This window comes from Eschscholzia californica, unplaced genomic scaffold (assembly GCF_041429995.1).
Source record: "Eschscholzia californica isolate CP2 unplaced genomic scaffold, dmEscCali1.0.p SCAF_3, whole genome shotgun sequence".
In the NCBI taxonomy this organism is placed as follows: Eukaryota; Viridiplantae; Streptophyta; class Magnoliopsida; order Ranunculales; family Papaveraceae; genus Eschscholzia; species Eschscholzia californica.
This window is the reverse complement of record NW_028238420.1, coordinates 931,857-1,063,016: the sequence shown is the minus strand read 5'-3', so window position 1 is coordinate 1,063,016 and position 131,160 is coordinate 931,857. Positions and strand designations below refer to the sequence as shown.

Genomic DNA, 131,160 nt, shown 5'->3' with positions numbered 1-131,160 from the left:
AACCTAAAGAGATGAAGTGTTAGCAACAAGAGAGAGAAACAAAGAGAGTTCTCTAATTTGAATCTTTATGTTCTTGTAGAGAAGAATTTTATTTATATTTTTTGTCTCTTTTTATATCTTTTTTTGTGAAATTCGTATATTATCACTTTCTCTATGAAGTAGGAACCAACTTATTAACAGATCTGATGAAATCATGAATAGACCTGTTTATATCATTGATAGATTTGTTTTTTATTTATGTATTTTTGTTTCTTTCTCTATCTTTTTTCTGTAAAATACATATATTATCACTTTCCCTATGAAGTAAGAGTTAACTTACTAATAGATCTGATGAAATCATGAATAGATATGTTTATACATAAATAGATTTGTTCATTTACATAGCAAATTTGTTCATCAATAAATTGATTCACTTCAAGAACTAGTATGAACTCAAGTTTTGGAAAGAAAACCCTAGAAATCTTTTCTTCAATAGGGAACCTGTTACCCGAGTGCCCCGCAACTCTAGAGGCCCACGACTTCTAGCGGGCTCGGTCTGGCTACGAGCACCCAATTCTTAAAAAGTGACCACCCGATAGGTCCGATAGATCCTGACGGTCAATGGGATGACTTGCGTGATCCGCCCGTCCGAAAAAAAAAACCTACGGACGCCCGACCTGTTCCCGTCCCTATCCCTACCTATTCGAAGTTTAAGAATAAGTAGAGGGTGTTGAGTCCCAGATGCCTCTAATCATTGGCTTTACCCGATAAAACTCACCCACGGGCACTAGCTAGCTTGAGAGAAACTTCGGACGAAACCAACTACTAGATGGTTCAATAGCCTTTCCCCTATCTAAGTGACCAGTCTAGGTTATTATCTTTATCAATTGGTTATAAAAGTTAAGTTGTCTTTTTTTTTTCTTTTTTTTTTGGAAATTGACTACGACAAACGATAGGCATTACATTTGACATTGATACATCAAATATGTGATAAACTCGATAACCGCCAATTCAAACTCTTACAAGACCGCGCCTATAGCCCAACTAAACTATGGCCTAAAGCCCAACTACATTATTTACACCCTAATAATCCCAATTCAAATAACCAAAGATTCCACCTTCTCTGGGATTCGAACTGTTGACAAGTTAAGTTGTCTTTGTTTTATTATGGTCAAGGTTTCAAGTCCCACTATCCTTTTTCTTTATCACGCAACTGTTAGTTCATCACCAAGTTTTGAGATTCCTCTGCCCCTTGATTCTTTCTTTTCATTACACCTATGTTTTTCTTTTTACCATGCCTCCCGATGTTGTTGTATCGTAAGTCTTGGCGACTCAATCTTGTCATTATTTTTCCCTTATTTTTGTGGTACTACTTCTTTATGTCTAAATGTTCTTGATTTTTTCTTGATGTTTTATGAAGCGAAGTCTAAATAATTTCTCATGTTGAAAAGTAAAAGTCCCAGGAACACAAAACTTTTTTGTTTGCATTTCTTATATATTATGTGTTTGAAGTTTTTGGATGGTTCCAAGAATGCAAGAAGTACCTGAAACAATTTAAAATTTTAGTTTTACCCCTGACCACAACCACCTGCATCTCTTTCTCTGAAGTCGTCAAATCCCAGGGTTTCACAACTAGAGAGACACAAAGATACAAAACATTAGAGAGAGATATGACAATAATGATGGTCGAAGGAGAGAGAGGAAAAAAAAAGATGGGAAAAAAAACTCTCATGAATATCAGCGGGAATATGGCATACAATGATTGATTTCAGACAATAAGAAAGAGATAAAAGATAAATACTTTCAAAAGAAATAGTAAGAGAACAAAGAAAACCTAACTATCAAAGGTGACCAACAAAAATATGATCTTAGGGGTCATGTTAGAATGTTGGCTAAACATAAGGTCAAATTCTTTTGTCTGTTTCAAATTGGGGGCTAATTTGAAATTAACCCATATTACCACGATTAAATAAATATAAGTGTGATGGACTGGAGGGTTTGGTGGTTAGGCTTTCCTAGAACCTCACCTTTTTCAAGATCCTCCTAATTCTGATAAAACGACCAGGAAATCTGCTATATTTGAAATATTAAAAATGTGACCTAATTTTAGATATAATTCTTTTTGCCATCTAGATGACAAATACATGTAACTCTCAAATTTTGGTTGGGTGCTGGCTGGTTGCTAAAGGCCTTATTCTTGTGTTATAAATGGGCGGCTCTATTAACGTGTGGGATATTTTTCAAAAATCTATAAGCAATTGATTTGCTTAAAACACCGGTTGATTTTTAATTGACCCTAATAAAACTAACAACATGCCACCTTGTGTCACAAAAGGCCCGAGTGTTTTTAACAACACCTAATTTGATTTTGATTGCTATTAGATTCGTCTCGAGTCTATATATTTTGATTGTTATATATCTTGTTCTCTGTGTACCAATTCAATGCAACCATTTCGAGTGAATAGACGGAGTTTTTTTTTTTTGCAAGTACACTGAGCTAGTAGAATAACTTGTTTTGACCTTGATTCCTAGTTGAATTATGTCGTTAATTTTTTATTTTTTGTTGAAAGAACCAATAGGTTAGTGATTGTACATTACAAGATTAGTGATGGTACGTTAAGAACCAATAGATCTAAGGCGTCTGCGATCGAGGTCGTCCCATCATTATAACTTAAAGTCATTGCATTTGCACCACATTCGACTGTCAATACCTCCATTCATTTTTTTTTTGATGAAATATATACCTCCATTCATTTGAAATCGTATTTTAGCAAGTTTTAGCTTTGAATTCAAAAACTTGAAAGAGAGGATAACAATTGTTCATATCTCCTGACTTTGACAAGTCAGAGAAATTTCAAATCAACTCTCATTTCAACAAAATCTTGGATGGTTGAATATTTAGGCATAACAAGTAAAAAAAATCATCTTCCAAATCATGATTGTCTATGCAATCAAATATGTTTTTTTTTTTGTTGAAACAATGCAATCAAATATGTTGTTACCACATGATTATACATGTTGGAATTTACTTGTACTAATAATATTAGTACAAATTGATAATCTTACCGTGGTCTCCATGATCAATTTCCAAATATAGAAATTTCCTACCTATCTTGTGTTTATATTATTTTACACTAAAAAGGTGATAGGTTGTTTGAAAATTAGAACGAAGATTCAACTGAAATCCTAGGTGGATGGTCGAGTTTTACCCTTATCTCTCTTGATTAGTGAACGGTTAGATTGCGTCTATGTTTCTCTCGGGATTAGTTAGCAGATGTTCGCACATCCACCTTAAATTTTTGTCTAATTTCAGATTAATTTTTCAGCCATCCTATCATTGTCGATATTCAATAGTCTCCAAAGCTTCTAGGTTTCTTTCTTGGGTTAGTCAATAGAGTCATCCGCTTGTCAGCGGCGGTAGTCCCATTAATGGCTACCGTCCGCCGGGATTTTATCGGTTTTAGTTCAAGTTTAGTGTTTTTTTCCTTTCCAATAAGAGTAGTTCTTTTCTATTGTTGAGATCTCATCGTTCTTCAATACTTTTCTCAATAGTATTTGAAGATGATGAAGATTAACAAGAAGATGAAATATCCAAACAAGAGTGATTTGTTGAAGAAATCACATGATATACTCTTCAATGATCTCAAGCATTTCAAATGTCAAGTCCTCCACAACATCAAATCTATGTGTATTCATGGTCCATGAAGTTATATTTTGAGAGAAATTGGAAAGCTATTAGAGAGGGGGAAAAGAATTCATGGATTTCTTGTTAGAATAGTTATATACCCCATGTTTATCTTGAAACTATACTTATAGTTGTCCAAAATCTTAATTTTCAATATGGTGCACATGAAGTGTTTGATAGAATGTATCAAAGAAATCATGCTCATTTTCAAAGATGGTTTTCTTTTGATGTTTGAAAACATGTTTGTGGGTTCCTTTATGGCAAAAGAGTTAATTCTCTTACTTGATTTGCTCATACTTCTTATATCAAAGACGAGAACTCTCAAATGTTTGTTCCTTTGGTAATCTACTTTTTCCTTAGTTTTTCATAAGATCATATGAAGAGGAGATAAGAGAACAAAAATAAAAAAGAATTGAAGTGGGAAGGTTCAAGAATGGTGATTACTAGTGGTTGAAAAAGGTTAAAATCATAAGATCAACGATTTGCATTCTATATGGAGAAATAATCATGTGTGAGAGCTATTAAAAGTAAGGAGTATATCTCCGCCCACAACCGGAAAATGGGTTATAATTGTCCGCTTTCTCTTTAAATAGAGAAAATACCTGGCAATGGCGCCAACTTTTCTTCACATGGTCTTCCAATGGAGAAAAGATAAACAACACCTGGTAATGGTACCAACTTTTCTTCAAATGGAGAAAAGAAAAACAACAACAAAGAACAACAACAAACAAAGAACAACAACAACAACGAACAACAACATAGCAACCTCACAATGATGTCTCCATATCAATACCAAGTCAACATTTACAAATTTTAGCAAACTCATGAATTTTTCACTAGCAAAAGTCATTCGTTTGAAGGGGAATGTTAGAATAGTTAGTCCCAAATTCTAAAATTAATAAAACTTCTCTCTTGTGTAACTCTTTATAAAGAACTTATGTAATAGCTAGGAAATCAATATAATCAATACAATTTCTCTTTTCTTACATTAGTTATTCAAATGCTAATTTTTTATAGTTATTTGTAACCGGCCTATGAAAATTTACTACACTTTACTTGATATACAATTGTCAACACTTGGTTGACCAAATAGTTGATAGTGTTACAAAAACTTCAAAACCCCAGAGGTCTCAGGTTTGATTATCAGAGGAGGTGAAATTCATAGTTATTGAATAAGGTATTAAATATATTGATGTCTTATAATGATTAACGTAGATCGTAGTCGATTTCTCAAAAAAGAAAAAGAAAAAGAAAATCAAGTATAGTTTGTTTGACGAGGTGCTTGTACAGACTTTGTATTTCATGAGGAGTGACGGTAAACGTTTATTGGAACTAAAAAAATATTCTAATGGGACTAGTAAAAAGAAGCAAAATTTGTATGGTGAATTAGAAAATGATTTCAAACTAAAGTTTCAGAGAAACAAACTGTAATGAAAACAACCTTGAATGCTCATAAATTAATCTTATAACTACTACATCACTATAAGTACAATTACTTAGTTTTTTTTTTTGTTTCATAGAGTACTACAATTACAAAAATGGAAGTCCATCATAACTAGAGATAATAAGGTACATAAAACTCAAATAGGGACAGCTTTAATTGACTAGTGACGTGATCGACTCCAACCCGTCGCGCTATTTTTCTTTATCTGGAGTGTGAACAATTAGAACGGACTACATGACCCTGATCAGTATGCCCCAATCTCTAACCCTTAAATGATGACAGCTTTATTTGCCCACTTCTGTATACTTTCTCTCTAGAGGAATGATGGAATTAGATGTAGTATTAAAGATAGAGGTGAAAATGTAAGATAACAAGGAACAACATAAGAAGCAAAGCATAAAGAAGAGCATGTACTAGTATAGATGCCAAACTAGTTTTCATGTTCATGAAACCGACAGGTCCATCTTTCCCTGGTAGTTGAAGTATTAACCCTGGTGATACAAATGCAAACAGAGCTGTTGCTACTATTGCTCCTGCCCAATCTCTCATTCTTCTTCTTCTCCTCTTATTTCTCCACCCTCTCTCACTCTCTATAGACTTTAATTGTTATGTACTTTGAGGACATGTCTCTCTCTCTATCTCTATCTCTCTCTCTCTCTCTCTCTCTCTCTCTCTCTCTATCTATCTCTGGGGTGTCACTCATGATTAAAGACCAAACACATAAAAATGGTAAGAATAATCAAATCATTAAATGTCCTTTAGATGCCCAAAGGATATGTTTTTTAGATAGAGAATCCTATAAAGTTAACCCCATTATCATTTTTACCCTTTTATTTTATTGTAGACTTCTTTGGGTTATGAATGGGATAAGAATGGTCATTCTATCCTAATTTATTGCCAAAGAAGACTGAATGGGTGTTTGGGAATCATATTCTTAGGAACCCCATTCCATTATCAGTCATCTACATACCATAGGTAGTTTTTTTTGTTGAACTAATACCATAGGTAGTTAGCTATCAATAAAAATGCCATCACTATTATAAATACTCCTCTTGAATTTGGATTAGACGGGCCAGTTGTCTTCTACCACCCTTGTTAAATTTGTGATCATCTAATTCAAAATCAATTTCCAATGAGAGAAGAGTACATAAACATTACATTCTGGACTCATCTTTTTCTCATGTAAGACTATTCTCACTCGCCCTTTCATGTGTGGTTTTATTTGAGGTTAACACATATTTCTTATTTCTTTTCAGGTGACGTGTAGCTTTGATACTATGTTAGGTTTGTGGTCATCTAACTCAAAATCAATTAGTAATAAGTGGAAAGACCTAAACGTTATATTTTTGGTTACTAGTTCATCATTTTTTCGTATAGGACATTCTCACAACCCTCACGCTAAAAACTAGCTCAAAGAATAAAGTTTTTTTAATACATTTATAAACCGACCGATACTCTCTTCCTTACCTGATCGTGAAATAATTCCAACAATCGTTTATTTCGCATACCTGACTCCAAAGTATATGCCCCTCTTCTAGAATTGAACTTGAAAGAGGGAAGTAACTATGAACGAGATTCTACTTGTTTCTCCTCACAATCAAACCAAAGACACTAATAACACTTGAATACGATTCAACTTGTTTTTATTTTGGTGTAGAACCTGAAAAACCCTAGTTAAACTGGAATATGATTATATCTGTTTGGGTGGTCTTGGCCTCTTGGGTCTAGCTCAAAAAGCTATCTCTTTAGTGGGTGATGCTTTTTCTAGAATAAGTTCCAAATGTCACTCTCCTTTCCGCTAAAAACACCACTAGTCCTCTACTAGTCTACTACCACTACCTTCTACACAAACTCTCCTTCAAAATTAAAAAAACAGAACTACTTTCCCCTGTTTTGAGACTCTGTTTGTGAAATTCTTATTCAATGGCGGATTGGGCGCCGGTACTGATAGGGGTTGTGTTATTTATACTACTGTCGCCGGGACTGTTGTTCCAGATACCTGGACACACTCGACACATGGAGTTTGGTGGATTCAAAACAAACGGGAAATCGATTTTCATTCACACAGTCATCTTCTTCGCTCTCTTCACCATCCTCACTTTAGCTCTTCATCTTCACATCTACGCCGGCTAACCCTAATGATGTAACCTTCCATTTTCCATATATGTATGCATTTGGGTTTCTGTTTTTTATTACATATTTGAGAGAAATCGATTTGTATGAGAAGAAAGAAAAGTTTGTTGTTTTTGTTCATCAGTTAATTTGTTAAACTTGTTTCTCTCTGTTAAATCAAAGAATGAAATATGCCCCCAATTCTACAAGGGCCTCGCTAAAGTGCTATTAGCGCCACCGTGCCCCTTCGAGATCGGTAAGGTAGAACAGATTTTGGCTCACAATATTGGTCGGTCTCCACCGATTTGAGTTCCAATAACTTCAAGAAAGTTTGGGGTTTAAATCTGTGGGGTTATTCAAAACCCCCTAGTTTGCAACCAAAATTAGGTTTAGTGGGGATCTTTCTTGGGGTTTAAATCTGTGGGGTTATTCAAAACCCCCTAGTTTGCAACCAAAATTAGGTTTAGTGGGGATGAAATTATAGGCGGATTCTTCTTAATGAAAATTTAGAGAAAACTTATGGACGAAATGAAAAAAAAAACAAGAGGTCAAATTTATAAAGAACCAACTTATCAATTTAGGTTTCGATTTAGTCTCCCTACGAAATTTGAAATCCTCGTTGTAAGAGGTGTTGTTCTTGTAGTTGTTATCTCTTTATCTTCTTCTTCCTTCACGCATACTCAAAGCACGCATATTCAAAGGAGAGAAAGAACATTAAAAGTAGTGTCTATAGGATTGAAATGATTTTGTCAATCAAAATTTAAGTTTATTATTTTTGAACGAAAACAATACTTCAATACAATTGAAGATCACAAAAAGAAAAAAAATGGTTGACAAAAGTAGTGTTGGTAGGGTTGGAATAATTTTATCAACAAAAATTAGTTCAAACACCACTGATTTTGTTACCGAAAAAATAATTTGATCCTATTGCAACACCAAAGTGGGAATACTTGTTTCGGGAGGGGGCATTTCTAGGGGTGTTCGTTGGTTCGGTATCCGGTATTTTGGTGTCATCCGTTACCAAACCACTCATGGTTTGGTTAGTGATTTTTCAAACCGTTACCAAACCGCTCGTGGTTTGGTTCGGTTACTAACCAAACCATCATAAGCGGTTTGGATACTACTAGATACCAAACCATCTATAAAAACAATTTGTTCTCCATGAAAATCGGTGAATCGAGTTACTTTCTGCATACATTGACGTATAAAATCAAGACAACGCTCTTAAAAAACCTGGAGAAACGATCAAACTAACATAATACGTCGAAAAACATTTGAAACATTAAAGACATGTGCAGCATCTACCGAAATATTTTATAGTAGCTAGTAACATTAGTATTAGTAACACATGAATTGTTTTAATCTAATCCTAGATAGTGACATTATATTGTAGTAGTATTGTTGTTTTGTATGTGTGGTAGTTATTCTTGCTTCTGGCAAGAACTTGATCAAAGGTGTGTATTTGTATGAAATTATAGAGATATGATAGATATATTTTAGGAAAAATTATGCAAATATATAATAAAATTACGTATAATAATTGAACTTGACTGGTTCGGTTTGGTTTTAATGGTTCCTAAAAATTACATCCACTTACCAAACCAAACCAGTTGGTTTTTGGAAATCTACAACCGTACCAAACCACTCGTTGTTTGGTTTGGTTTGAAAACCGACTGGACCGGTTTGGATTGGTTTGGTTTGATTGGTTCGGTCTATTTCTGCACACCCCTAGGCATTTCTTAAAACTAGGGGTGGGGCATTCATAAGTGGTAGGCGCTGATAACATTTTTTTTTGGAAATTGACTACGATGTACGATAGTCATTACAATGATGTTGATACATCAAAGATGTGATAAGCACAATATTGCCAAATTTGGCTCACAGAATTGGTCGGTCTCCACCGATTTGAGTTCCAGTAACTTGAAGAAAGTTTGGGGTTTAAATCTGTAAGGTTATTTTAAACTCCCGATTTTGCAACCAAATTAGGTATAGTCGGGATGAAATGTTAGGCAGATTCTTCGTAATGAAATATTAGAGAAAACTTATCAAGGAAAAAGAAAAACACAAGAGGTCAAATTGGCAAAGAACCAACTTATCAATTTAGGTTGTGATTTAGTCTGCCTACGAAATTTGAAATCTTTGTTGTAAGAGATGTTGTTCTTGTAGTTGTTATCTCTTTATCTTCTTCTTCCTTCACACATATTCATGGGAGAGAGAGAGAGAGAGCAATAAAAGTAGTGTCTATACGATTGAACTGATTTTGTCTTAAGTTTATTATTTGTGAAATAGAATAGTACTTCAATAAAATTAAAGATAACAAAAAAAAAATCTGTTGAGAAAAGTAGTGTCTGTAGGGTTTAACCGATTTTATGAACAAAAATTAGTTCAGACACCGTTGATTTTATTACGGAAACAACATTTTGATCCTATTTTCAACACCAAGAGTGGGGTTTAGGGAGGGCCGGAGGGGGCATTTTTTAGGCGTTTTCTTCAGACTAGGGGGTGGGGCGTTAATAGATGGGAGGCGCTGATAACACATTTCTAGGCTTTTTTAGAATGTCGATGGCCCATAGAGAAGTTGTATAGGAGCCTTCCATTTTTACTAATGGTGTCTATTGGCTTCCCCTCAATTTTCCCAAGAAAAATTGAGTGGTCATAGTTTTTGTAACCAATGCGACTCAAAGAGATTTTTTTATATGAGGAAAAAAAAAGATTTGTCAAATTGGTTTCATAATGACATTCGAATATATTTAGATTAACCTAATTTAAATTAGTTTCATATAAAAAGATTTTTTTATATGAATTCCTTAAACCCTAAAACAGTCAAATTGGCTTCATGTTTCACATTTTGTGAACAAGTTCAAATATTTTTAGATTAACCTAATTTAAATCAGTTAAACTTTAGGTTTAGTTTTTGACATTTTGAAAGATCATATTTCAGGTCTGAACGAAAAACTTAATGAACTCAAGAATGAAGTAATGGAGTCAAAAAACGGGTTGGAATTGAACAAGATTGCGTTCGAGAATGAGTTAAAGGATGTCATAAAGCGCGAAGTAAAAGAAATGCGACCTCTGGAAGAACAAGTTAAGGCGAGAACAAAAGAATGTGAAAATCTGAAGCTGAACAAATCGAACTTGGAAACTCAAAACTTTATGTTGGAGAAGATTTTGGTTAACTGCTTGAATGAACTAAAATCATTGAAAACCGATAAGAAGTCATTGATAGATGAAGTGAAAGCTAAGACAAATGAAGCTGACTGTTTCAGAGTTCAAAACTCAAACCTGCAACTTAAGAACACCAACTTGCGAGATCAAATTTCACGTTCGAATGAAGAAGTGAAAGAACTCAAGAATGAGTTAATGGAGTCTAAAAGCAGATCGATATCAGGCGAGATTGAGCTTCAGAAAGAGTTAAGGGATGCCATGAATGAAGCAATAGAAGAAATTCAATCTCTGAAAGAAGAAGTTAAAGCAAGAACAAATGAATGTGCAGATTTGAAGGATAAAAACTCTAAATTGGAACTTGAAAATACTTCATTGCAGAAGATTTCGCATGAACTCAAGGGTCAAATAAATTCATGATGGGTAAGCAAGAACAAGTCACTTAAAGATCAGGTGAAAGCTCAGACGGATGAGACTAAAAAGTCGAGAAATCAATACTTAGAGATGGAACTTATTAACACCAACTTGCAAGAACAGATTGAAGAACAAGAAGCAGAGTTAGAAAAAGCGAAAAGTACGATAAAAACATTGATTGGAGCAGTCAAACATAAAGAATAGTTCACAAGAGAAGACTAGGTAAAAGATGATAAAGATTACATGGTTTGACTTAACTGAAATTCGAATATAGTGAGGATGAAGCATCTTTTACTTGTATAGTTCACAGATTTTTCTAATAAAGCTCAGCTCAAATCTTTTCTCTTTTAGTCTCCAGATTGTCATATTTGGATAGTTTTCAGATTTTTCCTTGAGTTTGATCGTCATTGGAACGTATGGAAGTGCAATTGAAAAATTCAAAGGCGTCCCTGTCATTTCGTTTAGATGGTGCCATGGTTTTGTAGAACACATGGGGAGGCTGTAATTTTCAAATGACATATTCCAAAATGGTTGATATTCGTTACTCTACGTAAAATGATATTCTTTTGAATTTGGTTAACATAGGTTCAAAATTCTCAAAATGTAAAGTATAATGGAACAATTCAAGGGCTGAAATATATTTGGAATAGTGAGGGTGTCCGAGGACTGAGGACCCTTCAGAGTCAATGGCACTAACTGCGCAAGTATTGTGTCCAACTCCGTTGTCAAATTCTTTAGTTACGAGCAATCATCGATGTCAGAGTTCTCTTTCTTTGACTAGGAAACTCTTATGAGTAGTTTGGAATTCGTATTGTCAAAGGAGAATGAGGTTCTTCTGAGGGCAACCAAGGTTTCGGTTTAAAAACACGGTAGTCTAGCTATCTAGGTGACGAAGAGGATGAATGCATATTCTTTTCCTATTGACTGTTGTGTTTTAAACTACAGTATTTTGCTGAGTGCGTGATGATTACGATCTATACTACTACTTCAATAAATATCAATTATTCAATTTAGAAAAAAAAATAATGAAATACATTAGGTTCGCCTTGATCCATAACCAAGGAGCTCCTTAGGCGCCCATTCATGGCAAAACTAGAAGCTCCTTGCCTTGTCTCTCCTCTAACTTCTTAAACAATATAACATAATTGAGAAAGGTCACCTATGGACCAAAATGCATTTGATCCCAGTACATGTTTATAATACGACAAAAGGGTGAAGATAAATTGCCCTTGAAACCATGTTTTCTGTCTAAAAGGTCTAAAAAAATATTCAGGAAAGAAAGAATTAAGCTAAAGTTCAACAATTGTATACAATATTTTTCATGAAATCTTAGAGAACAATCGTATCATTGATCTATAGATTTAAGAGATAATACTTGCACGACAAATCGGGCAAGTCTGCTTTAAAAATTCAGACTTTAGCCATTCATTAATACACTCCACATGAAAAATGTGTTTGCACTTGGAAAGCATGCACAATTTCTTCTCCTTTTTCTCCTTACCATCATTATCACTCGTATTATCATCTGTACCTTCTTCACGTATATTTTCCAAACAAATAGGACAATCGATAGTTGTTAGTGCATCTATAGGGGGCGCTTGCCTCGGTTGATCAGATGTACTTCCTCTTGAACTCATTCCCCTATTATTACTGCAACTTTGATCAACGAAATAATCACTCGTTAGAATAATGATGAATTGTTGTTGTTCTTCTTGACCATTATGATTAGTTCTTGGAGTTGGTCGAGAACGTAGACTTGAAATCCAACCTTGTTCGATAAAGGATATACTATAACTTAATGGTGGGAGAGTGGAGTTTCTTTGTATGTTCCGAATATTTAGAATTTGAGTTGACCTTGTTCTTATATACCGTATAAAAATATAGAAACAACGACAAAAAACATAAAACACAAAAAGTAACATGAAAACAGAAGCTACTATTTCTATAGCCGAAATTGATTCAGAAGAAGAATGGAGATGATTAGTATCCGAAGGTAGTGGTGAAGAAACTGGATTTAGCATGATTGATCGCAACGACTAGTACACAAAGTCTTAATTCTTGAGTGACGATCAAGAAAGCAAAACTGATTACATGAACTAAAGAAACAATTTGGGAGTGGAAACACTATCTGTTTGCTGAATATTGTGTTAGGAATTTGAGAGGAGGTATACGGGATACCCATGTAGTTTATATATAGTAGTATTAGGTAGTATATCCTAAACTGACTAGGAAAGTACGAAGTGATGTTAATTCGCTCAGGGGCAGTTAGGAATTTTAGAGGAGGTATACCGTATACCCTTGCCAAATTTCACAAATTTCGGTGTTTAGTATTGGGACTTTTTTTTTTTTTTTTTAAGGCAACATAACATCTATTGATTATAATGAAGGTGAATTACATGAGAGCTATGCTGAGATAGAGTGCAGTTAGACATACAAGTAGAGATGCTCAGTCCAGTTCTCCTATTACTAATAGCAAGGTTGTTAGCCTTGCTATTAAGTTTTCTATTTACAAACAAAAAGGCAATAGAGACAAAAGAAGAGACTAGTTGCTTGATTTCCTTTAGGATGTGGATCGCGGTCCAGTGGACTGAGCTTTGTTTCCCATTCAAGAAGTTGTGGACATTGATTGAATCTCCTTCCAAGAGTAAGTTTTTAACACCATGATTCTTTGCCCACTTGATACCCTGGAGTGCAGCCTTTGCTTCTCCTTCATCTACTGTCCCGAAGGTAGTGGTGGTGGACTCACTCGCAATTTGCTTACCTGTGTAGTCATGCACAACAAAGGCAAGAGAGGAGAGGAGTGAATGTTGTACAAATGAAACATCATAATTAATTTTTAGTGATCCTTGGGGGGGGGGTGGGTTCCACTGATGAGGACTTATTGCGCAAGGTTGGTGGTAAGTTCTGAGGGAGAAGACTTGAGATTGAATAAAGCTCCTTGTGTTGGAAACAATAGAGGACAAATTTGGGGGCGTACTCCTAAAGAGAACATCACATCTGTGCTTCCAGATATGCCAAAGGCAAGTGGACAGGGTCTCCAAGATGCTTAGGGAGGTAGAGTGATCTGTGTCCTTGTCCAAATTGTGATAGTGTTCAATCCATTCCTTAAAGTTTGAAAATCTCAAATCACTATTGTAGTCTGCAGAGAAATTAGCAAGAAAATTTTTCACAATATTACAATTTTGGATGAAATGCATTGTTGTTTCCTCTTCATTACAGCATAATGGGCAGATGGGTGAAAAGTTGGCTAGGATTCTGCCTAAGTGTGCATTGAGTGGTAGAATACCATGAGCTAATTTCCAAAGGAAGATGAGGATACGTGGGTGGACTCTCAGCTTCCATAGTAGTTTCCAAAATTGCCTAGTAATAGTAGTTGATTGATCCATAGGACTTAACTCATGAATCAAATGTTTGTAATAGGAAGAGACTGTGAAGTTTCCTGACTGGGAGAGAGTCCACTTATGGCTGTCATTTGGTGAAGTTAAAGGGATGGCTTGTATCTTTTGTTGGATTTCAGTGGGGAAAAGGAGAGATAAAGCCTGCTGGTTCCAAGTATGAACAGAAGTGATAAGTTGTGAAACAAGAGTATAACCATGGGTGTTTGTGGGCCATCCTAGCTGTCGTATGCCAGGTATCCAGGAATGGGTCCAAATGTTTAGTATTGGGACTCGGTTAAATAGTACAGGGACATGGTCAAAATATCATATTCTTTTTTCTTTTTTCTATTTTAAGCCCTTTTACCAATTAGAAAATAGACATTGTTTTTAGAGAGCTAAATCAAATAAATTTTATTGGGATAAAAACTAAGATTAAAATAATACAAGTATCGATGTTTTCTCTTATTTTCATGTCTTTCATTAGATCCACATTTCCTCGTACAAAATCTTATTTTTAATCTATTCTACAAAACAAGCGTCGCCTATAAACACTACATTCCTATCTACGTTTAAGTTGTTCCCATCTCTTTCTTTACAATGTAACACATTTATTATTTAATTATATTAGTGAAAATTGTTGGTGAAGATTTTTTTCAAAGAGTAAATATTTCGGTCATCATAATTACTTTATTTTTTTGTCGCCAGAATTTCGGCCACTGTGGTCGAAATACTGAACATATTCGGGCATAGTGGTTGAAATATGCCCAAAATTTCGACCAATATTCATATTCTGATCAAAGTAGTTGAAATTTAGGGCATATTTCGATCATATTGGTCGAAATTTTGGGCATTTTTCAATTATTTTGTCCAAAATTTTTCTGTAAAATTTTATTGAGTTATTTTCCAAATAGCCCCCAACTTTGTGACCAGCTTCCTACCTAGCCCCCTACTTTATCAAAAGTACCCAAATGGCCCCCTTTTTGAGTTACCGTTATCTCCGTTAACTAATCATCACCTCTCTCTCCTCCATCTCATCACCTCTCTCTACCACCTCATCTTCTCGCCACCTCATCGTCTTCACCGGCGAAGGTCGCCGGCAGATCAATTTTCCGGTCGGCGACCTTCAAACCTAAAAAAAAAGTCTCATGTTTTCTCTCTCTTCTTCTTCGCCACCTCACCGGCGAAGGTCGCCGACCGACTAATTTTCCGGCCGACGACCTTCAAACCTAAAAAAAATCTCATGTTTTCTCTCTCTTATTCTTCCTCTCTCATGTTTTCTCTCTCTTCTCACTCTCTCTCTCTCTCTATCCACTTTGTCAATTGTCGGTCTTGGAAACTAGATCCAAAATAGAGCAGTCGAAACATGAAAGGTCAAAAGTCATATGATTGTTACCTCCTTCTCGTTGCACATTGGGATCTGAATCAAAACCAGTGGTGGACCCATAAAAATTTCTTTATAGGGGCACTTTTAGTTGTAATAAGAAGTTGTAAATCGTCCAAAAATCTCGATGTGACGTCTAAGGGAGTAACTTTTATTACATTCTAAGTCAACCCAACTACTATTGCTTATGATTTGTATTGATTGTAAACAATATAAATAAGTAGTCTTGTATGCATTCAAATTATTTAAAGAAATTAAGAAAAGAAAGAGGGCATACATATTCTAGAAAAATAGTCAAAATATAACACACACTCACACAAACACACACACGCATGTATAAGAAAAAGTAATAAAAAGAAGTTATAAGAATGATATGAGAAAAACTCTAACGATGTTAATTGGAGTCAACATTGAGTTTACAATGAAAAAAAGGCTAAAAGGTGAATTGATATGTAAATACGGGGTCAAAATGTAGAAATATAAGACTAAAAATATAGATAATTAAAAACTAGGGCTCATATGTGAATTTACCCATAGAAAAACTAAAGAGTTATTTCCTTTTTGGCCCCCTACTTTGTGACCAGCTTCTTTTTTGATCCCTTATTTTTTATATATTCAAATTTGACCCCTATTTTTAAGTAAATGTCATAACTGCCCTTCCTAATTTCAAAATAAATATTAAAAAAAAAGATATTTTCACCTCACCTTTTTCGTCTGGCGACCTTTGTCGGAGAAGAGTGAGGTGAGGTGGAAATATTTTATTTTTTTAATATTTTTATTTTGAAATTAGGAAGGATAGTTATGTCATTTACTTGAAAATAGGGGGTCAAATTTGAATTTATGAAAAATGAGGGTCAAGAAGGAAGTTGGTCACAAAGTATGGGGCCAAAAAGGAAATAACTCAAAACTAAAAGAAAAAGGGAAAGGACTCGAACTCGAGACATTCAAAGCGTCGAGTTCATACTATCACCATTACACCAGCTGTTCTTTCATGAAATAAGTTTGGTACTTTCATATTTTTATATAGTTTAATACTATTTCACATCTAATTCTGGACCCATGGGGGCTTGTGACCCCACAGGCCCCTACGTGGGTCCGCCCCTGATCATACCATAGGATAATTTTGAGAATTTTGGTCTTCAACATCTCCAGTGAATTCAATAAGAGGAATAGGTTTCAACCTTCAAAACTTGATCCAGAAGCATCCAAGCATCAATATAATACGATCCACTGACTGGATTAAGAACAGGACAATACAAATATTTGTTAGAGTTTGAAGCGGCGGAGCACGATAATCCGCTCGAATCGATAACCAATTCGCATAAACAAGCTCTACAAAAGTTACGACAAAAGCCATTAATGGAGGACTGAAATGCCATCCTTTAAAGAATGTTAAATGTTCGAAAAACAGTAACAATATTACAAGAATAAAACACACCTCAATAACTCGGTAGAATCGAGATTCAGTCCAAGAAGAACCACAAATTGAAAAGGAAGATGAAGAAGAAGAAGAAGGAGAAGATGAAATTCTACGATTTGCAATTCTAATTAGAGAGAGAAATCCATTTATAATCCAAGCTAAACAATTAGCAGCTTGTTGGAATTTGAGAAGACAAACAGAAGATAATTGACGAGCATTTCTAATTCTCTCTTTTCCTACTGTTCGATCATCTTTTTCTTCTTTGTCTTGAAATCCATTGGACTTCGGATCTCAACATTTGACCAATTAGGGTTTTCAGATTTCTTTGTAAATGATCCTTGATTTTTTTCTCTTTCTTTGTTCCACCATTCCTGAAACTCATAATTTTGTGCTCTTGACATTGAATCTAGTAACTTCTCTTTCTCTCTCTAGAATTCATCTTCCTTTTCTCTCTCTTAGTGAACCATATTTCCCAGACGGTCGGAGAAGGGTTCCCCCCTTCGCTGGCCAGTATAGAGAGAGTGAGAGTGAGAAGAGAGGGAAAGAGAGAGGAAGAAGAAGAAAGAGAACACAAGAGGAAGATAGGAAGAAGAAGAGAAAAAAAATTTAGGTTTGAAGGTCGTCGGCCGGGAAATTGGTCGGTTGGCGACCTTCGCCGGTGAAGACGATGAGGTGGCGAGAAGATAAGGTGGCAGAGAGAGGTGGTGAGATGGAGGAGAGAGAGGTGATGAGATGGAGGAGAGAAAGGTGATGACTAGTTAACGGAGTTATAACAGTAACTCAAAAAAGGGGTCATTTAGTATTTTTGATAAATTAGGGGGCTAGGTAGGAAGTTGGTCACAAAGTTGTGGGCTATTCAAGAAATAACCCAATTTTATTTCATCATTTGTTATGTGTTTTTAGATAACGAAAAAGATCTTGACTATTAAAATGGTCTATCTTTTTGTGATTAATTTTAATGGTGTTTATGGGTATCTGGAACTGCTAAGTTTTCCCTCGATTTCTCTAAGTTTCCCATTTGTTGAATCATAATAACCCACATTGTAGTTAGGTCCTATCTATGATTTTCAATCTTTCATATTATCTTTTCTTCAGTTTCTTGATGTTAAAGAATTTAAAGTTTATATCTTTACTCAAAGACTCAAATTTGCTATATTCATAGATAGTTAGATTTAAGTGATTCAGTAATTATGTTTGATATATTCATACCGAGTTAGATTTTTTTTTAATTCTGTAATTTGGGTATTTAGTACGTTGTGATTTCATTGTGGGTTCTTTACACCCTAACACTCAAATAGGGTTTAAGTTCATGCTTCAGATATACCTAATTACGATTAAGAATTCTGCAAACCCTAAAGAGTAAAATGGGATTTAAGTTCAAGTTCATATAAATCTCTTTTCGGGAATTGTTTAGATTAACATACTAGCATCAAGTTTTCTGCAGATTAAGCCATGATTTCACTTTTGTTATGTATCAGAAAATATTTGAGTTTGTATCTTTGATTCTGAATCACTTAAATTCATTTCACTCTTCTTGCAGATTTTTGAAAGGTTAAGGAAGATGGTAAAGAAAATGGGAACAAAGAGGAAGAAGAATGAAACCAAGAAAGATTTCAGGGATCCCCATGATAAGATTGATGAGTTGAACAAAAAGAACCAAATGATAAAACAAGAACACGAAGCGAAAATTTCATGATTTGAATCAGAATATACGGCAAAGCACAGTTACAGTACGAGAGGCTAGAATTGAAGCACTTTTTTGGGTTAGTTGTAGTATCGATTCAGTAAAAGAACTGGGAAACAAAATGGCAAAGCTCGATCATCTTCATGAAGAATTCAACAATTCCCTCAACAAAAAATTGGTGAACCCATTCTCATCCGAAACCCAGTTTATCTTGAGAGAGAAGGTAGATAAATTGCGACGGCTTTGGTCACGAGCCGCCCCTGAGAAGAGTTTGGTTGATATGAAGGAAGAAATAGAATCACTGAAAACCATGAATAACTCATTGAATGATCAGTTGAAAGTTAACAGATGAAGCTGAAAAGTTCAAGGATGAAAACTCAAAGCTGCAAGATACGTATTGGGTATTCATTCAGTAATCGGTTTTTGAGTGAGATACTAGACACTCAAAATAATATGATTGTTAATAAGAATCTCTTACATAGTAAAATCATCTTGTTATCGTTTGCTGCATAATACTTATAAGAAAAACCCCAAATTTAGGCCCAAATACGAAAAAACCCCACTCGGGAAAAATAATGCAAAAAAAAAAAACTCAATTTTTAAACTGTTGGCAACACTTTTGAAACTGTGACAACATATATAATTATGTTCTTAATTATGTGTGAACAAAAACAAATTTGTTTATACATATACAAAATTGTTGAGAACAAATACAAAATTGTTGAGAGCAAACTGTGTTTTGTTTAGAAATTTTCAAAAATGTTTTGTAATTTCAACTTTTTGGTTTTTTTTGCATTATTATTCCGGGTTGGGCTTCATTTGATATTTTGACCCGAATTTTGGGCCTTATAATTTTCCTCTCATTATTTTCTTTGTGGATTCTCCTTCATTAAATGAAAAAAAGGCCTTTCTAGCTTGGAAGGTTGTATGTAAAGAAACATCGTAGAAGGAAATAGGAAGTAAATAAGAACTGAAAAAGATGTGACTAAAGTTTGGTGGATTTCATTCAATCAATGTCCAATATGTGAGAATAGTCCCACGTGGGAGAATTGGTAACTAGCAACCAAGAATATAAAGTATAAGTCCTCTCCACTCATTGCCAATTAATTTTGAGTTGGATGGCCACAAACTTAACAGTTTGTTAAAGAGAGACAAAACTAAAGCGATATATATTATATATGCTATTGTGTAAAGGAAGAAAGATTGGGCAATTATTTTACATAAAGTATAATGCTTCCCCAATGTTCTTTTATTTGTGTGTAATACTTGCAACAAAATTTGCCTATAGGACTAGGCGACACTCACATTGTGAGTCTCTAATAACGTCTGATAAAGTACTCAGAACGTCAGACTTTTATTGTGTTTGAGCTTGGATTAACTATGGAAGACATTATAGGAGATTTGCCGTTATTTAAGCCTAAGTTCGCCTGTGGACCATGGTGCGGGTGCGATGAAACCCCAACGTCATTTTTTTTTTTTGATGAAGAGATATTATATTAATTAGAAATAAAAGTTCTATTACAATACATCTTACATAGAAAATAAGGAACATGTTTCCAAACCTTCGATCTGTTTTTCCTTCTAGCCCATTTCGCCACTGTGTCCGCTGCTTGATTGGATTTCCTGCTTATATATGAGAATTTCACTATTTCTAGTCTCGTTTTTATCTCTTTGATTTTCTTTATATGTTCTAGTGATTGCCATTGAATGTTGTTCTTTCCTTTCTGAAGGTAATTAATGATATTCAGGTTGTCACTTTCAATGATGATTCTTTTGTATTCTTGAGATTCTGCCCATTGTATTCCTTTGAGGATGGCGATAGCCTCACCCTCCTCTGCATTTCTACATCTAGTCGTGTAAGCTATTGTTTCCATTAGTTTAGATTCATGGTCGTGAATCATGATGCTGATCCCAGTGATATCCTGGATGTTAGTAAACGATGCATCAACATTGATTTTTTTGTAGGAAATTTCAGGCGGGGTCCATTTTTCCTGAGTTGATTTGGATTTTGTTTCTTTCGTTGTGTTGATTTGTGGGAACGCCCTGATCATGGATAACATCGTGTCGATTTTAGTAATTTCATACTGAAAGCAGTGGTCACATCTAAATTTCCAAATGTTCCACATTATGGTAGCATAATGGATGTTGTCAGTCGTGTATTGATTCTGATCCTCCTTCTCCCATGAGAATATCCAATCCCGCGTAGATGAGATGTTTTCCGAAATGATATTATAATAAAACCATATATTTTTAGCAATGGGGCAGTGCAAGATAGCATGTTCTATCGATTCTATTTCATTGCAATTCGGGCAGATTTCGTTGTTATCAATGTATTTTCCGATCCTAACCCTGACCGGGAGAGCCTGGGTGCATATTTTCCAAAGGAACAGGTTGACCCTGGGAACTACCGAGAGTGACCAGAGAAAATTCCAATTGGGAGACTGGGGTAGGGGGGAATTTCTACTTAGATTCAAGTGATGGTACATCGATTTCACACTAAATTTTCCTGATTTGGTAAGGATCCATTTCCTTTGATCCTCACTGTTAGTATCTATGGGGATAGCTAAGATTAGATTTTTTGTATCATTATCGAACTCATTGGTAAGAATGTGTTCGTTCCAGTTTCCATTGTGAATAAGTTGAGAGACTTTTTGAAGGTTTGAGTTCTGGTTGTGAGGGAGCGCTGGGAGCGTTGGAATCCAATTATCTGTCCAAATATTTATACTGTTACCGTTATGTACTTCCCATATCATGTGGTCCTCTATAATCTTGAGCTGTTTAGTAATATTTTTCCAAATCCAAGAATGGTGGGGTTTAGCCGGTCCTGGGTTATCAGTCTTCATGAAATACTTGGATTTCAAGAATTTAACCCAGATCGCTTCTGGTTCCGATTTGATTCTCCATGCTAATTTACTTAACATGGCTTGGTTATCCAGCTCCGGGGAGTGAATACCCAAGCCACCCATATTTTTAGGGAGACATATCGCTGCCCAAGATTTAGTACATATGCTTTTAGACTTACCCCACCAGAACGACTTCTGCAAAGTCGTAATGCGCTTGCATATGCCCTTTGGAAGGGCAAAGCATTGCATTTGGTATCGGGGTACGGCCGCTGCTATAGTCGAGATGACTATAGATCGGCCCGCTTGAGAAAGGAAACTGTTATTCCAATTCTCTAATTTCGCTTTCATTTTCTGCAGGATGTCATTGAAAATGTGTTGTTTCTTAGCTCCTATGAAAAGTTGGGTACCTAGATATTTTTCCGACGTCGAAGCGTATTTCACTTTTAGTGTTCTCATTATCATCCGCTTAAATTTAGGGTGCGAGTTTTTAGAGTAGAAGTTATTCGATTTTGCATAGTTAATCATTTGGCCCGAAGCTTTACAGAAGTCATTAAGGATATTCTTGAGGGTGTGGATATTGTCTAAGGAGTTGCGACCGAAAATGATGCAATCGTCTGCAAAAAGCAGATGAGATATGGAGAGATTATGGTTTTTCGTGGGAAAACCTATGAATTTATTACTATCTTGTTCTTCTTTGAGGAGACGGCTAAGCCCTTCCATCGCAATAGTGAACAGGAATGGGGAGAGGGGATCTCCTTGTCTAACTCCTCGAGTTGGGTGAAAGACAGGGCCCGGACGACCATTGATTAGTACCGCCATTGAGGAGGTTGTGATGCATTGGGTGATCATCTTAATCCAATGGTCAGAGTATCCCAATTTTGTCAAGATGTCCGAGATGTAACTCCATTCTATTCTGTCAAATGCTTTGGACATGTCTAGTTTTAGGCCGAAGAATCCGGTTGCTCCTTTCAAGGTTTTGAGGGAGTGGATAATTTCCTGTCCTATGATAATATTATCAGAGATTTGTCGACCTGGGACGTACGAAAGGCACGTGTAATTGCTTACCTGTACTTTATTATCCGTTCACTACCCTCGTCGTCTTCCAAGTAGAGAATGAACAAGTTAAAAAGGAGTTGGATTCCAAGGCACCGCCCACCCCCCCACCACCCCTCGAATCTCTCTCTCTCTCTCTCTCTCTCTCTCTCTCTCTCTATAACCTTTCGTTTTTGGTTTAGGGTTTATCTTCTCTGGTTCAGTAGTAGCTACTAGGTAGGGCAAGAAGAAGAAATGGCTGATTGGGGACCAGTGGTGATAGCAGTGGTTCTATTCGTACTTTTAACGCCGGGACTATTGTTTCAGCTACCTGGTAGAAACAGAGTTGTTGAGTTTGGAAACATGCAAACAAGTGGTGTCTCCATTATTGTTCATACAATCATCTATTTTGGTCTCATCACCATCTTCCTCATCGCCATCGGTGTTCACATCTCCTCTGGATAAATTCCTCTCTCTCTCTCTAGATCTATTTACTGTGTTTGGTGTTATATCTTCTGTATTGATGATGTAAGCAGGTAAACTATGGATGTGTTTATTTCCACTTACAATATCTTCTTTAAACAGTTGATTTATCTTAATCTTTGTTAGGGTTTATGATGATATCTGTGATTGGTGTAATGGGTTTTCATTTTATTCTCATATCAAGTTGTTTTTCATAATCAATTTCAGTCATGTTTCAAACTTCATTTCTAGGGTTTTCAATTTGAAAGGCATAAAATTTAAGATGAAGTTTACCAGATGTATTAGGTAGTTGAATGTAATGAATTACTTTGAATAGAAGAATCAAGTAGACAAATTAAAGGAAGGGCACCCAAAAAAAAAAAAGATAAAACAGAGATATCAAATATTCACATCTCTCCCTCTCCAGCATATAGAGGTTACCTCTCCAACAAATAGCTTACACAAGCAGACTTACTTCAGACCTAGAAATCAAAATTGACCGAAAAGAGTGAGTTGATCCCAAAGTAGGGATTGTTCATTTGAAAATAGGTCTGGAGTAGATTTTGACTTGTAGTCTCTTCTAAAATAACTTGATTAGGGAGGTCTTTTCTTCGTTCTTCAGGTTGAACAGCTATTCACAAACTATTCGTCTATATTCAGAATCCTCTTTGCCTTGTTCTTCATCTAAGCTTCACATATATTTTGTTGCTGCAACAAAAAAAACCTAATTAGCTAGATGATTAAATCTCTAATACTAGTAAATTAGAAAAACAATAACGGAATAAATCAACAATCACAACTGAACACAAGAGATTAGGTAGATCCAATAACAAATCTATTCCACAATTACTCGATGGGCTTACTATGTGCAATAAAAAGGTTAACACGGTGATTTTACTATGTGCATAAATCAAGGTTACAACAGTTTGTCAACACGATAGTTTTACAATGTGCATATGACAAAGTTAACAGAGATTTAACAAGAGTTTCAAAATAGATTGACCACTCTAGTACTTCATATACCTCCACGATATCAAAACCGAAAAACAGAATGACGTGAATAAGCTACCAGAATAACTTGAATGAGCTAGGAGAATCCCTCTATGAGACTCATATTCTAGACACTTTTCTATATAAACTACAAGTTATATAGGATTTTAAAGCTCAATACACAAAATCCAATTATGAAGTTCATACAGGATTGAGTCAGTCCAATAAATCAGTTGCTTGAGACAAAAATCTAAATCTAAAGTTTGATCTAATACAGAACTGTGAAACAATATCAAGTTGAAGAAGAATTGAGTCAAGTTGAGGAAAAAAAATTTGATCCACTTAGTTTTAGCTTAAGATTTATATTTTTAATCATGGTTGCCGACAATTTGGGAGAAATCTTTCTAAGTCATGAAGCAGACAATGACAATCAAAAAATATTAAACAAAACTGTAAGAGAACAAGAAAATAAGGCAAAACTTTAAGCAGACTCTTAGGCATAAATCTTATGTGCCTTGGCGCTATTTTGCTTCTGATGATTCTGATCCACTGAATTCCGAATCATGACAAGCCACATATGAATTATGTTCAGAATCTGTCTAGTTTTTCTTGTTCCTCATTCAATATATAATTGGATAGATCTAACTATTTTCAATCAAATTCAAGAACAAATCATGAGAAGAGAAGAGGGACTTAAATAAGAATCCATTCAATTGATGAACAAAGTTCTAAATTACACTAATATCAAACTTATCCAATCAAGATCCAAAATTTCATAACATAATTAATCAAACCACCAAGCAAACAAAAAAAAACTAAAATGGAATTACAGGGAAAACCCCAAAGATTGAATAACGAAAACCCTCACCAGCAATTTCTTTCCGGGAAGGTGGTGGTGGTGGTGGTGGTGATGGTGGTGGAGCAACCACCAAACAAAGAATCGCCCTTCCTAAACCAGATAGATTTGAAACAATTCCAGCCAAATATAAAACCATAACTAATCCAACAACCCAAGGCATCAATATAAAACCAATAAGAAAAGTCACAGATCCACATAACATCAAAGCCAATGAAATCCCAAGAAGCAAAGAAGCAAATCCTGCCGGTGAAACTTGACCCACGGTTGTTGATGGTGGTGATATTCGCCGGGACGATGAAACAGATGAACCCATACCCATACCCGAAGAAGAAGAAGAAACTGTAAGAGGAAGATGAGGTGATTTCATAATACCCATAACTAAAGAACAGAGTTCATTGAAAACCCTAGAATATTGATCTTGTCCTCTCATCATCTTTAACTGAATAATTAACAATCTAGAAGAAAACCCAGAACCAAAATCAACGAAATTGAATTGGGTAAGGTTAATAAAGGCGTAATAAGATGTATAATCTCTGAAATCGAGGAGAATGGATAAACTCAAAGAGTCAGATAGATATGATTGAAAGAGAGAGAAAGAGAAAGAGAAAAGCTTCTTTCTTCTTCTTCTTCTTCTGTGGTAATTAACTGGAAGAGAGAGAAGAAAGAGAGAGAGAGAGATATAGAGAGAGAAAAAGTGGGGTTTGTTTCTATTTTCGATCTCTCTCTGTTCGAGTCTCTCTGTTTTTTTTTTCCTTTTTTGATTTTCGATTGGGAAAAGAAGAAGATAATGATGAAAGAGAAAGTACTTGTGTGCAATAATAACAAACGTAAACGTAAAAGGATAAACTAAAACCAATTCGGACTAACAAATTCCCGATTGTCACCCGAACAATTTCATCAAACGGTTTACAGTCACTTATTCGGTTCATTATGTTCATCCTTGGCCGTCGATTCTGACCGACTAAGCTGACAAGATAAAAGTCAGCTTCTTTATTCAGGAATTTTGAATAGAGAAATTTGAATCAAACGGTTCAGAATGATTAATCTAGTGGATAATGTATTTTCCTATTTTTTTTGACCATTTATTTGAGAGTTACGTGGCATTTTCCCCTGGTTTTATAGATTGATCGGGGTCCGCAGATCAAGAATGAGATTAGGTTATATTTTGACAGACAGGCAGGGGAAGAGTTCGTGTATTTGAAGTTAATCAGACATAAAAAAACAGACATCTATGAGTTACATGCGTGCAATCATGAACTCAATTATTTGCCCCAAGCAAATCACCATATCCCAAATCAGAATGGCTTTCTTAGACAAGAGATTTTTTTTCTTTGGGACTTCTAAACAATGAGAGATGAAGGAGAGCCGAAAGGTTAATATAGGGTTGAAGGTGGTGGTGGACCTGGTGGTGGTGGTGCCGTGGTGGTAGGAGGAGGAGAGGAAGAAGAAAAAACAGATGTGAGAGAGAAGAGATAAATGGTGGTGGTGGTGGTGGTAGGAGATGAGAAATACGAAGAAATTTTGTTAATTCGAAAATTTTGACAAAGCCCACAATTTTTTAATAAAATTTTGTGTTCGTGAAAATTTTCTTACTTTCTAAGACTCCACTTATTACTTTCAATTTTGATACTAAAGTAAAAAAAACTAACCACCTGAATGGGTTCACTAATTACTGGGTTTGAACACATACCTTTAACATCTGACCATTTTGATACTCAAGTCCAAAAATTTGTCAACAGTTGGTAGTCCAAGTGGTTCCAAGGTGTTGACATAAACTCCAGAAATCCCTGGAGGTCTCAGGTTCGAATCCCAGAGAAGGTGGAATCTTTGGTTATTTGATTTGGGAATATTAGGGTGTAAATAATGTAGTTGGGCTTTAGGCCATTGTCATGTTGGGCTATAGGCCCGGTTCTTGTTTCAGTTTGAGTGGGCAGTTATTGAGCGTATCACATCTTTGATGTATCAATGCCAAATGTAACGACATACGTAGATCGTAGTCGACTTCCAAAAAAAAAAAAAAAACAAAGACGAAATTTTATTTCTCAGCTCCAGAGATCTACCTAAAACAGTTTCACACACCAATACCCTCTCCACATTTTTCCAAGCAATGTAGGACCATCACGAATTATTTATTTACATTTGTCTATATCTCAGTCAAACATAAAAATAATATCTAATCTAATTAATCACTAAATAGAGTCTAAAACACTGTTATGATGAAAAATAAATAAACATTCTGAAAATGAAACGGTTCAATCCAAGAGTAGAGTTAGATTCCAAAATGTAGCAATCGGTAAAAAGGAAAAATAAACACGATCTTCACCTAATATAAATTTTACATTTACTTTCTTCTTGTTGCACTAATGGCACTTCATGGGTCCATATGATAAAATTCAACATTGCTTCATTCGACATGATTTCACGTTTGCAAATTAGAAGGTCAAGCATATATATTATATTGTACAACTATTGTAAAAAGCAAAGCATTTTTATTTTATTTTTTTTTGTTGAAACAAAGCATTTTTATTTGAATGCCATTTGTAAATAGTCTATTCATACTTTTGATTTAGATCTTGATTTATAGTTTAAAAAACATCAAGAAGGAAATTATAATTATCCATACAAATAAAATATTGAAGAAATTGACAAAAAAGATAACTTAAACCTTATTATAAATGGAAAAGAATAGGTCCATATAAGTGGGTGAAGTGTATATTAGTTGTGATCCAAAGAATAATCAAATAATGCCGGGGAACCTTTAAATGGCCGAGAAGAGAAGTAGTGAGATTAAAGCTATGTCAAACTAAGAAGATAAGGACGTGAGTGAAACATCAGATCCACATCATTGAATTCAATTAAAAATTTCCCAAGTTGTTGGATGGATGTCACTCAATCATACAAGTATTGTTTGTCTGGCCGGGCCGGCTGGGAGAAAATGAGTTGGGGGCGGGAATTCGTGTCGAGCCAACGACCAGCCTATCCAAGTTCAAATAGTTCCGGGCGTGACAGTCGGAAACAACATTTAGCTTAGCTTAACCCGACGATATTATCTTTCCTATCAGCACGGGTAGCATAGTTCTAGAGACGGCACCTCTCGGCCGCACCCCTTAGATGCTCCGGAAAAGACTAAAGGATTTTTGTTACGGCCTAAACCGTAGCAAATGATCAAAGAACCTCAACAAATGAGCTTTAACTATGACAAGTAGCCTATAACCAATTGTGTTGTCGCAAGTGACTTTAGACACAAAATTTCGACTACGAGGTAGTTCTTCAATGAAAAATAAACTCTTTGAGTATCGCTCCGCTCGCAGCAAAAGGATATATATTCATAATACTGTACTATATCCATTTCATTAAATATGTCAAAATAACTATACGGAAATGCTACTGTGACATAGAGGGAGACGGGAGAGAGAAAGAGAGTTTCAGATTTGGAGGTTTGGGTTTTTTTTTTTTTTAATCATGGGCGTTCAAATCGAAGGCCAGATTTTGGTCAAAATTTTCAAACCGCCACGTCATAGAGGGTGACTGGACTGGGCATCCTCAAGTCACCCTCTATGTCACAGTGGCATTTCCGATAATTATATTACATGTGTAACTTCGTCGGTTGCAACTTCATTCGTTAAAAAAGTTTATTGAGTTATGAAATTAGTGAAGACACGCATGGGAGCCCTAGTTTTTAGGAGGTCCAAACCAGCTCACAAAATTGGCGTTCAATTGGAGGGGAAAAAATAAAGTTTTTTCACATTTTATGATGTAACAAAAAAAAAATATTTGAGAAATGGGGTTGGGGGATCAGAACGCGGGCCTGAGAGGACAACTAACAAGCATTAAATCGTTGTGCTACAACTTCGTTGATGTTCAAACTGGACCTGCTCTAATACGTACTTATTAGTTACCACTAGCACATTGGCCCCCTTCTAAACTTGGGGGCCAAAGCGACCGAAGCTTTGAAGACACTTACGAAGCAGGGTAAGTGGTCCATAGTTAAATGATCGTCTAGTAGTGTTTATTGTAAAAGAAGATTTTATTGATATTGACAACAAGTCGATCATGCGAACATTTCAAAAGATGAATTCTTGTAGAGGTCAATTTCATTTGTAATCTTTGATGTACTAATATAATTTATGAATACAAGTATTTTGTAACTTTTATAATTAAAAGAAAAATTGGGTACGTATATAATTTTGCACCCCTGAATCGAAATCCTGGAACCGTTCGTGCTCTCCAATATAAGCTAGTGTACTTTGTAACCGGGACAACAATACCTCTCCAAAGTAGTCTAGTGTACATTATAGATTTATATCAACTGATATTGATATCATAAGCATAGAATAATCATAAAACGAACATAAAAATTGTCCTGAAGGTCATCATAAAGAATCTTAGACAAGTTTTACAGAATCCATGCGACAGACTACGCTACACTTCATTCTTTTTGTTTGAAGTACTCTGCACTTCATTTAGCACCTACAACTAATTTGAAATACTTTTTGAAGTAAATTGTGTATTTAAAGATTCGAACTCACGATCTTTAGGTACTCTAAAGGATATACACAACTAACTTTCACTACATGTATATGTGAAAATTGAACGAATACTTAATCAATAGACATTTCTCACCGCGGACCTTGCACAACATTCAATATTTTCTTATCCAAATAATCTATATGTAAATGTTTAAATGATTTCCTAGACAATAAAAAATAGGCCAGCGCTTTGGGGAAAGTAAAATAGTTTCCGGGGTGTGAAGACTTGATAAAAAATTGATCAATTTTGTTTGACAATTTTATTTAGGGGGAAAGCAAAATAGCTTCTCCACCTCAGCTCTCTCTCTCTCCACCTCATCTTCTCTCTCCCCACCACTCTCTCTTCTCCGACAAGGTCGCCGGCCGGAAAATTTTCCGGCCGGCGACCATTAAAAAAAAAAATCACTCTCTCTCCCTCCTCTCTCTCTCTAAAAAACTTTTTTTTTTGCTTCTTCTCTCTCTCTCTAGAATTGTTCTAGAGAGAGAGAGAGAGACAGATCTGTTGAAGGTCCGTTCGGGACCTTTTTAATGGTCGCCGGCCGGAAAATTTTCCGGCCGGCGACCTTGTCGGAGAAGAGAGATGTAGCACCCAGACCATCAAGTCGAAGAATCGGACGAGTTAGAGCGTCGAGCGGATTTGGTGGTTTCTTTGGGGTTTGGTATTGAATACTTATTTTAGTTGATGTGTGCAGCTCATCGGATATTTCTCGAAAAAAAATTATGAATTTTGACTGGTCACACGAAAAGTTCGGACATAGTTTGGACTATTTCATATTCGACATATTTCTTTGTTATCGTATCAAGAGGGACCATATAATTTTTTCATGGTTACTTGTGGAATGAAAAAGAAAAGAAGAAAGGTTAAATTGTGGGTCAAATGGTAATTAATAGAGGTTGATTTAGTTGGGTATAAATATAGAGGGACTGGTTTGTTAGGTGTATGCAAATAAAGGATCTAAAAACAATTAATTTTATGGCCACTTTAATGAATAACATGTGGCAGCCACTTAATTTCAAGTGGAAATTCAACCCACCAGGGCCGTGTGGTGGGGGGTGCCGGCACGGCGCCCGCACTGGGCCCCCCACCACCAAGGGGCCCAATTGCTAAAAAAGTTCAAGTCAAACTCGGATATTATGTGTAAAGACAGCCCTATAAACATATAAAGTATCCTAGCTCAGGTGGTGAGCTCTGTTTGTTATGACCCGAGGGACGCAGGTTCGAGTCTCACGCCCAGCATGTGTTTTTTTTCATTCTTTTTGTGATTTTTTCTTAACTATTATATTATCTCATGTGATTTTAAGCTATAGAAATCTTAAATTTTGTATAAAATTCCAACATTAGGTAAATATATATATATATATATATATATATATATATATATATATATATATATATATATTACGGTCCAACATTTTATGAAAATTTAGAATTTCATTATATTAAATGTAGCTATAAGTTTAATTTAAGATAGAATAAAAAATATTTCCCGTTCGCAAATATTTTATAAAAATGATATCAAAAGATAGTTTTCATCTATCTACTGGTAGATTATCTTGCATTTTGTTCGATCTTTGCTTGTACGTTTTTGTTGTTCGAAAGCCTATAATCAAATTTCGTACGGAGCCCCGAAATTCTCAGGCACGGCCCTGCAACTCACTTTCTCCAATTCGACCAGCAGCACCAATAGGAAATGGAAGGGCGCCTATAGTCGTAGTCAATAGCATGCATGTCAGTGGCTTCTTTGGTGTACACGTTAGCCTAACCAATTGCCACCATATATATATAAGGGTTACTTCCTTTAGAACTCATTTCAATAGAGAGGGTCAGAAGAAGTGGTTTTATTTGGGTGATTGATAACTGAGATGAGAGAATATTTGGTGTTTTAATGGTCGGATTGTTTTTGTCGATTCCTTCGCTTCTGGTTATCGAAATTCAACGAAACTTGTTCCAGGTAACTCTAATCGACTTATTCTACATATTTATCCGTTCAGAATTTTCAATTTCGTCCGTATTTGATGGTTTTATGATTATTATTTCGATAACTGTATAGTTGGGTCTAATATCTCTTGGGTTCGTAATTTAGATCTATTTGGGATAGTTATAGTTATATTTCTTCGAATGATTTATGTTCAGGATCGTGTTTAGGATATTGTGGACTATTTTGGGCTGTCCATATATAGACGGGTTGCTGCCGAATTATTTTATTGCTCGAATTTCATATTTGGAATAGTTTTGGAAATGAGTTGGAATAGAGATGGTTACCCGACCTTTGTCATATTTCACATAAATGGATAGGTTGAGTTATGGATTCGTGACATTGGGTTCATTTTATGATTTGATAGTTCAAGATGTTGGAATTTTTTCAAAAATTTATAGATGGAGAGAGTATTGGCGGGAAGTGGCCATTTAAATGAAAGGAAGAATCTTTCATGCACTGGACGTGAACAATATAGGATTGAATGGGTGTACCCATTTAATTTGAAATGTGATGAGGCATCTCCCATGTGAAGGGATATACCCCATCCATTCTTTTTTTTTTTTGTTAAGAGATACCCCATCCATTCTTCAACAAAAAAAAAAAATACCCCATCCATTGGCAATTTGGCATCACTTAAATACTTATAAATAAGTTGCCAATCTATCCATCCTCATCCAACGAAATTTCTCTCTCCCTCTCTCTCTTGCTCTCATTTTCAAAGTCATACCAACAGACAAAGTGTTCTTGAAATTTCTATCAAGTTTTGGTGAATTTTGTGTCGCATTCTTTTTCGGCATTATCAGTTTATTAATACAGAGTGTTCTTGGTCTTGGTCAAAGCGTACATACTTTGAATCAAGCAGTTGTTGAAGGGCTTCATCGTATCCTGAAGGCATAATTCCTGACCCGTTGTGTACTCGTGGTTTCATACCAGAAGGGGGCGAATTACTGTCTAAAAGAATCGATTTATCGAGCTTTGAAGTCTAGTGATCAACATTATTTTATTCATCGATTTTCTTCGACCTTCCATTTCAACTTAAACGCTAATTTTTCCAACAATTTTTAGACAGTAATTCTGTAGTTGAAATGGAAGTTATTTCAGTAACATCTCTCCATATGATCAGGCGAACGGAGTGAGAAAAATAAGTGGAACACCTGTAAGTATTTCTGTTAAATTTGATGCATGATTTTATGTGATAAAATGAAGTAGATTTGATATCTTTTATTAATCATGTTATGTTAATATTTGTTCGTGAGAATTGTTTGGTTTTGAAATCCAAGTGGTTACCCACTTGAAGAGGTATTTACGAGCCTTGAAAAAAAAAAAAGTGATTTTAGTCACATTGTTCTTTGTGTTGGATGGAAGTGCACTTGATCCATCTACGAGAGAGTGAAATATGATTTTTTAGTATACGAGGTACATCTCATGTGTGAGTTATATTTGCTCAATTTCGGAAGACAAAAGTATTTTACTTCATGTTATGAGTACATCATTTTGTTATCTTTGAACATGTGAAACCTTCTAATTGAGATTTTAGAAGACGATATGCGTTTGAGAAATTCATGTTTACGGAATAATGAACATTATTTTGTAGCATAAGATATTTAACAAGTGGTTAATAATGCTCGTCAAACTATGATTCATTTTCGTGGAAGATATAATGGTACATTCTAACTTTGAGTGTTTGACATGACGAAAAAGTTAATGGTGATCATAGAATTAAAACTCTAAGAAATGAATAGTCATATTCTTGAATGAAAAATATAGAGGAAATTGTATCGAGTAAGGATACAATTATAGTTCATTTTGAACTATTTATTTTTCAAGTAACATGATATATTTTTTTAAGGTTAAAAGAATATCCAATTGTCTTAAGAGTATACAATTACACCGGTTAGTGGATTCATTTTGGGGTCCGTACATAAATCCTCATGTTGTGAGATGTTGTTGTCTTGGGAATCCAAGAAACAAGTCGTGATATAATTTCACTAAATTGACTTATTTCATTTCTCTAGTCATGTGCACTAGAAAGAAGCTCAGTGATAAGTTATTTTGAGTAAGCTACATGAGACAAATAGTAGACGGTTGAGAAACTATTGCTCATAAAATGTTTTGGCCAAAAATGGTGCCGTCAATTGTTGTTCATGTAAAGTTATGGTTGACTGTATTAAGTCAATTTTGTATCTAGAGAAATATTTTCTAATGTTGTTGTCATCTAGACAAATATTCTCTAATGTTTTCGGAGTTATCTAGAGAACTTATCTCTAAAGAAAAAGAAATGGGCTAAGGTCTGTGAATGAAGGTTGATCGCCTTTAACGGGAACCCAACTTATGTCTTGAAATAGATAGACAAAGTTCAACGGGTACTAACAAGTTAAAGCTTTCGCGATTATGGAATACTAGCGTTTTATATTCTCCCATTTCTAAGCTAGTATTGGTTTTTTCTGCAAGACAAAGGATGAATGAAAATTCTTAATAAGTCCTCCAACATTTTTTAAGTGGTGCCTCGCGGAAACACCCTATGTGGACTTACCTAAGTGAGTGTGGAAATCAGGCCGTTTCCTAAGAAAATAAGACCGTTTTCTAAAGAAGACTCATGAAAGGGATATTGCACATGGCCATTAACGTGCGGAGTATGAACACTCTGTCCTCCGAAACGAGTATGTGCGATGACTCCGGTTTTATCATTTAAGGATTCTTGGTTCAAGATACGTTCACCATAGCATTCTGATGAAGCTTTGAGTTGTTTGCACTAAGTGAAGGTTCAAATCCATAAGATACCTATCATTTATGTACAAGTTTCTACGATAATGCCAAAATCGTCTTTTATTCCAAAATTATTTGTTTTGTTTTATTTTGTATTTTATGTTTTGTTTTCGTTGAGTATAACTTTCAAATTTTTCGAAAATGGTGGGGGAATGTTGGAATTTTTTCAAAAATTTATAGATGGAGAGAGTATTGGCGGGAAGTGGCCATTTAAATGAAAGGAAGAATCTTTCATGCACTGGACGTGAACAATATAGGATTGAATGGGTGTACCCATTTAATTTGAAATGTGATGAGGCATCTCCCATGTGAAGGGATATACCCCATCCATTCTTCAACAGAAAAAAAAATACCCCATCCATTGGCAATTTGGCATCACTTAAATACTTATAAATAAGTTGCCAATCTATCCATCCTCATCCAACGAAATTTCTCTCTCCCTCTCTCTCTTGCTCTCATTTTCAAAGTCATACCAACAGACAAAGTGTTCTTGAAATTTCTATCAAGTTTTGGTGAATTTTGTGTCGCATTCTTTTTCGGCATTATCAGTTTATTAATACAGAGTGTTCTTGGTCTTGGTCAAAGCGTACATACTTTGAATCAAGCAGTTGTTGAAGGGCTTCATCGTATCCTGAAGGCATAATTCCTGACCCGTTGCGTACTCGTGGTTTCATACCAGAAGGGGGCGAATTACTGTCTAAAAGAATCGATTTATCGAGCTTTGAAGTCTAGTGATCAACATTATTTTATTCATCGATTTTCTTCGACCTTCCATTTCAACTTAAACGCTAATTTTTCCAACACAAGATTCATGGTATTTGGTGTGTTATATAATTTGTCAGCTTATGAAGACTCGAAAATGTAAAATAGAGTTTGTGGGAAGTTGGTTGGTTTATATTCATTTCAGTTATTTGATGAGACGTCTCAGTGAATTGTATAGTGCCAATAGGACATTCCTAGTATAGTTTCATTCATTTTATGCATTCTTGCTCTGCAAGAGGACTCTTGACAGTTATGTAACTGTCAAATGACTGTTTTGCCCTTTCATATTTCAGTAGGACTAATGAACTGCAATAGGGAACTCGAAGAGAGGTGAAGGGTAGCCAGGAGCACCATTGGAGGCGCAAGAAGAGGTAGGATCCTATGAATCTTACTTGGAGCACGGGTATTCCCCGTTTCACCATTATATATATAGTCATTTTTCTTCTTTTTTTATAGTTCTCTAGTTCAATTTATGATATGATATGGTATGATATGAATGTAGTGGTGTGCTATATGTTATGGATGTTTCTCTTTTCAAAACAAATTGGTTTTTTCTGAAAAATAATCACATAGAGGCGGGATCGCTTGATCTGTGTGATCGTTTTGTGTGAATTGTAAACACGTGGTGGCGGAATCGCTTGAGCTGCGTGTATAACATGGAGGCGGAATCGCTTGATCTGTGTTACGTGTATTGATTGTTTGACGTCGGGCATTGGTTGGTCCCCTTGTTTATATTTCTGTTATGGATTAGCCATGAATTCATGTTAAGGGTTACACTCGGTGCGTGTGACCAGCCGTTTGGTAACGACCATTCTTGTTTACCCGGAATGGGGTCCGAGAGAGATTGGGAGTTGGGGTATTCCGACCCTTGGAGTGATTAGGGGACTGACCAGTGCCATGTTTGTTTATTTATTCTGCTAAGCCACTGGTAAGTGTGGTTTGAATTCTGTAATGTCTTGTGTTTGATACGTACAATGTTTCACCGAACCGAAAGAGGGTGTTTACCCAAGTTTTCTTAAAAGAAAATACTTAATCCCTGAAAGTGAAAAACTTGTAAAAGCTTGGCTTTAAACAGGGTTTACCCTACCTTGAGACACAAGAACGCTCTTCTCCTTCGGTTGATGGGACTTGTTAGGAGGGCTCTGTTCTTGTAGCTTTGGGAGCTTATCAGATCATTTAATATTATTATAGGTTCATGTATATGTTTGGGTATTCTTCGAATGGTCAATGAGTTACCTTGCGAGGAAGCGTCAGATCTGGCCGGAGATAGGACGCGCCTCAAGACGAGATAATTGTATCGCCGTGGGTATATGGCTCTACTAAGCGACGATACTCTTATAGTCGTCTGGGTAAGTCATGACATATTCTAAGCGTATCATTGTTTGGGTGGGATTTACTATTCGATGCGTATTGAGATCACAAGCCAGCCCGATGGGCGATGATGACGAAGGGAGAGTTACGGAAGCTCTTACCGGGGTATTACGTGGATCCATGTGTACACTGCAGTAGTCAAACGTTCGATAAGGCGCCGCCTGCCTACGCACTAACAAAGCCCTACCGGTTCTTCCTAGCCGAATAGTAGGTGACCCCGACTGAGGGCGTATTCAGTCGTGATCTTGGTAAGCTAGAAGAATTATCTTGCTATATTGTTTTGCTTCGTGTGCATATTGATATCTCTGTATATATATCTGTATATATGTAACACTTATAACTATTAATATATATTAAAATGTTGATGTGTGTGGTGCGGGTAGGATGTCTAGGTATCCTACTGAGCTGACCTTCGGGTTATCTCATTCCTATTTGTTGTTGTTCAGTTGCAGGTATTGGTGACCCGGAGTGACATAGTTTACTTCGACGGCTCACATTATGTAAGATTATAACTTCTATTGTATTTTCAACATAATCACAACGTTAATATTATATATGTATCATCTAGAATAGTTAGGATCGTTCTTTCAGTCGTTTGCGATTGTACACATGTAAATAGTATGCACATTATCACTTTCTATTTGATGCTATTGATATTTAGAAGTTTGTGAGATATGTATGATGAATGTTTGACAGGTTTTTCAGGTTTGATATGTTCAATTTATAGAGGAGACTCTGTCCTAATTCAGTCTCTTCTGTGAACTTTTTATAAACATGAATTCAAGTTGTTTTTTTCTCTTTATGAAAACTATTTTGGGTTACATATTTTCCGAGCATATTTTCAAAAGGTTTAAACTATATTTGATTTTCCGCTGTGTTTGTTCTTGATTTGTAACCCGTGATGAGAGTTTTGGCTTGGGTTTATATTTGAAACTGGTTTTAGTGAGTCTGAGACCGAGTTTCTTTTATAAACTGCATGGCAAACCGTGATTCGGAACACGGGGCGTCACAAGAGAGAAGTGAGGTGGAGAGAGAGTGAGGTGAGGTGGAGTGTTTTTTTTTTTTCCCTTAAAATTTATTTCCCCGGAAATTTTCTAAAATTCTACATATTCCCTTTAAAATTTCACACTCCGGAAACTATTTAGCTTTCCCCAAAGCGCTGACCTAAAAAATATTAGAATAAATTTTTCTGATGTTGTATAATTTAAAGTCAATAAAAACATGACTTTGAAAATATTCCAAAAAGATACTAAAAGAGAAGGAATGGGGCTTGGTTATGATCAAATTATGACATTTTTTTTTTGTTGAGAGATCAAATTATGACATTTGATCTAATGAAACTTTATTTCCATTAAAAGCAAATACTAAGCCCATGGAGATTTGACACGTTAGTCCACTTATCATCTAAATTCCAGCCTGACTGGGTCCCACTATTTAATTTTAAGTTTCTCCTTCACACAACATGTGGGCCCAAGTTTGGTTTTTCACTTCATATCAACACTCCTGTAATCCGACCATAATTTAGGGATAACCACAATTATGGCCATGATTTTTGTACTAGGTGATGATAATTCCTTCCAATTCTTAATTTACCTTTTTGACTTATATCTCATTCTTCCTTTGTGCTAAATTGCTATTCTCTTCTTTGAGATATAGAGTGGTCCTAGGACGGTTATAAATTAAGGTGAGGGTTACTACTGTGACAATAGTCCCACATGGGAGAATGGGTAACTAGCAATCAAAAATATAAGGTATAGGTCTTCTCCACTCATTGCCAATTGATTTTGATTTGGATGACTACAAACTTAACATTGTAACAGAGTTAGGCCCACACGTGATAGGCTTAAAAGTTACACGTGCTCCACGTCACCCGTAAAGAAAAAAACACACGTGTTAAGCTCAAAGAACCCCACACGTGAAGGGGTTAGAGAGTATTTTTTTTTTTTTGATATATTGTGATGAATGATTCGATTCCCAACCCACCCGATAACCATTCTCCCCGTCGGGGGTAGTGTCCATGGTGGGATTTGGTCAATTTTTTTTTGAATTTATCCAATCAAAACCCGCCTGTCGAGTCTACTGGTCTTTGATATTAACTATCTGGAACGTTGCATACAGAACAAAAATACCCATAGGGTCTCAAGATAAGTTATTTTTTTATGCAAAAAAGATCAATTTTTTTTGCCGAACCCTTTTTGATATTGAAGATGTCGATGGGTTATTTGCTAATTATGACAATGGTAATTGTTAAAGCCAAATTAAGTCCTGATTTAGTAATACATGGCCTATATATTAGGCATGGTTGTAGTGTCAACCTGTCAACATCTGAGTAGCTGATGAGGAATTATCTTCTTTTCATCCACTAACTGTTTGACAAAATGCTCAACCATGGGTTATAGGTATTTTGGGTTAAACACCCCAATCACCACTCTTTTGTCAAATACAACTATTCCAACTTGCATCATTATAAAATATTCACCTTTTAGCTTCTTTCCTGTCCCAAGGTTGGGTGTTGAGTCAGAGAACTGCTGTTTGGCCCGAAAATGGGGACCGAACTCAGCCAGAAAGCTTATGCGGCCCTTTCCATTAGTTCGGTGTGTTTTTCCTCTCTACATAGCTGAACCAATGGGAGGCGGCCACGTCAACTTTCGGGATGAGGTCGACCCCCATTTCGGGCCAAACAACATTTTTGTTTGAATTATTACGATTAAAATGATTCTAAAACACTTTTTACTCCTTGTCTATTCAGAATCCATATTTTGATGAAAAAAAATTGCCGAAGAATTTAATCAATAAAGGAAGTTGGATCTTTATTTGTTAAAAAACAAATTTATGACTTAGTAGATGTCTACAAAACCTTCATATAATTTTGAATTTTTTTTTAATGTTTTTAGCGTCTATTTCGAGATTCTAGATGACTTTGTGAGAATAGTGTCACATAGATAAAGGACGACCACAAATACAATATCAAGGCTCACTCTCTCATTATCAGTTGATTTTGAGTCAGATGTCTACAAAGTTAACATGATACTTAAAAGAGTATTAAGTGCATTTGCGGTAAGAGTTGTTTAACAATTTTGAATACTATATATATCTCAAACAATAACTAGCTTCATTTCCTAGTTACATTTTTTGTCTTAATTATTTATCTCCTTATTCTCTTTTCTTTGATTTGAAGTAACAAGAGAGAGGGAAGAAGGAGAAGATGGGGAGAGGGAAAGTGGAGCTAAAGAGAATAGAGAACACTACAAGTAGACAAGTTACTTTCTCCAAGAGAAAGAATGGCATCCTCAAGAAAGCGTTGGAGCTCTCAGTCCTTTGTGAAGCAGAAGTTGCTCTTATTATCTTCTCTCCTACTGGAAAAGCCTTCCAGTTCGCTAGTCACGAGTTCGTATACATCCAACTCATGAACACTAATTTCCTCTTCTTCTTTTGATTTTCTAGTTAATTACTCTCTTTCTTTCTTGCTCTTTTGTTCAATATTTGATATCAGTTAGCTTCTAAACGTGGATTGTGTTTGTGGGTTTACAGTATTGACAAGACAATTGCCAGATACCGGGCTGTATCAGGGTTGCCTGAATCATGTTATCAGGGTGCAAGAACTCTAGAGGTAATCTTAACCCAATTACTAGGGTACCCAGATTGGAACTATGCCCGAAAAAGCTGACCGGCCCTAGCCCGCAGGCTGACATGGTCGGATGGGCCAAAGTATCATAGAGAGAGAGAGGATGCTTGGCCCATCCTGTCCGACCATATCAGCTTTCGAGCTAGGCCGACCAGCTTTTTCGGGCCGAGTATCATATAGAACTCTCTCTAGACATATATAAGCCAATTTGGAGTCTGGGCGATCAATTACATTGGATAATTACAGTTTTGGAAGACAGAAATGGATGATTTGAAGAAATCGGTAGAGACATTGGAAGCAAGAAATAAGTAAGAAATACAAACAACTAGAATATTATTATTAAACACTTGATAATTTGCTTATTTATACTTGTAGTTTATCATTGTTTCTCTTGGTGAAAAGGCATATAACAGGAGAAGATTTAATGTCATTAGACATGAAAGATTTGAAGCAACTCGAACGACAAATCAAGACTGCCATTGATCGCATTCACTCTAGAAAGGCAAGCTAATACTACCCATCTTATCATTACTCACCTCCAAAATGGATTTATACAAACATAAAACTTTAAGCATTAGGAATTTCATATTTATCTTCCGAACTCTTGATCCTCTATGACAGCGGCGTATTATCTCGGACCACTTCAACTTGTTGAAGCAAAATGTAAGTTTTTAACCTTGTTTCGACCCCAACACGTTATATCGGGTGGTAACATTTATATCTCCACTGCATAGAGCTTGGTCCGACTCTTGGTTGTAGAGGTTATGGTCCTCTACAATTATTGTCCCAAGGCGGGGGGAGGGAGAAACTTTAAGTCTTTCGTTTATGAGTAATGTTAGGGACAAGAAAAATTAGACAGACTCTGGGCAGAAATCCTATGTGGCTTGCCATGATTCATAGTTCAGTGGATCAGAATCATCATAAGCACGAGTCACAACAAGTCGTATAAGATTATGGTCCAAAATCAGACAAAGATTTTTTTCCTTTTCCTTTCTTTGTTCTTCTCAAAATCTAACTTACCATTGACATTAAAATGTAGAGAAAAGCTCTGCAAGATGAGAATACACAACTACAAAGAAGGGTAAGAGGTCTTACAATCTAAGGATATGCTACTTAGTTTCATTATTATTTTTTTGACATTTAAAGATATTATTGCTTTGTTCATATGAAAAGATACCAACAACCCTTGGCTGGAGTGGTGTTGAACTTGATTCCACCCTCCAGGTTTCGGGTTTGAGGCGTTACAGCCTTACAGGTTCATACTCACTTAAAAGTATGCTGCCCAATACAAAAAAAAGGAAGAAAAAAAACACTAGATAAGCTAATAATATTTTTTTCCAAACTTAATTACGAGGTAAAGCTAGACGAACTCAATGTAAATCCAAGAAGTTCGAGGAATGGGGATAGTTGCAGTACAATTGAAAGGTAATCATTTTTTTCTTAATTATTTACTTAAATCATAGTATTAGGAATGTTCTAATATATCTTATGGAGTATAGTTTATCTTTAATTGATTATGTTTCTTGGTGACTTATTGATTAATGTAGGTTTGATCATCTCTAAGGTGGAGTAAAGAGCTAGTTTGTTAATAGGAGTATAATTAAGATAGATAGTACAAAGTAATTAAGAGAGAGTACATATATAGTAATTATATCTATAATTAAGGTGTGGATGTAAAATAGTTATTCACAGTGGTAAAAAACAATCCTATGCTATTTTGGACCCCTTTTTCATGTGTGGCACATGTATGTTTGATTAATGTATCTAATTACATCTTAAGCGTGTATTAGAAGTAAAAGATTAAAGTGTTAATTACCACTCGAAATGAGTACTCGTGGAGTAAGAGGGATTTTGTATTTTTTTCGTATTTAAGTTTTTCATTTTCTTTTCTTTTATCCAATTTTCACAGGACTCATTAATCTAAAGGGCGACACTATAACTTATTTATCGATGCCATGAACAATTTTTGTCATCTATACTGATATGGAAGTTGATGGATGTGTATCTGAAATAACAACATAAAATTTGACCCACAATCATTGATCTTGCACTAAAACAACATAGTACCATATATTTGTAACTTCGCCGGCAAAGGGAAGACTATATATTCGTTAATTAGTAATAACAAGTTAATTAAGGAGCTTAATCATTGTCGCCTTGTCGACTCAGCAATGCATGTCACGATAGTCGTCTATATCTGAATCATCTCGTTCGAGCCTAAATTGCTCCCGTACATGAGATATATAACTTGCAGCCCTAGTATCGACAGTACGCTCTTCAATTGTAGCACCTCGGTAGCTATCAGCTGATTTCATGAAGGAAACCTTTTGGTTCTTTGGAAGAGTAAACTCGGTCTGGTTTACGAGTGAGTTAGGTTGATGAACAACCTGGTTGGTCGAGGAAGAAGTCTTTGATGTTTTATGAAAGGACATAACCACCTTGGTTTTGTTTATAAACCCTCTTAGTTTCTGGTTTGACTCCATTGTTAATAATATACTAAATAGATGTTTGTTTAATTTCTCAAGATCTTAAAGATGAAGATGGTGATTTTATTTGTACAAGGGACAATGCATATTTATAGTACTAGAAATCCTCACATATGGGACATACTTTGGAGATGGGGATGAATGAAAAAATGGGTATGGGGTTTTTTGAGCTCTTTTTGGATAAGATGGCATTTTTTGGTTCTTTAATTATGATTCTAGGGTTCAATTCATTGAAGATATGTTAACATAGAGTAGAGATCAATGAACTTATATTTTATATATAGTAGATATATATTCCATCAACTAATTTACAAGGAAGGAAGAGATTTGTAAGACCTTTTTGGAAGATATGGAGAATTTTAGGGGGTGGTTGATTCCTTTCATTAGCCAAAGGAATCTCCCATTGTTTAGTAATATCCCAAAGGGGTGATCTACATTTTGGTGATTGGTTCAATTCATGGCATCTAAATAGTGACTTGTCACACTTACATTGGCACATAAAGAGAAGTTGGAACCCTCAACAAAAAAAAAAAAAAAAAAGAGAAGTTGGAGAAATTTTTCCTTTTACATACATTTAATATTATAAATCAACAAGATTAAATGTGGCGAGGTGCTTGAACCGTGGTTTGCTCGGCAATGGGTGGTACAAAGCCTCCAAGGTCTAAGTGAGGAGTTTGGATGGTTGTTCTGCGTCGTCACTTATGCGCTTGCACAATTTAGTTTCGATATTGATGTAAACAAACTTTGGATCATTTCAAATATGTCTCATTGTATTGTATCATTTATGGTATGACCTATAATTTTTGTCAAAAAAAAAAAAAACAAAACAAGTCTAACTGGAGGGACCTGACAAGGTCTTACGTGGCTGGCACGCGTAGGTACAATTGGATTTTGAGGTCATTTTAATTCCCAAACTTACCATTTACCATCTACTATAGTCTATGGAGAAAAAATCATATTCACTAAAGTTGAAGGGAGAGAATGGTAGTTAAAATATAGGGTTCAAAAGGCTAATGTTCATAAAATAAGGGGTCAACTAGTAATTAGACTGAAAATAAACTTTCAGTAAACGGGCTGAAATTAGTTATAGGCTTCAACCCATTTGAAAACCCTAGGTTGAGTAGTTTAGTCTCAGATTTTGATCTTCTTCCCTAGTTGGGTGATTTTCAGAGAAAGGAAATGGCTTTGACAAATTTCATTCTAACAGTCGCCGGCGTAAGTGCCGTCGTTCTCCTCCTCAGGAGCGACGTCAAACAATCCGCTGCCATTTTCAGACGCAACGTCAAACATGTCCGTAATTGGCTCGAAGAAGAATCTTCTGCTGTTAATAAGTAAGCCCTAATTTTTATTCACATCTTTCATTGATTCATTTACTGATTTTTCTTCAGTCGAAACAGATTAGGGTTTTTTTCGTTAGGGAAACATGTTTATTACACCTAGATTAGATTAGGGTTTTATAAATTGTTAATGTAGATCATTAAAGAATGAATTTTTCCGTGATTTTGCTATAAACTGAATTGAAGATAAGCTTATTAGTGCTATATCAAATACAATTTAAATAACCCTATATAGAATTAGGTTGCGAGAGGAAGCCCTAATTAACTCCTTTCTAAAAGCTATGTTAATTTTGTTTCGATTTCAATTTTATTGTTTTTATCTCGTTATAGTTTCTTTGAAGAGTACAAGGTTGGTTAGGGCGAAAGAAAAAAGATGAATCAGACTGCTAATATATCCTTAGATTATGAAAAAGTCAGAAACACACAAAAGTTGTATTTGATGCACGCTACTTCGAGATTCATAGAGTTCAAAAATTAGACTATTAGTATTGGGTTTCCTTTCGAGTTGGATTATCCTCTAGAATAGGATGCTCAAAAAGTGAATGCACGTCGGAAATGTAATCGTGGTGTCAAAAAATAGAAAAAAAATCAATCGGTAATGTTTTTGATGCACGTCTCTTTTAGATTCAGAGTTCTAAAGTTAGATTGTTGGGTTTTATTAGAGTTCGATTACCTCGAGAATACGATGGTGAATGAGTGAATGCTCAAGAAGGGATTTAAGCAATTGAGAGATTGAAGCCATTGGTGTGGCTTATGAAATGATGCCTTGCAACATTTAGGTAAAAACTCGTTAGTTAGTCAGGTGTCGTTAACTTGAAGCCTCTTTACATAAGTACAAAGATGAGTTAACCATACATTTTAATCACGAGCTGGAAAAATGTTAAATTTTCCCACAATTTGGTGACCATTGGGTAGAAAAGAAAGATGTTAATACGAGTTCGGTAGTTCAACCAGCATTTCTTTTTATATCTCTTTATACTTGCGAGAAACATATTCTTGCTAAACAAAAAATAGGAATTTTATTTATTAAAGCATGAAATGCCTTGTTGATCTCGTTGTGTTCAACAGTCTCTTCTCCTCATGCCCTTTGATAACAAAAGTACTAGAAAAGCTATGTTTATTGTGAAGTTAGGTTATTGATCCACATTTCAGTCACCAAAGGCGAACGCTGTAAAGTTAGGTAAGTGTTATCAAAAGTATTTATATCATGAATTGACCGACCAATCGACATGATGATGGTACCTACAAACTTACTCTATTACATACACTAGAGCGAAATCTTAGGTAGTGATGGTTAAGTTGAACTCATAAGTATGAATTTGTATGAGAAATCATCTCTGTGGAGACCATTGAATTGGTGCAGGTTAGGAGTCTTTGGTGAAATATAATTTGGTTTTTCATTATATATACTTGATTATTCCGTTCTTTAGTCTGCTCAGACCCTTGCTTGACTAGCGTTATTGATGCGTATTGCTTGTTCGTATATCTAAGTCTTCAATCTTTTCTTCAGGGCGGCTGACAAGACAAAAGTGAAGGAACTGGAGTCGCAGAAAGATATTCCAAAAGAAGAGAAGAAGCATTGAGGGGTGTCAACAGAGAAAGCTTCGACGAAACTCTGCTATATATCAGAAATTAGACATAATCAAAATTTCTTTACTTTTAAATTTTGTGTATCGTGTTTTGTTCTTTTAGTTGGACAATTGAGTTTTATATCTGATCATCTCAATGAAAAAGAAATAAGACTGACATAGGAACTTGTCTGCAATTACTTGCCAATACGAATTGGTCTACACAAGCAGAATTTCAGTGTAAATAGTTAGAGCATACTAATGCAACACAACCTTGGAAACTCAGTGTGACATAAACATCAAGTTTTTTATAAAAATGTTATCGAATGCAAAATTCAATTTGGGTCTAAGGTGATAGACGTGATCAAAGTTTTAATGTGCTCCGGAGCCAGAGGTGTGAGGTTTGATTCTAGATGTGATAGACGTGGCTTTAGGCCCCAATATGTCTTTGATGATGGCAATTGTAACGGCTTATGCAATTCTAGATGTATCTAGATATATATTCATGATACATCCATACCATGTAATGAATATATTGACGCTTGAATTGTAAGTCAAACTAATTATTTCTTTACAAAAATAATTATAACTAATAAGTAACCAGGATAACTTTAGAGATTTGCCTTGGAGACAAAAACATTAGAAGATAACAACTTCTAACATGGATTGTTAAGGTGTCAGTTGGCAAACAAAAATAGGACTTTTGCTTCTAGTAGAAGTACTTTTACTTTAATAAAATAAAAAAGTTTCGAAAGCATATTTTACAACATTATCCAATTTTCCTATTACTTTGTTTTTCTTTTCTCGTAGAGATAATTCATTTTACTTTACTCAAATGATTCGCGGCAAAGGTGGCGGGGATGGTGGTTACAGTGGCCATAGTGATAGAAGTGGTAGTGGTGTTGGACCTTTGGAGAAATGGTGATGGAAGTGGTGGTGGTTGAGATACTGTTGTGGTGTGATGGAGATACAACGGTGGTGATTGAGGTGTGGTGGTGAAAATATGGCGTTGATAGTTTTGATATGGTGGTGGTGGTGGTGGTGATAAACGTATGGTGTTGGGGGAGGCATGGTGTCGGTGGTCGAGGTCCAGTGGTGTTTTGTTATGGTGTGGTGGTTGCGGTGTTTGTTTGGTGTGGTGTTGTGGTGTGGTGGTGGCAGAAGTGCGGTGGTGGAGGTGTGGTGGTGGCAGTGGCGGTGGAGACGTAGCGATGGTGGTAGTGGTGGAGGTGCAGTGGAAGCGGTGGTGGTGGAAGTGAGGTGGTGATGGTAGTCGGTAGAGACGTAGCGATGGTGGTAGTGGAGGCTTGGTGGTGGACGCGCAGTGGTGGTGGTGCGGTGGAGGTGAGTAGGTTTGTGGTGGAGGTGTGGTGACGGTGGTGGAAGTGAGTTGGTGGTGAAAGTGCGACGACGGTGGTGGTGAAGGTGAGACAATTGTAGTAGAGGTATGGTGGTGGTGAAAGTTTTATTGTGGTGGAGCGGAAGTAGACAAGAAAAAAATTAGTAAGTAGATGTAACTTAACTTTCAAGTAAAAAACTAAGATTTTGAAGTTTAAAAGGGTGCCAAATTTTAATGCAAGTGAAGTAAGAAACTTTTGCATACCGAACTAACGTAACTTTTTTTACTTAAATATGTTTAAAAAAATTATGTTGTCGAATAACACCTAAGTAAGGGTTTAAAAGCCGTATAAGACAATCTAAGAGGTCAAAATGGCGAGTTGGTTACGTCTAGGGGCCAAACATGAATTAACCTTAAATTTACATGAACACCACAAAATTATTTGAAAACCAACACTTTCAATTCCTGTTCTGAATCTGCAAAGAAATGTTGATTTTATGTGTACATGCTTAGAAACAAATACTTGTAAATGTACCAAAATACTTGGGAGCAAAAGAATTTAAAAATCTTTCTCCAAGATGTTCGACAACAAAAATTAGACCTGCCATGAAACTAGAGAACGTTACTTCCTTTACTACTCCCACGAGAACGGAAATGGATGAGCCGCAATGCCCATGGGTCCATCTGGTCCCGTATGAAAGATACCCCTCTGATCCACATGAGCGTTGTCTTCGGTTCTTTGTGATTGATGATACCTACTAACAAGATCAGCATACTGCAAGCAGGCTCCTCCTCCTACTAGAGGCTGGTCCATTCTGGTTGGGTTGGTCTGCGCAATGTGATTACCCGAACTTACCCCTGAAGAACTTTGACGACTTGATTGTGATGACAGAAGAGAGAGAGCACGGTCGGAGTCTAGACCAACTCTTCTAAACCCGCTACTTTCTGAAGAAGAGCCGGATGTATTAACTAATGGCCGAGAGAATGAAACTTCAGGGATTATTCGTCGATTTCCAAGTCCTGGGTTATCGGGTTGAGGGAACGGATGTTGTTCTCCTCCATTGAAGTTGCACGAGAATGATCGCGGAAGTTGATTTTGCCCCCCATTTTGATAAGACAGATGGTGTCCATAATGCATTGCGTCGTCCTCAGTAGTTGTCAGGCCTCGTTGCCTCGGGCTGTCCGTTCCAGCTGGTTGATAAAATTGTGGATTACTGAATGACAAATACTGGTTGCCTGTAAACCAAGAATGTAAGATTGATTTTGGCATAACTGATATATTCTGAATATGCAAGAAACTAGAATATTATGCAATTACAAAAATTCAAAAAAATTTAATGATGGCTCAGATCATTAGTTTACTCAAAATACCAATCAAACAAAAAGTACCAAAGTACAGGAATTCTAACCTTGATAATTGGAGCATAAACTTCCAACATTCATGGGAAAGGGTTCAAGCTGAGATTTGCGTCGACGTCGGTTGTGTCCATCAAGCCGTTTCCTACAGCTTCTCTTTGCCTCATCAAATTCCACCACCAAATGAAGCCTACAACAAGAAAAAGGAATGGTTAGAGAACTCGACGAAAATCATGACTAAAACCGTGGAAAGGGATATATCATGTGTAAGGTCCCATATAGAACTCGATGAGCCTTTTTTTTTTGTGGTCAAACATGCCCTTGGATCGTCCCTAACAAGGTGCATCTATGTAATACTCGGCCTTCCCTATCGATGTGTAGGATATCGATATCTACTAAAACAAAATTATTTTAGTTCTCTGTTCCTCAATATCTAAATAGAATAAACCTCTTATAGAGAAACTCCATTAAAACCAAATAAACTCTATAACAAAAATGCATCAAAACATAAATATGAAAATGGAAAATTGATACCTGCTACATTGTTGGCAAAATCTTTGCTCCTGACCACCAACCAAAACTATTGGAGTTTTTGAATGGGTCTCACAGATTTTATGGCGTCTGTAATAATCTCTACATTTACTAAGATCTGAAGCACACCCATCTACCAAACAAGAAACTGTTTGGGGGTCATTACTAGGAGGAGCCCTAGCTTTCTTGGATGTACCTAATGGTGATGATGATACCACCATTGACACCTTTGTTGGATCTTGCCATTGATCTCCTCCTGACCTTGATTCTAACCTTCCCAGATTCAAATCAACAGAAAAATCCCCATTAATAATGGTGTTAGGTTTTGATTCTGAAAAACCCCAACTAGGTTGTTTCCAATCCCATCCCCTAAAACCCTTCCCCTTCTCATCTCCTTTCTCTTTCCTACTCATCCTCAATAAAACCAACTAATCTATTACTACTAAATTCAAGCAAAAAAAAACCAATGAAAAGAAATGGAGAAATGGGTCTTTCTTAAAAACCAATGATTCAAAAACCCAATTGATAGATTGCTTTTGTAGTGAGATTAACACAATCAAACTACAAAAACAAAACAACCCCAAATGGGGGGAAAAAAAGAAAAATCAAAGAATTAAAACAGTTTAAAACAAAAAACACAGACTTCACTAAATTCCTTGGAAGAATTTAAGAATCAAGAAACTCATGAACTATGATAAGAACAAGAGGGTATTATTTATAGGTTTGATTAGAAGTTTAACAAGGGAAGAAGAATATTAAGGAATTATGGTTGAATGAGAAATAAAAGGAAAATGAGTAAATATAATTATTGAAAAAGTGCAGAGAAAAACTAAAAACCAAATATGTATGTAGCAGAGTTCATGGAAAGAAAGGACAAGGTATATTTGGGGTTTTTCTTTACTTTGTTTCTCTTTTTAAGGTATAATAATTTGGTTTTCATAGAAACAATTAAAAATGATTTCAAACAAGGAAAGAGACAATGAGACAAGCAAGATAAGGTTTTCCACTTGCATTCACATAGTATAGAATACCCATATTTGGTGTATAATTATAAACTTCTAGAATATCTTCAATTTAATTTAGGCTATGATTTAAAGAAATCCTATCAATGTTCATTTTTCACCAAGAAAAATAACCAAATAAATGGTGGTTATTAAGGTTGAGAGAGAGAGAGAGAGAGGAATAAAAATTTATTTCTCTTTCATTTTTGATAGATTTATAAATGAAATGCTATATATTTTGCGTAAAAATATTCTTTAATGATTTGTACAACAGACGGAGTACTTTTAATTTTTACATCTAAATATTGTGTTACTGGATATGCTTTACAATATGTTGTTATCTTATACAGAACTACGGCAAATACAGCTAAGTAAATGAAAAAGACGTTGATTTCACTCCAACTAGATACAGTGAATTTGTTATTTCTAAAGTAATGCAAATTTCACAAAATAGAGAAATTTCTTAAAATCGAGATACGATTGAATCTAAAGCAAATGATGCGGATCTTTTATAAGATTTAAAGAGTATTAGATGTCATTTGGAAATATAAAAATAAGTAACTTTTTCACTAATTTAAGTAGAAGAATAGATAAGTAGTTTGGCAACACAAAGACTTCCAAATTTCGACTTCAACTAAAGGCAATTTTGAGTTTCTTCTTTCAAGTTACAATTTTTCGCTTATGACTCTAAAATTTAAGTAACTTCGTTATGCATTCAAATGTTTCTCTTTAACCTATATTTGTGTCGCTTCTTTGCTTACTCTCTAGTGTGACACCACGATCACACTTCCACTATTACAATACCTCCACAATCACCTCCATCACCACCCCACCTTTTCTCCACCTCTATTACCATCGCCACTCTACTACCACTATACCTCCACCACCTCCACACCACATGACGGCCACAACCATCACATTGTCACCACCCCACTTATACTATTGTCGCTCGTCATCACCACCATCAATACAATCGTTCTTCACCACAATTAACAAGGTTGTAAGTAAATTAAATTAAACGTAACCAACTTATTTGAAAAAAACCTAATAATGAAGTGCATAATGTTACCAAATTCACTTTGTGACCTTTTGCCTTATAATTAACTATGTTACCACACAAATTTTCACATTACATAGTCTTATTTAAAAGTAACTTTTAATACGTGTGTTTACTTTGTGTATCAAACAAATATTGACATTTCTCAACAAAAAAAAAAAAACAAATATTGACATACATAATCGAGATGATATATATCTTGCATATAAAATATTCTTTTGATTTGTACAAACTAATAACACATAACTTTCAGAACTAGTTACTGGATATGCTTGACTACATATTGTTATCTCATACATGAACAAGAACTACTGTAGTTATTCTACTGTAGTTATTGCTGAATGAATGAAGAAAACTTTAGTGTTATTCCAACTACATACAATGAATAGGTTATTTCTAAAACAACCTCGAATTTCACAAAATAGATAAATTTCTTATAATGGGGATACGATGGAATCTACAACAAATAATGTGAATTTTACATAAGATTTTAAGAGTATTAGGTGTCATTTAAAAGTATAAAAATAAGTAACTTCTCCACTTATTTAAGTAGAAAAATAAATAAGTTAGTTTGGCAATCCAAAGACTTTCCACTTTCAGCTTCAAGCCTTCAACTAAAGGAAATTTGACTTTCTCCTTTCAAATTTATAATTTTTCCCTTATGGCTTTGTCATATTTAACATTAAGTAAGTCAGTTCAACATATAAATGAGGGTTTTCTTCAACCTATTTTGTTCTCTCTTCCTTCTTTACTCTCTACTTCGCCACCGCCAAACTTTCATCCAACACTACCACCGTACCTTCACCATCAGTCCATCACCTTCATCACCACCCCATCATTCTTCCACCACTATTATCATCGCAACGCCTCCACCTCCACCACCTCCACACCACCACCATAGCTAAACTTCCCACCATTACACTATCACCACCAATCCATCGCCACAACTATCAAGATTGTAAATAAATTAAATTAACGTAAAAACTTTAACTGAAAAGCAATTACGAAGTGCATATTTTACCAAATTAACTTTGTGACTTTTGATTTATAACATTTTGATTTATAAGTAACTACATTACCAAAGAACTAAAACAATTTTCTACTATTTAAAAGTAAAAGCATTTCAGTCCACCCCTTTTAGATGTCGTTTGACAACGCTAAAATAAGTAATTTTTTTGCTTATTTAAAGTAGAAAAGTAAAAAGAGTTAGTTTGGTAACGTGAAAATTTCCGACTTCACTTAAGTTAAATTTGACTTTCTTTTGAAGTTAAAATTTTTATCTTTTGACTTTAAAATAAAGTAACTTATGTGCAACACATACATAAATTTTACTTGACGAAATTTTTTTCTTCGTCTACCTCCGCTCCACCACCACAACTAAACTTTTACCATTCCATTGTACCTCCACCACCACCTCAACAACAATTGCACCTCCCCCACCACCATACCTCAACCACCACCACCACACTTTAACCACCACCTTCGCACCTCCACCTCCACCACCACCACCATACCTCCATCACTAACACCACTATCATACACCTCCATCACACCACACCTCAACTGCAACCACCTTCGCACCTCCACCACCACTGTACCTTCACCACCACCACAACCACCACCGCCGTACCTTCACCACCACCACCACCACCACCAAATCTTCATCATTGCCACTTACATATCTTATCCACCACCATACCTTCGTCACTACCAGTCACATACCTTATCCACCACCACAACCATACGTCCACCACCACCACTATATCTCAACCACCACATCACCACCACCACCACCATACTTCCACCACCACCACCATCATCATACCTCCACCCTACCATCACCATAGCTCTACCACCACCGCTGCCACTGTCACCATCATTCCTCTACGACTACCATCATGGCTCAACCACCAGCAAACCCCATAAACATACCTTCAAGGCACCGCGACCACCAATATCACCACCACTTCGTATAAAAGGGAAATCGTGCAAATCATAAATAAATTCACTAAAATCACGTATCTCTATGAGTAAAAGAAAAAATAAAATTATCAAAAGTAAATTGGATTACCAAACTAACTTTTTGACTTTTTTTACTTATAAGTAACATTTTTGTCAAATATACTTTTGAAATTTTTTTAACTTTTTTAAAGCAAAAGACTTCTACTACAAGCAAAAATACTTATACTTTTGGTTGCCAAACGACACCTTAGTGCAGTGGTTGGATATCCCTCTTAAGTCGTCGTGGGATGAGTTTCAGTGAAAGTAGTTTGGCATCAAAATTTATCTCATGTAATTTAGGCAATAAAATAGTAAATGATGTATTGTAATAAATTTGTCAGGCTTTAGGACTTTTTCATTAATGGTTTAAATTAGGCGGTTATCACTCATCGTATTTATCACGTTTTCATGATGTATCAATGTCTTGTAACGACTAACGTAGATTGAATAATTTATTTTGTGTAATCAAAGAACACCTCAGTTAAGATTGAATAATTTATTATCTACCCACTAATTGTGAATACTTAAAAGAGTTAATTCCTATTTGCCCCCTACTTTGTGACCAGCTTCCTTTATGGCCCCTTTTTTTGTAAATTCAAATATGGCCCCCTTTTCTCAACACTGTCTGTCAAATTTTATGGTTAATCTTTTTTTTCCATTATTACCCTTATTTATAAAAGAGATTTTGGAAATTCAAATTTGACCCCCTTATAAATATGGGTTGATTCCAAAAAAAACTTGTTTAGAAAAAAGTTAGGGGACCAAAATAGAATTTCTTTTAAAAACATTAAACACACTTCTCTCACCTCCATCTCATCACCAATCTGTCCCACGTCATTACTCACCTGACACCTCACCATCTTCTCCGGCGATGGTCGCCGGCCGGCAAAAGTTCCGGCGACCTTTTTTTCTTTTCTTTTTTTCTCTTCTTTTTCTTTTTCTTCTTCTTCTTCTTCTTCTTCTTTTTTTCTCTATCTTCTTTATTCTCTCTCCCTCCTTTCTACTCTCTGTCTCTCTCTCTAAAGCTCTGGGGAAGGGGGGACCCCTTCGCCGGAGCACTGGTTTCCAGACGAAACCGGCCTGATTTCGTCTGGAAACCAGGCCAGACGAGACGAGATCTGGTCCAGACGAGACCAGATCTCGTCTTGTTTCAAAACCAAAATCTCGTATGATTTCAAGACCAGACGAGATCTTGTCTCGTCTGGAAACCAGTGCTCCGGCGAAGGGGTCCTCCCCTTCGCCAGAGCTTTAGAGAGAGAGGGGGATTAGAAAGGAGAGAGAGAGAATAAAGAAGACAGAGAAAGAAGACAAAGAAAGAAGAGAGAAAAAGAAGAAGAATAAGAAGAAGAGAGAAAAAAAATGGTCGCCGGAATTTTTGCCGGCCGGCGACCGCCGGAGAAGATGGTGAGGTGGCAGGTGAGTGATGACGTGGGACAAATTGGTGATGAGATGGAGGTGAGAGAAGTGTGTTTAATTATTATTTTTTAAGAAATTCTACTTTGGTCCCCTAATTTTTTTCTAAACAAGTTGAGTTTTTTTTTGGGAATTAACCCATATTTGAAAGGGGTCAAATTTGAATTTCCAACATCTCTTTTATAAAAAGGTAATAGGAACTAACTCTAATTAAAATACCTTATTAACTCTACTTAAAATACCTTATTTTGGATACAGAAGGGAATGTTTAAAAGACTTCATGTACAAGTACTAATCATAGACATTTTTAAACCCCTATAAATAATCATTATAATCCCCAACACATCATTATCAATAATAAGTGTGGACCCAAATAAAGCATGTTTGGAAAACAATCTCTGTTTTGGATAATACTCTCCATATTTTGAGTGGCTACATATGAAAATGCAAAATGTGATGGAAGTTGAAGTATATACAGAGAGAGGCTAGCTTTAAAGTTTGAATAATGAGATGTGTTTTCAAGTGATTGAATAAGGTCTTTTGAAAATAAGTGAACATCCTCTTTTTAAACCCAAAACATTCCCCTCTCAAATAGATTTATGAGCCTAACTTTTGTTTTTCTATAGGCTCTTGTAAATCTCATTTTTGTTTCAACAAAAAAAATAGTAAATTTCATTTTATTAGCTAACATCAACTTAACTTTTCAACTTCTTAAAATAAAAAATGAACAACTTAACTTTTCAACTAAAAGAAACATCAACTTAATTAAAAGAGCAAAATAGGGCCAACTACTTTTGTTTTGTCATTTCTTGATTTTTTTTTTTCTTAATGAAAGTTGACACTAACCCTTTTCCTAGAATTAGCTCTTAACCCTTAAAATTAGTACATCCTTTTTGTGTTAGAGATACACTATTAATAATCATTTCTCATATCTTACGATCTGTTTTACATGTTAAACATGAGTACGAGAATATTTAAAAGTTCACTGTGTCGATCAATTTGATTATTTAATTTTAAATCAACTGTACTAGAATTTTGATAGTGTTTTTAATCGTGTAGCAGACATAAGGCACATGTTTTATACTATATTTAAAACCAGAATGATTCTTCCTCGTAAGGACTAACTCTAAAATCTGGTCACATGACTAATAGAATTTTAGAAAATATTTGAGACTTCCCAAATAAAAGAAAATCTTTAGGAAAAAATATTTAATGTCGATAAAATTTAATATGATCTCAGAATCTCCTGATTTCCCTACAATTGTTGATGGTGCACTAATAAAAAAACACATGGTGAGCCGTAAAATCTTCAAAATGCAAATCTCAAAATTTCAAAAGAATGTCAGGTCTGACGCGTCATCAGTTTTGAGATTTGAAGTTTTAAAGTTATGACAATAGATTACTGTCTTATCATTTGTTTGTGTCGATGAACTATAACTTTTTTATACCCCGTAAACCATGTGATTAGAGAGAAAAAATATCAAGTGGGCATTATTTTAAAGTGGTTTTCTCAAACTAGACGTCATGCCACCTAAGAGAATAAAAACTGAAAAAACTAAATAACCTAAAAAATTACATACTAAATTATTGATTAACTAAAATATAGTCAATTACTCGTAAATGGACCTAGCTAGGTTAAGTAGGTAAACGTAGGGGTAAAGCTGGTTAACTCGGTACTTGGTACTGACTCGGTTATTTAAAACCATTCACTTATTAAATAATTATGATTCTGATTCTTGTCGGTAATAGATTTTGATTCCAGTTACTTTTTTTTTTTTTTACTTAATCTGAATATTCTTAAAATTTGTAGTATATAATAAAATAAAATAAAATAAAAAATCAAAATTTGGAATTTAGAAACTGGTTCTTGTTCAACTTGGATTTAAATTTGTGTCTAGGCATGAGAAAGTTAAAAAGGAGGTGCCTCGATAATTATTTGACAAACTCTGTTTGAATGAGGCCGAAATATATGAGGAAAGCCGATTAGAAGGCCCAACTAATAAGAAAATATTACGAGCACCACTAATTTTATAGGCGATGGAGGTATTGCTGAAGACTCCCCCTCCCCACTTGAACCTGCAAATTTTAAGTTTTATAGGCGATGGGCTTATATAACCAATCTACCTATTTTTGTGATAAAATCAAATTGGATAATTTAAATCTTAATTTTCTCATACCACATTCCAACCATTGTTGTCATATTTCGTTTTATTGAGAAACCGAAGAAGTTATACAAGGTATTTGTTGCTCATAGGGTACCTAAGCTACGTATTTATGTGATATTCTTGAGAGTTCTGGTATCTCCTATTCAACTAGTATCGTAATTCTTGAATGTCTATGCAACTCAAAATCTAGGAAAGAAGTCTTCGAATCACTGACTCAAAACCTATCGTCGGATCCTACTTAACGAAATATAGAGGTACTGTCTCTTTTTTTTTTGTAAAATCAACCCTATATCTATTTTGGTACTTAAATTTGAATTCGGAAAACTTTTCTTACAAATTCAATGTTAGTTCCGGTTCGAACAAAAACTAAAACCATCATTTGAAAGAGAATTACTTTCAACAAAAAATATCATATGAAAGAGAAGCAGTTGGAGAGAAATTTTAAAATGTCAGGGACTCGAACCCTTGACATACAAAATATTTTCTACCAAATTTTTTATATAAATTGAATACATTTCAAGAAAATATAGGTTTGCATAAGCATCTTGCAGTCTGGGTTAGCCCAGCTGTGGCTCCACTCGATTTATATGCATGTGTAAGTTAGAGGGCGTCATTTGTTGTGTCCGCTTCGGGCCACCAAATAGTCAGGGCCGACCTAGATGGGCCCAGATGGCGCCTATAGAACTTCCTTCTGTTTTTTTTCTTTTACTTGCTAATTGAATCATAGTGAAAATGGAGAAAAGAACCAAACAATAATCATGTCATTTTATTTCATTCCAAAACAACAATATCTTGTAATTAAGTACTTCGACAACTTTAATTTGTCTTTCCTAATATATATGACTAATTTGGAAAACTAGTTTCCTAATTTCAGCCACATGGATGATCTGGTTGACCCCTCACTAAACTGCCTATTCTTTTCTTTTTTTTGGTCTAAAAATTCTCAAGTTTGAAGTACATATTATGTTCAATAACTAATGTAAAAGAGGTGTAAATATTTGCATTTGATTCAAGATATGCTCAAAATTATCATTAGACTTTTCAGTCACATGTGAATGCATCCCTTCGTAAGTTGTCACCACTATCTCTTCGTCTTTAGCCAATCGCTGGACTTGCTTTTTCACTTTGCAACCTTGATGTGTACATCTATAGTAGCTTCTGCAAACCCAAAACAAAAAGAATCTCGATTCAATATGATAGTTTAAATCGATCTGATCCAAAAAAGATTAAAAATTACAAAAACGAAATTCACTCATCGAAATTCCGACCGAACTAAATCCAAAATGTTGAACATTACAAAAATGAAATTATTCATTTTCTAAAATGCTTATGCAATAGTGGTTTGGTTAAGACAAAAAATTACAAAGTAGGGTTTGTTTTTCCTCGTTGTTTGAATCCGATTCATCTAAATTGGAATTTCTAATTCAAATAGACTTAAAATCAGTCATAGGACGAGCCAGACGAAAACAAATATTTCGATCTGAATCTAATTTGAGTCAATTCAGACCACGATTAATTAGATTGCAAGTGGGAAAAAAAAGCACACAAAGATTGAACTCATACCTAGGATGTTTGTTATTTTTGACAGCTTTTTGACCATATTTTCTCCATCTATAGCCATCATCTAGTATATCAACTTGGCTTCTTGTTTGAAAAGCATATCTATGTTTTTTTATCTTCTTCCTTAAAATACTACTACTCTTCTTTTTATTATCATTATTTGGAGATAATCCATTATCCTCATAATCTTCATGATCACCACCACCACTTGGACTCTCATCACTAACAAATTTTGGTCCATATGAAGTTAGATTTTGAGTATTAGAATCCAACCCTGAAAGCCCAGATGAATTGTTTTCATGATGATGAAAACCATTAGAATTGTTTGAAGGAGGGAAAAGGAATGGTGGGTAATTCTCCATTTGAGATGTAGAGAGAGAGAGAGAGAGAGAAGAGTTGGGATTGAGTAAATGGAGGGGGACTATGTGGAGATATAAAGGTAGGTGGTGATATTAGAGCACGAGGTATAATAAAGAAAGAAAAAGATGAGGCGGCTTAGACATATACGGCAGATGTTCTACCAAGCGGGGAAAGAGATAAATCTAGAGAGGGGTCCGGGAAAGTGCGATAAGTCGTGAACCCCACGTTATGTGCTACAATGACAAAATGATTTGATTTAATTTAAAATTTGATGACTCATCTTCACTAAAAGACAAAAAAATTCAAAGTTTGATTACGATTTAAACCGATCTTTTATCTGGGTGAGTCATTAAATGATAAATTAAGTCAAGATCTTAAGTACATTTAGCATTTCCCTATCTTACGTTAGATTTGGCAATTAGATCAGTAAAATAGAAACTAATTACACGAGCGAGACGTACTATTTTATTGCGGTATGCAAGTTAGTTTGGCATTCGAATCTCATTTTCTCCATCTATAACAAGACTACGTAAGTATATGAAGATAAGTGTTGTGGTGTCAAGTCGGTCTTAGCAACTGGTTTTTTGTGGTGAATACATCAGTTGACTCGCCACATGTACTACGATAGACAAAATTTGTATCGCACACTAGAACACGAAGAGCGTACCATAAAATCAACTTAGGTAAGCATATGAATTATGAAGTAATCTTGACCAATACTCAATTCATTTTGTGTATTAATCACAAGTTTCTTATAAGATGGTAAGGAGCCAAATTTTTTAGAATATAATGAGATAAAAGATTCTTTGGTCTAGTACACTGAATCGAGTTCAACTAAAAAAAAGTACACTGAATTGGGCCTTATAATGAGCCTTTTCATCTAAAATCTTAACAATGAAAAGCACTAATTATGTGTATGAAAATGTTGAAGTTAAAGTGACTCGTTCTTGAATTATCAACAGTGAAGTTGACATGGCCGAGTTGGTCTAAGGCGCCAGATTAAGGTTCTGGTCCGAAAGGGCGTGGGTTCAAATCCCACTGTCAACATATATCTTTTTCTTTTCATATGCTTGATTAATTCTGTTTTACCCCTCTAGATTGTCCATCATCCTGTTGTGCCCCTTAAATAATAGGTGTGGTCGTGAAAATGTCATCGGAATTTATGGTGGGGGTCGTCGGAATTCATGGTGGGAGAGGAAGAAGCTAAAATATTAAGTGTTTGAAGGAAGAAAATTATTTTGTTTCCACCCGAAACTTTGTATCCCGAAAAATTCCTTTATTTCTCAAATCACCCACCTTTTACCCCTCTAAATTGTCCATCATGTTGTTTTGGCCCCTTAATTAATAGGTCTCTCAGAAAAAGGCTGAATTTATTTTTTCCTTTCAAACTCTACCCTTCGACTATTTCTCAATGAAAAATAATTCTATCCCGGTTGAATCCTATTAGGTTTTTTGTTTGAGAAGGATTTCGAGTTTCTCTATTCCCCACCTGAGGTTCGGCGGGGTATATTATAGGTGTGAGAATAGTCTCAAATGAGAATAGTCTCAAATGGGAGAAGAGCTATCTAGCAACCAAGAATATAATGTCTACGTCATCTCCACTCATTTACTAATTGATTTCGAATTGAATGATCACAAACTTAACATGGTATCAAAGCTAGGGCCACACCGCCACACGTGACAGATTTGAAAGCAAGTAATGAGCAGCATTTTAGCGGCGTGTTTTGATGGTGCGACTTTGAGTATTGGCGGAGCAAGTTAAGGAAGCAAGTGTAGTGTAGTATTATTTTAGATGTATATTTCGATAACATAAAAGTCAACTCAACCTTACCCTTACAAGCCTGAATTCTTAAATCCAATAATAGTCTGTTTTTAAACACACACATCTTCAAGTTGAAGAACCAAAAAGAAAAAAAAAAAAGATTATGGAGATCTCCCAAATCTCCACCATTATTGCTTCTCTCTTTCTTCTTTCTCTAACTACAGTTTTCTTCTCAGTTACTACTGCCTATGATCCATATGATCCAAATGGAAACATCACAATCCGATGGGATGTCATCTCTTGGACACAAGATGGTTATATTGTAATTCGCCAAAACCTTCTATCCTCTTTTACATTGTCGGATTTCTGAAACCGATGGTCCAAAATAGTGATACAATTTTTATTTTCTTGATTTCAGGCAAATGTGAATATAAAAAACAATCAGATATATCGGACCGTGGAGAAACCGGGTTGGAAGCTTGCTTGGACTTGGGCTGGACAGGAGGTTATATGGACTTCTATCGGGGCTCACGCGATCGACCAAGGAAATTGCTCCCTGTTTAAGGGTAGTATCCCACAATCATGCTCTAAGTGGCCCACCATGGAAGATTTGATGGTTGGTGTTTCATCCAATGAAACGATCCAAGGTTGTTGCAGGGGAGGAACTCTAAGCTCGAGATACGGAGGTGTAGATAGATCAACGGCTAGATTTCAGATTTCGGTTGGAAATGCAGGAACGTCAAATAAAACAATACGACTACCTCAAGATTTCATGTTTATACCGCAACGTGGCGGATACGGGTGTGGGCCTGCCGAGGTTATCTCTCCGACCCAGTTTACTGGCCCACATGGGAAGAGGGCTAGCCGTGCTTTGAGTGAGTTCTATGCTTTTGTTGATTTAATACAACACTTTTTATTGATTTATCGACTAAAATGAAGATACGATGATGTGGATATATGTTTCAGTGACATGGCAAGTGGTGTGTAACTATTCATCTCACTGGGCAAGTGAAGATTCTGCTTGTTGTGTATCAGTATCGTCTTTTAATAAAAAGAAGAAAATCACGTGCCCTGAATGTGCATGTGCTTGCCGTAACATGACCTGCAATACGTGAGTTCTTCTGTCTTCATTTGCATTTTTTTTTATTTTCCATTCACTTTTTCTTTCTTTTTTTTTTGGAATTCCACCTTCTCTGGGATTCGAACCTGAGACCTCCAGAGATTTCTGGAGTTTATGTCAACACCTTGGAACCACTTGGGCTACCAACTGTTGACACTTTTTTGAAATATAGAACATAGGTTTATCTTTTTAATGAATGAATATTTTCTCATTGTCTGAGTCTAGGTCGCCTGACTCAACTATTTATACAAGTTAAACATCATTAATTTGACAAAAATAAGGAGTATTTGAAATCTTACTAAAATCAATTTAAATGTCTGAACCCAACTATGTGTACTAAATTTGATTTATCTTGGATAAGGAGGGGTAAGGGAGAAAATCCAGGATTTGTCCCACCAATAATGAAGTGTACCAATCACATGTGCCCAATAAATATTAATTGGCAAATGTTGAAGATCTCAAGAAAAAAAGGAGCTCCTGATTGGGCAGCTAAGGTTTCCATAACCAACTACAATTATTGGAACAACCACCCTGATTGGACCTTACTTGTGAATCATCCTGCCATTAACAAGCTCACCAAAGTTCTTTATGCCAATCATGAGCTTATAGTGCCTTCAAGTAAGTAAAATTTCTCACTTTTACCTTTATTTCCATTAGTAATGCAACTTACATAGATAAGTAGTGAGCAATTCTTTCTTTTCGAGCTGATTTTTAAGGAAAAAAAAATCTAGTGTTTCGTGGGTGAGTTCAAACATAATTTTGGGAGCAGCTTCACTAATCCAAATGTATCACAATGTTCAGAGTCTTCTTAGGGTTATAAAGTTTGTCTCATGTAATTTAACTTTTATATCTGCGTAGATTAGTTGAAGTGTGTGTATACTGATATAGAATACAATTTTGTGTGCACAGATAAGACATCTGAGGTAATATGGGGAATCAAGAAGATCAACGATATTATCAACAAAAGTGGTACTCAAGGCTCTAAAGTTAGTTTCGTTATGAAGCTTTACAAGTACAGAGAAGGTGGAGGACGTAACAAAAGTACCAATTACTCAAAATGTATGAAAGATTGGTGTGTTCCAAAAGAGATCTACTTCAATGGTGATCAATGTGTTCTCCCTTCATTACCAACTTATTCTTAGTTTACATTGGATACCCATCAATCTCTCTTAGTCTTTCCCATTTTGACTCATAGAAACATTACTTGATATCGACATTATACGTTTTATTTCTACATTTTGAGTACGTGTAGCATTTAAAACATAGTCAATGTGTGTGCGGGACTATTTCTATAAATTGATAGTTTATTGTCATTCTTTTGTATTTTATTTACCTTATTTCTATTTTCTTTCTTGGATTGAAAACAAGAAAGTCATTAAGGTGTTAATATATTTTTGAAAACTCAAACCTAATTATAAGATTTGAATCAGTTAAGAAAATAATAACTTTTTATATAGAAGTAATAAATTATATATATCCACCACTATCAACTTGATGCCGAAGACTTTGACGAGGAAAAATCGCACAGATGGATGCAAACTCATAGAGATGGGCACCATTGACTTATCCTTTGTTTGGTCATCGTTTTCGAAGAAACTTCTGATTTTCCTTGTCATAAGGTTCAATATATATATATATGACAGCGTTGCAATATCTTAGAGGTAGTCAAAGTCAATTGTGAACTATATTGGAGTATATATCAAGCCACAAATGTGAAGAAAAAAGCCAAGTTCAAGAGAAATTGAGAGTAAGAATAAGAGTAGGAAGCATTGAAATGAGAGGCTTCTCAATCTCCACCATCTCTCTCTTTCTTCTCCCTCTAATTGGAATTCTTTTCTCTGTCTCTGCCTTCGATCCATATGATCCAAGAGGAAACATCACCATTCGATGGGACGTTGTATCTTGGACACCAGATGGTTACGTCGTAAGTAATTTCATTTTCAATCACCCTCTCAAACGTAATCATTATGTTTTTTTTTCATTTCCCAAACTTGCCTTTCTAATCTAGGCATTTGATACCACACAGTTGGTGAAAGACAGTAGTAGGTCGGATTCAGCAATCCGACCTTTCAACTTCAAAAACTAATCAAATTTGTTGAATATCTGTTGTATGTTTGTTGTATCAATAGAAATCTGTTTATCTATGTTAACCCTTAATTCAAAGACATGTCTTTGATATTCAGGCATTGGTCAATATAACGAACAATCAGATATATCGAACGGTAGGAAAGCCAGGTTGGAAGCTAAGCTGGACGTGGGCTGGACGAGAAATCATATGGGATGTTATAGGTGGTCAAGCAATTGACCAAGGTGACTGTTCAAAATTCAAAGGAAACATCCCACATTCCTGCGCTAAGAACCCCACGATCCAAGATCTGACGGCTGCTGCTCCTTTTAATCAACAGATTTATGGTTGTTGTAGAGGAGGGACTCTAAGCTCTAGATACGTAAGTTTGAGTACATCAACGGCTGGATTTCAAATTGCCGTTGGAGCTGCCGGAACAACAAGTAAAACTGTAAAGTTGCCGGTTGACTTCAAATTTAAAACGGATCGCGGGGGATACACGTGTGGACCTACCAAGGTACAAAAGCCCACAAGGTTTATAAGTGCAGATTTGAGGAGGGTCGCCAAAGCTATGAGTAAGTAATTTATGAATTCTTGAATTATTTGTAGTGGAAGTTATTAAAATACCTAATTTACCGATACAATTGTTTGTTTTGTAGAAACATGGCAGGTGGTATGTACATACTCAGCCTCGATGGCGAAGAAGACTCCAGCTTGTTGTGTATCGTTATCGTCGTTCAACCAACAAAAGAAAGTGAAATGTCCTACTTGTTCATGTGCTTGTCGTAACGAGACTTGCAATGAGTAAGTTCTCACATCTACTTGTACATTTTTAAGCAATTTTGCACTTCCCATCCTTAATTGAAGTACTGATTTTTGTATGTTTAATTTGATGAAGAAGGAGAGAAGGAAATCCAGGATTTGTCCCACCATTAATGAAGTGCAGTGATCACATGTGTCCCACAACCATCAATTGGGAGATGATGAAGGTACCTCAAATGAAAGGAGCTCCACATTGGGCAGCTAGGGTTTCCATTACCAACTACAACTACCATATTAACTATTCTGATTGGACATTACTTGTCAATCATCCTGCCATTAACACCCTCACCAAAGTTCTTCATGCCAATCACAAACTATTGCCAAATACAACCAGTTAAGTTAAAAAAAAAAAACCTAGGAATTTCACTAATTTAACTCAATTTGGTTACTTTATTTTGTTAACAATGGAATGTATTTTTATGTGCGCAGAAACATCGGAGGTAATGTGGGGGATTAAAAAGACTAATGATATTATAAGAACTAGCGGTGCTAAAAGCTCAACTGTGAATTTCCTAATGAAATTCTACAAAAGGAACGGAGTTCATGGTGGTGGTGAAAATTGTAAGAAAGACTGGTGTGCTCCGAAAGAGATTTTCTTTAACGGGGATCGGTGTGCCATCTCTTCTCTAACTCATTCTTAGTCATGTCAACTGTCATTTGTTGATATATATATTACTACCACTTTAAGTCGATATCATCCTGTTGGAAAAATGAACATGTCTTATGTTTATGTATTGCATTTCGACTATTTGAATTTTGTGAGTGTTTAAGTTGTTGGATATTCATCGGTTTCTTCTCTTATGTTTTTTGAAGTTCAAGGGTTTAACACGTTGAGCTGGTTTAGACGCGAACAAAAGAAAGTGATAGTCACTATTTGTGTGATTTTGAACCTTGACCTTTTAGTTGTATAGAAAATTTTAATCGGCCAGCCTTGACCACTGAACCAACCTCTAATGCGTTGTTGATTTTAGATTACCTGGTTGTTGTGGCACATAACTTAACAATACTCGACCGATGTAGATTGTTTTCTACTGAGGATGTCGAAATGAGTTGGCATCTGAAAAGGGGGTTTAAAAGATCGACAATGAGTTTGATTATTCAACTCCAAAAGGGCAGAACTAGATGAAAAGATTATGATCGATAACGAGTTTGATTACTCCAGAGGAGATCTTGCTTAACCGTGACGATTGTGTTATGCGTAACAAACGAGAACGACTCCTAGAGTATTTGCATGCTCAAGGGTTCGTGTTTAAAAATAAGTTTATAATGACAAAATACATAAATCTCCAATAATATTTGTGCACCACAAGAAGGACCCCCAAATATTTCTTAGTTAGATGCCTCCAAGAATCAAATTGACTTAGTTACAAAGTATGGGACCATTTATTTTGGATTCAATCAAGGGTCCCTTCATGACTTAACCTTTAGAATACAAAGATGTTATAGAATCTGATTTTTCACCAGCCCTCCTGCAGCCTATTTGGTTGAGGTTTCACTTCCCTTCCAATAGGTCAAGGGTTCGAGGGTTGGTAGGAGAAGGAGAGTGAGAAAGTTGATTGAGGTATTCTAAAATACCTCTTTTAAATTTCTTACCTAAATTTGAGGATCATGCCAAAATTACATTTATTCTAAAATACTTATTTTCTCACTGTGTCAATGTGAATTACATTTTGATATATATGATCCAAAATTTACATTAATGTAGTGTATGTTCTTTCTCTAGATCGAATTTGAAATTCCGCTTGATGTTTTAGTTAGTTCGAGTTAGATTTAAAATTGTTTATTATTGTTTGATTCGTCTAAATGGTTAATCCCGATTGTTTTTTATCTATTTGAATAGTACAATCCAACATCAAATGATCAATTTAGAACAACACCACCTAAGTCACAGGATCATGCCAGTATTGTAGGTACCTTATTATTTTGGGTAGGGAAAACAATGGTTGTATCTCTTGGATTAACCAATTTAAACTAGGAGATGGAATGATCTTATTTCGAAAACATAACTAGTTAAGGGTTTAACCCAAAGTCCCTCAATGGCATTTTGTGTTCCTTCGAGGGAACACCATTATGGGTTGGTCTGCCTTCTTTTTCCTTTGGTACAGTACTCAAGATGTACTTTCTCGGGTGAACATCGGTTGGATAACCGACTTTTTGAACCTATCCATAATCCAATCCAAAGGGTTCGGTTATTCCAAATTTCAATCCGAACCAATCCGTTCATGGTTTGGTTCGATAATGCATGAACGGTTTGGTTCGGTTATTAAACCGAACCAAAGGTAAAAAAAATTTCAAAAACAAACTTTCGAATTTTCAACTTTAAAACAAGCTACAATTATATTTCGAACGTGCTAAAAAATAGTATTATCTCACAAACCCGTAAGTCTACATGTACGTGATTAATTCGACATAGTTTATTAACTTTCGAGGAAAAGAAAAAAATGATAAACAATTGAATCATATATCCTCACATATATAATATATAGAAAGTAATAATAAATGGTTTGGTTCGGTTTCTTCGGTTATCCGTCAAACAAATCCATAGACCGAACTAAACAACTCGGTTTTCATATTTTAGTATCCAAACCAATCCGGATAACCATTGGATCGGTGTCCAAACCGCCCAAATTTGTTTGGATCGGATTGGTTTGGTCGGTTCGGATACTAAATGTACACCCCTACTTTCCCAAATTTATAACACATTGTGTGCAATTTTGTGCTCTTCCACATTTATACCTCATTTTCATGACCAAGAGTTGCTTCATAATAATCACTTAAGACATCGTATTTAACAAATCATCGAATCATAGCAACCATAAGTAACACAATAACATTTAAATATTGTCGCATCATCTACATGTAGATTCAGTAGCATGATAATGACATCACCATTTATGACTAAGTACATGCCAACGATCATTTAAGCGTGTTCTAATCTGTATTGACTTTGTAATTGGGTAGATATACTTTGCAAAATTAAAATTATAAGCGTGCCCCAGTTTGTTCTTAAAAGACTTCTTCTTTTCCTTTTTAACCTTAAATAATTAAGGACCATATTTAAATTAGAAGACAATAATTGGATGGGGCAACAAAATATTGTGTTAGGTGACAAATGTGATGGTTAAACCTAATCAATTGTCCTCATTGCACTTCTTACTTGACAGCAAAGGGTAATTTTGTAATAATATCCTCATAAGATAGGCATCCTTTAACCTAATCTCTTGACCTAATTTCTTTTTAAAGTTAAACTAGTACTCCAAGATTCTAATAGAGAAGGTGAGTCAGTATAATAATCTAATTTAAAGTATACATAATTCAGTCAGAATATGAGGAAAAATGACATAAAAATGATCAAATGAGTTTGACTAACATGTGAGCTCAAACTTATGTCATAAATTTTCACAACATATAAAATGATGTCCCAAGGTCGAACTCAGAGCGAACTCCTAAGAATGAAGTATCAACCCGACCTTATGTCTATTACTATATGAGATATTCGTCTTCGTTTAGCCAAAAATCGACTAAGGTAAATAACTATATATATATATATAGTGGTGTCCTCAATTAGAAAATGTACAAACATGGTGACACCCCTCTCACATCAAAACCCCAAAGAAGTAATCTCCCTTGTGGTGTAAATTGGATGTAATTAAACAACAAACAAAAATATAGATATGTTTCCATATTTCTAAACATCAAAAAAATACAAAAAGACATAATTTAAACCAAGTGAAGAAGGATTTAAGTACTAACATTTTTTTTGGTGGGAATTGTTGAAGACACCACCAAATATAAGTTCTTCTCTTTTTAGTTACCTCCTTCAATTTTTAAACATTCGGATTCCAAAGACTCCATATACGAGAATTCAATATACCCAATACATCTGGAAAAGCTTTCCTAGCATAAACCCTAGTATTATTATAGTTGTAGTTTTCCGGCAGCACCACCTTCTGCTGCTCTGACTTTTCTTCATCCGTCCGGTTTTCTCCGGCTATTTCTTCAATAAGAAGTTCATCTTTTTCTTCTACATTTTGACTTTTTTCTAACTCAATAAGTGGAAACACAACTTTTTCCGGCAAAATAAGTGGTAATGTTACTTTTTCCGGTGAAACTTGAACATTTTTCTTTGATTTTGAAACTGATGATGGTTGTTTATCAATATTATCACGACGACCCATCTTGTCTTTCTTCTTTCTACTACCATTATTGTTCTTTAAAAGCTCCCCTTTACTTAAATGTTCTTCAAAAGCTTCAATAACTTGATGAATGAGTTCTCTATTAGGAGAAGAATCCCATCTAACCCAATAACTAGTATAACAATCAAAACACCCACAATCAAAAAGTGGTTTATGGGTATTGTTTATATTAGTACTGGTAGTAGTATTGTTTGATTTCTTGCATTTCTTGGTTTTTTCCTCCATTAATGATGATGATGATGAAGTTGTTGTTGTTGTCTTAATAGACCTAGTAATTAAGTAACCTAAAACCTCACGATCTTCTAATGAAAGAATAGAAGCTAAAGCAAGAATAGCAACTGGAAGGAGATTCAATACAGATAAAGGATCTTGAATTGGTATTGGTGTAAAAGAAGGAGATGGGTATACTTTACCTTTGTCTTTGTTCTTGTGGTATAGATTCTTCATTACTACTTTCTTTCAGTTTTTTCTCTTTCTAAGTTGCAGAGATGAAAGGGGGGAAATGCAGAGAAGAGAGAGAGAGTTTTAGGTTGTTCTTTTTTTTATGTTGGCTTAAGAAGGACGGCAAAGAGATAAGGAAAGAATGGGTCACTCTTTGAGGTATACTTGTGTTTTATTATTATAACTAGGATTTGATATTGTCCAACAAGAGCTTATGCTTCTCAATGTCACTATGTGTTATAATAACCATTGGATTTAAGTGTGACATTTGACCCTCTCTATCTATTCATAAAAACTTTTTACGACTTGGGGGTGGGAAACTGATCTGACATAGTACCCGTCGAACACTAGATTCATCGGGCAAGTCCGACGGGATAGCAGATTTAACTGCATATAAGAGTTACCAGAGGGACTCGGAATAATGGATGTTAAAAACGTAGTAATGCAAAAACTTGTCTATGGACTATGAACACCAACTATGTCGGGTTAACGGTCCATCAAAGATTAACTATACGTCAAGTCAAACCATTAAAAATATTGTTGAAACAAGGTACGTCTCTCTCAGATAAGTAAAAATGTTTTTGTTTTCTCGAATTTTTTTTACAACATCTCACAAAATTAATGATAATTAACTAGTTTGAGAGACCTACGAAGATATGAGATGCTGGCTATTAAACAAAATCATCTTAGTTGCAAGTACAAACCCGAAGACCACATTCAACAAGCATGAAGTTAGATATCAAAGAGACTCGGATTTCGAGTCTAGACCATGTCTAATAGCCAATTGGACGCGGTTGTTACTGAGTCGGGTTTCCGATAACGACGAATCCAATGGACTGGACTACTTTCCCACCGGCCATAACTTTATTAGGGTTCTACGAGTCAGACTGTAAAAACAGGGAACTATTATTTCACTTTATTATTATTTGCTTTTTCTATTAGGTACACCGTCCCCATGAATTCGTGGGCCTCCTTGTTTTTAAAGAGTTTTAACCTTTAATATAGCAATGAAAAGAAAAGTGATATTTCTGCCCAATATTTACGAACTGGCTTTATTCAGAATAATTCTGGGTAGGAGAGAAATTGGTGGGCGGAAAAATAATCCTTTTGATTTGTAAGATTTTTTGCATTAATTTCGTTTTGCCTCCCAATTTGTCACCGATGCACTGTTTTGGCCCCCCATAAATGTCCGACAGTTCGATTTGATCTGTAATGGTCAAGTTTTTTTTAATTTTTCCGGAAGTACACTTGAGGCAAAATGGAATTAATTCTCAAAGTCTTTAAAACATAATAGCCAACTCATCTCTCCTTCTCTCATCCATTTCATAACTTATCTCCTTCACTTCATCGAAAAATTTGGTCCGTCGACTACCTTTGTCGAAGAAGTTGATGAGGTGGAGAAAGAGATGAAGTAGAGGAGATAGGTGATGAAATTGAGGAGAGAGGGAGAGACGAGTTGGCTATTATGTTTTTAAAGACTTTGAGAATTAATTTCATTTTGGCCCACAAAAATACTCCCGAAAAAACTGAAACCCTTAGACCAAATTGAACTGTCAGATACTTATGTAGCCAGAATGGTAAGTTGATTACAAATTGGGGGTCAAAACGAAATTAACCATTTTTTTTAGTGTTTCTTTTGTTGAAGGTACTTTACTATTTTGTAATATATTTTGTTCTTCATCATTTTTGAAGCACATGAAAATGTACGGTTATCAATTTAAAGTATTTAAGTGGGGATATAAAATGTTGTTATTTTGCATCGATCGAATTAAATTATCATGTAAACAAAATGTGGTCCAGAACTCAACAAGATGAAGATAAGGTTGGGGGGTACACCAAAAAATTATGGATCGTACAACTTATAGTTGATAAGACTGATTTGTAATCACTTTTTAGAGTTTAGAAATGGATATTGTACAAATTATGTACTAGAAGGGCTATGTGGGGAGATTTGTTGGTATAGAGTTAAACCGGTCAGAGTAGTCTTAAATGAGAGAAAGATGTCTAATTATTTCCTTACCGAATAAGAGGGGCTAGTGTTGGTGAGATGTTCTCTGAAGGATTTCTCTCCCTCTGTCTCTCTCTCTCTCTCCCTCTGTCCCTATCTCTCTATGCATAAGAAATAGAAAATCTAATTGAGGATGAAATTCTTTTTACTTGAATGGAAATTGCTGCTTAATAAGGGTATGTCTATTATTTGTCCAGTAATTGCTAGGGAGCAAGAAAAACTCTGAATAGAAATTCTACTTGGCGGTTGAGTGAGTCAGAATCATAGGAAGTGTTAATCACGACAAGCCACATCGGATTTTTCTTGAATCTTCATCGCACACTAAAATCAGTTAATTACCAGGTTCAAATCCATCAGTCTGTCCGGTGATGTTTTTAATTTTTCGAAACAGTAAAGTTCAAGACCAAACATTATCAAGTTACCTATGCATTTTTTTTTGTTGAAATAAAGTTACCTATGCATCTTGTATTGAAGCTTAATGTTTGGTATTGAGTCCTAGTCTTTAACTGTTTTAGTGTTTCTGTTAATAAGACCTAGTCTTTAGGGATTTAGCTGTTTCATTTGATTTAGTCTTTCCCCAAGTAACCACACTTTATGGAGTGGATGACGTGGGTTGTTATTTTCTCTGATCTAATTGTAGTTGGCCTATTTATAAGCCAGATTCTTAATTCAATAAAGCTGCTCAGTTCTTCACTTTGATCTTGCACTTTGTTCTTATAGTACAATCAACAAGGTTTCAACTGTGGTATCAGAGCCATTTTTAAGGGCCTAATAGTGAGAAGATTTGAGAGAACAACAGTGAGTGTGAGCAGAAATCGAGTAAGAGTAAAAGGAAGTAGAGAGATGGCAGAAAGCAGTAATGGAAGGTTTGTAACCCCTACGATTCCAAGGTTCGATGGTCACTACGATCATTGGGCAAAGCTGATGGAGAATTTTCTTCGTTCGAAGGAGTATTGGGATCTCATTGAGAATGGTATTTTGACTGTAGCAGCTGGAGTTGTACCAACAACAGAACAACGCAAGACAATCGAAGAGCAGACGTTGAAGGATCTGAAGATCAAAAACTTCTTATATCAAGCAATCGATCGGGAGGTTCTGGACACCATTCTTAATACAGAGACCAGGAAGCAAATTTGGGACCCGATGAGACAAAAATTCCAAGGTTCGACAAGGGTGAAAAGAGCACAATTGCAAGCTTTACGTAGGGATTTTGAGATCCTCCAAATGAAAGAAGGAGAGACAGTCAATGGTAACTTTGCACGTACTTTGGCTATGGAAAACAAGATAAAGGGTTGCGGTGAAACAATGAAAGAGAACATTATCACTGAGAAGATCTTGAGGTCAATGGTTTCAAAATTTGATTACGTGGTGTGTTCAATCGAGGAGTCTAACAATCTTGAAATACTATCCCTTGACGAACTACAAAGCAGTCTCTTAGTCCATGAGCAAAGGATGAGAGGCCACAATGAAGAGGAGCATGCTCTGAATATCACTAGTGGGCAAAGGTTTAGAGCAAGGGAGGATGATAGATTTGGAGGTAGAGCAAGTGGAGGCTCTCTAGGTAGAGGAAGAGGTAGAGGAAGAGGTCGAGGAAGAATGAATAAAGCCATCGTTGAATGCTACAAATGCCACAGGTTGGGACACTTCAAGTATGAATGTCCAGAATGGGAGAAAGTTGCCAACTATGCTGAATTGGATGAGAGCGAGGAGATGCTTCTCATGGCGCATGTTGAGATGCAACGAGGAAGAAGAGAAGAGGTATGGTTTTTAGATTCTGGTTGTAGTAATCATATGACAGGAGATAGAGTTTGGTTCTCTGATCTAGATGAAGGTTTTCGACAAACTGTGAAACTAGGAAACAATAGTAGGATGAATGTGATGGGGAAGGGTACAATCAGATTGAACGTTAAAGGCATGAACCAAGTAGTAAGTGGAGTATTTTATATTCCAGAATTGAAGAATAACTTGTTGAGAATGAGGCAGCTACAAGAAAAGGGTCTTGCAATTCTCTTTCAAAACAACATGTGTAAGATGTTTCATCCTTCAAGAGGACTGATTTTGGAATCCTCAATGACTGCAAACCGGATGTTTGTAGTATTAGCAACGATGTCCTCGAATGAACCAACTTGTTTTAAAGTAACTTGTGAGAATGAAACTCAGTTGTGGCATTGCAGATTTGGTCATCTCAACTACAAAGGGTTGAGAACATTACACTACAAGAAGATGGTGAAAGGGTTACCATTCCTCAAAGCTCCGGCAAAATTGCGTTCTGACTGCTTAATAGGGAAGCATCACAGGGATACCATTCCTAAAAAAAATCAGTGGAGAGCAACAAAGCAACTACAACTCGTTCACGCAGACTTATGTGGCCCTGTGACTCCAGAATCAAGTAGCGGTAAGCGGTACTTTATTACCTTTATTGATGACTTTAGTAGAAAGTGTTGGGTATATTTCTTGTCCACAAAGTCAGAGGCTTTTAACATGTTTAAAACTTTTAAAACTTTTGTGGAAAAGGAGTCGGGTGATTTAATTTGTTGCTTAAGAACAGATAGAGGGGGGAGTTTACATCCAAAGAATTCAACGACTTTTGCGATGTAAATGGTATCAAGAGGCAACTGACTGCTGCCTATACACCTCAGCAAAACGGAGTTGCTGAGAGAAAAAACAGAACCATCATGAATTTAGTAAGAAGCATGTTATCGGAGAAGAAGGTTCCCAATGAGTTCTGGCCAGAAGCTGTCAATTGGTGTGTACATATTCTCAATAGAAGTCCAGCTGCAGCAGTAGTAGATTGCACACCTCAAGAGGCTTGGTCCGGTGTTAAACCATCCGTGGAGTACTTTCGAGTGTTTGGATGCATTGCGAATGTTCATGTCTCCGATGAGAAGAGAACAAAGCTGGATCCAAAGAGTTTCAAGTTTGTTTTGTTGGGTGTGAGTGAGCAAACCAAGAGGTACAGATTGTACAATCCAGATACAAAGAGGATTGTGGTCAGCCGTGATGTAATATTTGAAGAAACAGAGGGATGGGACTGGAGTAGAAGTGAAGAAGAAACAAGAAGTGCTCCATTACAGTGGGGTGATGAAGATGAAGTAATTGACGAGGAACAAGAATTGGATGCAGAATATAATGAACAAGAAGAAGAGACCATGGTGCCGGCACTTGAAGGCAATGAACTTGATGTACCAATTACGAGTTCAAGCGATGCCACAACCCTGCCAACTTCACCTCTTCAACTGATCTCTGGATCAATTCAGAACAGAAACAGAAAAACCCCGCACTGGATGGAGGACTTTGTTACAGGAGAGGGATTATCCGACAATGAAGAAGCTCTCAACATGGTGTTGTATTCATCAGGAGAAGATCCACATACGTTTGAAGAAGCAAGCAAAAACTTGAAGTGGAGAGAGTCCATGGATAAGGAGATTATAGCTATTGAGAAGAACGACACTTGGGAGCTTGTAGATTTACCACATGGAGCAAGAAGGATAGGGGTGAAATGGATTTTCAAAACAAAGTTGAATGAACGAGGAGAAGTGGACAAATTTAAAGCTCGCTTAGTAGCAAAAGGCTACACACAACAACAAGGCATTGATTATGGTGAAGTTTTTGCCCCTGTTGCAAGATGGGACACGATTAGGATGATTTTGGCCTTGGCAGCGCAAAGAAAGTGGTTTGTATACCAGCTTGATGTGAAGAGTGCATTCCTGCACGGTGAATTAAAAGAAGATGTATTTGTAGAACAACCTCAAGGGTACGTGAAGAATGGGGAAGAGAATAAAGTGTATAAACTGAAGAAAGCGCTCTACGGGCTAAAACAAGCCCCTAGAGCCTGGTTTAGCAAGATTGAGGCATATTTTAGCAAGGCAGGATTTGAACAATGCCCAAATGAACTTACTTTGTTCGTGAAGTTACAAGGAGATGGTAAATTGTTAATCGTAAGTGTTTATGTCGATGACTTGATATTTACAGGAAGTGATACCAAGATGTTTGAAGAATTTAAAGCGTCAATGATGTCGGAGTTTGAAATGACAGATTTGGGGAAGATGAAGTATTTCTTAGGTGTGGAGGTTGTGCAAAATAACGAGGGAGTTTATTTAAGTCAGAGAAAGTATGCACAAGAAATCCTCGAAAAGTTTGGTATGAACTACGCAAACTCTGTTTTGAATCCCATTGTTCCTGGTTTTAAAGTTTTGAAAGATGAAGGCGGGGTGCGTGTGGATGCTACACGATACAAACAAATGGTTGGTAGCTTGATGTACTTGACTGTGACGAGACCAGATCTCATGTTCGTTGTTAGCTTAGTCAGTAGATATATGGAGAATCCAACTGAATTGCATATGCAAGTCATAAAAAGAGTTTTGAGGTATATTAAAGGTACTGTGGATTTAGGCATTTACTATAATTGTGATGCTGCTAATGGTGAAGAGTTGGTAGCTTTTTCGGATAGTGATTACGCCAATGATGTTAATGATCGAAAGAGTACATCTGGTTATGTTTCCATGATGAGCAATGGTGCAGTAGCATGGTCATCTAAGAAGCAACCGGTGGTTGCTTTATCTACTACAGAGGCAGAGTTTATCTCAGCAACTTATTGTGCGTGTCAATGCATATGGATGCGACGAGTTCTTGAAAGACTTGGCTGCAATCAGGGTAAGTCCACAATGATTTTTTGTGACAATAGTTCTTCCATAAAGTTGTCAAAAAACCCTGTCATGCATCGAAGGTGCAAGCACATAGATGTTAGATTTCATTTTCTTCGTAACATTTGCAAAGATGGTGTGGTGGAATTAGTTTACTGCAGCTCGAAGAATCAAGTAGCTAATGTTATGACGAAGCCATTGAAGTTTGATGACTTTAAAAGATTCAGAAGCTTGCTTGGACTGTGTGAAGTGCCTGGGAGTAAACTGATTGCTTGATGCAATGCAGTTTAAGGGAGGAAATATTGAAGCTTAATGTTTGGTATTGAGTCCTAGTCTTTAACTGTTTTAGTGTTTCTGTTAATAAGACCTAGTCTTTAGGGATTTAGCTGTTTCATTTGATTTAGTCTTTCCCAAGTAACCACACTTTATGGAGTGGATGACGTGGGTTGTTATTTTCTCTGATCTAATTGTAGTTGGCCTATTTATAAGCCAGATTCTTAATTCAATAAAGCTGCTCAGTTCTTCACTTTGATCTTGCACTTTGTTCTTATAGTACAATCAACAAGGTTTCAACATCTTGGTCGAGCTATGTTATCATTGAACTATATACAGAAGTATGCTAGCCTATTGCATTTGCATCAGATCAATATTGTTTGGTTGTATCTTCTAATAATTAGTCGATACTATTGCGTATGAACTATTTGGATTTGGGTAATCCATTTGGTTGTGTCAAAATTGCTATTTTATACATATCCTTGTTCCTTTGCTTTAGTCATCTTACAACTTCGTTTGTGGAAGTCTCGTAATTCTAAAACTTATTCTAGGATAACTCATAGAGATTTCATTGCCGTATCCGGTAAGTGCAACTAGTATATCTTGTTGGGTTTTAAACATCTTTTGATATGCAGATAGGTGTGATGGTGTTGGAAGGGATCCTTACGAACCCTTAATAGCTTATTCTGCTTTACTCACGAACAATGCTAGAAGAAGTTACAAATCAAAGCCTACACCAAATCTACAGAAAATCAATGTTTTCATTTTCGAATCAACTTTCTTTCTCTCTATTGATGGATTTTTTGGCTCTCGATCTACGATTGCTTCCATTTTCGACTCATAACCCCTCTCACCTTATTCTATGAAATCTTCATTCTAGGTGAGACTAAAATAAAGAAATAAATAGTCTACTTCCACCTGCAATATTGGGATTGGTATATGTGTTACCAATGAATCACATCTAAACCTACCTTGATGTAAGCAAGTCGGTTGAATTAGGGACCAACTTATCTACTCAACTAAAACATTCACATTTGTCACCCCCCATTCATATTTTAAAAAGAAGAGAATGAGGAAAGGAAGCGTGCCGTTTGGTCATTTGTTTAGTATATTGAGGAGTTAAGAGATAGTGTGGTTTGGGATTTTTAGTAGAACATATTTTTGGCTATTCCATTATCAACTTCTCATCTTCCCTTCTCTTATACTCTCCCTCTCATTTCCTCTCTCCTTAAATCCTCCATATACTTGTTCCAAAAACAGCTAACTGAGTTCTCTGTTATTATCATTTTAATTTCTTTCACATAAATCGCCAACATATGGGTCGGTTATGGACTACTCTCGCCTATCTTCACTCCTTAGCTGGGTAAGCCCCGAATCACAATCAGACTGAGATTCTGGCAGAAATCTTATGTAGCTTGTTGTGATTTGCAATTCAGTGGTAAAAAATAATTAGAAGCACGAATCACAACAAACTACATAAGATTTCTTCTACCTAGTGTCTTTGTCTTATTTTTCTTGTTCCCAAGTTTATATACTCAATATGTTTATTTATTTCTCAAAGTTTAAACTCTATATGCAGGCCAGTGATGATGCTCTTGTACCCTCTGTGAGTTAACTTTTTATTTTTATTTTTTTTCGGATTTTTTGTACTTCTCAAGCTTATAGGCTGCTTCTACCTTCTAAATTGAATCTTTATCAACGATCACTTGCTTTTCTTGTTCTCTTTGGCATTAGATATGCATCAATTCAGGCAATAGAGACCACTACGAAGGTCGACGACGAACAATGGTTGGCATACTGGATTCTTTATTCATTTCTTACACTCACAGAGATGGTCTTGGAACCTATTTTGACTTGGTACGACTTCATTATCTTATGTTATTAGATCAAATACACACATCTAATAAAAAGTCAAACCCCATTGCATATATAATTTCAGTTTCTTTGTTTTCGAAAGAGTTACATATAGACCATTCTTTATAATTCTGAGTCTGAATTTGTGTTTTTTTCAATCAAGGATACCAATATGGTACGATATAAAGCTAGTTTTTGTGGCGTGGTTGGTGCTTCCACAGTTGAGAGGGGCAGCTTTCATCTACGACAAGTTTGTGAGAGAGAAATTGAGGCAATATCGTGCAACTTCGGAAACTAAAGAGAACAAGTCATCTCCCAAAAGCAAGAAGAAGCTTATGGAGTTGATTAAACCTAAGAATGTGAGTTCCTCTGCTTTCGCCCCGTTAAATGGTGAATCATTTGTGACCATACTAGGTGCAATCTAGGTGGCCATTATAGGTTGATTGATGGGTTGCATAAGTACATCGACCTAGTGATGCAATTCTTCCGTTGTGGAATATGTACGTAACTGCCATAAAACAACATGAAATGTTGATAGATGCCCTAAAGGACAACATAAACAATCTTGAACAAGCCATGCAAAAGAATCATAGACAGACTACGAAACCAGAACTACTCATAAAACCCCCAACTTGATATAAGCCCATGTTTTGGTTAATCTAGGAATACTTTAATTAGACAAATATATTAGTATTAAATTTAAAAATGCTTGGAAATAAAGTAATATTAGCTTAAATGGGGTTTTGTGAATGTTAATTGCAGGGGGAGCAAGAGGAGTAGTACTCAAGAAAACAATGTTCAACTTTTGTGTTGTTGTACTTTTTTTTTTGATGAGAGGGTGTTGTTGTACTTTGTAGTTTGTACTTCCTAGTTACATATTTTAGTAATCCCTTTTCCTGTGTTACTTTTTAAAGTTATCTCTTTGGTTAGAAAAGCATTATTAGGTACAAAAGAAAAAAAAAAATGTAAATGTCTTGAACTATCAAGGGAGAAAGTGATATGAACAAATGACAATCTCTTTATAATAATAAAATTGATTTGGTTTGATCCTTCGTTGTTTTATTATCTTTCTCTTCTCTAATTCTAATTTCCGTGTTCCACCAATATTTTTTGTCATTTGCGGATACCCTTTCATATAAGGCAAGTATTTACTGCTTAGAAGGACTCATTATATAAAGGAGATTTTATAGGCACCCAAAGTTGTTAAATGCAATCTTGCTAAAGACAATCCAACAAATGGTTAGAGACTATGTGGTCTTGAAAGCAATCCAGTCTTCCTTCTTGTCTGACAAAAGATTGCCGACCGACAATTTTAGTCCGACAACCAGTGGCGGATCTAGAATTTAATCTTAAGAGGGAGACTAAAGAATGACAAAGATGATGCAAAAGTTATAACCGCACCAAATAGAAGATGCACAAAATTAAAAAAATCAATAAACACAAATAATTGTTGTAATTGTTTTCTTGATGGCTAATGACTTATGTATTGTTTTCGGTGTGATTTTCAACACCATGATTATTACAAATTGTTGCAAGTGTTTTCTGAAAAAATGGAAGATATGTGACACACTTTAGCGTTCTAAAATCAAATTATTATTGTAATAAAATATATAAATAAAACTTTTTGTGAAAGAAAAACTCATGAATTTGACATATAATTGTGCATTAATTGGGACGTATTGAGGTTAAAAATAGTGAAATGTGTTTATTAATCTGAAATTCTCTCAACCGAAAACTTGAATATGCAAAGCAGTGAATGGTGAGGATGGATGCTACAACATTGAGCTGTTTCCACCTATTTTTTGGAAAAAGGTTGTAATTCAAGAATTGCTAAGGTTGTAATTACAAAGGAAAATGGAAAACACTAAAAAAAGAATGAAAATTACATAAGATACTGCATCCCAATTGAAAATCCAATCCGAAAAAATGGTGGAAGAGATCCAAGGATCATTAACACTCCAATAGTGCATAAATCCTTTGATGGAAATGATAACATTTGAAGCGGATTTGTCCTCGTCCTCAAAAATTCTTCTATTTCTCTCGTACCAAAGGCTCCAAATGATGGCAAAAGGAGCAACAAACCTGATGAAAATATTTATGGTTCTTGTTGTAGGTATAGTTGTTTCCACCCATACCTTCAGGAACTCGTCTAGAATTACAATCCAATTTGTTATATGTGTAAATCAAGAGTGTGTCATATTTTGTTTGGGCAATTAATTTTGAAATGCATACCATAGGGGAGGCGGCTATAGTTAGATCCCCTGCCAACAACTTTAACTAAAAAAACAAAATCTTTCTTCTTCTTTTCCTGATTTTGGTTTTATCTGGAATCAGACGTTTGCGGCGAAGGGGCTCCTTCCCTTCCCCAGAGATAAACGAGAGAGAGAGAGATAGAGTAGAGAGAAGGAGGAAGGTCGTAGGTTGGAAATTGTCGGTGGACGACCTTTTGCGAAAAAGAAGAAAGATGGGCGTTGCCTCTGATCATACGGGGTCAATTTATTTTAACCAAGTCTCGAGTGAAAAACACATTCTCTTTAACAACTTTAGGCAACACTTATAAAACTTCTCACTATTTAATATGTCAACTTACGAAAATAACATTTGCCAAAATTCCCTTGGTTGTGCGATAAGTTTAGGGATGGAATCCTTCCTCAAAAAAATTCCCTTGGTTCATTCCTAATTTTAGATGGAGTAAAACATGTTTAATCACAAAGTGCTTAGCTAATAAGATCAAGTATCTGATACAAGGGAGATTCCAAATCAAATTATGTGGTTTTATGCCAAAAAGAAATATTTAAGGCAAGCATCAAATCTTTCACTAGAAAGATGGAGGATATTTGATTCAACCAACTAGGCCACATCTTACTTCAGCAAAAAAAAACTAGGCATCATCTTTAATACTTTGAAATTAGGGCATTAAAATCTTGTTTTGCTCTCACCACCCTTCATTTCATGGAATTTCTCAGAAGTTTCCTACTCCCCAAAACCAAACTCTAGTAGTCATGCCTTCCCAACAATATATCACTCCTCTCTTTCTCTCTCAAATCTGAATTTTAAGATGTTGATACCCTTTGGCTTTATAGAAGAATCCAAATCTTTTCTCACTTTTAACAATAAGTAGATGTCCATTCATTTAACCTGCCTGCACAATATAAAATCAAATTAGGCAGCTATTACAAGTTGTTCTCACTAATCACTACAGTGTTACAATCTCCTACCCTCCACTTTTAGCACATCTTAATAATATAACCAACCATGGTTGTTAAACTCCTATCATGTGTGTGGCCTATTGCTAATTAAAGATTTTTTTCGAGCTAGTCGGGTGGTTACCAATAATGTGTCTTTTGACTGGAATATGAACTTTTCTAGATCTTTTAAAGGATACAGAAGTCCCACTTATTATCGAGTTTTTTGTCAAATCGGTGAACCATCGATACTCTCTTCAAAACCAGACTCTAGGGTTTGGCGTGGTGACAAGTTAAACGCTACTCGGTCAGATCTATCTATAATTTATTGTAGGAAGTCGACGAAGTAAATGAAATTCCAAAAGTACCATTCTCATTCCAAGAAAAGTCTCGTTCTTTACTTGGTCAACAAATCAACAGAAAATCTAGACCATCGACTGTCTCATGAAGCGGGGACGCCTAGGGTGAACAGATAGGTGTTTCGTGTGCAGAAGAACAGACAAATTGGCGAAGCATATCCTCGTACATTGTTCAATCATCCACTTGTTATGAGACTTTTCAGTCAATTTTTTACAAGATTTTCCTCATTATCAGATACCCCTTTGCAAGTCTGGACCTATGCGTGTTTTTGTCACTGCAAGCCTTACCTTTCGTTATTTGGTGGAGCGTTTGGTGTGAACGAAAGAACATAGCTTTTCTTTTCTTTATCCCTTCTCTTCGTTCTCCATAACTCTGTAGGATGTGCCATCATGACACTCTTTAATCAATATATTATCAGTCACCTAATAAATTAAGCCTATTTTTCTAATCACATACCTAAATATTAGAAGACACCCAATTCTTTTCACTACTTATTACATTGTTTTGGAAAGGATACTATATCTTACATATCTTATCTTAACACATTGGTTTACCGAAAATATATTTGTTCTTTGTTGTCTCAAAATAAGCACTAGACACATGAATAATTATCCTTGATATTTCTCTTACAACTAATAGTAATTAATTATATAGGAAATTGTAATCTTGTGTTCTGACATTAGTTCTCTAGGAAACAAACAATATTTTGATAGATATGGTCATTGGCCACAGCTCACTTGGCACTAAATGTTCAACAAATGAAAAGATTTTGACATCTATTACTTATGCATTGATTAAAGTAAAATAAATTTGTTTAATTAGAGATGACTATTCACCAAAATATCACAGCTATACTTTTGGGATTTGGGTGTATATGACATGACCAAAATATCTTTTACCCATTTTTCACTAAAATACCCTCTTAGCTAACTAGCTTGATTAGCTAAAATAAAATTAGTTTCTTTATGGTTGTTAAACTTTTCATTTTCTCCTTTGAAAGTACTTGTTATATACCTACCACTTCAATTATATGTGATGAAAAGCAAAGCACCCAAAATAAAATTGAAGGCAAAGTATGGCAAGTAACTTTTGCCTAGACTTTCTCTCACTTTTCTTTGTTTCTATTGACGTCAAAAGGTTGAACGAAAACCTGTGACGTGGTAATAGTGGTATTACTTATATGGGTTTTCTATAGCTACCTGCCACGATACATAATTAAATCAAGATTAATCATATGATTCTTGTGACGAGTTTTTCAAAAGGTAAAGTATATAAAGTTTGTTGATTAGACAATCTATTATTGACAAGATTTTGATATGTGAAGTTTGAATTTTAAGTACTTCCATGTATAATGCAATGCAAATTTAGAATGAAGAGTTACTATGAATTTACCACAGGTACTATTCCAAATGGAACCAATTCAAAACCATCAACTCAGCCATTAGAATCTAGAGGGAACCCAAAAGCAATCAATTAAATTAACACCAATGAATCCTCCAAAGCTTTTTCAAAAAAGATATTCTGCCATTAAAAATAATGAAAAGATAACAGCATGTGCTCAATGTTTCAATGTCTTCACCACCACTATATAAGTTTAATTTCCTTCCTAAACCAATATACAAACTTCTTCATCTTACCCATCCTTTCAAAAATTTTATATCAAATCATTATACAAAAGCTTAAACCCATGAACAAGTACAAGAAGAATCACTTCCTTAACAATTGGGTTTTCTATTCTTTCTTAGCTATAATTTGTAGCTTGTTAAGTTTTTATTATAGTCATACTTGGGTGCCCTCTCTATGGTCTTCCATTAATGTTTTTCTCTTTGTTTTCCTCCCACATATGAAGGCTCTTATGTTCAACCCTAAGAGTTTGTTTATAATTTGCAACATCATTATAGTCTTCCTCATTGGCGAATCCAAGTTCATCGTTTCGAACTCATCGCCCGATATTGAAGTTTATGACGAATGCATAAAGAGGAACAAAACCCATATCACAATCCCCAATTATGATCAAGTAATTGAGAAGGAAAAGGAGGTGAAATTGGAGTCATCTTTGGTTGAAGAGAATGTGCAGATGGTAATTGAAGAAGTAGTTAAAAAGGAAGAAGAAGAGGAAGAACAACAAGAAAAAGAAGTTGAAGAAGAAGAGGAGAAAGTATTGGTATTAGAAAGAGAAGAAGAGGAAGAAAAGGGTTTGTCGGCCGAGGAACTAAACAAAAGGATTGAAGAATTTATAGCAAGGATGAATAAGCAGAGGAGGCTTGAAGCTGGATTACTTGTTTGTAGTACTACTAGTGTTTACTGATAAGGAAGAAAATCTTAGAAACTTTCGTCATGGAAGATAGATCTTTGTAAAGACAGATAGGTATATAGATAATAGGCCTCATATCTTGGAATTAAAATAACCTTTCTTAATATCCATAGAACAAGATTGCACCACATTTGCTTCAATATGCATTAGTTGGAATCAAATGAATATAATAATGACCCAAGTAATCGACATTGTCTCTGCTTTTGACAGACAAACTCAAGTCAAACGGGTTGGGAGTTTTGTTGCCTACCAAGACTCCACGAGCACACTCGAATAACCCTCAATGCTTACTAAAGCATGGACAAACTATGTGGGATTATTATGTATACTCAAAAAGAGAAATATTGCTTTGAATTGGTTGGAGGTTAGTGAGGTGAGAGGTATAGGGTTTGAATTGTACTTGCATCTTGATTTCCCCTTTCTTAGCACCCAAGATATTTTTTTTCTTCAACCATCAATATTCCATTGGAAATAAAAGACTTCAGATCATAATTTATATAGTATCAATCATTATTCCATTACCTTACCAAATAGAATCCAGGTGACTTTAGCTAATATTAAAGTAAATAGTTCAAGTCTTCTGCATAATTTTATAAAATCTAATCTAGTCTCTTCCAATTTGAAAATTGGAATTGGAATTGAATCATAGAAAACCCTAATTGCCATGAAATGGCATATTTTCGAAAACCCAAACTATAGACTAGTCTGCATAATTTGTGAACCTTTTGTAAGCCTTGGTATCTAGAGAGAAAATGATTTCATTCTCATGATTTTCTACTTACAATGATCTCCAATGATCTTGTGGACTATGACAAGGTGCTACCGAGAAATGATAAAAAGAATACAAAATATTTGACCATTAAAATTAAGAATTTTTTGATGAAAGGCCCAAATTTTGGGCCCAAATACAAAAAAAAACCCAACAAGGTTTATTATCTCACCCAAAACCCAATAATCAAATAATAATTCATATCAAACCCAAATACACATCCCTATGCTTCATCTCTTCCCAACTTGTATCTCTAAGACCTAATGGTTTCTTCTATTCCCTCTTTTGCCCTCCTATATATATCCAACTACTCCCTCCTTTTCCAAACCAAAATTTTCTCTCTCTAAAATATCTCCCTTTCTCCATAATCGGGTTTCTTTCTCTCTCTACCTCACCGCCCAACACCAAACCCTCTTTTCTCTTTTCTCTTTCCAACCTCACCGGCCATCTCTTCCATCTCTTCCACCTTCATTCATCATCTTCTTCTCTGTAGACCCTCCTTTGCTGCTTCATTCATCATCTTCTTCACTGTAGACCCTACTTTGCTCGTTCACTCATCATCTTCTTCTCTGTTTTCGTTGAAGCCCAGACCTGAAAAGTTCCACCTTCCTTCATTCTTCATCTTCTTCTTGGTGGAAAAACCGTCCCGAGATAGATAACCTTTTTACCTTTTTCGTGGTTCAGTCATCAGCTTCAGTCATCATCTTCTTCTCTGTAGAAACTTCAGTCATCATCTTCTTCTTCCATAAAACCAGGTACCTTTTTATTATTTGTTCATCCTTCTTTTGTGATGATTAGTTTCTGTTTTTGTTCCCAATGTTTATGATTTGTCCGTACAGTTTAGGGTTTTTTCTCTACACTTCTGTTTTCTGTAATTTCATTGTTCAGAATTTGAAAACATTTTGTTAAATGTTAACCTAACTTTTATAATGTGTTAACATATTTGTTGCAATGCTATCTAATGATTACTGTGATTATCATTTTATGAAATGATCAGACATTGCAGTGTGGACCATATGATTTTATCACATATATCTTGTTTGGTCGTTCAGTTTATTAGTTTTTTTCTCAAAACCTTTCCTGTTTTTGTAACTAAACAGGACAGTTTGTGTTAACATTGTGTACCTTTGTACAACATTGTGTGAAATGTTAACAGTTCTGTATTTGCAATTTCCCAGAAACGCAAACATTTTTTACCAAGGTAAAAAATTATTCCAGTTTTTATGACAGTGCAAGGAATGTTGGAACATCTTAATAAATGCTATAACATTCCATATTTTGTTATAACATTTGACAACCTGTTAAGACATTTTTTGATACTTTCATAACATTTTATTCAAATTTGCAGTATGGAACCTGAAAGGTCACTTTCTACATCTCAAAATAATGACAAGAAGTTAGTATGTGACTCATGGGGCGACGTATTTACGGAGATTGGGCAAATATTTCCCGGTGGTGTCAAAGCTTTTCGACACGCTCTCGGTCGATATACCATTGCAACCAAGAACAACTACAAATATATCAAGAATGAACCAGGTCGTGTGACTGTCGTTTGTTCTAAACCCGGATGTAATTGGAGAGTCCACGGGGTTGCACCATTGGGATGTAAATCCGTGTTTCTTTTGAAAGAATACGAACCGATACACGATTGTCTCGATGTTGTTCTCAAACCTGCGGATCCCAAACTCTCTAGTAAACTTGTTGGCAGCCTAATGGATGACGACATCAGAAAACACCCAAATTGGAGTACTGCTGAAGTTAAAGAAAAGTTTCAAGACGATTACGGTGTTGAGTTGAGCTATTACTTTTCTTACGGTGGTAAGAAGGTAGCCATGGACAAAGTATTCGGGCAGGAGGGTGATTCCTATGCAAAGTTGAAGTGGTACGTAGATTCTTTGGCAACTACTAATCCCAATAGCATAATTGATTTGCAAATCGAACCCACTACCAATAGATTTGTCCGAGTTTTTATTGCGCTTCACGCATCTATCCTTGGGTTTCAACACTGTCGTCCCGTGATCTATATTGATGGAACATTCGCCAAAACACGTTTTAATGGCTGCATTTTAGCTGCGGTTACCAAGGACGGAAACGACGGTATGTTTTCATTTCACATCGTACGTTAACATTCTAATGTTCCTGCCAACACTTGACAAAATTTTAAGAACACGATCTACAATGTCGCTGCATCCAGTGAGATGATGCGTCATTTATTGGTGTCACTGAACATTACCAAGTATGTTTAGACATTGGATCATTTGCTAATGCACTATTGGTTTATGAATCAACAGCACTAATTTTGTATTATTATTTTTTTGTTAGGTCTCTTCCCCATTGCTTACGCAGTTGTGGACATTGAGAATGATCATAATTGGGATTGGTTTCTGCAAAATTTGAAATTAGTGGTGGATCCGATCAAACGTTACACCTTTATTTCGGATAGACATGCTGGAATTCTAAAAGGCGTGAAGAATGTTTTTCCCACCGCTCACCACTCATTATGTGCTTGGCACTTACGCTGTAATCTAAACTTGAGAATACGTAACGGGGCGCGCCAGTCACGTTACTTTCAGAGTCTTATGTTTACGGCGGCACGTGCATTACCCGAGAGCGAGTATCACGCAACCATTGAACAAATGGTTGAGATGGGTGGAACCAATGTGGAGAGGTTTTTCCAATCCCTTAATCCGGAATCATGGGCAGATTCCTTTTTCCCCGGAGATAGGTATTTTGTTTACTCATTTTCAGTTGAAATGTTGAAACACCACGAGCCTTGTTACCGGCACACTTTAAGTTTACCCAGTAATTATTTCACATTTAATCATAGCTTCTGTTATGAGAGGACATTCTTCCTAGTGTTTTGTCATTCCAATTGATGTTTACACATTTAGGGCACGGTTGGAACACAACATGATTTAATATAAGCATTCCGTACAATGTTGTTACAGATGTTATAATGTTGTCTTACAGGTATGGCGCCATCACTTCCCAACTGTCTGAGAGCTTCAACAACATGGTAAAGAAAGCCCGCGTTCTCCCTATTACAGCATTGTTGGATGCCATAAGACAGAAGATTATGAACAAAATGAGAAAGCATAGAGACGCCGCTATTGGATGGAATACATTTCTTTGCCCATCCATTAACTTGGAGCAACAAGCGAAATACAAAGTTGCGGAGACTTGGAGATACGTCGAGGCAGCCCCACTTATTTATGAAGTATATTCGACTCCACGCCATTCCGTAAATCTTGGTACTCTCACATGCTCTTGTCGGCGTTGGCAAGTAGATTCGCTTCCGTGTCAACATGCAATGTTATGCATCAACAAGACTCGGGGTGATAGTACATGTTTTTACGATCCAGTCTGGACGGTTGAGGCTTACAGGAACACATACCAACATTGTGTTTACCCCGTTCCAAATTATGACGAACCCTATACTTTTGATCCATTAACCAAGACTCTTCCTCCACTAGTTAGAAGGGCACCAGGGAGACCACGTACAACACGGTTGCAGAGTTCCGGAGATGTTACCAGGAGGAAAAGAATATGTCGCAGGTGCAACCAACCCTCTTATCACAACAGTGCAACATGTCGGGCCCAACTGTAGTTCTCATTTTTCTAAATGCTTCAACATCAACGATATGTCTCAACATATTACAGACTGTCTGTATATTGTGTTGAATGTTTTAGAAAAATATTTTGGTATTTAGTACATATTTTGTTCTCTTGTGAAAATGTTATAACATTCTACAAAATGTTCAGTGAATGAATCCTTACATGTCTTACTATTATTTACAATGTGTCAACATTATGGATTTTTTTGAATACATTCGTATTAATGAAGGATCATTATTACATATTTCTCAAACAGTTATCAATTTGTCCCAGCATTGAAAGGAATGTTCTAACATATATGTGTATGTTCTTCCCTGAAACAAACTCTAAGGGGACAATGCATGTCACACATGTTGTTGAAGAAAAATAATAATATATTCAAATTTACTTCCCAAAATCATCCCATCCAAAATCATTGTATGTTGTTAACATCCCAAAATAATTTACAAACCATATTTGTTTGTAATCTAATCAAGAATGAAGTCGTTTCGGGTTTAGTGATATGAACATAACCCGTTACCTGAACAACTACTTCATTTTTGATTAAAAAAAATCCTTTACAAAAAAAACATACACAGGGGAAACTACTTCAAGCTCGGGCCATCCTCCAAGATATCGTATTCTCTTTCAAAATGTTGTGGGTTAGCTTGGCCCTCTTCCTTTGTGTCATGGATACCCAATCTGGGTTTTCTGTACGCTGTTTGGGTCCTGTTGTCGTGCAGTCTGCCACGAGTTCTTCAATTTTCAAAATGACAAACAGACCGCAATCCGGGCTGTTCAAGACACAAACGAAATGTTAAAGCATAACCAATAATGTGTCTACAGTCACAGACAATTCTGAAACATAATGTTAAATGAGACTAAATTATTAATAACTACGTGTGTTTTTATCAAATTTCTAAAAACATATAAGTTTTTGTTCCAACATTTCCAGGAATGTTGGAACAATTTCAAACTAATTATAACATGCATCATAATGTTGGAACAAATAAAGAGTGAGAACACTTACTTTTCTCCCTGAGTAGGGAATTCTGGCTCCCCAACGACATCTGCATATTTTTGTTGGGTTCCAAACATTGTGAACCCAACTTCTTCCATTACATCCTCGACATATGCCGCGTACTCCCTGACATTTTCGTAACAGTCCTTGGCCTTCTTCTTGTCAAATGACATTGAGTCATAATGGGTCCACCTATGGAGAAATACATTGTATATCAATAGTGTCCAGTGCCCCCCCTTGCTGCGTCCCCCGTTGTTGGGTGGCAGATTGGTGCACACACAAACAAGATCTCCGGTTTCCCAGCATTATTACTCAACGTGCGATTGAGCATATGTTCGATTGAAGCTTGGTTGACCTCCGACTTTATCATTGTCTGTCGAACAAACACAAAGTTATCAAAATGTTCACTCATATAAAAGATGACGATAGGAAAACATTCTAATCTCTTCACTTACGTAGATCTCTGATGGGAGGCAAAGCACACACTTTTCTTTCAATTCTTTGTGGTTAGTGACGAAGGAACTGGCCCAGTTGATAATCTGTGAATCGCATTCTAGATTCATCATCAACATGTCGAGCTGCTTTCCACATATGTCGTTTATCCCGTCACTAAACCACACTTTAGTACTGGAAAATGTGGAAAAAACAGTGTCACCTTTTGCAATGATAGGACATATCAGCCAATGCTAGAACATTACAGTAAGTTAAAATTAATGTTACAACACAAACAAGAATGTTTCAACATTATTGTCCGTGCATGAACATTACAGTAACCTACTCGTACCTTTTGTCACTTTTCCTGATGAATTCTTCCATCAGACCCTTTTCATCTTCCTTGACATTCTTCCAGACTGGGCTTCTTCTCCAGTTTCCAAGCTTCTTAACTTTCTCCTCTTCTGACTTTCCGGCTCCCAACTCTATAATGTCCTCTACATTGATTGTTTTCTTTTTCTCGAGTTGCTTGCCTTTCTCGGTCATGGTTCGGGTTCTTGGTTGTGTTTTAACCCTCTTCACCAAAGAGTTTGGTTTGTTTTTATCTTTCTTTTCCACAACTTCAGCCGTTTCAACCTTTGGCTTATCTACAAAATCGTCTTCAGAAGAACTTTCGTTCTCCACGATCTCGTAGTTTTCATATTCTTTGGCCACTTCACAAACCTCTGAAAAGAAAGCTGAAGGCCAAGTCAGCTGGAAGTCTAGTTCTTCCGTCTCTTTTTCACCTACATTCAAAACACTTGCAAAAGACTTTTCACCTGTCCCCCACCACCACACGTTTAACTAGTCAACATTCGATAGAAAACCAAATCTTAACAAAAAGCATTCTCCAATTCTTGATCAATATATATAAACGTTATCACGGATGTTCCAACATTTTACGTATTTATGTGGGAGAAGAACACTTACTTGTTTGTTTCTTATTTATTACTTAGCCGACCAGTCTATTGTCGTTCGTGGTAAAAGAAAGTCTTCAATTGTCGTGGTAAAAGACATCGTGGGAGTACGATAGAACTCTTTTACTTACCGTTTATCAAAAAACTTGTAACGATGGCCGAACAATTTATGTTCATACCAATCATCTGACAAGTAAGTAAGAATTTCAGAGAAGATAGATTGATTGCACACAAGTTAATACGTTGCTTTAAAAAAAAAAACTAGAAATAAAACCAACTTTAATCTAAACAAAGACAATATTCATTACTTTTATAACAGTATCTCAAATGTTGAAGCATTCTGGTGTTTGCTCCAACATTTCCAAATTCTTATCAAGCAAAGACAGGAATGTCAACAGAAGTAAAGAATTGCGTGAGCATTTACTCACTTGACCCAGCAACTTGGCTCTCTTTCTGCTCCTGGTTGTGCCCCTCCCCTGAAGTTTGACCCTTTTCCAACTCATCAGAAATTGCCTTCTTACCCTTATTGTCTATTTCTGCTCCTTCAGTTTGGGCTTCGGCATCACTTTCTTTTTCGTTGCGGGCTTCTACGTTTACTTGTTCCGCATTTTTTGGGGCTACTTCCTGCTCCACTATCTTCTCTCCACCATCTCCACTCTCCACCTCTTGTCTAACCTCCCCACCCTCCACCTCCTCTCCAACAGTCACCAACTCTCTACCAACCTCGTCTCTAACATCCACCTCCCCTCCTACACCAAAATCAAATTCCAATACATCATTTTTCTCTCCTCTCTCTCTCTTCATCCTCTCCAACTCCTCTTTTAATACTTCTCTCTCTCTCTCTTAACCATCTCACTCTCTCTCTTAACCATCTCACACTCTCTCTTAACCAACAAATTTTCTTCTCTCAACCTCTCCACTTCCTCCTTCAACTTTTCTACTTCCTCCTCATTCATCTCCTCCACCACCCTCTCCGTGAACTTTAACAACTCTTCCTCTTCCACAGACTCCGCCACCAACTCCACCTTCACCTACAAGAAGGGATACATAAGGTTATTATCTCAACACCTCTTAAAAAAACACATGCACTTAATTAAATGTTGCAACATTCTTGCAAATGTTCCAACATTTCCTCAAATGTCAATCAGACATCAGTTATGTTAGAACATTAGTTTAAATCACCGAGACATTATAAGAAATGTTAAAACAAATTACCTGCTCTTCTGTAATGCTTTCCAGCTCTTCTTCCAGTCCTTTAAGGAAGAATGGCTCGATCATCCATCGAGCTATTCTAGGACTGACCCCTACTTCTCCAACCAGGTCCTCATGGATCCTGGTGTGCATGCAATACCAGTACTGCAAAGAAATTAAACACTCTTAGGTCAGTACTGTTTTTCTTTATCACCATAAGAAATGGAAACACATTTTATAACATGCCCAAACATTCTCCAAAATGTTTCAGCATTACAGAAGCCCCAAAAGAATGATGAAACATTTAAAAGAATGTCAGAGCAAACTATTTTGACTTTTATCACTATAAGAAATTATGAAACATTTAAGTGCATGGTTATGAATACTTACGGGGAGAAGAGTCAGGCATCCTGAAGCTTTTGCCGGGTCTTCCGAGTGCTTGTTTATTCTCTCCATCATGTAGGAGTGAATAGCTCTCGCCCATGAAACTCTTTTCATCATTCTCTCCGTTTGGAGATTGTGATAAAAACTCCCGACAACCGAGGAGCCGGCAGCTGAAGCAAACAGGAATGTGGCTGCCATGTACATAATCCATAGTTTCAAGAACTCAATGGCCGGAGCCTTTGTTCTTGCAGCCACATGCAAAGCCTTTTCGATGCTAGGACCCCCAAAAGATGCAGCCTTTCCCTCAACAATACAGTCTTTGAAATACTTGCTCAAAAACTGGTCCTTAGCCACATCTATGGTGACATTGGTTGGGAATGCATCATATATTTGTCCTTCCATTGGGACTCCCAACAACAAAGCAACATCTCCGGGAGTGAACTGAATCAACTTCCCTCCGATGTTGAAGGCTTGGCTCTGTTTGTCATAGCAGTACAGAAGATCATAGATGGCTTTGTTCGGCTTCTCCATCACATTCTCTGTTCGGAAACTAAAACTGGTCACTGCCTTAAATATGGCCCCGAATGGTGAAGAAAGCAACATCTCCCTTTGCTCTTCAGTAATATATAACTGCAATTCCCGCGCCACCTTGAAAACTGCTTTGAAGTTACATTTGTAATTGAAAGCAGCTTTCTTCTTCTGCTCTTTAGCCCCTGTTGGTTTTGGTTGAGGCTCCACCTTTTCCACTCTCGCCTTTGAAGTAAACCCACGGTGCTTCACAGAAACAATAACAGAAATGTCAGGGCATTCAACAAAATGTTCAACAGTAAACTTAATGCTTCATCACAATAAGTAATGGCAGATCATTGTTTAATGTGTCTACACAATAAGCATAGGCCTCTACACAATAATGACAGATTAATAACTGAAGAAACATTTTACAGAATGTTAACATACTAACAAATATGCATAACAATTATAAGAAATGTGCGAACACAAACATTATTGTCAGAACATTGTAAAAAATGTTTATGCAATAACACACCTTTGCTTGTTGGGGGCTCGCAACTTTCTTGCCTTTTTTGCTTGGCCCAGCATTTGATGGCTCTTCAGCAGGTCTCTTCCTGGGGCTAGCCCTCACAGGAGTCTGTTGTTTCTTATCAGCACCATCTCCTTTCTTTGTGTTAGTTTTAACCATCTTGGGATTGTCTGCAAAAGTTCATATGTTTCAAACAAACACAAAGACAAACAAAAGCAGAATGTATCTACACAACCAAAATGTATAAACATATACTAGTTTTTTTTTTTCACAACCATGAATGTTAAAAAAAAAACATTCTGTTAATCAACAACCCATAAATCTTGATCAAATGACTAAATTTCTCCACAGAAACATAAATGTTAAAACAACCCTAACCTAGAAACTTGATGTAGTATCATAAACACCCAAATGACCTTTATGTGTAGATGCATGCTTTCGAAATCACTAACAACTATCAAAATGTCTCAACATAATCCAACATTTCTTCAACACAACCCACAATGATAAACCAAATCATGCACTTCATAAACAAAGACAGACCCCCAAAAAACAAAGACAAAACACTAAATGTCTCCACAGAAACCTAACTTTCGGATCACAACCCTAAATGTTAAAACAAAACTAACCTAGAAGCTTGATGAAGAACCATAAACACCCAAATGGTTCCGAAATCACAAAACAACAACCAAAATGTTTTATCACAAACTTTATAGCAACTTAACCCTAAAACTTTTTCGAAAAACAACCCAAAATGATTTATCACAGACTATAGATCAGACTACTAAACTTGAAATCATAAACCCTAATTGTTTGAAAACTCCCCCAAATTTTCAAACACCCCTAAATCTGTACCAAAACCCACAGATGTGAAACAAGAAACCCCAAAAATGTTCCAACAATCCTAATAATTTACCAACAACAGAGAGAGGATCAAGAGTTAGAGGAAGAACAAAGATGTACCTGTTTGTGAAAGAGAGAGAAATCGAGAGAGAAGCTTGAGATTCGTTGAAACTGAGCGAAATAGAGAGAAAAAAAGAGTAGATCCGGTTGCTTAAATAGGTTTGGGCAAAGAGAGATTCGGCTGTAACGTTTGGAATGCAAGAGGCGTTAATGGCGGTGCTTTTTCGCTTGAAAAAGAGATAGAGAGAGATAGAGATGGACCGGTTTCTGGTTTTGATCGAGATAGAGAGGAGAGATAGAGAGGAGAGATAGAGGAGAGAGTTGAATGAAGAGAGAGAGAGAGATGGAGAGGTTTCTGTCTCACCGGTTTGAAGAGAGGAGAGAGAGCGCGCGGAGTCCGAGAGAGAAGAGAGTAAGGCTGACATGAGTGATGAGAGGGTTGTGTCTAATCAAGTCATTTTTTGGGCGGGAAATGAGTGAGGGAGAGGAGAGGTAACCATTTCTTTTGTAGGGATAGAGAGGTAAAATCACTTTTTGGGTTTTTTTTTAGATAATATTCCCTATTGGGTTGGATTTGGTATTTGGGCTCCTTTTTTGGGCCTTAGATTTATCCTCTCTAAAATTAACAAACAGAATAACAATCTTGTAAAATTGTAGACAAATATAATGACCGAACTTTTAATCTCTCATAAATTAGGGACTAGATAATAATTGACCGATACAAAAAATTGTGTAGTTAATTTAGTACTATTAAAAGTTATTTGACAATTTGACATGTCAATTACAAACTTGGTTAAATAAGTGTTAGGGCTAAGATTCACAAGAGCTTGTATGTAGTCCAGCAGGCCCTGACAGGGGCAGAGAAGATTAGATCAATTGGGAGTAGAAGCCTGTCAGAGAAGATTAGATCAATTGGGAGTGAAGTGATGAATGATCCAAAATTTGGGACAGACTACTAGTAAAAAAAATTCTCCACAGTGAACTCAAATTAGTCAAATCGTTTCTGTGTCTAGTCTATTCTCAGACTTACCAATTGAAGGCGGTCGGTCACATTATCTTTATTCCATTAGTCTGCCCAAATTTCGAATTGTATAGCATTTCTAAATTAAAATTAGGGTTAATTCTATTTTAACCCCCTAAAGATGACCAACTCGCTAAAATGGCCCTTAAAGATGACCAGCTTCCAAATTGATCCTCTAAACTTGCCGTCAGCTTTTCCATCAACAATAATGACTTCATAATTTAAATCCCATCTTTGCCCTTTTACTTTTCTAGTTTCTTCCACCAATAAATTGTCTGCTTAGAAATGAAATACAAGTAACCACATTCCCATCCTTTGACACTTGATACAATTGTACATGCCGAACTTGTTTTCTAGTTTCTTTATGATGAATTTGACACTTTGATCATGATCATCAAGCAAGTGCTTAAAGACAAAAGGAAGCATATATATCTTTTTATTTGCAGCTGGTGGGGTGGACACGTTTCGTACGTACCAGTACGTGTCCTATCTTCTCCATGCAACACTTATCACTTATCATCACTTTCACATTTCTCTCTCTGTCTCACCAGCCAGCTTATATAAAAAAAAGTAAATAAAGAGAACCCAAAATTCAGACTCCATATCTCTGTGTATTGGTAGAGAATAAAAGAAAAAAGGCATCCATGATGGAATTGGTTCATAGTTTTATGAATGTAGTAGCACCACCAACAAGTTTCTTTTCACTCTTATTCTTCTTACCACCTTTCTATTTCTTCAAGTTCTTCTTCTCCATTTTTCATTACATCTTCTTCAATGAAAACCTTTCTGGTAAAGTCATCCTCATTACTGGAGCTTCATCTGGAATTGGTGAGGTAACATATATCCCCTCCTCCTGCTTCTCTCTATCTAAAATCTAATCTAATTTCATCCCACCCCCCCCCCCCCCCCCCCCCCTCCCTCCCTCAAACCCTCAATATGTTCAAAGTAGCTACTGCTTTTTTTTTTCATTCTCCAAGTCAGATCTGATATCTGACTTGATGTCTGATTCAACCTAAATTTTTGAAAAATTGTCTTCATCTGATTCGTGATGTCTGACTCTCAAAATTGATGATTAGGCACTAAATAAAATAGATGTTGGTCTGGCTTTAGGTTTTTTTTGTTGTCGAGATTTAGGCTCTTTGTTGTAGGTCTATTGTTTAATTTAGTTGGGCTTTAGGTTCTTTGTTGTCAGGCTTTAGGCCTCTAGTTTAATTTAGACTGTTATCGTGCTCCTCACATCTTTAAGATGTAGCAATGCCTTGTAACACTAACGTATAGTCTTTTTCTCAAAAAAAAAAAAAATTTGAATAGATAGGAGGCGACCTAAGGCTCACCAGGGAAATTCTTGTATCACTCTTGTTCTACATCACTGTAGTTGTCTCTTCATGTGATTTTTTTGTTTGTCTCTTCATGTGATTTTTGTGTTTGTCTCTAATTGCCTAACAGCAACTGGCGTACCAATATGCAAAAAGAGGAGCGAACTTAGTTCTGGTAGCAAGAAGAGAGACCCGTCTTCAAGAAGTTGCTAACACAGCTCGCGATTATGGTTCTCCTGATGTTCTTGTGGTTTCCGCGGATGTTACTAAGGTTGACGACTGCAAGCGTTTCGTCAATGAAACTGTTAATCATTTCGGAAGATGTAATATCTCTCTACTACCTATTTTCATATTCACAAACTCTCTTTCAATAAGACCCCATTTTAACATGATTCTGATCATGGGTATGTCACTCCCAAACTGAAGAATCTGTTTTTTTTTGTAGTGGATCATCTGGTGAACAATGCTGGTATCTCCTCTGTTTCATTGTTTGAAGATAGCACAGATATCACTAATTTTGGAGCAATAATGGTATTATCATGAACTCGAGCTTAGTACTACTACTACTACACAAATCTCATATACTTTTTTTTCTTATGTCGAGAAAAAATTTATTTGGTTCTAAAAATAGGGTTCCAAATGGGGCCGACCACAGGCTGTAGACATATCACATATCCCAATGGGTGCCTGCTAGGTCAGCCTTCGGGCCGGCGGTGGTCAGCTCCATTTTTTTACATTTGTCGCCCCCACATTTGTCAGGCCCGGTAGGCAGAGCCCAATGGGTGCCGGTTGGATCAGCCTTCGGCATGTGTCCGATTCTATTTTTCGTGCCAAATAGCATTTGTCGCCCCCTTTGTCAGGCCATGAAGACAAAACCCAATGCTTGTCGGACAGATCAGCCTTCGCCCTTAGGCATGTGGACTCCATTTTTTTTTGGGTCAAATAGCTTGTGTAGCCCCCACATTTGTCAGGCCCATTGGACAGAGTCCAATGGGTGTCGGCGAGATCAGTCTTCCGCCTGTGGTTGACTCCATTTTTGAGGCCAAATAGCATTTGTCGCCCCCCACATGAATGAAGCTGAACTTGACAAATTTGTTGAATGGTAACTCGTCAGGACACAAACTTCTGGGGAGCAGTTCATCCAACTTATTTTGCAATTCCTCACCTAAGAAAGAGCAAAGGGAAGATATTGGTGATGGCTTCTGCTGCTGGGTGGTTGCCTGTTCCCAGAATGAGCTTCTATAATGTACTATCTTCTTTTTCTTTTCTGCAATTTTGTTCCAACCCTTCATTTATTGCTTTGATCTGAATGAGTTCTTGATGTGCATGTTTTTGTCAGGCAAGTAAAGCAGCTGTCATAAACTTCTTTGATTCCTTGAGAGTTGAATTTGGTTCTGATATCAGAATTACAATAGCAACTCCAGGATTTATTGAATCAGAACTTACTCAAGGCAAATTTATAACAAGTGAAGGCGAAATGCAAGTTGATCCAGCTCTCCGTGATGTAAGTCCGACAACTCAATGGTGATGTTGTGTTTGTTCTATTCCAGCACTTGTAAACTCACTCCATTCCCTTCCACAACCAACTAACTAAAGTCCTATTATTCCTACAACCCTTGACCTCTAGGTGGAAGATTATACTTCTTACCACTCCAACCAAGGGTTGTTGGCAGCTTCTTTTGTAGTTATTGGGCTCCTGGGCTCCGATACCAGTGTTGGGTGGTCTTGGGATTTTCACCCCCTAAAAGCTAGCTGTAGCTCTAGAAGTAAAGCTTTCCCTACCTTATAAACTTACCCGCTTCCCCTTCCACAATCAATGTGGAATTTCCAACATTTGTTCCGTCTGACTCATCTGAATGACTGAACCCAGAATTATCTGAACCTGATCCGTCCTACTCGGTCGGAACCCGAGTCGATACAGATAAGGCATCTGTGTATTTTCATTAGAGAAATGTAATACTACAATATTTTGTGATGGTTGCAGGTGGTGATTGGGCCGACTCCTGTTTTGGCAACAGAGGAGTGTGCAAAGGGGATACTGAACAGCGTGCGTAGGGGAGATAGATATGTAACGGAGCCGTCTTGGTTCAAAGCGACGTACCTGTGGAGAGTATTCTGCCCAGAAGTGCTTGATTGGTTGTACAGTATTTTTCTTTTGTCTGGGTCAGGGTCTTCTCAAAGGACTTCACTAAACAAGAAGATATTGGATATGTCCGGAGCAAAGAAATTTCTCTATCCAGCTTCCATCCAATCACCACCTGAGATGAAGGTAGACTAGCTAGGTTGAATAATATCAATACAAGAAAAATAAGGAGAAAGAAATAGATGTTGTCTTAAAGATCGATGTAAAAATAGAGATAATAATAATAATAATGGTGTTTGTTTATTGTTTATGGTGAGATAATGAGGAGTAATTAGCATAGTTTGGTTTATGTAAGAGTAAATGAGAAAATTGGAAGTTGATCATCTTTGCGGTCGTTTTGTTGATTTATTTGTAAACTAAAACTCGGAAGGGAAAATGATCAAAACATACCTAATCAACTAAGGTTAGATTTTGCTAGAATATGTTGAAGAAACTATTGAAATCCCTTAATCTTACAAAAAGAAAAAAAAACAATGGAGGTAACAAGTTGATTGATGATATATATGATCAATTATGAAATATGTCAACATTCAACAACTAACTATCAAAGAAGTTGGGGTCCAAAGTGTTCCTAAGTGGGAAACATAAATCACAAAAAAAGTTCAACCACCAAGGCACAAAGTAGCTCAAACTCTTCATTGTTGACTTGTTGTCCATATAATATTAAAGCTTATTGAAGTATAATATTAAGAAGAATTTCATCACTATTTTCTTATGAATTAAGAGGTTTGATTAGTAAATCCATTTGTTAAGATGAATGTTAGAGCTCAAAACACAAGCATGTTGTTTTATGACTTAAAATTATTAAACTATCCTCTAATCAATTTGAGTTAAAATTGATCATTCTAAAGGTTATACCAACTAAATCTGAATAGTCCAAAAGCACCGACCGCAAGACAGAAGTCATGGTAGTAAAAGTTCTATGGTAATGATATTCTGTTTGAAACCTGTGCCGTTATACCAGCGTAGGTGGATAAGTTCGTGAACCGATTTATCTATGTTGTGTGGTTAAGATTTAGAAAAAAAAGTGAAAGTCACGGTAGTAAAAATTCTATGATAATGATACTCTGTTTGACACCTAGGTCTGCATCCCCAAAGCCTCCCCAAAGCCGCGGCCTTTAAATACTATCCGTTCATCTAAACCAATCTTATCCGTCTACCTAAACGGGCGGAATTCTGTCTCCCTAAGGAGTTGCATCTTTTTAAAAAGAGTAAGACAAAGAACCCATAGAAAAAGAGGAAGAAGAGAGAAAATAAAGAAAGTGTCTTTAACAAAAAAAAATAAATAAAGAAAAGAAAAAAAAAAGAATTCAAGTAGTAGAAAACAGAAACGGATGAACAGTTAAAATGCTTTATGAGTCGCAAAGGAGCAAACTTTGAATGAATTGGATGTGTATCTTCTTCTTATTAGACGTCTCTTCATTTTTTCTCTTCTTGTCTTCTCAACAACAACACAAACCTAATTCCTTCCCTAACCCCCCTCCCTATCAAAGAGAAAAACCCTTTTTAGGTCACAGTTTTTTTCATGGATCCCAACAAGGATTCAAATCAACCTCAAGAATCACTACCAAACTTTTTAGGTTTACCCAAATCAAACAACATGGTTAGTGAAGAAAACAAAAAATTATTAGTAGAAATCAAAGATGATACTACTACTACTAGTAGTACTAGTAAGAAACAATTAGTAGTAGCACCCAAAAGAAGCTCAAACAAAGATAGACACACAAAAGTTGATGGAAGAGGGAGAAGAATTAGGATGCCTGCTTTATGTGCTGCTAGAATTTTTCAGTTAACAAGAGAATTAGGTCATAAATCTGATGGTGAAACAATTCAATGGCTTTTACAACAAGCTGAACCATCAATTATAGCTGCCACTGGAACTGGAACTGTTCCTGCTTCTGTTCTTATTACATCTGGTGCTTCTACTTCACAACAAAAGGTCACGTCTTCTTCTTCTTCTGGTTTTAATCACAAAAATGATGAATTGGGTAGTAGTAGTAGTAGAACAACCAATTGGGGGGCTATGATGGGTGGTGGTGGTGGTAGATCTCATGTTTTATGGCCTCATGGAACTGAATTTGGGTCTAGGTTAGTTCCACCACCATCAGGACCATCATCAGCATTGAATTTAGGTAATAATGAAACTTCAAATTTTATACCTAGAATTGGTTTTCATGGCTTTGAATTGCCAAATTCAAATCTGGGTCATATGAGTTTCACCTCAATTTTGAGTCAACAACTTCCAGGATTGGAATTGGGTTTATCTCCAGATGGGGTTTTTAATCCTCAGGTAATGAACCAGTTTTACCAGCATATGGCACAACAAACTGGTTCTGGTGGTTCTATGCATCAACAAGAGCAAGAAGATCAACCTCCTCCTCCTCCTCCTAAAGATGATTCTCAATGATCATTAACAAAGATTAGAGTGAGAAGGTGTCTGTCTTAAGTGAAAGAACCTTGAGAAGAACAGAAAGAGATGGTAATGTGATAATTGAATTTCACAGGGACTAGACTTGAGTATTGATTTTTTCCCCCTCCTCCCCACAGCTTCATCTATATCTTCAAGGACAGGTGCTTTATGGGCCAAATTGAATTTCATAGAATGGAGCTAAGAAATGCTAATTTCACTGTGAATTATAATAGGGTTTTGCCTTTTGGTTGGATATGTGCAGGTGAAACTATGGAAGACCTAAATTTCTGAAGGATTGGACTCTGTGTGTTTGAAGATTGTTGATAATAGTGTAAGTCATTCTAATGTTGTTGCAGCTAGTTAAGGATTAAATGCTTATTGTGATCGCTTTGTTTATCGAAAATAGGCTAACTATATATAACTTGAAGCAATAGGTATATGATTATAAGCCAAATTTCACATTCCCTAGTTGCACTATTCTTGGCTTCATCATTCATTTTTAGATCTTATTCTACCATTAACTACCAAGTTTTACACTTTTTGTATAGCCGATTCGCTTCCTCTCTGCTTATGAGTTTGTTTCTAAAAATTCCTTTCTTGAGTTGTAGTCTCACATCGCTCGTATCCGGAGCCTGGGCCATAGGTGGACGCCCGAGCTTAGTAAGTGTTGAGGGTCCAGGTGTGAAATAAAACCTCACACCAAACGGTGGGCGATGGCTAAGTTTGGACAAAATCGTACATGTGGGGGGTCGCTGCGTACTTTTATAGGTAAGGTGAAATCATATGTCTTTGTCAATGTCAAGGCCTTCCAGTGTAGAACAAAACCCCGTACCCATTGGGCTTTGGCCTAGTATCTAAAGCGAGACAATATCGATAACTGCTAAGGCTTGGGGCGTCACAGAATCTTAGTTGGGTTGTTTTGGTGAGATCACTATATAGTGTGCTCAATAGTTTCGTTTCGGTTTGTTTGCTATGTTTAGGTTGCTATTAGGATCTTGATTCTCATATCTTTATAAAAAAAAAGGAAACACTAAGACCATCTTGTTGGTGCACGAGCTTTCGCTCATATCTGAATAACTGAATCATACTAAGATCATCCTGTTATTTATATGAAGGGAATAAAAATCTTACCCGACTTCAGATATAAACATTTACAGATAACATGAGAAATCCTTTTTGTCGAATAGAATGCACGCAATGTTAGAGCCTGTTAGGCTAACTCCAATTGAAAAGCGGCTTGCGAGGAAAGGAATGCCCAAGACATTGCAAATTTTAATTACAGGCGATGAGGGATAATGTTAATACCTCCCCACAATGCCAAGGTTGTAGTCACTCGACACCCCCTCTGGGCGGGCTAAGGTTACCCCAAGTCCCAACCAATCCTTGAAACACTTGCCTTGCTATCTTGAGCTAGCTTTTGGGGTGATAGACGGCCAACACCACCCGACACGCAATTTACATGGAATGTCTATAGGTCACACTCTATATGAGTGAACACGTCTTGAATCTCGACTACCTCTGAACTCTTCTTTTTCTAATCTATATCATACTTTTTTCTTTCTCCATGAAAATTGAATGAATATGCTTAATTCTTTGATGAACTTAACACAGAAACAAGGTTCACCGAAGATGACGATATGGGCAAAAACCCCATTTCATCTTCATGATAGTTTGTGCTAAAGCTTACTGAGCTGGTACTTTTTTATCCAGACCTGTTAGATTTTCTTCTACAACCACTATGATCCATCTATAGCAGTGTCTGGGATTCCAAATAGGCTCATTTGATATTCGAAAAAAAAGTGTAACACTACAAACATGCCAGAGTTCTTGACATCTCCAATTCCTGTTGAATTTTTGTTCGAGCCACAGCCACCCACATATTGCTGGTGTGAAGTCCATGTTTAACACTACATTCGTTGAAATGCATCATTGCGAAAAACCATATGTACTCTTTTATCGAATCTCATCTGATTTCAGTTGAATCCTTTATGTCCCGATAGTACTTATTGTAAAAGTATTGACAAGACCATGACTTCTTTTGTTGCTTTCTTTGTGATCTGACTTGGTTAATGAATGCGTGCAAATAGAACTAGATGGGAGGACAATATAACGTTTACTTTGGAGATGAATTGGATCGTACAACCATCTCTAACCAAGACCACCACCTCCGACCACTACCACTCTTTTTTTCTCTCTTTCTACAAGTATTGAGAAGACCATGACCATTTCCATTGTGTTTTTTGTGATCGACTTCGTTCTACAAGCATTAACAAGACCATACCTTTTATGTTGTTTTCTTTGTGATCGACACCGGTAATTATTTTATACTAGATGAATTGGATCTTGCATCTCACATTATGCATAGAGAGTTGAATACTTGAGGACTCAAAAGGGAGCAAAAAAGTGTGTACCTACCTCAAGCTGTATGTAAAACTATGGAGAATGAAAAACTTCCCAAGCCAAGTATTTTCCGTACTTCTTGACATTTACAATGTATAAAATCATACGGTAATGTTAAAAATATGTCTGTCAAACCGAGCCATCTATATATCATTAGAAGTTCTAGTGGACGAAGATATCTAGAGAAAATATCGTGACTATCGCATACCTGTACCCGTACCAAGAACAAGGTGGCAATTTGGATAAAAGAAAGAGAAAAGAGAGTCACATCCACAAATCATACAATTGGGCCATTGGGAGTTGGGGAGGTGGATGGAGTGGTGGATGATAGATTATCCTTTTAAACTCTTATCTTCATGCTTACTTAGAGATGATGGGATAGTGTGTAAAAACTAGCCCTAAAATCAAAAGAGTGACCTGATTTTGGACCAAAAACCCCTTACCACCACCACCACAACCCTTATCTTCCAGCCCTCATTTGATAGTAACAACCAACTAGGCCCAATCCTTTGTCAAAAGGTATTAGTAGTGTGGGCCTAAAATAGGAGGCTGGTCCATACTCAGATCCTGAATCTTTGTAACTAGGACCACTACTTGTCTTCATACCTTTCAAATCCACAATTTGATTTTCATCTTATAAACCATTTCCTTTTCTTACCATGTGATTCTTAAATTTCAAATAAAAATACCAATATAACAATCCATGTTCATTGTACTAGTGTTTTTTCCATTTTTAAGCAAAAACTACCATACTGAGTTTTTTTTCGGTACTAAGAACCATTCAACTAAATTGGTAAGAGAGAAACGGATGCAACTAAAACTGGCACATGAGTTGTCACTAGTAAAGAAGTTACGAGAAAGCAATAAACACGTGGGAAATACATTCTTGGTTTGTACTACTAGCCTACCAAACTCACCATGGTGTTTACTTCGTGAGAATAAAATTGTTTGTCTATGATATAAAGAATTCATCTGATATTTCTTAAAATTTTCACCGTCGATCTTAAGTGTTGGTGGTGGGGTCAAGAATCTAAGAAAATATATTGTATGTTTTTTGTCAAGAGGTGCGTGTGTATATGGAGGTATTATGGTTGGGGTATAAAATGGGGTAAAAGCGCGGCTTGGAAAATGTAGGGACATTATGTGCATCTACCATATTAAGAGGTGTTTTAGAATAAAATCAATCTCTTCTTCCTCCTCCTACTAGTAAATTCTCTCAACAGAATTCTTCTTCCTAACTCAAAACCCATAACGAAATTGAAGGAGATCTAGCAAATTCCCTTCTCTCTCTTTCTGTTTCTCTCTCTAGATATAAGCAATTGTGGGTGTTCATTCTGTTATCCGCCATTAATGGATTACTGGGCTCCTCCTCACGATGTTGATGATGAATTTGAGAAACTTGTAATTCGAATGAACCCTCCAAGGTTTGTTACGTTCCTTCTTCATTACCTTCTTACCCATTTCTTAATTGTTAGCCAATTTTTGATTTGGTGGTTTTTATCTCTAATGGGTATTTTGATTTTAATTGGGTCTCTGTTTTTCTTCGATTCAAATTCCAATATCTTGAGTTTATTTAGTTATTATTGTTGAATTCGATTACTGGGTATTTGAGAAAAGATAAATTGATTGTGTTTTTCGCAGTGTTAGTTTGGATAATTCTTCAAGTAGGACAGCCACTTTGATTAAGGTAAATCTCTGAGTTTTTTTTTTTTTTTTTGGAGAGGGGGATTTGATTTTGAGAAATTTGTTCCTCATTTTTGGTTGTTTTGATTGAAATTTTTGATAGGTTGATAGTGTTAATAAACATGGAAGCTTGTTAGAAGTAGTACAGGTTTTAACTGATATGAATCTCACCATTAAAAGGGCATATATTTCTTCTGATGGTGAATGGTTCATGGATGGTAAGTTATCTTACTAATTTTGAAATTAGGGTTCTTGTTTTTCATGGGTAGTTTTCAAATTCTTACTTTAGGGTTTTTCTTTTGTAGTATTCCATGTTACAGACCAAGATGGTAATAAACTCTCAGATGGAGAAGTCTCTGAAAGCATTCAACAGGTATATCTATCTTATTAGGTATTCACATTGTCATTTGATCAATCTTGAATTAGGGTTTTAAGTTTATTTAATACCCCTAGCTCTATACTTTTCCAATTCTAGTCCAAAATTACGGATTTCTATTCGCTATTCAAAGAAGAAAAAAAATCCTATTATGTACATTGGATATAAGAAATATGTCGGATTTCACCCTCATATATAAAAATGAAACATTCTTGTTTGTTTTCGTCTCCACATTCTCAAATCGAATCGATAAAACTTCGTAACTAACCAAGAATGGGAACTTTTATATTTCCAATCCTCTGCAGTCGTTGGGATCAAGAGTACTTAGTCTGTGGACCTTGAGAAGATCAGTTGGAGTAAAGGCAGCTTCTGAGCATACAACAATCGAATTAACAGGGAGAGACCGACCCGGTTTACTTTCAGAGGTTTTTGCTGTTCTTACAGATCTTAGATGCAATGTAGTTGCTGCTGAAGTTTGGACTCATAATTCAAGAATGGCATCTGTTGTTTATATCACTGATGAAGAAACTGGATCACCAATTGACGATTCAGAAAAACTCGCTAAGATTAAACTTCTTCTTCGCTATGTACTCAAAGGAGTTCGAGATAAACAAAGTGGGAAAACTGCCGTTTCGGTCGGTGATACTCATACTGAGAGAAGACTTCATCAAATGATGTATGCAGATCGTGATTATGACACAAACGATAAGAGTAATGATATTGACAGTGATCGAGGTAAACTCATTGTGACTGTCGAAAATTGTTCTGAGAGGGGTTATACCGTGGTGAATTTGAGGTGTGGTGATAGATCGAAGCTGATTTTCGACACTGTTTGTACATTAACCGATATGCAATATGTGGTGTTTCATGCAGCTGTCATGGCTGAAGGACCAGAGGCTTATCAGGTTTGCCCCCATTGTTCTCAGCAACTTGAATTCTTTATTCGTTCTCATCGAATATGAGGATGGTTTATGATTCTATGAAAACTTATTGACTTGAATTGTTATTTATATTTTCCGACAGGAATATTACATTAGACATGTTGATGGGTATCCGATAAGTTCGGAAGCAGAGAGACAACGGGTGATTCATTGCTTGAAAGCTGCCATTCATAGGCGAACTTCAGAGGTATAATAGAACCCGTTTGAAATATTGATTCGTGTTATATTATAAACTGGTTTGTGCTAATATTACTACTCGTTCTTTTCGGTTCAGGGAATTAGACTTGAGTTATGTGGTGAAGATCGAATAGGTCTTTTATCAGATGTGACCCGTATATTTAGAGAAAATGGGTTATCTGTTTCTCGGGCTGAAGTTACGACGAGGGGTTCTAAAGCTGTGAACATGTTCTATGTAACTGATACATCAGGAAATCCAGTTAAGAGTGAAACAATTGAAGCGGTTCGAAGTGAGATTGGAAAGACTATTATCCATGTGAAAGACGATATTCATTCGAAATGTCCTCCACAAGAAAATGGGAGGTTTTCGCTCGGTAATCTTTTCCGATCAAGATAGATAGAATTAGTTAGATCATGTTGTCATCATTTCAAGTAAATGTGGAATGTGTGATTGGATTAATACTTGGTTGATGCTTAATGATTAGGTTAAGCCTCATTATAAGTTGGTTACTTATATTTAATCATATGTAGAAACAGAATTTATCTTTCAGGTAGACTAGTAGTAGTACCTTTTCTGTTTCTTTCTTTTCTATTCACTTTCTAATGGAAGGGCAACATTATTTGTGAATACATGTAAATATTCAAATGTTGTGTTATTGTTTGATATTTTTTTTTTCTATTTTACCGTATGAAATTTCGGTTATGATCATTCTTAATCTACTAATTCTCAATTTAAATCGAAAAGAATTTGTATCTTATCACGCGTCTTAGGAAACATTAAAGAAAACTCATTTTAACACCAGAAATAGGTTACTCAAGGTTTGAAAGTCGAAAGGCATATTAAAACTCCACTTGTTGTTTTATTTTGAGCTTGACTTGGAAGGCGTATTTTAGGAACATTGAAAGGTACATTTTAAGAACACCTGTTTTCATATTGCACGGATTAGCAATTGTCTTATATTATTAGTCTAAAATAATGTGACATTTTTTATTAGAAAGTACTATATAGTAGTATTTTATCAACTGTATTTCAAATCTCAATAATTGAAGAATATACTGATTTAGCCATCAATGTAGTGGTTAAGATTAAGATTGAGTCCACTTCTAATTTATGTGACAGTATGACAATTTGTAGAACGATGGCGATCGTAGGAGGGGTTGAATCTTTTAGACAAACAATTTCATGATGTGAGTGCTTGACAATAGAAATTGACAATATAAAGAAAAGAAACATCACGAGATCACGAGGAAATGAGGACAGAAAAAAAAAACTTGTTACAATATTTGGCATAAAAGTGTCTAGAGACACTCGTAAACTCTAAAGACGGTACAGACCACTGGTAAATTATTATTTATACAGTTATACTCCATATTCAACGGAAAGAAAATTATTACTACTATATTTAATTACCCGGGCCAATGGAAAAATAACTTTTCATTTTTGAATTTGGGGTTGAGCATCTTATAGCTAGCTAAAAGCTAGTACACCACCAAAAAGTGATGGTAGTTTTAAAGGAAGTGAACGGAAGGGTAGTTAGGTTAGCAGATGGTGTGGCCTTCACGAGTCACGACTCACGAGAGTTTTAGAGAGATGATGGGTCAATTTCTATTCCCCATCCAGAGAGAGTCTAGATGGGTGAAGAGACGACGTGGTCAGGTCTAGGACCAAGCAAGCAAGAAAGGAAGCATGAGTTACTACTCCATCTTTGTTTGTCTTTGAAAAAAGGAGGAGATTAGGGTTCCCTAAAGAAGACAAGTGAAGTACTGGGTGTGGGTGGTGATTTTGTGGACCCTACTTCCTTGTGGGCGCATACAGGTCCATCAGACACACTTGTTGGTCTTGGTTAGATCTTTTTGTCGTCCACTTGTCTGTAATCCTACTCTCCTCCTCTTCCTACTACTAGTCCTAGATAGTAGCCTAGGCTAGGCTAGTTACTAGTAGTAGTCCCCTCCATCTCCTTCCATCCTTTTAGCTTCATATAATAGGCTACTTTTTGCTGACCAAATCCATCTCAATAGATTGTGCTGGCCCTACCATACATACATATAACCTCCTCCTCCCCCAACACATCCTCTTATGGGAGGGAGATCTTTCTATTTAAATTTTCAGCAATGGTCTCCTATGCCCTCCCAATCTCCAACACTTCCTTTTTCTCAATCTGATCCGGCTAGGGGTGGGAATTCTACCCGAAAGCCCGATACCCGTCACGTTTACCCGCGCCCGACAATGTCCATGGACGCCCGCGCTCGAAGATGGGTACTACCCGCCCAGCCCGATGATTTTTCGTGGGCGGGCTCGGGTGAAAAGCTCTGCCCGCCACCCCGCCCATACCCGAGCCCGATATGCTCACCCGACGGGTGCCTATAGATGCCAATCACTTTGAGTGTCGATTATACTTTACTATAAAGCCCAAAGTAGATTTATTTCTCCCAAGATATATAAACTACACATTGAAGCAACCCTAATAACTTACCACATTGAATCTGAAAAATTTGGTAGCATAGAGAGAGAAAAAGAATCTACGTTGTCTCTCTAGCCGTTTCTCTCTTATTTACTAGACCTTCTTGTGCCAACCTTCTTCTCTATTAAATAAGTTATTGGGATCATCTTCCATCTCTATGTAGTGGTCAAATTTTAAGATTGTTTTGATGTGAAGGAAGAACAAAGAAGAACTAATGAAACATACAAAGACAAGAAAAAAAGTGGAAGACAACCAAGTCTCATGTTTGCATATATAGATCTATATCAGTTGTTGATTTCTTATGTTACGGAATCTGAGTATTTCTTTCATTCTTGATTTATAAGTTTTGTAAAGATTTGGTATCAATTTGTTTAAAGAAGCTTATTTGAACAATATCAAATTTCTAAAGTTTCCTGATCTGGTAGAAAAATATCAGATAAAGAAACCCGATGCCCGATTTGCCCGATGCTTTAGTGGGCTTGGGCGGGCTTTGATCATAGGAGATTTCAGAAAAGCCCGCCCGAATCCGCCCGAGAACCCGAGTGGGCAGAGGAGAAACTTACCCGACCCGCCCTAGCCCGACTTAGAATTACCCGCGGGTGCCCATACCCGCCCGATTCCCACCCCTAGATCCGGCCAAGTACACCCCTTGATAGGTGTGGGAAAAAGGCCCTGAGTCCGGAACCGCCACGAACCGCTCGAGGCCGATGTGACCGTCGACATTTAGTGTCCGAGACAGACACTATCCGTCTCGACCGCCAAATTTAGTCGGGCGGGCACGGATAAAAGGCCCTAACTGGCATTCTGCCCGAGTCCGACCGATTGATATTTTTGACTTATCTAGACATTTTAGCCGTATATAAATAGTTATAATCAATTAATATAGTTAGCATTTAGACTACACACTTACACGTATATGCATGGAAAGACTACGTTTCTTATTTATAAAGTTTTATATCTCTTTCGTCTCAAAGAGTTTACAATGTGAAAATGTTTTATGGGTTTTGCTAGGGTGAAATCTTAATGAGTATCTTTTATGGACACTCGAGCCAAAAAAAAAATAAACATTGTGCCCAAGTTCGATCATCTGGTACCCTGATTGCCTAGCAATTTAGGCGGCGGCAACGCACAACCAAACTTTGTCACGTGCCAGCCCAATTTGTCTCGATATCTGAACAGACAAATTGAGAATCCGTCTGTTTCGACCGGACCAAAAGACTAAGTAACCGTAGACTATCCGTTTAGTCCGTTTCCCACCCATACCCATTGGGATTCCAGGATTCTGTGGAAATTTTGGCGGTAAAAGAACCATTAATTTCAAACTTTACATTTATTTTACTGTCTATTATCAACAAAGATGACGAGAAGTTTTAACCAGTTTGATAAGAGATGGATGAGAAAGAAAAATAGTATGAAAATTTATAGAAAATGAGTTGCTACTTTGGTTTTTAAACGTTCTTTAAAAGAAAATGTCAAGATTTACCTAAAATATTTCAATGACATATTTATGATTGTCAAGTTATAACATAGCATCCTTCAACAAAAAAAAAAAGTTATAACGTAGATTGTTAGATAATATGGTTGTTCTTGTTACAAATTTTTTGGGTGAAAAAATAAGAGCATGAGAATGAGGCCTCAGGCCAACTAAATTTGATTGTCAAAAACATCAGCCGTTACAAAGTCTGGTCATCTTCATCACCACCTCTACCTCCATCTCCAACAGCCACCCCCACATTCACCTCCGGCCACCGCCACGACTTCTCTCTGTTCTCTCATTTTTCTCTATCTCCAACAGCCAACACCACCTTCACCTCCAACCACCACAGGCACTTCTCTTTGTTCTCTCTTCTCTCATCTTGCTCCGTCATCTCTCTTCTCTCGCTCTCCTCCTCTCTCTTTTATCTCTCGGTTACGGCAAAGGGACTTTTGTATTCCCCTTGAGCCATTGACGTCAAATTTGATTGACCAAGTCATCTACTCCCCTTAAGTTGACTCAATACTAATATTTTCAACTAATTTTGTATTTGCCGCAATCAAAACAGTATTCACAAATCACAAGGCAGCAACCATTAGTCTTAAGGTGGATGACTACAAACTTAGCAAGTTTGTTGCATAAAAAGAAATATGGATCATCAGTAATTCACGCCTTCCCAGTCTGGGCCTGCTCATTAGTCCTACCTAACTGGCCCATTCGATCAAAATATGGACTAAACAGAACCTCTAATCAGGTCAGACGACAGAGTTTATCAGCCTATCGTTGTACTTGGTGAACTGGTAGCCCTAGAGGGACTCGCACATGTAAATGTGAGAACGGTTTCCTCAGATGCATAAATGCAGGTAGAAGTAGAATTGTATCTATGTAAAAAAACTTAGCTTCTCTTGTTTCTAATATCCGATGAATTATGTCTTTCATGTCACAGATCTTATCACCACTAGAGGATGTTACAGAACAAAAACAGTACAACGGAGAATAGAGACAAGCGAAAGAGACTCGCCAACACTGAAAATGCTACCTCAGGGACTGAGTTGCCGAATGTGAAAATGGAAAAGAGGATAAGTATGAGCTATAACGGATGTTTATTCAGACGGAGGGAAGTTCACCACAATCAATAATGGTGACTTTCTTCTTCGGACGATCACCTCTGTCACACTCTTGAGACTCAATCTGCTTCACAATGTCCATGCCTTCCACGACATGCCCAAATACTACATGCCTCTGATCCAACCATGGTGTCTGCATTCATCCAACATCCCCACAAATTAAAAGTTATAGCTACGACAGTCTAGCCCTTTTGAAATTATTATCAAGAAAAGAAGTTTTGATACTCGTATAATAGTACTATGAAGGAAAGGGACTAGCACCATCCAGCGAAGAACATTTTTATCGACCTATTCTTCTAAGACAATGGTGTCAGACAAATAACAAGGTAGAAATACCTTTTGTTACTGGTGAATTGAAAGTGTAGGTTGTTGTTAGAGTTTCAATTTCCTAGTTATGAAATAAGTGCGATTTTCCTTCTACTTTCTCTAAGTTGAATAATATAGATAGTTCTAAGTTCTAGCATAATCCTACAGGACTTATATGTGGGTCCATCTGGCATGCATTTACGCCTTATGCCTGAATACTCTGACCTCAAACACCTCTTTTTGTCAGGAGAAATCTTTTTTTTTTCAACAGTTTGCATTCAGCATATAAACTATTTGAGTGAAATTTTTCACAACTAAACTTGAAGTGTTATGATAACTATACAGGGAAGCAAACTGAATAGTGTCAGGGAAGAAGAGTTAGCAATTACCTTGACAGTGCAAATGAAGAATTGGCTTCCATTGGTGTTTGGCCCTGCATTTGCCATACTAAGAACTCCTGGTCCAACATGAGCCACTGCAAAATTAAAACATCGAAAGTCAGCAATGCATGGTCTCCTAGTGTTCAAGATTTATACATTAAAATATCTTATCAAAGGTCTTCCTCTCTCCCCCGCCGAGGGTTTCTTGCTGAAAACCACAACGGAGATGAGACAGAGAGAGAGAGAGAGAGAGAGAGAGAGAGAGAGAGAGAGTGGTGGGGATCGGTGATGGAAGTCGCCGATGATGGTGAAGATGAACATGAGAGATAAAGGAAAGGAAGAGTGATCAAAGAAAATAAAGGTCAGTAAAATAGGCCTTAAAATAGGTTGCCTTCCAACATAATAAAGTCAATGGGGTCAAACTAGATTGACTAGTGTTTTTCGAAAGTCTTCCGTCCCTGTAACGAAATCTTTTGTGCCAGTAGCAACGGCCTAATGGAAATCCTCTAGATTCTAGACCTCCAAGTATAAGGCTATAATAAAATTACATCTTTTCTTCACTGTCACAAAGATATAAGCCCTCACATAAACACGCATTTCCAATCTAGGGTCCAATAAGAGACTCCAAACCTTGCATAAACAACTAGAATAACAAGTGTGTCACTTTAAATTACAAAAAAAGGTCATATCAGCTTACACTTGAAGTTCTCATCCTTGAAATTACGGCCATATATACTTTTACCTCCAGTTCCCTGCAATGAGAACCTTAATCAGAACAGTGGGAGAATGATCTACTTAGTTACTCATTGAGAAAATGAAATTGATAAAACTGAGATGTTGGGTCACTTGAGTTGTCACAGTTAAAACATATAACCAGGTCAGGTTTCATCAAACCGTTCATATAACTTATCTTATGCGAAAAAGTGCACTAACTACTAACTGTTTTTTCATGTGTTATGTAATGTAGTTCAAGAATGCCGGCTTTCAGATGATAAAATCATAAAGTAGAGATGAAAGATATATCTTGTCTAACATAAACATTCTGAAGTCACTTTTCACAACCGTGGCTGTGTCGGCTAAGACTCTAAGTTATAGTCTTATAAGTACTGTGTGCTAAACTTTTAGCACTACTTGACCAATAACTAGTGCTCTATACTCAAGGCCATCCCTTCATTTGTGACATTTGCATATAATTCAGTTGGTTGATAAAGTTCAAAAGTAAATGAAAAATGATACCAAAAACTCTAAAAGAACGCAACAGGCACCCAGAGATTAGCATTTTAACTAGTTCAATAATCAAATAAATGCAATAACACTTCATTAAAATAATCGCAGTATGAAATATAGTAGTTATTGATGTTAGGCAAACTTTCCATAGTTACTGGTGGTTATGCATAAAGATGGGGCTATCTACAAAAATGTTGTAGATAAATTTAGGGGATACCACCTGAGTTTGCTAATACTTTACAGTTTTACAGATAACCTAATTAAAATGAGGACAAATTTTCAAACAGAGGAGAGGTGCATTTAGGAGAAATAATGCATACATTTCCTTTATCAAAATCTCCTCCTTGAATCATGAAATCTTTGATGACTCGGTGGAAGGAGGAACCTTTGTACCCAAAGCCTTTCTCGCCTGTTAAGACACAATTAGGTGTTGAAAGTTGAAACGGGCAAAAGGAATAACAAAGTAGTAAACAAATAGAAACAAGAAAAACAACAGCAGAATCAGAGAACCAAAACTAAAACAGTGATCCGTCATACCATAGACGGAAAGACGTTGAAGTTGAATAAAAGGTTAAATAACAAAACCTGTGCAGAGAGCACGGAAGTTCTCAGCAGTTTGGGGCACATCGTCACCATACAATCCTATCACAATCCTCCCGACCAACTTCACTTCAGGATTCCCAATGCCTATATCGAAAAATACTTTCTGAGTGACATTAGATTGCAACTCCGGTTCCTGATATCAATTGGAGAGATAAACAGTTACAATTCAATTACGGGTTTGCATATTCTTATGTTAGGCATTCAATTTAATAACACTCTAAGCACACGCGTCACATTACAACTTCATATTCCTTTTTCTTCTGCAACAACAAACGAATATAGATAACAAAGATGACCCAAATAGGAAACTATAGACATTCTTTTCTTTGTCCAAAAAACTATCCACATCTTATAATACGTTAAACCCTAAACCCCAAAACCAAAAGAAAATCACATTGTGGGTGGCTATCATTGCATCCCAATTTTATATCCTCCATTTAATTATACCAAACTACCACAAGAAATTTAATGCAAGAGGTTTCATCAAAAGTTCAAGTCAATTTGATCTATGAAACATCAAAACCAAAATAAACCCTAAATTTTTTTTCCCTGCTAATTCAATAGGAGCTTATTATTACATAGAAGAAGATACTAGGAATCAAGCATTAGTGCATCACATTTCTTAGTTTATAACACTAATAAAGTCTCAAATACCCTAAAAAAGAAAACCCTAGATATTGGCATGGTCATGTGTGGCATTTGATAGTTACTACCATGAATTACTAGTACGAGTCTAAGAATGCTATATAATATAAGAAAACAAGATCATTTTAATAAATTAATTTCAGTAAATAAATCTGGGTTATTATATTGGGAAGATGAAAACTGACCTGAATGGAAGCTCGAGCTGAACTAAAAAACCCAGTTCTTCTTTGCAAAGAAGGGAAGTGGGATGAAGAGAGAGAAAGAGGACATTGAAACGAGCCGGCGAACGAGATGGAAGAAGAAGAAGAAGAAGGTTTTGTTAATCTGAGAGCATTACAAGATGGATTAAGAAACTGGAAGTGGGTTACGCTTCTTGTGCCCACAGCAACCGAACCAACATTCATCTGTGACAGAAAAAAGAAAAGTAAGCGCATTAGAGATAGAAGGAAGAGAGTAAAAGAAGAAAAGGGGAGGGAAAGAATGGTGGCCTTGTACCAGAGGAGACGCCATTGTTGATTGAACAAGTGAGAGATAGACTTTGAGAAAGAGATGGTTTGAGGTGAGTGAAGAGTCTCTCTCTCTTTCTTAAGTGTTCTATGCCTGAGCACTATTGGTAGGTCATAGGTGGGTGACGTGAGGAAATAAAAAACTATCTGGCTGCTAAACTTTAAAGGGTGGAAAACAAAAAAAAAATTAGTCAAAGACACCCTCTCTTGTTGCCCGGAGAGAGTCATCTGACGGCGATGGCCGGCAACAACTCTCTCTCTCTCTCCATCCTTCTCCTTGCTTCTCTCTTTTTCTTTTTTTAAAATTCCGACGAATGGGAGAGTTGCTTCGACGAAATCCTTCGTCAGAAACCCAGATGAAGACCGTGGATCTGGAAGGGTACAAACACGTCTATAATCTCAAACGCTAGAAATAATTTTAAGAAGTTTTATTTTAGCCATTGAATATTGAGAAGCCAATTACAAAATAGTATGTTTGTAACCACACATGACATGACTTTTCTCATATGGCATATGTTTTATAACAAAAACTCGATCAAAATGAAATGGAAATTTGTTGCCTTTCAAACAAACATGTAGACCAAAAAAAGGCAAAAAAAGAAGTTTCGAAGAAAAGACTGGAAGAAGGATTAGCCAGAGGACTGCCCCTTGATAAACACAAGAAACCAGTATGATTCATATACAGTAAGACGAAAGCTTTCTAATTTGCTAAATGTATAAACATATTGTTAGTTTTCAGAAAAAATAAAGTCATATTGTTAGGGTAATTACTGTATTTGGCAGACTAGGAATTACAAGATAAAAACAAAAAGAAAAAAAAATTGAGCACAGGTTGCATTGTTTCATCCAAGTGGATGACTGTGGAGAGACCCCTCTCACAACTATGCTTTGTCCTCACTGCTCAATCTACAATCTCATGCTTCTCTTTGGTACTTGAATGAAGTTTTGGTGCCAATACTTTCAGTGTGGGACTATAACTCATTAAGTGCGTTTGCAACTTAAATAGGGAGGAATTTAGCTTGTCCCAAACAGCAAAGGAAAAAAAAAAGGACCTCTATCAATGGAGATGGAAATAAGTTTTGGATTTTGACCACTTATCGGCTCTAACGGAGTCGAGTGTCACAAAGAGTTTCAAATTGTCGAACTTTTTTCTTAGAGTTACCCCCTGCCCCCTGCGCGTTTTAGATATGAGCTATATCGTTAATTAAACACAAAAAAAAAGTGAGCTCAGGTTGCATTGTTTCACCCAATCGGATGACTGTGGAGAGACCCCTCTCACAACTTTGCTTAATCCTCACCGCCCACTAATGACACTTCTTGCTTGTCTCCGCTACTTGAATGAAATTTTGGTGCCAAAATTCTCAGTGTGGGACTATAACTCAATAAGTGAGTTTGCAAATTAAATACGGGGACGCCTTAGCTTGTCCCAAACAGCAAAGAGAAAAAAAGAAAAGGCTAGGTTGTATCGTTAGCAATTCACACCAAGGGGACCTCTATCAATGAAGATGAAAATAAATTTTGGGTTTTGAGGGCTCACGGGCTCTAATAACGGAGTCGAGTGTCATAAAGAGTTTCAAATAGCAAAATCTTACAAGGAAACAAGTCATTTCTTCTTCCTCGTCTCTTACTGCCAACACCAACTACCACCACCAACTCCGGTCACTACTATTTTTTTTCTTTTTCTCGTCCTCTCCTTCCAATAAAATATGTGTTTTGGATTTTGACCCCTTATGGACTCCATTTGAGAAGTGTTTGGAAATTAACTACACAGAAGAAAAAAGGAGTGGGCTCAGGGTTGCATCGATTCATCCAAGCGGATGACTGTGGAGAGACCCCTCTCACAACTATGCTTAATCCTCACTGCTCACTCTGCAAATCTCAAGCTTGTCTTTGGAACTTGAACAAAGATAAGCATTACAAAACTCTCAGTGTGGGACTATATAAAATTAGCTTGTCTCAAACAGCAAAGAGGAAAAAGGGAGATATTCTGAAAGAGACTTGGGTGTTACTTGTTAGCTATGGGTTTTACTTGGTATAGAAAAGGGATATATTCTGAAAGAGACTTGGGTGTTGTATGTTTGTCTTGCATTCTTCAAATCAGACTCGTCTTTATCTGGATAGCTGGATACAAACAAAGCCAAAATCAATCCAAAACAGCAATCAAACAACTCCAACGAGACAAAAACAAAACAGAAATTTGGTCTGATTCGATTCAGACTCGAAATGAAAATGGAGAAAGGGAATGGTAAGAAGATTTGCCATAACCCAAAACAAAAACAAATGAAAAATATGAGCTCAGATAGTAATGTTCATCGTCAAATCAGACTCGTCTTTATCTGGATAGCTGGATACAAACAAAGCCAAAATCAATCCAAAACAACAATCAAACAACTCCAACGAGACAAAAACAAAACAGAAATTTGGTCCGATTCGATTCAGACTCGAAATGAAAATGGAGAAAGGGAATGGTAAGAAGATTTGCCATAACCCAAAACAAAAACAAATGAAAAATATGAGCTCAGATAGTAATGTTCATCGTCAAATCAGACTCGTCTTTATCTGGATAGCTGGATACAAACAAAGCCAAAATCAATCCAAAACAACAATCAAACAACTCCAACGAGACAAAAACAAAACAGAAATTTGGTCCGATTCGATTCAGACTCGAAATGAAAATGGAGAAAGGGAATGGTAAGAAGATTTGCCATAACCCAAAACAAAAACAAATGAAAAATATGAGCTCAGAAAGTAATGTTCATCGTCCAAGCAGACGCCAGTGGAGAGACCCCTCTCACATCATCATTTCATCCTCATTGCTCACATCTGTATAGTACCTTGTGTTTTTGGTACTTAAAACAAATTTTTGCGTTCAAACTTTCAATATGGGACTATAGTTCGATAACCGAGACAACAAAGAGAGAAAAGGATGGGTTTAATAGTTAGAAACTCACAGTGCATGCCTTGAAATCTCAAAAACAATCCCAGTATCCTCTTAATTATAACAAAATCAAACTTCAATTTTCACATTGACTAATTATGTGTCACACCCATAAGAGTAATTAGTCTTTGCATAGATAGTCTAAGAACTATTCTTCTTATGATAGTAATTAGTTTTGATTTTCGACCATTTATGAGCTATAACGGAGTCAAGTGTCACAAAGAGTTTCAAACTGTCGAACTTTTTTTCTTAGACTTACCCCCTGCGTTTTAGATATGAGCAATATCGTATAATATTGGAGAAGCAAGTTACAAAATAGTATGTTGAAAGCATATATGACATGACTTTTCTCGTATGACATGTTTTATAACAAAAACTCGATCAAAATAAGATGAAAGTTTTTCTCTTAAAAAATCATTTAGAATTCGATCTTATGGTGATTTCATGTGTTGTACTACTATTTCTCTAATGTAGGCACGTGGACAGTAAAATTTGGAGTTGGCACGAGTTTCTCTAAGAGTGGATCCACTTTGATTATTTTTTTAAATCCTTACATTTTCTAAAAAACTGAAAAAAGAAATTAAGTTTCAAAGAAAATATTGGAAGAAGGATTAGTGAGAGTGGCTCTAACTTTGATTCATAGACACCAAGAGGGAAGCTTATTTATAAATTAACTACACACAAAAAAAGTGAGCTCAGTTTGCATTGTTTCATCCGAGCAGATGACTGTGGAGAGACCCCTCTCACAACTTGCTTTATCCTCACCGCTCACTTCTGAAATCTCATGCCTGTCTTCGGTACTTGAATGAAGTTTTGATGTCAAAACTCTCAGTGTGGGACTATAACTCGATGAGTGAGTTTGCAACTTAAATATGGGGGCGTCTTTAGCTTGTCCCAAACAGCAAATAGAAAAAAAAAAAAAAAAAGGCTAGGTTGTATTGTTAGCAACTCACACCAAGAGGACCTCTTCTATCAATGGAGATGAATATGAGTTTTGGGGTTTGACTGCTTATGGGCTCTAACGGAGTCGAGTGTCATAAAGAGTTTCAAATTGCAAATGTTTTAGGAAACAAGTCATTTCTTCTTCCTCATCTCTTACCGTCAACTCCCGCTACCACCACCAACTCCGGTCACCACCTCTAACTCCGGCCACCACTATTTTTCTTTTCCTCTTCTGTATTTCCAAAAAAGTAAGTTTTGGATTTTGACTGCTTATGGGTTACATTTATTGTATCGGGAACCTGCATCAGGTGGGAACGCCCAGATCTATAATCTTAATCGATGGAGATAAATTTGAGAAGTGTTTATAACATAAACTCCGTCATAAGATTGAAGTTTTTTCTCTTAAAAAAATCATTCACAATTTGATCTTACGGTGATTTCATGTGTTGTACTATTTCTCTAATGGAGGCACGTGGATAGTAGAATTTGAAGTTGACACGACTTTCACTAAGGGTGGATCCACTTCGATTATTTTTTGAAGTCCTTAAGTTTTCTAAAAAATCGAAAAAGAAAATAAGTTTCACAGAAAAGATTGGAAGAGAAAAAAAAGAGTGAGCTCAGGTTGCATTGTTTCATCCAAACGGATGACTGTGGAGAGACCCCTCTCACAAATATACTTTGTCCTCATTGCTCGCAAATGTCAACTAGTGCTTGTCTTTGGTACTTGAATAAAGATTTCCTCCTAAAACCCTTAATGTGGGACTATAATAACTCAATAAGTGGGTTTCAGCTTCTTCTCCAACTTTTTTTTTTGGACTTACCCCTTCCATCCTCGTGATCACCACAAAATAGATGTATACGTGTCCTTCCAGAAACGAAACATTTCATGGTTCTGCTGCTAAGAAGAGAAGTGAGAATAGAGAGAGAAAGAGAATGGAGAAGAAGATAGAGATGATCTACCAAACAGTCGAAGAACTACTGGAGAAGAAGAAGAAGAATTCTGACCAAGACGAAGATTATTTTCTACTATCTAGATTGCTCTCTCAGGTATTTTTACAAACATTTTATTCCCTCTAATCGGAAATCTTAAACCTGGGTGTATTTAATTATTAGTAATTTTGTACCAGAAAGAAATTTTGATCAAAGGGGGAGAAACTTATATTCTTGTATTGCTCACAAATCTGTTAATTTGAATTGAGATTTATCATTTATGTGAATCAACCAGTAGCACTTGTGTTTTTACTATGGGAGACGGTTGATTCCTATTTAGGGTTTGGGGTGGGTCTGCATTTGTAGCCTCTTTTATTATTTTTCGATTGTGTTTAATGGGTTTGATGCTATTTAGCCTTGGTGTGTTTTAGTGGTTGATTATTGTCCACAGCGGCAGTTTTGGGTGGTTATCCCTTAACCTTAGTAATTAGTTGATCCAAGGGCGGAGCTAGGATTTCAAGTCAGACAAGGCTAACCTTTCCTTTACAGTAAATGAAAGTACATGATGTGTTCCTCTTAAGCTCATTAGATAGTAAAACAACACCAAAACCTACTAGGACTTACATTACGAAAAAAAAAATTACAAAACATAATAAAATTTAATCGTACACAAAATGGGTATCAAGCAGAATAGTCGATTAATGAATGCATTGATCAAGTCATACTTGTAATGCGTTGATCAGCAATAGGAAGAGCTAGGTCATAGTCTTTAGGAACCTGATAAACCTTTCGAAACTCATGAGTCAGCTCAGCTTCTATCATCGTTGAAGGGGTTTGACGATGCTCCTGGGACATCTCAACGATTTCAGGCCGGCATCAGTTTGACAAGTAGAATGTATTATAGGACATGAGTAGTAGCTCTTGACATCTCTGCCTGTTCTTACCATAATTTCATACAGTGTGCTATCTAAGAAGAACATCACAAGTGAAATACTTTACGTTGAATACGCGTTTGAGATTCTATTGGACTAATAGATAGATAATATTTGTTTTGTAGGTGGAGTTGTTAAAGGAAGATTGTACTTCTTCTAAAATGTCAGAACCGTTGAGAGAAACAACAGAGCTGCCTCCTTCGTCTTCAAACAACAAAGTGGCGAAGAATATTGAAAAAATTGGACGTGAGCCAAGTAGTGATGAAAGCAAAGAAATGGGAACAGAAGAAGAGATAGTAAAGGAACTCAAGAAGGTAAAGAAACAAAACACCATCACACATTGTCTACTTTCTGCCGTGATTCTCCTGACTGTGGTGTGGCAATACTCTGAAGTTTCGTTCGTACTGAGTGTAAAACATAAATTGAGTAACCCCTTTAGATCAATAGGAGATTTGATAGGAGGGGCTATTAAAAATACAACTGGAATAAAGGTTGGCGAACGGAACGATGAACATGACATTGGTTTACCCTCACTTGTTCCTCATATTGAAACCCCTACTCATCTCCCTGAACTCAAAGTTCCTCATATGAACTTGCCAGCCTTGGGTTTAGATGATCCTGATGAGGATTGACATTCGTGTTTTCGAAGAATTCTGTGTCTTAATTATGTGTGTTTTTGCGCTTTTGTATATGAAAATATGAGCTGAATAATATGTTCTCCTGTTCAAATTAATCTACTGAAATCGGGCAAGTGCATAATATCATAGGTAAAGCGATTAATTTTTGTCCATATAGATCTGAAATAGACTGAAAATCACTTGTTAGCTATGGGTTTTACTTGATTTAGAAAAGGGAGGTATTCTGAAAGAGACTTGGGTGTTGTATGTTTATCTTGCATTCTTCAAATCAGACTTCAAAACGGCAATCAAACAACTCCAACTCCGATTCAATTCAGACTTCAAGTCAAATTTTAGATATGACTTATGTTCGAAATGAAAATGGAGAAAGGGAATGGTAAGGAGATTGGCCATAACCCAAAACAAAAACAAATGAAAAATATGAGCTCAGGTAGTAATGTTCATCGTCCAAGCAGACGCCAGTGGAGAGACCCCTCTCACATCATCATTTCATCCTCATCGCTCAGATCTATACGGTATTTAGAGTTTTTGGTACTTAAAATAAATCTTTGAGGATAAACTTTCGATATGGGACTATAGTTCGATAACCGAGACAACAAGATAGAAAAGGATGGGTTTAATAGTTAGAAACTCACAGTTCAAGTAAGAATGATTTTTGACTTCTTGAAATCTCAAAAACAAACCCAGTATCCTCTTAATTAAACAAAATCAAAATCTACTTCAGTTTTCACATTAACTAATTATGTGTCACACCCATAAGAGTAATTAGTCTTTGCATAGATAGTCTAAGAACTATTCCTCTTATGATAATGTTCACTTACTCGCGTCCTCGGCTGATGCCTGATTGAACATTTCACTTGCATTCATTGTTTTATTTGAGCAGAATAGAATTATCTAGGTCTTATAGACTGGTTGGTGAAGGAGTATCTCTCGAGAGAGTGTTCAAAGACACGATTTTGCGAAACCGATAAAACTTTTTGTAGATAATAAGTGAAGATGACTCATGATATGTAATGTCGGGGTCAGGAAGAAGGCCAAACTAGTGTCACATCTCAAACCCACTATGGATGATACAATCGTCTTTCATTGTTGTTTTTCTAATTTGTTAAGTTTAGTAAGTGAGTAAGATAAATGAAAAAATGGTGTATAGGTCAGTGAAAAATGTGAGCCCAGGCATATGAGCATAATCCAAGAGGATGCAAGTGGAGAGACCCTCTCTCACAATCAATTCTTCATCACTGCTCACTCATGCCACACAAGGCCAGTCTTGGGTAGTTCAATTATGTTTTTCTTTGTAAAGTTTCAATGTGGGACAATAATTTAATAATGAGCTGGCTACCAAAAAGCAGGGGCGCGTTTAGCTTGTCTAATCACTAGGTCTAGACTAAGTTCAAACAACATTAATTTTGTTATTCTTAAAATCTTAATGATAGAAACATTGAACTTAAAAGTGACCGACCATTATCGATATGTCAACTAAGATCTTATGACATAGATCCTATCTCAACCCAGACCCTCCTCTATAAAGATCTCTTTGTTCAATATAATTTTATAGTAATAGTTTACTAGATTCTTTATGAAGAGTTTGGGAGTACTTAAAGTCACTATAACGTGCTTAAAATAGTTAGCACTATTCGAACCTCGAATTACTTTGATACACAATTGGAATATGAGCTATTTTTAGGTTATTTGGCATCCCGTCGATCTCAGTATGGACTATTTAACAATGACTTCCATGCTTCCAATAAGAATCTTATATTTCTTTGGGTCCCTATGCCACATAAATCTTCCCACTTATTTGCACATTCCTGGCTGCCCCCAGTGGCAACTTGGAGGTTCATCTTATTTGAATATATCATCAATGCCTATGAACTTTGAAACTTACAATAATACATACAGTACACTACAATATATCCGCATCGATTTGACACTACTTGACTATAAGTATCAGACCACGCGGCTTGATTACTCAAAGTTTTTGTTTCTGATATATTATGAAGTCGAAAATTATTGTTACTTGAACATAAAAAAAAAAAAAAAAAAAACATTACAAGTGGAGCCCACTCAACAACAGTAATTAGTCTCCCCAGGGGTAGTGGAGCGGGACTTTCACAGACTTTCATAGACAAAATGTCCCGTAGACATTTCAAGACATTTCGGATGAGTTATTATAGACAACATGTGTTCATAGACATTTTCAAGACATTGAGAGTTTGTAGACAAAATGTCTTTATAGACATTTCAAGACATTTGATCCATAGACAAAATGTCCTGGGGACATTTTAAGATCTTGAGTCCATTGACAAAATGTGTAATGCATATTATATTTGTGCTAATCAAAAATATATTTTTCGACTTTTGTAGACATCTGTGAATATTTGTGGACATTGATGGACATTTGGTAGACATTTATTATTTTAATATTATTATTATTGTTTAATCACATGAAATAATATATTTATACCAACATTTCAAAAATATATTTTTCGACTTTCGTAAACATCTGTGAATATTTGTGGACATTGATGGACATTTGGTAGACATTTATTATTTTAATATTATTATTATTATTTAATCACATGAAATAATATATTAATACTAACATTTCAAAAATATATTTTTCGACTTTCGTAAACATCTGTGAATATTTGTGGACATTGATGGACATTTGGTAGATATTTATTATTTTAATATTATTATTATTTTTTAATTACATGAAATAATATATTTATACTAACATTTCAAAAATATATTTTTCGACTTTCGTAGACATCTGTAAATATTGTGGACATTGATGGACATTTGGTAGACATTTACTATTTTAATATTATTATTATTGTTTAATCACATAAAATAATATGTTTATACTAACATTTCAAAAATATATTTTTCGACTTTCGTAGACATCTGTGAATATTTGTGGACATTGATGGACATTTGGTAGACATTTATTATTTTAATATTATTATTATTGTTTAATCACATGAAATAATATATTTATACTAACATTTCAAAAATATATTTTTCGACTTTCGTAAACATCTGTGAATATTTGTGGACATTGATGGACATTTGGTAGACATTTATTATTTTAATATTATTATTGTTGTTTGATCACATGATGGACTTCAAATGTCTCTTGTTTTTTGAAAGACATTTTGGCTTCCAAATTTGTCCCAAATCCTTCACAAATTCATCAAACTATGAAGTCCACCAAAGTCTGGGACATATTTTGTCTACAATCGAATGCCTCGGACTTTCATAGACTCTCAAATGTCTGGATTTGAATGCCTCAGACTTTCGTGGACTCTCAAATGTCTGGATTTGAATGCCTCAGACTTTCGCGGACTCTCAAGAGTCCGCGAAAGTCTTGCTCCACTACCCCCCCCTAAGAACTATTCTCCTTATGATAATGTTCACCTATTTTGTGCCCCTGATAAAACGTTTGACCTACGTTTTATACTTTAGTTTGAGTAGAATGGACTTTTCCTCTTTAAAAATTTACACAGGTCGTGCAAACTTATATTGAATAAATGTGTTATTCTCTTTCGATAATTTAGGCGTGTATGAAAATTCTGATACCGAACTTCTTCATAAAACTATATATAGATTGGTTGGTCAAAGAGTATCTCAATAAAGTGTTCAAAGACATGACTTTGAGAAGGGAATATAAACTTTTGAAGATATATATAGCAAGTGAAGAAGACTCATGATATGTAATGTCGTCATCTGGAGGGAAGCTGGAGGCAAAACTAGCATCACAACTCAAACCCACCATGGATGATAAAATCTTCTTTCATTCTTGTTTTTCTAATTTGTCAAGTTTAACTAAATGAGGAGATAAATGAAAAAAAAAGGTCTACGAGTTTAGGGGTGAAATATTAAGGAAAAATTAAAAGACATTATGGAAAATGTGAGAAAATGTGAGCTCAGCTTTCTAGATTTCGTCCAAGCGGACGCCAGTGGAGAGACCCCTCTCACACAATCAATTCTTCATCACTGCTCACTCATGCTCCACATTGCGAGTCTTTGGTACTTGATGTATGTTTTTCTTTGTAAAGTTACTATGTGGGACAATAATTTAGTAAGTGAGCTAGCTTTCGAAAAACAGGGGCGCCTATAGCTTATCCCGAACAATAGGTATAGACTAAGCGACATTGATTGTTTGATTTCTTAAAGTGACCGACCATTATCGATATGTCAATTTAAGATCTCATGCCATAGATGATAGACCCCATCTCAGAATAGTTAGTACAATTTAATCCTCCAATTGCTTTCATAATACCCAATTGAAATATGGGCCATATTTAGTTTATTTTGCATCCAATCAATTAGGTATGGACTATTGGACAATGACTTCCAATATGAATATTATATTTGTTTGGGTCCCTGGCTGCTGCCAATGGTAACTTGTAGGTTCATTTTCTTCGATCATATAATCAATAAGCTTTGATTCCATGAACATGGAATCTTTCTCCCAACCCACTATCTTCTCACAGTAATGGGCGGTTGGATAGAGATGATGAAAAAGACGACCGATAATGTTATAAACGTGATGATGGTTGAACTAACATGTGACGAAGTGATGAAGATGGTTAACCTAATACGGGTAAACTTTTCGGTTGCACAACTTGTGGCAGGAGAGAATAAGGAGGTTGTTTGAAGGTTTGGTAAGAAAGATTTTGATTTTTGGTGCAGGTGAGAAAAGTTAAAATGTTAAGAAAGAAAACGGAACGAAAAAAACTGGGAAAGTGCACTTAGATTTCTGAGGGAGGGATATTATATAGGGTTAAAATGGGAAGCATGTAAAAATGTATCTACATCGATATACCAAATAATGTAGACTGGGAAATTTTAAAGGCAATGTGTTTTTTTGTTTTTTGTTTTTTGTTTTTTTGATGAAAAATGTGTTTTTTTGTTAGAGGCGATATATTTTATTGCTAAGATCGGGTCAAAATAAGTTGACCCATAATGGTTAGAGGCAATGCTATCTTCTTTTTTCTCCGGCAAAAATTTTCAACCGACAATTCCGTGTTGACCACCTTAACTAAAAAAAACATTTCCCACAACCTAGCTCCCTTCTTCTCTCCACCACTACCATTTCTATCTCTTTCGCTATCTCTAAAAGACCTTGTGGTGCATAATCCATACCCATTTTCATGTTTTCCTAGTGAAAAGATTACGCACACTCTGATCAATTATATTGATGGATTTAGTTTGTTCCACTATTGTTTAGGTTTTGAATGATTTTATAATCCTATTGAGGACAATAATGATGAATATCAACTTGTGGATAATTTGTGGAAGGAGGATGACGAGCTTGAGGGGTTCTCATCTAGGGTTTCTGAAGAAGAAGAAGCCGAGTTTGAAACTTGAGGAAGAAGGAAAAAAAAAAGGAATTTTTTCTCCGGTTAGGTTGCCGGCCGGTGACTTGACTCGTTAGGTCAAACTCCGATCTACGCATTGCCTCTTAAACATAAATTGTTTTCAACCAAAATAGAGATTGTCTTTAGCGAGATTGCCTATAACAACTTTGGGCATTACCTTTAAAGTCTCCCAGGTAGATTTAGTGCATAGAGATAGGTTTCGGACTGGATGTTTCAAAAATCATCCGCAACTCAATTAGGTCTAAATTATTTGTCTAAATCAATATGCCTTGAGAACTTTGAATCTCCCCTAAAATCCACTAGCTTCTTAATTAAACTAGATCATAGTCTACTTCAATTTCAAATTAACTAATTATGAGTCACAACATAAGAGAAATTAGTCTTGGCATAGACAGTGATCTAGTCTGAGAACCATTCTTCTTGTGATAATGTTCACATGTTCTGTGCCCCTTGATAAACCACTTGACTTCCGTTTTACACTTTAATTTGAATAGAATGATTTTTTCTTCTTTAAAGATTTATAGTACGAACTTATATTGAATCCATGTGTTATACTCTTTCAGAAATCTAGGTGTGTGTGAAAATTTCGATAGTGAACTTCTTCATAAAACTATATAGCTTGGTTGGCGGAAAAATATCTCTAGAAAGTATTCAAATACATGACTTTGAGAAGCCAAGAAAAACTTTTGAAGATAGCAAGAGCAAGTCCAGCCCCAGCCGGCTGAGGCCATAATTTTGAAATTATGGCCTCAGCCACCCGCTCCAAGCCCAGCCGCTTGGAGCGGAGGCTGGGGCTCTTGCTTCAGTCGCCCCTAATGTTAGGGGCGACTGAAGGGGTCCCCATGTGACCGTTGGGGACCCCAACAGTCACATTGGGGACAGATCTGGCCGTTGGTTTATCCAACGGCCAGATCTGTTTGTTTTTTTTATTTTTTTAAAAAAAAATACTAAACAATCAAAAATAATTAAAAAATTATAAATAACTTAAAAATCAAAATACATTTTTTGTAATTCTAATTAGTTTTATTTTTATTTTTAAATTCTAGAAAGACATAAAATTAGTAATTAAAATACATCCCACCAAATGTCGGTCCCCGAATATATTTTTTTTCGAAAAATAGTTCAAACACGTATTTTATATATGCATAAAATCACACACGTTTTTCGCACACCAACTAAAAGTGCACATACGCGTTTCCTACATGAACAAATTTTCGGCCTCGAGAGAGGCTGGGGCTAGAGCTGAATTTCAGAGGCTGAGTTGAGGTCAATAATTTTAGGTGAAAAAGTGGTTTTTTCGACCTAAGACAGACTGGGATTGGACTTGCTCTAAGTAAAGACAACTCATGATATGTAATGCGGTCGGGAGGCAAAACTAACATCACAACTGAAACCTGTCATGGATTATATGGATGATAAAATCTTCTTTCATTGTTGTTTTTCTAATTTGTTAAGTTTAATCAAATGAGAAGATAACTTAAAAGAAAAAAACTCTACTAGTTTAAGGGTGAAATATTAAGGAAAAATTGGAAGAAATATGAAAAATGTGAGCTCAGATTTCTAGGTTTCGTCCCTTTGGACGCTAGTGGAGAGACCCCTCTCACACAAACATCTTTTCATCACGGCTCACTATGCTATCTACTGCCAGTCTTTGGTACTTGAAACATGCTTTTCTTGTTAAAGTTACGATGTGGGACTATAATTTAATAAGCAACTTACCTATCAAATAAAATAGCGTCCCCTTTAGCCCAGCCTAGAATAAGTTCAAGCTACTTCCATTTTTTCATTCTTAAAATCTCAACAATAAAAGCATTGAACTTAAAACTGACCTACCATTATCGATATGTCAATTGAAGATCATACCCTAGATCGTGTCTTGAGTGTGACCCTCATCTATAAAGTTCTCCTTATCCACTATAATTCAATAGTAGTTCACTAAACACTTTAGAACGAGCTTGATAGCACTTATAACGCGTTCAAAATAGTGAGTACTATTGAAACTTCCAATAGCTTTGATACACAATTAGAATATTGGCTATTTTTAGGTTATTTTGCATCCAATCAATCCTAGTATGGACTAGTATTATTCAACAATGACTTCCAATAAGAATAATATATTTCGTTGGGTCCCTATACCACGTAAATCTTCCCACTTATTTGCCCACTCCTGGCGGCTGCCAATGGCAAGTTGGAGGTTCATCTTCTTTGAATGTATCATCAATATGTCCTAATTCTACCAACCGAGTATTTTCTCCTAATCCACTATCTTCTTACAATAATACTCGATTTGACATTAGTTGATTAAATATCTGACGCACACCTTAATTAGTCCACTAATAGATAAGATCTAATAAGTATTTTCTTATAATAATGTAATACTTATGCTTTAAGACGAATCATCGATATCAAGTGGTTGATTTTATGGTCTGTAATCTTATTATTCTTACTGTTTATCATACTTAATATATAGTTTAAGTAAGAACAATACTATCAATAATAATACAAACAAATGCCCTCAAATATTTGCTACATGAGTTTATATCAAATACTGTAAACAAAAATAAAAATAAACACATATATTTCAACCCCCAAACTAGTTAATAATTAAAGAGTTATTTCCCAAATGGCCCCCAACTTTGTGACCAGCTTCCTGCCTGGCCCCCTTACTTTAGTAAATATTTTCGTATAGGTCTCTTTTTTCGTTATCTTTAACTGTCCGTTACTCTCTCTCCACCACGTTTTTAACACCATTGTAGTGGCCTCATGCTCCCATCAGGGACCATTTTACTTTATATATTTTTCAAAAATATCAACCCATTTGTCAAATACTAACTTTATTCGTGTATTACTTTTCAAAAAAGTACATTAAGATATTCCGATAAAGTATCTGGTTTAATGTGACAGAAAAAATATCTGATTTGATATTATGTTAGATATTTATTACGCATTGCACATACTAAAACAGAACAAGAAAAACATGAATTACATGGCCGACAATCAAATATGAAATTTGTCAAATACACAAATTTAGTAGAATAGATTTTCGATTTTAGTCGCATGTATACGAGTCCGTTTGGATCACACTAGTAATTGTCAAAAACTTTTGAAGATAATAAGTGAAGTGTGAGAGGCAGTTTTCCAATTAAGGCAGTTTCCAAATTGAGGCTTGTGGCGGTTTTTTGGAAATGTTCATAGGCTGTTTAGTTGGTAGGCGGTTTGGTGAATCCTTACCCAAGTTGGATTTCCAATTTGGAAATTGCTAAAAATTGGGACATAGTGTTGGCTTATAATAATTATAAATAGGGCTTTGAGTACCACCACCAACACCAACACAAGCAACAACAACTCTTCTTTAGAGAGAGCTGAAGAGAGAGAGCAAGTGAGAGAGAAATTTTTTGTTCATAGTTTTGAGCGGTGTTAAATTTCTCGGTCGTCGAAGATTTAGTATAGAAGGTTAAATTCTATACGGTACCATCTTGAGACGAACTTGCGGGTTGTGTGAGTCGTCTTCATCTATCCTTCAATAAAGATTTCTTGTTCGCCCGAGGACGTAGGCTTTAAAGCCGAACCTCGTTAAATTCTGTTCGCATATTTGATTTTGGCTTAGCTTTTCGATTAATCTTCATAATCGGATCAATTTCTAGGATAAGTTCGATAGCTTCCGCGACTTTTAGTTTTAACAATTGGTATCAGAGCCTTGTTGAGATTGAACGAAGAGAAGATGGGATCGAGAAGTGGTACGGTCAAATCAGGGAAATATGAGATAGAGAAGTTCAATGGGAAAAACGATTTTTCTTATTGACGGTTGCAGATGAAGAATCTGTTAATCTCGCAGAAATTACATAAGACGTTGACGGGAAAGAAACCAGGAGATATGTCAGATGGGGATTGGGAGGAGTTAGATCTCGAAGCACGGGCAACCATTATGTTGTGTCTTGAGAGGGACGTGGCGTTCCTAGTAGACGGAGAAGCAACGACGGCGAGTGTGTGGTTAAAGCTAGAAAGCAGTTTCATGACAAAAACTTTAACGAATCGGGTCTACTTAAAATCCAAATTATTCACATGTAGAATGGAAGAGGGTTCTTCTATTCAGGAATATGTGAATAGGTTTGACAGGATTATCTCAGATTTGAAGGATATTGATGTTAAGGTTGAGGATGAGGACCAAGCCCTCATATTGTTACTTTCATTACCTAAATCCTATGAGAACCTTGTTCAAACTTTGATGCTTGTTGGTGATAGTCTAACCATGGAAGAGACGAGAAATTCGCTATTAGCGGATGACCTTCGTAAGGTTGCTACTAGCAGTATGGCGTCGGGTGGAGTAGACAAGGAACAAGCACAAGGGTTGTTTGTAACGAGGGGGAGGAGTAATGAAAGGGGAAAGGGAAAGGGCGGGAAATCTAGATCCAAATCTAGAGGCTCTTTCAAGAAAACGTGTTTTAGTTGTGGTGAGCTTGGCCACTTTAAAGCGGCTTGTCCAAAGAGAAAGTTGAAGCAAAAGAACGAAGGCTACAAGGAGAAACAAGAGATGCAAGAGGCGGGATATGTGTCAGAAGAGGTGGACGAATGTTTCTCGGTGACAGAGGTGTCTGAGAAGATCTTCGATAAGTGGATGCTTGATTCAGGGGCGTCACACCATATGTGCCCAAATAGGGAGTGGTTTACTTGAAGGAGTTGAAGGAGATGTCCTTCGACCAAGGTGACAATGCGAACAATTTGTCGGATAAGACAATTGATGTGGAAGATCATCAAGTCCGATTGATTTAGGGATCGTAGAGTTGTAGCTAGAGACCAACTACGATCGTCGAATT

General features: G+C 36.1%; 18 protein-coding genes, 2 long non-coding RNA genes and 1 other non-coding gene across 28 annotated transcripts; 14 read left to right on the top strand and 7 right to left on the bottom strand.

The window, feature by feature from the left end:
* Positions 1–5,095: 5,095 nt before the first annotated feature.
* Positions 5,096–5,794, bottom strand: LOC147547484 (DUF3339-domain containing protein). The gene has a single exon (XM_086672062.1). It carries the CDS (start codon positions 5,655–5,657, stop codon positions 5,451–5,453), a length of 207 nt encoding a protein of 68 aa, XP_086528188.1. The 5' UTR covers positions 5,658–5,794; the 3' UTR covers positions 5,096–5,450.
* Positions 5,795–6,930: 1,136 nt separating this feature from the next.
* LOC147547483 (uncharacterized) lies at positions 6,931–7,397 on the top strand. Its single transcript, XM_086669733.1, has one exon. It carries the CDS (start codon positions 7,032–7,034, stop codon positions 7,239–7,241), a length of 210 nt encoding a protein of 69 aa, XP_086525859.1. The 5' UTR covers positions 6,931–7,031; the 3' UTR covers positions 7,242–7,397.
* Positions 7,398–22,659: 15,262 nt separating this feature from the next.
* LOC147547482 (uncharacterized) lies at positions 22,660–23,217 on the top strand. Its single transcript, XM_086669653.1, has one exon. It carries the CDS (start codon positions 22,789–22,791, stop codon positions 22,996–22,998), a length of 210 nt encoding a protein of 69 aa, XP_086525779.1. The 5' UTR covers positions 22,660–22,788; the 3' UTR covers positions 22,999–23,217.
* An 85-nt stretch (positions 23,218–23,302) lies between these two features.
* On the bottom strand, positions 23,303–25,639 carry LOC147547481 (uncharacterized). The gene is made up of 2 exons (XM_086669652.1): positions 24,854–25,639; positions 23,303–23,703 (listed from the first exon to the last, which is right to left on the bottom strand). Exons 1-2 carry the CDS (start codon positions 25,275–25,277, stop codon positions 23,687–23,689), a joined length of 441 nt encoding a protein of 146 aa, XP_086525778.1. The 5' UTR covers positions 25,278–25,639; the 3' UTR covers positions 23,303–23,686.
* A 9,308-nt stretch (positions 25,640–34,947) lies between these two features.
* On the top strand, positions 34,948–36,917 carry LOC147547480 (uncharacterized). The gene is made up of 2 exons (XR_015238844.1): positions 34,948–35,251; positions 36,698–36,917. It is a non-coding gene; the product is annotated as an uncharacterized LOC147547480 (long non-coding RNA).
* Positions 36,918–39,245: 2,328 nt separating this feature from the next.
* LOC147547479 (MADS-box transcription factor 15-like) lies at positions 39,246–41,771 on the top strand. The gene is made up of 9 exons (XM_086672407.1): positions 39,246–39,308; positions 39,430–39,638; positions 39,783–39,861; positions 40,123–40,184; positions 40,279–40,378; positions 40,498–40,539; positions 40,916–40,957; positions 41,237–41,301; positions 41,424–41,771. Exons 2-9 carry the CDS (start codon positions 39,457–39,459, stop codon positions 41,437–41,439), a joined length of 588 nt encoding a protein of 195 aa, XP_086528533.1. The 5' UTR covers positions 39,246–39,308; positions 39,430–39,456; the 3' UTR covers positions 41,440–41,771.
* A 1,684-nt stretch (positions 41,772–43,455) lies between these two features.
* On the top strand, positions 43,456–45,447 carry LOC147547478 (uncharacterized). Its single transcript, XM_086672239.1, has 2 exons — positions 43,456–43,693; positions 45,210–45,447. Exons 1-2 carry the CDS (start codon positions 43,542–43,544, stop codon positions 45,280–45,282), a joined length of 225 nt encoding a protein of 74 aa, XP_086528365.1. The 5' UTR covers positions 43,456–43,541; the 3' UTR covers positions 45,283–45,447.
* Positions 45,448–47,044: 1,597 nt separating this feature from the next.
* On the bottom strand, positions 47,045–49,644 carry LOC147547477 (putative squamosa promoter-binding-like protein 19). Its single transcript, XM_086672509.1, has 3 exons — positions 48,497–49,644; positions 48,016–48,152; positions 47,045–47,842 (listed from the first exon to the last, which is right to left on the bottom strand). Exons 1-3 carry the CDS (start codon positions 48,904–48,906, stop codon positions 47,241–47,243), a joined length of 1,149 nt encoding a protein of 382 aa, XP_086528635.1. The 5' UTR covers positions 48,907–49,644; the 3' UTR covers positions 47,045–47,240.
* Positions 49,645–59,016: 9,372 nt separating this feature from the next.
* TRNAL-AAG (transfer RNA leucine (anticodon AAG)) lies at positions 59,017–59,097 on the top strand. Its single transcript has one exon. It is a non-coding gene; the product is annotated as a tRNA-Leu (tRNA).
* Positions 59,098–59,924: 827 nt separating this feature from the next.
* On the top strand, positions 59,925–62,245 carry LOC147547475 (COBRA-like protein 1). Its single transcript, XM_086670636.1, has 5 exons — positions 59,925–60,134; positions 60,231–60,687; positions 60,779–60,923; positions 61,294–61,550; positions 61,842–62,245. Exons 1-5 carry the CDS (start codon positions 59,976–59,978, stop codon positions 62,072–62,074), a joined length of 1,251 nt encoding a protein of 416 aa, XP_086526762.1. The 5' UTR covers positions 59,925–59,975; the 3' UTR covers positions 62,075–62,245.
* Positions 62,246–62,431: 186 nt separating this feature from the next.
* On the top strand, positions 62,432–64,598 carry LOC147547474 (COBRA-like protein 1). 2 transcript variants are annotated; one of them, XM_086671025.1, is made up of 5 exons: positions 62,432–62,856; positions 63,116–63,572; positions 63,657–63,801; positions 63,899–64,152; positions 64,249–64,598. In XM_086671025.1, exons 1-5 carry the CDS (start codon positions 62,707–62,709, stop codon positions 64,458–64,460), a joined length of 1,218 nt encoding a protein of 405 aa, XP_086527151.1. In that variant the 5' UTR covers positions 62,432–62,706; the 3' UTR covers positions 64,461–64,598. The 2 variants fall into 2 exon arrangements, with proteins under 2 accessions (XP_086527151.1, XP_086527150.1); XM_086671024.1 differs by having other exon boundaries at positions 63,896–64,152.
* Positions 64,599–67,341: 2,743 nt separating this feature from the next.
* LOC147547473 (uncharacterized) lies at positions 67,342–68,608 on the bottom strand. Its single transcript, XM_086672034.1, has one exon. The coding sequence runs from the start codon at positions 68,460–68,462 to the stop codon at positions 67,647–67,649; it is 816 nt and encodes a 271-aa protein (XP_086528160.1). The 5' UTR covers positions 68,463–68,608; the 3' UTR covers positions 67,342–67,646.
* A 6,803-nt stretch (positions 68,609–75,411) lies between these two features.
* LOC147547472 (HVA22-like protein e) lies at positions 75,412–78,288 on the top strand. Its single transcript, XM_086671727.1, has 5 exons — positions 75,412–76,743; positions 76,960–76,986; positions 77,115–77,237; positions 77,398–77,593; positions 77,997–78,288. The coding sequence occupies exons 1-5, from the start codon at positions 76,697–76,699 to the stop codon at positions 78,012–78,014; spliced, it is 411 nt and encodes a 136-aa protein (XP_086527853.1). The 5' UTR covers positions 75,412–76,696; the 3' UTR covers positions 78,015–78,288.
* Positions 78,289–82,436: 4,148 nt separating this feature from the next.
* LOC147547471 (uncharacterized) lies at positions 82,437–83,539 on the top strand. Its single transcript, XM_086670863.1, has one exon. It carries the CDS (start codon positions 82,467–82,469, stop codon positions 83,085–83,087), a length of 621 nt encoding a protein of 206 aa, XP_086526989.1. The 5' UTR covers positions 82,437–82,466; the 3' UTR covers positions 83,088–83,539.
* A 6,588-nt stretch (positions 83,540–90,127) lies between these two features.
* Positions 90,128–93,999, bottom strand: LOC147547470 (uncharacterized). Its single transcript, XM_086672236.1, has 5 exons — positions 93,443–93,999; positions 92,486–92,649; positions 91,447–92,214; positions 91,081–91,221; positions 90,128–90,896 (listed from the first exon to the last, which is right to left on the bottom strand). Exons 2-5 carry the CDS (start codon positions 92,636–92,638, stop codon positions 90,687–90,689), a joined length of 1,272 nt encoding a protein of 423 aa, XP_086528362.1. The 5' UTR covers positions 92,639–92,649; positions 93,443–93,999; the 3' UTR covers positions 90,128–90,686.
* Positions 94,000–95,014: 1,015 nt separating this feature from the next.
* Positions 95,015–98,185, top strand: LOC147547469 (11-beta-hydroxysteroid dehydrogenase 1A-like). The gene is made up of 6 exons (XM_086672234.1): positions 95,015–95,236; positions 95,850–96,042; positions 96,165–96,250; positions 96,834–96,965; positions 97,059–97,223; positions 97,704–98,185. Exons 1-6 carry the CDS (start codon positions 95,048–95,050, stop codon positions 97,995–97,997), a joined length of 1,059 nt encoding a protein of 352 aa, XP_086528360.1. The 5' UTR covers positions 95,015–95,047; the 3' UTR covers positions 97,998–98,185.
* Positions 96,977–98,331, bottom strand: LOC147547468 (uncharacterized). The gene is made up of 2 exons (XR_015238793.1): positions 98,253–98,331; positions 96,977–97,977 (listed from the first exon to the last, which is right to left on the bottom strand). It is a non-coding gene; the product is annotated as an uncharacterized LOC147547468 (long non-coding RNA).
* A 758-nt stretch (positions 98,332–99,089) lies between these two features.
* On the top strand, positions 99,090–102,321 carry LOC147547467 (transcription factor TCP20-like). Of its 7 annotated transcripts, none has more exons than XR_015238790.1 (4): positions 99,146–100,433; positions 100,535–100,603; positions 100,881–101,040; positions 101,983–102,321. XR_015238790.1 is itself a non-coding variant. In XM_086672235.1 (2 exons), the coding sequence occupies exons 1-2, from the start codon at positions 99,388–99,390 to the stop codon at positions 100,267–100,269; spliced, it is 768 nt and encodes a 255-aa protein (XP_086528361.1). In that variant the 5' UTR covers positions 99,165–99,387; the 3' UTR covers positions 100,270–100,733. The 7 variants fall into 7 exon arrangements, 1 of the variants encoding a protein (XP_086528361.1); XR_015238789.1 differs by having other exon boundaries at positions 101,884–102,321; XR_015238787.1 differs by having other exon boundaries at positions 99,090–100,433; positions 100,881–102,321.
* A 1,415-nt stretch (positions 102,322–103,736) lies between these two features.
* LOC147547466 (ACT domain-containing protein ACR4-like) lies at positions 103,737–106,495 on the top strand. The gene is made up of 7 exons (XM_086672233.1): positions 103,737–104,096; positions 104,314–104,359; positions 104,459–104,573; positions 104,661–104,728; positions 105,037–105,636; positions 105,755–105,859; positions 105,947–106,495. The coding sequence occupies exons 1-7, from the start codon at positions 104,023–104,025 to the stop codon at positions 106,244–106,246; spliced, it is 1,308 nt and encodes a 435-aa protein (XP_086528359.1). The 5' UTR covers positions 103,737–104,022; the 3' UTR covers positions 106,247–106,495.
* A 4,174-nt stretch (positions 106,496–110,669) lies between these two features.
* Positions 110,670–114,891, bottom strand: LOC147547465 (uncharacterized). Its single transcript, XM_086667932.1, has 7 exons — positions 114,569–114,891; positions 114,259–114,477; positions 113,411–113,561; positions 113,146–113,234; positions 112,296–112,350; positions 111,608–111,693; positions 110,670–111,045 (listed from the first exon to the last, which is right to left on the bottom strand). The coding sequence occupies exons 1-7, from the start codon at positions 114,581–114,583 to the stop codon at positions 110,893–110,895; spliced, it is 768 nt and encodes a 255-aa protein (XP_086524058.1). The 5' UTR covers positions 114,584–114,891; the 3' UTR covers positions 110,670–110,892.
* A 4,371-nt stretch (positions 114,892–119,262) lies between these two features.
* On the top strand, positions 119,263–121,082 carry LOC147547464 (uncharacterized). The gene is made up of 2 exons (XM_086672361.1): positions 119,263–119,506; positions 120,447–121,082. The coding sequence occupies exons 1-2, from the start codon at positions 119,312–119,314 to the stop codon at positions 120,951–120,953; spliced, it is 702 nt and encodes a 233-aa protein (XP_086528487.1). The 5' UTR covers positions 119,263–119,311; the 3' UTR covers positions 120,954–121,082.
* Positions 121,083–131,160: the final 10,078 nt, after the last annotated feature.

What these genes read in the sequence shown, in the direction of transcription:
- LOC147547484 (XM_086672062.1), bottom strand. Translation starts at nt 5,657, where the DNA reads ATGAGAGATTGGGCAGGAGCAATAGTAGCAACAGCTCTGTTTGCATTT.
- LOC147547483 (XM_086669733.1), top strand. Translation starts at nt 7,032, where the DNA reads ATGGCGGATTGGGCGCCGGTACTGATAGGGGTTGTGTTATTTATACTA.
- LOC147547482 (XM_086669653.1), top strand. Translation starts at nt 22,789, where the DNA reads ATGGCTGATTGGGGACCAGTGGTGATAGCAGTGGTTCTATTCGTACTT.
- LOC147547481 (XM_086669652.1), bottom strand. Translation starts at nt 25,277, where the DNA reads ATGATGAGAGGACAAGATCAATATTCTAGGGTTTTCAATGAACTCTGT.
- LOC147547479 (XM_086672407.1), top strand. Translation starts at nt 39,457, where the DNA reads ATGGGGAGAGGGAAAGTGGAGCTAAAGAGAATAGAGAACACTACAAGT. An exon ending in TTCCAGTTCGCTAGTCACGA is followed by an intron (nt 39,639 to 39,782) that starts GTTCGTATACAT and finishes GTGGGTTTACAG; the next exon opens with TATTGACAAGACAATTGCCA. An exon ending in AGGGTGCAAGAACTCTAGAG is followed by an intron (nt 39,862 to 40,122) that starts GTAATCTTAACC and finishes GGATAATTACAG; the next exon opens with TTTTGGAAGACAGAAATGGA.
- LOC147547478 (XM_086672239.1), top strand. Translation starts at nt 43,542, where the DNA reads ATGGCTTTGACAAATTTCATTCTAACAGTCGCCGGCGTAAGTGCCGTC. An exon ending in GAATCTTCTGCTGTTAATAA is followed by an intron (nt 43,694 to 45,209) that starts GTAAGCCCTAAT and finishes TCTTTTCTTCAG; the next exon opens with GGCGGCTGACAAGACAAAAG.
- LOC147547477 (XM_086672509.1), bottom strand. Translation starts at nt 48,906, where the DNA reads ATGAGTAGGAAAGAGAAAGGAGATGAGAAGGGGAAGGGTTTTAGGGGA. An exon ending in TTTTGCCAACAATGTAGCAG is followed by an intron (nt 48,153 to 48,496) that starts GTATCAATTTTC and finishes TTCTTGTTGTAG; the next exon opens with GCTTCATTTGGTGGTGGAAT. An exon ending in TTTATGCTCCAATTATCAAG is followed by an intron (nt 47,843 to 48,015) that starts GTTAGAATTCCT and finishes CTTGGTTTACAG; the next exon opens with GCAACCAGTATTTGTCATTC.
- LOC147547475 (XM_086670636.1), top strand. Translation starts at nt 59,976, where the DNA reads ATGGAGATCTCCCAAATCTCCACCATTATTGCTTCTCTCTTTCTTCTT. An exon ending in GAGGGCTAGCCGTGCTTTGA is followed by an intron (nt 60,688 to 60,778) that starts GTGAGTTCTATG and finishes TATATGTTTCAG; the next exon opens with TGACATGGCAAGTGGTGTGT. An exon ending in CGTAACATGACCTGCAATAC is followed by an intron (nt 60,924 to 61,293) that starts GTGAGTTCTTCT and finishes ATCTTGGATAAG; the next exon opens with GAGGGGTAAGGGAGAAAATC.
- LOC147547474 (XM_086671024.1), top strand. Translation starts at nt 62,707, where the DNA reads ATGAGAGGCTTCTCAATCTCCACCATCTCTCTCTTTCTTCTCCCTCTA. An exon ending in GGACACCAGATGGTTACGTC is followed by an intron (nt 62,857 to 63,115) that starts GTAAGTAATTTC and finishes TTTGATATTCAG; the next exon opens with GCATTGGTCAATATAACGAA. An exon ending in GAGGGTCGCCAAAGCTATGA is followed by an intron (nt 63,573 to 63,656) that starts GTAAGTAATTTA and finishes TTTGTTTTGTAG; the next exon opens with AAACATGGCAGGTGGTATGT.
- LOC147547473 (XM_086672034.1), bottom strand. Translation starts at nt 68,462, where the DNA reads ATGAAGAATCTATACCACAAGAACAAAGACAAAGGTAAAGTATACCCA.
- LOC147547472 (XM_086671727.1), top strand. Translation starts at nt 76,697, where the DNA reads ATGGGTCGGTTATGGACTACTCTCGCCTATCTTCACTCCTTAGCTGG. An exon ending in TATCTTCACTCCTTAGCTGG is followed by an intron (nt 76,744 to 76,959) that starts GTAAGCCCCGAA and finishes CTCTATATGCAG; the next exon opens with GCCAGTGATGATGCTCTTGT. An exon ending in ATGATGCTCTTGTACCCTCT is followed by an intron (nt 76,987 to 77,114) that starts GTGAGTTAACTT and finishes CTTTGGCATTAG; the next exon opens with ATATGCATCAATTCAGGCAA.
- LOC147547471 (XM_086670863.1), top strand. Translation starts at nt 82,467, where the DNA reads ATGAACAAGTACAAGAAGAATCACTTCCTTAACAATTGGGTTTTCTAT.
- LOC147547470 (XM_086672236.1), bottom strand. Translation starts at nt 92,638, where the DNA reads ATGGTTAAAACTAACACAAAGAAAGGAGATGGTGCTGATAAGAAACAA. An exon ending in GATGCCTGACTCTTCTCCCC is followed by an intron (nt 91,222 to 91,446) that starts GTAAGTATTCAT and finishes ATTTCTTTGCAG; the next exon opens with TACTGGTATTGCATGCACAC. An exon ending in AAAGCATTACAGAAGAGCAG is followed by an intron (nt 90,897 to 91,080) that starts GTAATTTGTTTT and finishes CCCTTCTTGTAG; the next exon opens with GTGAAGGTGGAGTTGGTGGC.
- LOC147547469 (XM_086672234.1), top strand. Translation starts at nt 95,048, where the DNA reads ATGATGGAATTGGTTCATAGTTTTATGAATGTAGTAGCACCACCAACA. An exon ending in TGTTAATCATTTCGGAAGAT is followed by an intron (nt 96,043 to 96,164) that starts GTAATATCTCTC and finishes TTTTTTTTGTAG; the next exon opens with TGGATCATCTGGTGAACAAT. An exon ending in CTAATTTTGGAGCAATAATG is followed by an intron (nt 96,251 to 96,833) that starts GTATTATCATGA and finishes GTAACTCGTCAG; the next exon opens with GACACAAACTTCTGGGGAGC.
- LOC147547467 (XM_086672235.1), top strand. Translation starts at nt 99,388, where the DNA reads ATGGATCCCAACAAGGATTCAAATCAACCTCAAGAATCACTACCAAAC. An exon ending in ATCATCAGCATTGAATTTAG is followed by an intron (nt 99,995 to 100,108) that starts GTAATAATGAAA and finishes AACAACTTCCAG; the next exon opens with GATTGGAATTGGGTTTATCT.
- LOC147547466 (XM_086672233.1), top strand. Translation starts at nt 104,023, where the DNA reads ATGGATTACTGGGCTCCTCCTCACGATGTTGATGATGAATTTGAGAAA. An exon ending in GGACAGCCACTTTGATTAAG is followed by an intron (nt 104,360 to 104,458) that starts GTAAATCTCTGA and finishes AATTTTTGATAG; the next exon opens with GTTGATAGTGTTAATAAACA. An exon ending in TTCATAGGCGAACTTCAGAG is followed by an intron (nt 105,860 to 105,946) that starts GTATAATAGAAC and finishes TTTTCGGTTCAG; the next exon opens with GGAATTAGACTTGAGTTATG.
- LOC147547465 (XM_086667932.1), bottom strand. An exon ending in CAGCTCGAGCTTCCATTCAG is followed by an intron (nt 113,562 to 114,258) that starts GTCAGTTTTCAT and finishes AATTGATATCAG; the next exon opens with GAACCGGAGTTGCAATCTAA. An exon ending in CAAGGATGAGAACTTCAAGT is followed by an intron (nt 111,694 to 112,295) that starts GTAAGCTGATAT and finishes TTAATTTTGCAG; the next exon opens with TGGCTCATGTTGGACCAGGA.
- LOC147547464 (XM_086672361.1), top strand. Translation starts at nt 119,312, where the DNA reads ATGTATACGTGTCCTTCCAGAAACGAAACATTTCATGGTTCTGCTGCT. An exon ending in TATCTAGATTGCTCTCTCAG is followed by an intron (nt 119,507 to 120,446) that starts GTATTTTTACAA and finishes TTTGTTTTGTAG; the next exon opens with GTGGAGTTGTTAAAGGAAGA.